The 127,671-nt window shown below is 29.7% G+C and overlaps 1 protein-coding gene and 1 long non-coding RNA gene across 5 annotated transcripts; one reads left to right on the top strand and one right to left on the bottom strand.

The window, feature by feature from the left end:
• Nucleotides 1-21,941: 21,941 nt before the first annotated feature.
• LOC139426799 (uncharacterized) lies at nucleotides 21,942-115,203 on the bottom strand. Of its 4 annotated transcripts, XR_015429390.1 has the most exons (4): nucleotides 115,092-115,203; nucleotides 24,232-24,376; nucleotides 24,061-24,144; nucleotides 21,945-22,346 (listed from the first exon to the last, which is right to left on the bottom strand). It is a non-coding gene; the product is annotated as an uncharacterized LOC139426799 (long non-coding RNA). The 4 variants fall into 4 exon arrangements; XR_015429391.1 differs by lacking the exon at nucleotides 24,232-24,376 and having other exon boundaries at nucleotides 21,942-22,346; XR_015429392.1 differs by lacking the exons at nucleotides 21,945-22,346; nucleotides 24,061-24,144; nucleotides 24,232-24,376 and adding exons at nucleotides 92,182-92,369; nucleotides 112,716-112,783 and having other exon boundaries at nucleotides 115,092-115,192.
• LOC147804305 (uncharacterized) lies at nucleotides 63,780-73,939 on the top strand. Its single transcript, XM_087151510.1, has 3 exons — nucleotides 63,780-64,554; nucleotides 64,772-65,715; nucleotides 73,895-73,939. Exons 1-3 carry the CDS (start codon nucleotides 63,780-63,782, stop codon nucleotides 73,937-73,939), a joined length of 1,764 nt encoding a protein of 587 aa, XP_087007636.1.
• Nucleotides 115,204-127,671: the final 12,468 nt, after the last annotated feature.

Raw genomic sequence — 127,671 nt, 5'->3', positions numbered from 1 at the left:
AATAAACCATTGTACGCATTCTCCGCAAAGTGAAGATTCCAGTAACCTGACGCGGACAGTCATTTTTTTCCCTGAAACGTTATTTCCTATCTCTTTAAGCCAGTAGTATAAAGAGTAATTTATGAAAATACTATAATTATTCAATTATAAAATAGTTAAGTGGTCAAAACTATCGTTAACATTCTTATCAAATGCGCCTTTTTGCAGACTTGTTTCGTTATTCTGCCTTTCTTAGGCGAGCCACACACTGATGAGGGAAGCGGTTAGGAAGAAGCATACAAGAGGCGAATTTCTGTACTTTTGCGTTAGGATGCGCAGAGATGATGTGCGCATGCTAATACTAAAGTATAGAAATCTGCCTCAAACATGTCTTAGATGGACAGAAAGTACAATTCTGCTATTTTATGTCACTTTTAAGTGCGTCTTCAGTTGGATTTTAATCATTCAAATTATCTTCAATGTTTATTTTGATGTAGCTTAATGTTCGACTGTTTGACAACAATTCGCTCGAATACGCCACTTCGGGTAAACACCGGGAAAGAGGAAAGGGTCAAGTCATGGAAAATGACTTGACCCTTTCCTCTTTCTCTCTCCTCCTCTTCCTCTTTCTTAGCATTTTTCGTATTTACTTGTCGAAATATTTTTTTAAAAATTTCCACGGTGCTTTCTTTTAGAGCTGTGTTTAATATAGTTCTCAGTTCCAAATAGTTTTCCAACTTAAATTTTTTTAATCTGCTTAAAAAACATAAGAGAAGCTAATATACTTCGTTCTCCCATGACTCTCCACACGCTAATGGTGAAAGTATGTGAAGGATTGCCATAGGTAGAGAATCTAGCTCTACGCCACCTGTAGCCCATTTTGATTTCCAATTACAGCGAATCTCGAAAAGAAACAAGTGTACATCAGTGCTTATAACTCATTACAACCTTAAATAACTAATTTTACTAGTTATAAAGATACTGTGATTGAGGTAGTGTGAGCGCAACGTGGCAGGGATCGGTAGTCTGCGAAACGAATGTTTAGTTATCTAGGTTAAAATATAAACAGTTTTTGGTAGTCAGAGATAACGATTACTTTTAAAAACGAACAGAAAAAAAAACATATATCTAAACAATATTTTAATTCTGGAACTTGTTACAATGAAATTAGTTTTGTAATTATGATAAATTAACATTGAAGTAAGTATTATTTTCTGATGTTAGTTTATCATATCTAAGTACAGATAATGTTAAATTCGTTTTTTTTTTCTTATACTCCCATATCATTTGTCAATCCTGTTAAATACATTGTGCTAAAAATTTTAGATTCCGTTTTAAAATTATTTAGAATTTAACTATGTGATCTGAAAACATGCAAGATATATATTATACTTAAAATTTTTGAATCCAATGCAAAAGTACTTAGAATTTAAGTAAATGTTATAAGCATACAGCAATTTAAAATGTTTTTAATCATATGTTTGAGATTGATTAACCTGCATTTTATCTGAAATTAAGTATTCTTGCATTATTACTACAAAATCTTTAAAGTAGGTTTCTTTAATTTACTTTACCTATTCTAAAGAGACCACCTTATATGTATTTTTTTTTATTTTCATCTTGTTTAGAAATTCTGACACTCTCTCAGTTTGAAGTTAAAAATTCGTCGTTCGCAAATGTGTTAATAACATCACACGTCAAGACATCCATATGGAACTACTGTAGTTAATTAAGTCCTGCGAAAAAATAACTTTTGAAGCTAAACAATTTATCACTTTTCACGATGCAAGATGTTTTTTAAAAGTTACTTAAAAGTAGCAATATTTAATATCCGCTAACTTAAAAATATACGAGAGTAGCAACACCATGAATTTTAAATTACATTCACTCGCACCTTTCTACTACATCAAGTTTTCTCTTGCTAACAATCTGTAACTTTAGTAATTTTTTAGAATATTTTATAGGCTACGCTAAGAAAATTTATTGAGTTCTGAAATAATCGGAAATATAAATAATTAACTAGTTTGAAATTGCAAAACATTTTTAAAAATCATATTAAAAATAATTCATATGAAAGTTCTTAATAGTGGTACAAGTTTAGCGTACAAGAAAGACCAAAGTTTAAATACAGTCGAACCTCGATCCATCGTTCCCTTATCTCATACACAATACCTTGCATTAGTGCTCACGTCACTAAGGCTATTTTAATAATGAAATTCATTTAGATTAATTTTGAAAATTTAAAATTCAAAATATGATAATTTTTTTAAAGTAACTTAAAAATGGCTGTATTTAATATCGGCTAACTTAAAAATATACGAGAGTAGCTACAACATGAATTTAAATTACATTTACTTACACCTCTCTACTTCATCAAGCTTTTTCTTGCTAATAATCTGTAACTTTGATAATTTCCTAGAATATTTTATAGGGTACGCTGAGAAAATTTCATGAGTTCTGAAATAATCGGAAATATAAATAATTAACTAGTTTGAAATTGCAAAACATTTTTAAAAATCATATTAAAAATAATTCATTTGAAAGTTCTTAATAGTGGTACAAGTTTAGCGTACAAGAAAGACCAAAGTTTAAATACAGTCGAACCTCGAACCATCGTTCCCTTATCTCATACACAATACCTTGTATTAATGCTCACGTCACTAAGGCTATTTTAATAATGAAATTCATTTAGATTAATTTTGAAAATTTAAAATTCAAAATACGATAATTTTTTTTAAAGTAATTTAAAAATAACTGTATTTAATATCGGCTAACTTAAAAATATACGAGAGTAGCTAAACATGAATTTAAATTACATTTACTTACACCTCTCTACTTCATCAAGCTTTTTCTTGCTAATAATCTGTAACTTTGATAATTTCCTAGAATATTTTATAGGGTACGCTGAGAAAATTTCATGAGTTCTGAAATAATCGGAAATACATGAATCTGATAATCTCAAATAGTCCAAAATTGGTGAAAATTGAATTTAATTTGTTTCTAAAAGGAAAACAGCAAATCTCTCTCTCTTTCTCTTTTAACTCTTGATACTAATGATGATGTAGAAAATCATGATTCGTTAAAGCTTGGTAAATGTGCTTAAAATATGATGTTTAATGCTTGTGCAGCAGTTAATAAAAATATTGAAATTTGTGGTTGATTTGAGAAAAAGGTTGTAGAAACTAAAGAAGTGCTAAGTGTTACCGGTGTAGATGGCGAAAGAGAACCACAGCCAGTACTACCAACATCTGCGGCCAGTACTATCAACCTTGATATCTTTGGAACAATAATGAACTTTCTGTATTTGTACGAACTTACGGATCTTAATCACATATAGCAAAAATGTCAGAAATTAATTATTCACACTGAGAAAAAAATTATTCAAACAAAAACTAAGTTAAAATAAATACATATTTTCGTCTGCATTTCGAATTGTAAATAGTTTTGGATATTTTATATCAATTCAAACTTTTTATACTTATTGTACATATATTAATTTTTACGTTAAGTATTATTTCTTTAATACTTACCATACATTTATAAGCAATTATTATCCATTTTATGTTGATTCACATCCGTTATTTTCCCTCATCTATCATTCATAACGAATGGTTTCATGAGAAGCGATTGATCGAGGTTCTATTGCATTTATATTTACGAAACTATAACACATATTGCAATAAATAAAACACGAAGCTAAAGAAAAATATACCAAGTTATTTTTCCTCAATTGCTATTATGTGATGAGTAGTTCTTTTGTTGTATGTGTAACTTTTAACCTATCATCTACTTTGTGCGTTACATTTTTCAGTATCAGACTATCAATGGTGGTTAATATGTTACAGGAGTGCGTTCTTTAACCCTTTGAAGCAGAATTTTTATTAAACATATTTTTCATCCTTTTTCATTATTTTATATTGATTTAGGTCAAAATAAATGAAAAATATTATATTTAGCATTATAATAATTTATGGTTATGAAATACAGCATTGAAAACCGATGTCTTTTTCAGCGTTAAAGGTAAAATCTTCCAAACGCTACTTCCAACAAGCGAAACAGTAATTCATCAATGAAATTTTTTGTGAGAATGGTTGCTCATATTCAATTATAAATGATTGAATATGAATAATTTTTAAACTAATTCTTTTTTTCGATTTTATAGTACAAGCTTAATTCTGGTAATTCCGAAGTTTAGTGCATGTTTAATTCCGATAATTGAAAAGTTTAGCTCAAGTTTAATTCCGATTGTCTAAAAAGAAATTTTAGTAAGTATTAGACGGTTTTTATGGTTAAAAAACATGAAAAAATATTTTTGATTGTAATGAAAGCATCAGAAAAAATAGATATAACAGACACCGGTTTCTCTACTATTTCAGAGGAGGGTTGCTTTTGCGTATTATTTTCAGTATCAGTGGTTCATAAACAGTATATTTGTCGTAACATTTTATTTAAAAAAAAAAAAAATAAATTGGATCATATGGGGTGAATTGTAGAATCACATGATGTAAATTTCAGTTCAATCAAAAGTAAAAGGGAAATTAAAAATTAAAATTTCCTTTTTTGCAACTTTAAATTAAATACATGCATAAAAAGGCTTCTTAGTAAATAAAATTTGCATTCTTTTAAATAAGTATGAAAATAAAAACTTTTTGGCAGCCTGATACGCCATAGAAAGTGATAAATAACTAATAAAACATTCAAGTTAAAATCAAGATTGATAAAATGAAAAATATATATATATATTGTTAAAACAAATGCTTTAATAGAGAGCTTTATGGACCAAACTTTGAAAAATCGTTACATTTAATAGATGTAGAATATATATAAACATTTTCTCTTGCAAAATATTAAAAACATGTTCTCTTGTAAAATATGAAAAACATTCTCTTTGACTTACACTTTTAAACTCATGTTTTATTTCGTTGTCTTTAATTCGAATTCAAATAAACTTCTTTATTATAACTATTTCTCAATTTCAATTTCATTTTGTTTTAAACTAATGTAGCTTATTAGAATAAAATCAACCCATTTTTAATGTATTTGAAATCAAAATAAATAATATGTTTAGTTTTTATATGTCTTTGATTTAAAACAATTTTCATATTATGATATTTAATGCATGGTTCTTTGTTCGTTAGCTTTTTTTTCTTTCTTAATACATATTGACATATTGAATACTGTACATCTGTATATCCTGCAATTATTTTTTCGTAATCTCACATAAGATATATATATATATTTGCTTTTCATACAAAAATGCAAACATATTGAAATCTCAATTTTGAATTTTTTTTGTCGCTTTGGTTAATTTTTTTATTCTATCATTACGATGGTTCCCGAAGAGATTGTCTCTGGTTTTAATCATTGACAGTTACATTGAATGCTGTATGTGATCAGATTATTGTTTCTTTCCATAAGAGTTTTACATTCTAAACAAATATCGAATCTAAACAAAATCATATTGAATCCATACATTATCTAATCGACTCAGGGGCATTTTTTCTCACTGTTTTATCTGTCGTTTAGAGGAAATTTATTTACCTTACATGGTGCCTACGATAAAGTGATTGTTAGAAAAGTTATATACATTAGGTGCCACGAGTTTTTTCTTTTTTCGTAAAAAAAGATCGACAAAATGTTTCTCTAAGTTGACTAAATTTGCATCTCACGAAGAAGTGAAGACAGTTATTTCGCCACTTAGATAAAATTTTTGCTTCAAGCATATGCAAGGAAACGGTTTAAAAAAAAATAAGTTTCTTTTTCTTTAATTTTAGAAAGAAAAAAATATCAGTGAAACTGCATGTTCATCTCGAACTAAAACATGCTAAAAGCTGATTGATCCTTATACATTAAAAATAATTGGTTCAATTGTGAACTATAATATCAGCATTTAATAAACCACTCATCTTTATTGAAGTTAAACAATAGTGCAATGTGATTGAGTGTTAATTTGTCACCTTACTGCTGTTCAATATGTTTATAAAATGCCACCGATATAGTTCATAAGGTACCGATCCTGTTAATAATCCACACATTTCAGAGGGGAACAAGAAAATTCTGGGTAAATTCCACAAATTGTAAGGAAATAATTGAAAGAATATCAAATTGCTGCTCAAATGTTTTTTCAGCAGTTTATGCAGGTTTGAACAAATTGGATGTGTACCTAGGCAATTATTTCAAAAATATCGGACTGAATTTCATTCCGAAAATTTTCTAACTGTGTTGGAATAGTTTAATTTTCTTAATAAAATTGAGGTTATTTTCGAACATGTCCTTTTTCATTCTTTCTCATTCTCCTCCGAACTTGAAGTTCTTGAAGATCTAAATCATCAATACATTTAAATTAAAGAATCTCTTCGGGATTTACTATCATTTAAATTCAGAGAGACGGGAATATTTCATTAATTTTTTAAACATCTAATTATAAATTAAGCTTTAAGCCTTTTTCAAAATAATTTTATTAATTATAAAATGCGATTAAATGTGTACATTTGCTCATGTATGCGTTCTACTCTAAATTATATGTGTATATTTTTTCTTTTTACGTAAATTTGTAATTGAAATATCTCATATTCATTAAATGTTAACCATTGTATTTTGTCTCTTGTTAAATTATGAAAAAGTTTAAAATATATATAGTTATATAATTATATTTGTACCTTGATTTTAATAAAAATATTTATACACAGTTGTTTCTCAGAAAATTATTAAGGGTTTGTGCATAAGCTATATACACCGAAGAGCTGCTACATTATGACCACCCTGCTAATAACATGCAGGACCACCTTTAGCCTTCAGAACTGCTAGCATCCACCGTGGCATTGATTCCACTAGGTGCTGATAGGTAGTCTGAGGTATCTGGTACCAAGCGCTCACCAACTGGTTCTGCAATTCCCTCACATTGCGAGGCGGTAGCGTGGCAGCACGAATTTGGTTTTCCAAGTAGGACCGCAAATGCTCTATTGGATTAAGGTCAGGTGAATTTGGGGACCAAGACATGACTTGAAAGTCACTTGAATGTTCCTCGAACCAATCCATGATGATTCGACCCTTATGACATGGTGCATTATCCTGTTGGCAAACACCATCCCCCGCAGGAAAAACTGTTGCCCTGAATGGGTGAACCTGGTCTGCGACTATGTTCAAGTAACTTACAAACGTCAGGGATTGTTCTATGAGGATTATGGGTCCTAATATGAACCAAGAAAACATTGTTCCTGGGCGAGAACCATGAAAACCTGTGCGAGCCCATTGTTATAAATGGACGGTGGTCATAATGTATTGGCTCTTCGGTGTATAAACTAAATACAGAGTGTGCCAAGTACTTCATTATTTCCTCTACTCCTCTCCCGTTTCCTGGTAAAGTAATTTATTTTTGAACACGAGTCAGAAGACAAAGCATTTGATTCATGTAGTCCAACTCTCATGGAGAACTTTACTGGAATTAACTCTCATTTTGCGTTACTTGGAGGAAAAAAACATGGTCTTCTCAAAACTAAGGGAATTCTAAACAATCTTTCACTTTGCGCTAATAATATAGTAAGCCAGCACTGCACTCGGTATTAGTTGAGAGTAACATTTGTATCAAACATCGCTGTCATCCAGGCATACGAGCAAATAAATTCAGAGGTAGCCGGATCACGTTTTTGGTCAAAAATTTTATCGTTTTTTTTTTTGGTTCGCGTCCCACTGGAACTGAACTGCACAATGGACTATTTTATTTTAAAACCGTCGTTGAACAGTCAACTGAATTTTCAGTTTACCACTACCAATGTTCAACTCTGTGTCCTTGTAATTTTGAACTCAATTCAGATCGAAGTGGACTCCTGGATACAAGCAGTAGGAGAAATTTGCTTTCGTGGAGGATTTTTTGACGAAATTAACCCGCATTTGCGTTACATGGAGAGGAAAACCACGAATTCTTCCCACGGTCAGCCTGACAGCAAGGGCACTTTAACCCATGATCCGTCTACCATTGAGGATATTTTACGTCAGCACTGTGGTCGGGGCAAGCCGGATTTAGAATTCGAATCAGTCAGTCATAGCCGGAGGTCGAGCCTGAGCCACCTCATTGGGAGGCAAGTCCTCAATCCTCTAAGCCACCACGGATCGCGCAATGGGGTATTGGCGATGATCTGGGTAACATCCCTGAGGATAATTCGAGGAAATGTCATAATAATTTTGATCCCGGATGGCTTCCCTGCTCGGTAGTACGATGACTTGCGCATGAAGTCGAGCACTTCACGGTGGAACGGATTAACGAGGGCCGATACCACACACCCTCGGTAACTTTGCAAGTTCATCAAAGCGGTCACCCACCCGCATACTTTCCGTAGTCAGTGACGCTTGGTTTCAGGGTTCAACTGGGAACCATGGTGACCTCAAAGATCAGTGGGAATTTCGGAGGACTGCGGTACTTTGATCGAAAATGACATAACTATCTGTGGGAATGGAAATAATGTATATTGTTATGGTGTGTATTGGAGTTTGTATGACTTTGGCGACAGATTCTGTTTTCACTTATGCTCCAGAATTTTTTCATTTGTGTAAGCGTCATATCAATATTAAGTATAATTTCCATGACTTTGATTCTATTAGAATTTATCTGTACGAAATGTGAACAATATTTTTATTATTTTTCACAATTTTAATTATTTACTCAACAATTAGTTTAGTCGTATGCCTTATATATTATAATCATTTGTAACATAAACAGAACAAAATATTTCTTACAGTTCAAGTATTTGTATTAATTATCCATCATGACTAATTAAAACATCACCCCAGTAGTAGGGGAGAGTGGGGTCAATTGTAACAGGGTACGATTGTAACAGAGCAAAAATTTCGAGTGTCGGGTTTTAGATTTGGTTTTTAGGTGGCGCACAAGGTGTATTTAATAAATCTACCTGTACACCCCTGCTGGCAACCATTTCTAGGTACTTTTGAAAGAGTTACATCGCAAAAGATATTTTCACGCTACGTAAGTACTTTTTTTGGTATTAGAATATTATATTGTAACAAAGTATTTTTGTTTAAATAAATAAAAATTATTAACCGAATATGTAAGTGGACACCTTAATTAACATTTCAGAAAAAAAAGATTAGTTTAGTTAATTAACTAGCATTGTTTTTAAAAAATGAAGCTGAAATGGCGTCTTGGGGACAATTGTAACAATAAGTAAAGGGACGATTGTAACAGCTGAAAATAAATAATCTTATGTTTACAAACCATTACTTAACTCTTTAAGAACCACCAATAGTTTCCTATATCATTTATATTATGTTGCATGTGCATTATTTTATTTGTCACCTTTCACAGCATAAATTAAATTTTTTAACCTCTTAAAGTTAAAAGTTGAACCCTTTAGGTCTCTGCTCATTATTATTTTTACTCCTAAAATATCACTACTATTTTGATCAATAAAAAAATATATCACAACTATGATAATATGTATAATTAACTATGTTTTAGTTGAATTTATGAACTGTTACAATTGACCCCGTAAGTGGGGACAATTGTAACAAGTGCACGACTGTCGAAAATTGTTAATTACTAATATAATAACATTTAAAATAAGGTATTTATTTTTTTTTCTACTAGAGAATAGTTTACTTTGCTCGTCTGTCAATTAATACTGATAATATATTGGATTTTTTGTTAGTTAAAAATAGTTAAGTAAAAAATGTTACAATTGACCCCACTCTCCCCTACTATTACTATTTTTCTTACCATCTCAATGCATTTTTTAAAATTCAGTAAACTATGTTAATATTTCCTATTAAACTGCCATTTCTTGCATTTGAGTTTTAAAATAATAAGCAAATATGCACTTTTGTTGATTTATCTAATTATAAATCTTGAAAATAATGAAATTTTATAATAAAATAATATAATAAATTTTTTAAGTAGATGTAAAAAAATTAACTTGCTAAGTGTGAAAGTCAAATCTGTCGCCGATATCAAGCAAATACCTGCCACTACAAACCATCTTTTTTAACACATATAGTGATGTCATTTTCAACCAATAGCGTGATTGTTAAAAAGGACATAGCGTGATTTTGCCATCTCTGAGTTTCGAGCATTTTATCCCAACCATCGCTGAGTTTCGAGCATTTTATCCCAACCATCGCTGAGTTTCGAGCATTTTATACTAATCATCGCTGAGTTTCGAGTGCTTTATCTCATAAGTCATCGCGGCCTATTCTGGTTTCGAAAATTCATATTTTCGATTGTTATTCTTATTTCAATTTTAAGTTTTTTTAATGTCAGTAACCCCCTTCCTTCTGGGTGTTCCGTAAATATCACCTTTAATATGTAGTTTAAGAGCTCCTGCAAAAACAAAATTAAAAATATTTAAATATTAGCTTATTATATTAAGAGGCATATTCAGGATTTTGAAAATAAAAAGTTAATTTTAAAAATTAAAATTTTAAAAAAGTAACTTGGGTTAGTTTTGAAATCAAATACATCAAATACAAATTTCACATATATTTTTTAATGTATGAGTGGAATAAAATGCTTATAAGTATTATAGTGCCGCTACTTTTTCCAATAAATAAAAAAGTGTCAAATACCAAATACAAATTTTAAAAATTTTCAATTACATGTAATGATTTAAATTCTCATACTCAGAAAAAATAAATATATAAATAAATGAATAATACTTTTTTCTATCTGAAAGGAAATACCATATGTTCTCTCTCATTTCTTAAATGCATTTATAATTCGATACTCATGCTTCAAATTAGCGTATTGAGAAAAATTCTAATCTTATTTCAAACAAAACTACTTGAATTTCGATCAATGCTTCGCTTAGAAATGTCATCAATCTAAATTAAAAATAAATTTCTCTAACAGTTGAAATTTATATTAATTTCCCTTAACCCTAAACATTTGCTTCGATGCTATATCAAACCATTTTAATAAAACTTAATATAAATTTATTGAAAATAAATATCGTATAGATAAATTTTGACACTAAATAAAATTTATTACAAGTACTATTAATACTTTCTAAATAAACCAGGCATATTATGTTTGCAACATACATGCATGTATTAGCAAAGAATGCACTTTTAGAATTTAAATTCTATAACTAGGTAAAATACATGGCAGCAGTGCATTCATCCATTTAACAGTAAAGCTTACGGATTGAAACATTTCTTTACCTTTCCGGGTGTGAAACCGTTTACAACAGGTATGGTTGAAAAACCATGAAAACAAAACTTTACGATTTTTAACCATTCCATCAGCATGGATTCAAGGCAATAAAATTGAAACTTAATTCGACATCGAAGTTAGGTTATGTTAGCCTTTACGTAAGGTAATCTAGATAAGAATTAAGACTAGATTAATTAAGTCGTGATATGCCAAGGGAAAAGTGGAATGTGACTTAATTAGTTTATGAGGCGGAGCCATCTATCGGCAGAGAGAGAAAATTCTAGACTTTTTTTGAGTTAAACAGCTTTGCGATGCTGCCCTCTATACGTGAAAGGGAGTTTAATATTCCAAAAGTTCAGGATCACTAATTGAAGGATAAAGGACACTTGGAACTCTTCATGTGTTCAAGGAATGGGGAAAATATTGTGGTGTCAATGTTGGGATTCGAACCCGTTTTAACCGGTCATGAGATTAAAAGATTTGCCATCTCTGTCGAAGTACGTACAAGTGAGAGAGAACAAAAAGTGTTTACCAAACGCTTTTTATTATGAGATTATTAGGTATACCGCCCACCGGTCTGTGTAGGGGGTAGGGAACTTTCCTTGCGTCAGAAAGGTCCTGGGTTCGAATCCCGGTCAAGGCATGGATGTTTCTTTCTCTCTCTGTGTGCTCTATGTCCTTTCTCCTTTGCGTGTGTGAATGTGACCCGTCCTATAAACAGGATTGTGGTTGTGTGAATGGTGTGGCATAAGTCGAATTCTTGGTCATAGATGGCGCCTCTGAAAAACAAGAACAATCGCACCCCGTCTGCCTAAACAGGCATACGACAAAAAAAATAGGTAGACCCGCTTTTGTTAAGCATCCGCTGATGAGAAATAAAAATATGAATTCGTAATTATTTTCACATGGCGTAGCTTACGGCTTTCGAGGAACGATTCTCATTGGTTGCGAGTCTAGTTGGTGAGTATAAAAGTCTAGTTGTTTAATCGTATTGGGTGAAAGCAGTCAATAATTACTAAAAAGGAATTAAAGCTACAGCTTATTTTGTTGAAAAAGATTATACATATTAATGTAATTATAGCATGACACTATTATATAGAGTAAAAATATTAATTATTGACTTAAAATGAATATTTGTATTAGATATACAAATTACCACAATTAATCTGATATAACAATTATTATCATGTTTACTTAAAGTATTTCAAACCTTTGGTAAGTAGGAACTTATATTTACTTACTTATACAGTTTTTTAAATGCATACTAGAAATGAAACGAGGAAATAGGATTGAATTAGATGATAAACACAGTTAATTTTCTATTAATTACTATGAGCCGCCATCAATTCTATTAATTACAATTAGTTGTTCAGTGGCATGAAGAGAGGTGTCGGGACCCCAGGCGAAGGGAGCATATATTTGATTTCCACCCTAAAACTTTAAACTGATTACTCTTATTTTATTATGAAATTATATGTCTTAGCAGATAAATATTTGGATAAACAAAAATAGCTTTGCAAAGAACAAACTATGATTTATACATATATTTACAAATAAAGCTTTGTTTTGATCTTTAATTATTCTTTAGATTTAAGAAAACAAATTAATAATTTTTTTTTTAATTTTCCAAAATAAGAGTTTGCACTTTATAACATAAGAATTTATTTAGAATTTTATAAATATATACATTTCATCTGTCTTTACATCAATTAAACTATGTAATAAAGGCATACAATTACATAAAAATGAGTGAGAAACATTGATTTTGATTTTCATAAATATATACCTTTCCAATGTTTTCACATCATTTTAAACCATGCAATAAATTTTAAGTAACAAGATCCTAAATTTGAGCGTAATCAGTCAAATAAATGACAATTTAAAAACAAGAAAAAACGTGAATTTAGCATTGATGTGGGACCAGACACTCGACCGCATTTTTCCTGATTGCGGCTCCCCCAATTGTTGAGAATCCAATTTTAGGGTCAGGAATCTCCAAATTCCCTTTTGTGTTTCATTTCGCGGAGGAAAAAAAATATAGTACAATTACCAAACAGTATGGCAAAGATATTTCTAGTAATATATATATATATATATATATATATATATATATATATATTTATATATATATATATATATATATATATATATATATATATATATATATATATATATATATATATATATATATATATGACCAAACATTTTCTCTCAATGTTCGTAACTTAAAATATCGTCTTTTCAAATATTTAATTCCTTAAATGCTTTAAATTATCTTAGATTGCATTAGCACGTGAAAATCACAACATGAGATAAGATTAGAACAACATTAGGAGCAATTAAAGTTTTCTATGTTTTGTTTTGAGTATGTGCCACGTGAAAGTCCTCGGAAACCAAATGATTCATACAGTATCCCAGGTCATTTGCAGTCGTTTTTGGTAATAAAATACTCTTCCCCGTAAAAACTGTTCTTTAGCACTTTTCGCCACGCATTTAATTAAAATATAATTCTGTAGATTTTGTCAACGTACTTTCGTCTCTACCTTAAAAAATCATTGCGTAGCTCCTAGTTATTTCTTCTTTTGAGAAGATTCGAAAATTTTATTTTAAGCGAAATAATTGAAGGAGCACCACAAATACATTTACTTGTATCAAAAATACTAATAGCATTATGACTAGAAATTGCTATATTTTGGCAGAAGTAAAGCTAAAGGAGCAACTGAACACTCAATAAAACTTCATGCATATCATAGTTTGGATAATCTTCAATATAATGCTTGTAACACTATTATACATTCAATACATTCAATGTGGACACTGAATTGGAGTTGCCATAAACTGAGAATTGATAGGCACATTGCTTAAATATATCTATAGATATAAAGGATATTGTATAATATAACCCCGATATTAGTCCATGGTATATCTATTAAACCTATCATTATTCTGTCGACTATCTTTCTATAATTGTTTACTCAGTGTTCAAAGCTAGATCACCCTGATAAGGAAATGTAAACTAAAAATATTTAGAAGATTAGACATTTCAAATTTATAAAGTTTTCCCAGTCATACTTTTATGCATAGCAATATCAGTTATTGGGGCAAATGTTTTAATTTTCTTGCTTCTCCATCATTTATTTTGAATAAGATTTTTTTTCAAATAAACTTCCATTAAATTGCAGCGTGATTCAAAGATCTAATTGATTCCACTAAATGTCTACCATCTGTTATAAAATAAGATATCGTTAAACAATTAGCATAGGAAGCAAAGAAATACTAAACATAATTTATTTATGTCGACCAAGTGGCCGAGTGGTTAGCACGCATGACTGCGGAGCCGATGGTCGCGGGTTCGAATCTTGCTCTGGGCATTAATGTTTCTTTTTCTCAATTTATGTGTTCTATGTCCTTTCTCCTTTGTGATTGTATGATTGTGTGAATGTGACCCGCCCTATAAACGGGTTTGTGGTTGTGTGACGTGGGCAAAGGTGCTCCACCGCCGTGGCTTCGCCACAGGTGCCCACTGCGTAAAGAGAAGAGAGTAGCAGTTCTGGCATTCCTGAGGCCAGTGGATCTACGTCCCAAGTGCCCACCATTAAAAACCAAGCCAAAAAAAAATAATTTAATTGAAAACATATTTTGGAAGTAACGAAGTACTCCTTGTACTTTTTACTTTCTTTATTACTTGAAATTAAAAATTATGTACACAATAATGTAAATAATTATATATATATATATATATATATATATATATATATATATATATATATATATATATATATATATATATATATATATATATATATATATATATATATAATATCCCGGATTCATACTTGCTGTGGGAGAGTTTTTCAATTATTACTAAAATTCAACGTATGCAGAGCTTCGAAAATTTCTGTGGGACATCTCTTGAAAATAGTCAGAATTGAAACCAAAGTTCTTACATACGGGAGAAACTACGGGTGAACAGCAACGGTGAAAAAATTGGCTAATTTGTTGTTTAAACTAATGATGTTGCTAGGATTGGAAGATGGGTTGAAAAATTAGGATATTTAAATACAATTATGATGTGCATTCGCTGTGCTTAGTTACTATTAAAGTTTATATGTTGCATAAGTATTTTTTAATTATTAATAATAAAGTTTTATAACTGTTTCTCGGCATGCATGAATATTTTCATAAGAAATGTGATGCAGATTTTTTTTTTTAAGAAATGTGTTAGCATTAATTTTCGAATAAATAAAAGATATATTTCGTTCTAAAATCTAAATATTTCAATCAAAATATGAAAATTACAGTATAAATTTCGTTTTTATATTTAATTACTATTTTATTCGCTTAATCACTAAATAACCCGGTAATTAATAAATCAATTCACTGATTAACCAAGTTGTAAATTTATTTTTGAGTCCTCTTATTCTAGTACTTAACTAAGCGCTTTTTTTATTTATTTATTTATTTTATAAAGCATGTCGTATATTTTATCATTAAGTTTTTCCACACAACATATTTTTTTTTGAAAAAAAAAAAGCTTTTTCAAGTGTTTTTTCTTAAAATATTGCAGATTTTAATTAAATTTGTGCTTTTTAAAATTTTTTTCCTGTTCTATCAAAAAGCAAATAATAAATAAATAAGAAAATAAAATAGAAAAAAAATAAAAACGAAAACTGCCAAGAAACTTGTGCAAGATTTTTATCAACAATTTGCGCTAGAGAAATTTTTTTCTTACCACTTAAGATTTACTTTAAATGAAAACTACTTTATTAACAAATATTTCTCAAATTTTATAGCCTAGGTTAACTATCATATAGGCTCCATAATTTAAATTTTATATTTAATGAGCAGAAATAAATTATATCAAGAGCACTTTCATGCGAGATTCTTTATAAAGTTATACATGACTGAACAAATTAGAAGCTGGATATCACCTTTTAATATTTCATGTGCACCGTCTGGATTGATTTAATAAATCTTAATTATATACATGAATGGTCCGTGCCTCGTGAAATTAATTGCATCATTTTTATTTCAAAATTAGGTTTTAATTAATATGATTATTTTTACAGCCGAGTGCTTGTATAACTTAATTTATCTTTTTTTTCTCTTGCGAATTAAAATCAGGAAAAAATGAAACATTAGTTTATCAAACAATGATTTTGTGAAATACAAATTTAATAATCAGATAATAAAAAAAGTTTTATTATAAATTTGTATAACTATTTTAAAATCTAGGCTAAGAAAATTATGATATTCATTATAGTTGAGAATGAAAATAAAATTGTTTTAAGTATAAGAGATTTTCCTTTAAACTTCATTAGATTAATATTTATTATATTTTACTCGAATAGTTTTCCTTATTCTATTCATAAGATGAAAACATTGCCTAATGATCCATCGAAAAATAAAAACCACATTGATAAGAGAACTGATAATAATCAAAACTCCGACTCCCTTTTGATCATGTTTAAATATTCATACATTTAAAAGCAGGGTGGGAGTTGAATTTTCATGTACTGATAAAATATACTGATTTGAACGACTTTCCAGATGTCCTAAGAAGTCCAACGATGTGAAAAAGGATTTAAAGAAAAGAGGAAGGAAATATAAAGTTACTTAGTTTCCTGATTCTAATCAAATTTTAAAGTTAATTATAAAGTAAGTCAGTAGATGGCACTATTGTCTGAAAAAACTGTTTGACAGTGTATCTGGCTGCATGGTACTTCCCTTCCAACTGAGATATTTATAACCGTTTCTGTTATTTTCATTCTTAAAGCGTACCACATTGTTGCTGCTAAGAGTGGTTAATTTTAATATATATATGATTTAATATGATTGGGATGATGATTTAATATGATATATATATATCTATGATTATATATGATTTATGATGATTTATTATGATTGGGTGCTCCAATATAGCTCCGTAGGGTGTTGAATTTGTTTTGCGAAACTCAGTTTGTTGTTGCAATAATTAAGTGCAAACTAGCAAAATAGACATCAAGACATCATTCGAATGCTTACGATTTTGGGTAAGCAATTGGACAACTGAAAGCAGATTGAAGTGCCACCACTGGGGCCATATCAATGGAGTGTCAAAAAGTGTCTTCTCGCGATCCCAAAAAGCCGCTGATGCTGTGCGAAATTTTATCAGTGGTCGTGGTAGGTAAAGTAAAATAAATAAATAAATAGGTAAAGTAAAAAAAATAGTAAATAGGTAACGCAAAGTAAAAAGAAAATGAGGAATAAAATTTTAAAATTCTTCTTCCTTTACTTTTTAATGTAAAAAGAACTGAAAGATTAAATAAAAATTAATTACAAACAATACAAGGAAAAGGGGTCCACAAAGAAGATAATTTTATACGATATTTTATCAAGATATATACCATATTAAAAAAGAGTCCTATTAGAATTTTAAATTGTTACTTAGAAACTGTTTCTTCTACTGAAGCATTTTCTCCTGATTGTAAATTTAATTTCTCATGTACAGAGTATTTCTCATGTTCTCATGCAAAAAAACGGACTTTCCTGAATGACTCTTAAACTAATGATCGGATCATTACGTTCTAGGACTCAATCTTAATGGCTTGAGGAAAGCGTACTTTCTCAGACGGGTTCAAAACCCTGAATATAGGGGGTAGCTTCAATTTGATGTTTCTCTGTTTAGTGATAACTCATAAAATTCTCCTTGACTGTTTATGAGAACTTATGTTACTTGGTAGTCACAAATATACTTTACCGAGACTAAAGTCTCTGAGAAACTTCGTTGTAACTTTAATCCTTTGAAAGTCACATAAAAACCATTTCATGACATTTCTTCTTAATGTTAGAGAGGTGTTTTTTGCGACTTGTATCAGTAAAGTTACTTGAACGTCTTGTTTTTTGCAATCTCTTAAAATTAAATATGTGAATCCCAATAGATTCATGAGTGTCCACAACAATTTCATTTAAGTGCGATCATTTTTAAATAACTCCAAAAGCTATTCATTATGATTTTGAAAGAAAAAAAATTGGTGCCTTGAACGTGTTTGTTAAAAAATATTGTTTCCATACATTTTATCTTTACATCTAAACACCATCATTTACAATTCATATTCATATATTATGCTCCAAATTTTATTGTTCTGGCCTATTGGGCATGTAACAGCCGTAATGTATATTGCGGAACATTCGTTGTGACTTGGAGCTCTGTAAACAGCACATCTTTACACCTGAACGTTTACATCCGTGCAATCCAGAGCCACTCTCGGGATTGTTTCATTTGAAAGCCTCCTTTGTTCATCTTAATTTATTCGTTTTGTTGTACTGATAAGACACAGACGTGCATTTCAAGATTTCAGAATTCCCCGAATGTCCCCTATGGGGGCGGGCTGGGTAAAATTAAATTAAATTTCCATGCATTCCCTATCATCTAACGCTCAAAGTGTCAGGAAAAAGATTTTAAATGTAACTAAATATACCCTTTGCCCAAATTACAGAACAAACTCTATATCAATATTACATTTTACTTCTATTTTAAAAATAGATTAATAAAAGTAGATTAAAGATTCATGCTAAAAATTTCAAATTTTAAGCAACTGTTATAGCCATAAGGCTTGATAAGATTTATTTTATTCAAAATATTATTGCAGAGGTAGAAAAATAAAGTTTTTGAGCGTACAAAACCATATACTAAGCATTTTTGTCATCATTTAATTCTATTTTGCACATGCATTTGTATTTCTTTATTCTATTTTGCATAGTTCCATTTTCCTTACATGTAGACTATTATTGATAATGTTTGCACCTCAAAGATTTATTTTCAGGAAAAAAGGAAGTCAAATATTAAATAGAACATGAAGCGCTTTGCATTTAAGTATTTATAGAACAATGTTTAGGCACTTTTTGGTTTCTAAAATAGGCCACAATTTACAATGTAAATAATAATTAATGTAAAATCATGCATTTATTTTACAACTTAAAAATGTAAAGGGAGAGATTTTCAATGGGTGAAAATTATTCAACAGAATTAAAATTTAATTGATATTTGTTCGAAAAAAGCAAACGATTTTAAATAAAATGTGAACTTCAGCTGCCGTCATTATTATTATTATTTATTTTTATTAGTATTATTAGTATTTATTTATTTTTAATTTTTGTTAATGATAGGCTCGAATTGAGAAAGTTGATGCTATCACCTAAAATTCAATCTTTAATAGTCCATTAAAGATATGCCATCCCTTATCTTTAAAAGATATCCCTTTGCCGTCAGGCTAGCCGTAGGAGGTTTTACTGGTTTTTCTCTCCATCTAACGTAAATGTAGGTTAGTTCCGTCAAAAATCTTCCGCGATGACAAATTTTTTCCAATACTTGATGAAGGAGTTTCCCTGTCTGCTGGATTGGGTTTAAAATTACAAGGCTACGGAGTTCAACAATAGTAGCCGTGAACTCAAAAACTTAGGTCGACATCAGTTCAAACATGATTATAAAATGAAATAAAATGGTAGTTATGATATAATGCAGCAAACTCATTAGAATGTTTTTTGTTATAGTTCCAGCGAAGCGAAGTAAGTGAGAGCGAAGTAATCATAGAAATAATAAATAACTTTATAGTATACACCATTTCAATCTAAAAATGCGCATTGTGTAAAAAGAAAGCGTAACACTTTAATAACTTATGACATATTAATTTTACTCACGTCCTGAAAAAAATTAATATCTCATAAGCTCATAAAAGAGCTTCACAAATTTTTATGAATTTTGAGCATCATAAGGCTCTATATTTAGAATAGTAAATATGTTGAAAAACATTTTTCATTATTGAAAAATAAGTAAAAATACAATTTTTTTAAAATGTTAAAAGTTTATTTCTTGTTTTGGATAGAGGATTTTATTGAAGCTTTGAGTGAGAAACTTTAATAACAGTGTAATTGTTATTGCTGCAAATTTATATTGTGAAAAACAAATATATTTCGAACGCTTCTAATTGTTGCAATGCTACTGTTATAAAATCTTTTTTCTTCATAATATGTATTTTATATGTGTAAAATGATTTATTTTTTTCACTTATTATTTCATGAATATCTGATTTTATACTATTTATATTCCTTGAATAAAATTAGCCCCTACGCAGTTAATAATTTTCTTCAAACCTGCACAGTTAGAACTTTTGTTCTAAAATTAAGGTTGTGCCGTTTTGGATTCAGAAGCTCTGTTGTTCTGAATTCTATGTAAGAATGAGGGTATCGTATTCTAAGTGTCCATTGACACCAATTAAGGCTACTGGAAACTCTTCATATGTTGTAGGAATTGAAGAAATGATGCTGTATTCCAATACCGGTTTAGCCAGTCATGAGATCAGCATATTAGTTCTCTCAGCTGTAATAGGTATCAAGCTGCAAGGAACTAGTTGTTTTTATAAGGCAGGTGTTGTTGGAGCGGATAAAATTTGGGTTATGTAACCGTATTATTTGAAAACAGTTAACAAATGATTTTTCTCACATTTAACAGTTTGAATACCATTTTTTGTGAAGATTTGACTGTTTCGATTGAATATAATTTTAATAACAATTAAATATGTAATTTAAAAATTTTTCTGAGAAATTTCTAACAGTGTAAAATATGTTTTTCGAAGTAATTTTGTCAAATGCTTTTGAAATCGTAATTTCTTAGGAATGCGCCACGTGTTATTCTCAAACACTTCAGGTATGAGTACTAAAAGTATACTATTAGGAGAATTTATAAAACATAAAACATAACTCTGCATTCAGGTTCATTTTGAATAAAAAAGAACTACATTTTAAAAACTAAAGAAAGATTACCATTTTCATAACCGCAAAATAGGTTTGATAATCTAAACATTTTTTTTTAAATAGTTTAGTCAAGAGGCTATAAAAGAGTAGGTGAATTAAATTCTAATTGAAACGAAATGTAATTAAAATTATTATATACAGAAATTTTGCTTACTTTTCTCTTTGAAATAAGAGTATTTTTGGCACTTAATATGGTAAATGGTAATGGTTTTTTGGAAAAATAAAATTCAGTAAATCAAGAGACGATTTTCGAATCGAGCTACTATATTGATTGAAAACTTAATTTTACACAACTATAGTCAAAATTTGATAAATGAAAATATAACATACATATGAAGTTGCTTTTAAATGCACCAGAGAATTTTCCTGGCATACAAGGGCGTTTCCTCTAGAGCCCGTGTATTAGAGAGGCTGAGTCGTCTGCCATTTCGGAGCAAACATATTAAACAATGCTGACGAGCTACAAGATTTGGCAACTTATTGCTAAAAAACGAAGTTAAACTCAACTAGAATAATTTGTTAATAAAAGCGTGTTCGCGTCCATCGATTTACTTTGTTTCACGAAAACATTTTTTTGTTACTTGAACAATCACTTAAAGATTTATTATTATTTTTATTTAAAAAAAATTCACTACTTGATAGAAACAGTTAATCCATATTTTTTATTCATTAATTTGGTTTTGGTTCTTTAGTTATACTTTTTATACTAAGTTATGTTTTTGTTACTAAGAGAGTGCATTCAATTCAAACTTATTTTTAATTTACGCTAATTTAAAATAAATATTATGTTATGCCTCAACAGTTTAGAAATTTGGGATCATCTTAAAATAATTTTCAATGTTTTAATGAGATACTAACTTTCTTGATATACTCTGCCTCATTTGAATTAAAATCTACAACATAACTAAATTACTTTTTTACAAACATAGTTTACAACTTGATAAAAATATTAAATTTTCACACAGTTCGGGAAAAAAATATTGTAGTTTTTTTCACAAATTAGTAAATGATGGTGAGTATTTAAGAAAAGCCAATACTTTTATTACATATTCATTATTATAGAATTTTCTGGTGCTATTACATTAACTAGATCACATTTTTTAGTTGATTCTAAAAAACACAACAAGATTTAAAAAGATTACACACAAATAAAACTTTGGAGCTTATTCACAAAATAATAATTGTTTTTCCAAGCACAGCTTCTTCATTCTCAAAACTTGAAACTATACACATTCCTTGCTTGTAAGCTGTTCTTGAAACTAGTACTTTTTAAATGTGAAAAACTGTTTTTAACCTTCTGGAATTCTGGTAATTTCGGCAAAATAAATATTTTTATCAATAGGTTCGGCACTGGTTATAACAATATTTTTTCGCAAGTCTCTTTCTTCACTGAAAGCCTTGAAGTTGTTGGTGCCTTTGTGTTAAGGAAAGAAGATAAAAAATAATGTAATTTATGGTAATAAAATGTACAGAAGAAACAAGGTTTGAATCCTTACTTTTTTAAAACGTAGAAAGATCAATTAAAGCAAGTCATACTTTAATTACTATTTTTAAAATAAAATATTAAAAAAATGAGAAATTGTAGTTCTCATTTTAAAAAAAAAATTAAAACATTTCACTACCTAAAAATGTTTTTTCGAGACCAACTATTTATACGAAGGGGGATTTTCAGCTTAGACCCACAAAGATCCCGGAAAGGAAAGAAAGATATTGATATTTTAAAATATTATTATTATTAGCATTGTTGTTGTTTAAATGCATTAAAGCACCCAAATAAGATTTCTCCACATGAGAAATTGTGATTAGAAATTTATGCAGAGCGTCCCCGTAAAAAATTTGCTGAAGGAACTGTTAACTGTTAAAATAATAAATGAACAAATTGATCATTACTTGGATAGATCAAAGAATTCGTGTTGGGACTAAGAGGGTGGAATCTGGTAGCTGATAAACACACAAGCAGTATTCATGTGGATGGTATTAAAACTCTTCATGTATACAGTTTTTGAGAATTGTTTTTTAACCTAAGGGTCTTTTGTTTCATAGAAGCAGATATATTTCAGAGTTAAAAAAAATACTTTTATAATTAAAATGAAACTTTTAAAAGAATTATATTTAAAAAAAAGGAAAAAAAACCTGCAAATATTATGCAGAATACATGTGACATTTTTGATCGTTCGATTTCATGCTTATGTTGTCTTTTCTCTCCCTCACAAAACACAAAACTTAATTAATATACATAAATTTACAAAAAAATCATGGAAAAATAAGTATCTAAAGCGAAGTATATAAGACCATCAAAGTATTTTTTTATTTGTATTTAATAACAAAAATATTTATTAACTTTTTAAATACGATATTTTGTTTCATTTAAAAATTTTTTCACTTAGTTAAAAATAATAATAATAAAATCTATTTTTTTAAAAAGCTTAATTATAAGAAATCAGCTTATTTCTAAATTTTCTAAAACAAATCTTGTTCTTTCTGGTGTTTTGTTCGAAATTTCAGTACGATATTATTGGAGAATAAGATAAAAAATATCGCATTGTTTTCTTTAACGTCAATATTACCCACTTTGCTTTTCTCTTACCTTGTGCGCCCAACGAACTTAAAGAGAAACCTATTTTCCATGACAATGGCTGGTGCTAATTTGAGGTGAATAATTCGCATTGAAAATTTTACAGCAAAAACATTCTAGAATGTATAGACCGAAATTCGTGTAATTATGTGACATTACGAGCGAAAATGAACAAAATGGAACATGAAAATCAAAACAAAAGCGTAGATATTGGTAAAAAGTTTTAATCCGAACAGAAAGTACATACGATTTTTTTGCTCAGTATAATGAAATTAAAACACGAACCTAGAAAATTTTCATCGGCAGTAAATTTGGCGGAAAGCTATGTTCCTAAAGATTGCCGTATTTACCGTGAGCATAAAATGGATGTATCTCCTTTTTTACTCTAAAAGAGCTAATATAGATTTTAATATATTTAATCATTTATTTAACGAATATAGTTTCCTAGAAGAAATTTGAAGCTAACACATTCAGAACAGAAAAAAATTTTTTAAAGTTGACATGAACGAAATGAACTGCAATTAATGCAAATAAATAAGAAAAGATTACTTACCAGCAAATGAAATAGACAATTTCAAAGACAACTCGCATGAGATGATAGCAAGCTTCAACACCAACATCGTCCATCAGTCAACAACTACAAAATAAGTTATCGGTTAAGATTAAAACTCGTGTCTGTCATAGAACGAAAATTTGGTGCAATCGATTTCTTGATCATACTTACCAATTTATGGAGCAACTTAAGTAAAATAATTTTTCATTTACCCAATTTATGGTACAATTGGAAACTTTGCACCAAGTATTGGTTAAATATTTACCGAGGTTTTTTACAGTGTATTTACTTAAAACTCAGGTTCTTCAAAATGAACCTGCAAGAAAATTTGAAATAATGACTTATATTTTCATACTTAAATTAAATCACATTAAAAGATTCAGATTTTAAATTTTGTAAACATACTTCCATTAACTTTTCTATAACAGGAATTAATTATTCCATCAATTTAGCACAATATTTTAAGCAAACTAAAACAACATTGATAGATCCAAAAGCATATTCAAGATCGAATTTTAAATAGATTTCTTATTATAAAATGTAGACAAATTGTTTGAACTTGAAGCGAGATGTTACCATAAGTAACTAAAGAAATTAAATGAGCTAGGATTAAAAGGCTAACAATCTGACATAATCAAAATGAATCAAAATGAAATACAATTAGAAGCAGGTAAATATTTATTTTTTATCAAAACAAACAGGAATACTTAAAAGTGGAAACAAAACTTGGCATTTCTGAAATACGTTTGGCGAGTACTTATTCAGCCAATCTCTCGCCTTTTATTTACTTGGGTTTCAGCACGAGAACACTCAAAATTTTTAAATATTGAATGTTATTTAAAGGTCATATTATAAATTAATATTTATTTAATAAACTTGAATATTATTTATTAACTGAACTATTCTTGTAACCCCGAAAAGTTATTTGCTTATTTATTTTCAGCAAAACAGACAAAAAGAAGCATTCAGAAACTAATTCTAGAAACTTAAGGTCATTTATATACTACATATGTATGTAAATAAATTGAATTAATCATGTATATAAACGTAATAAATTATATATAATAAGTATTTACCTCACATAAGCGAGCTCCACTCCCAGGCTGCCAGTTATATCTTAACATTAGAAAGCCTTTTTTGTTTTAACTGTTTGCCCAATTCATCACTGCACCCATATTAATAATTTTAAGTATCTAAATGGGCTTTAAACTCTCATGGTAATGTTAACACTACGAAACTAGCAAACTCGTTTGCTCCATAATGGCAGGCAGTTCAGCTCCCACTATAAAGGAGTCGTAGTCTCCTCCACAAGGACTAAAATCTCCTATCCTTTCAAAGTTGTTTAGTACTAAGTTTTCTCAATTTATTAAGGCCAGCGTACATGGTATTTTTTTCAAACTCCTGTTTTTACTGCAGCACCTTAAATATGAGTTTAGCAAGGTAAAGGTAGATATCGTTTTTTTTCTTCTTTTTTGTTCTTGAGTGTTTCATCTGCTTTCTTAAATATTTTGTAACGATGCTGTTTCTAAGACAGCGCACGTTAAAACACGAAAAAAACACGTTCACGAAAACCAAGAGGAATAAAAAATACAGCATTATGATAAAAAGAAAACCATAAGCAATTTGTAACAAATATCAGTGAAAGCATTCCAAAAATATTAAGAACTGTACAGTTTACAAAACACCTCATTAAAATTTCCAAGTTGCAGAGAAAACATAATCAAATCAGTTCTTCCTTTCTCGAGTTGTTAGCAAACATCCCAACAGACAAACTTTCGAAAGACCATACCAACAGACGGACATAATGTGATTATTAAGCGATTTTATAAAAATAATTTTACGCTGAAGAACATCATTTTCACAATAAACAATATTTTCATGCAGTGTCAGAAATGAAACTATTGTTTGACATTTCAGCAATTTTTAAGTATTCGAAGAAGAACAAATCTGGTTAAAATACTGTACTTGTACGGTAATGACATTTCTTGTAAAAAAAATCATAATTCTGGTTATTAAACCAAAATATACTGAATTAAACCAACAATTTTGAAACTTTTCCTTTCGTTTGATAACGGTTTTCTGGAAATTCTTGTTTTCAAATTTAAAGTTCTTTGAACCACATATTTAAAAATACAAAAAAGCAAATTTATCCGAATAATGATTTTTATTTCATGATTTAAGGTATAATTAAAATTACCAAATTTTACCACAGTTACAACCAAACAGCATAATGATAAAAACATATTTCATCGTTAATTGTACCAAAAATCATTACTAATGCGCTTCGATTAATAACTGTGCTTTTCGGTGTTCTAATGGAGCCAGAAGTACGGTAAGTTTTACCGTATTCTGGTAGTTTTTGACATAATTTTTTTCGCGGTATTTCTTTATTTCAGTCAAACATTTCGTCATGGATTCACATGCTTCTTACGTTTAAAAATAATAATTTTAAATATTCGTCTAAAATACTTTTTCACCCGTGGGACTTTGAAGTGCATTCTAGAAACTCTCTAACAACTTTCATTTAATTTTAAAATCATTTGTTACCTTGCTTCAAGGATTTGTGCTTTTATTTGTAAAAATTTCCTGTGTAAAAATTTCTCGTGCCTAAGTATCTGCTCTCTTTTAATTATATGTTGGATTTTTATCCATATTTAGCTTAGTACTATTTACAGAATTAATATCCTCGAGAAATGAAGATTGTAATTTCTACAAATTGGAAAAAATACCCGCTCAGAGCATTTTGGAGCAAATAGTTAAATCAAAAGCAAAGAAAAAATGTTCTTTAATTTAAGGCATCACATTTTTCCTGCTTGAAATCTAGTTTGTAGGGATGAATAATGTATTAAATATATAATTAAGTATTTTCACTCAAAAGAAAACAATTAAACACGCAATTAAAATCCTATTCGTTAAATATAATCACTACACTATAAAACAGAAAGTTCAACTCATATTCATCACAAAAGCTAAAATAAAGAAATACATTTAAACTGACGACACTCATTTAATTTATATTCAAGAGATTCATTAATTGTTTCTTAATTACTTTTGTTAATATTGTTGTTTCTATTAATATATGTTTTGGAAATTTGTCGTCCGTAATATTTAAAATGGAAGCAGGACAAAAGACAATAGTTTTTAACTCATTAATTCAGGTCTTAGGGCAAAGAGATTATACTATTAAGAACTTCCAGCTATTAGTGAGAAAATGACTTTTCCACCAAAGGGATTGAAGGAAAAAAATAATTGCATTTCGGTTAAGTTAAATCACTTAAGAAACTCGTGAAAACTTCATTTGAAATGCTAATGGTGTAAAACTTTCATTAAACTAGGTCTCATTTAGTAAATTTGAAGTAGATAACTTCTTCATTTCGTTGAAAATAAATGAAGACTGATAAGTTTTTTCAAGTCTATGTTTTAAGGACTATGACAAGATAAAATAAAACGGACTCAAATGAATCTATTTTTCCATCCTTAGTTACACAAAACATAATTTATTCATTATCTTTTTGTTTATGTAAGAATATTTAAACGAAATTGCTTCTTCAATAATTGAATGTGTTAGTTTTGAAAGTTTATTTTTTTAAAAATGTCACAATTAGAATATTAGTTTAAATATTAATAATAACAGCAAAACGCTAAAAATAAGACATGAAATTTCCCTATTTATTAAAATTGAAGTTAAATGTGCATTTTCAATAAATTTGGAATTTTAAATTTAGTAAATTTGAAGTTGACAACTTCTTCATTTTATTGGAGATAAATGAAGAGTGATTATTTCTTATGTCTACGTTTTAAGGACCATGACAAGATTAAATGAGACCAATTTAAATAACCTTTTTTTATCCATACTTTCATGGAACACAATTTTAGCGTTTACTAATGCAATTACTAATACTATACCTTACAATTTAGCGTTAACATAAAACATACTTTCGTCGTTAGAAATGGCGTTTACTTAAACAAAATAAACAAGAATAAGAATATTATCAAAAAATATTATTTCTTAAAGTTAAAACAAAGAAAAAATAGTAATAGAATAGTAATAGTGCCGCAGCCCCTGTTTTAGGTATTCAGGTTTGATAATTTTTTTGCTGTGCAAAAACTATGAGATTTAGGAACTTGATACACTGTTCTCTGAAAAAATGGTTAAATAACAATTTGTTTAACTGTTATTTTTACATTTTTAAACAAAACCGTCAAAGAGCCTTAAATAAAATGGTAAAACTGTTAACTGAGAGAAAAATTGTTCATTTACTGTTTTTGCCTAATGCGGTTGAACGGGTGAACAACCAGAATTTTATATCACCAACTAGGCCCACTTAATGAAACCAATTAGTTCCTTGTAGATGGTAGATACTATAGAGAGGGCTAATATGTAAATCTCACGAAAAAACGGGGGCTCCAGTCTCAGCGTTTACACCGCAGAATTTCATCCATTCCCTTCTATTCAAGAATAGTTTTCAGTATCCTATTCTCCCTAACTTATGACCCAAGGCTGTTAGAATACAATGCTCCAATCCTTGCAATCCTTGCATTTGAAACCCAACTAGTAGTAAATGGTAGTTTTGTATTCATGGTTTTTTAATCATGAAAGTTGCAAACGATTTCAAAACCATAAAGGTAACAAATGTTCTTTGTCGTAAAACTTTAAGTTAAGTTTGATGGACGGACTGTTGCCAGTTATTTTACCCATAATTTTAGAATGAAAATTCTAACCTTGCATTGTAATAGTATGAAGAAAATTTGCAGGGAGTGCGATAAAATAAAATAACAACTTTTGATAATTTGCTCGGGAAATTATTAGCTTGTGAACTTCGTGTAAAAATTACTATCTGCTGGCTGAACGTAATGAAATTAATTTGCACAGAACTTAATTTTGACAATAAAACTGTAGAACTAAAATTTGGCTCGCTGAAAGTGCCGTTTTAAATTTAAATCTAGTTTTTATTCAAAATTTTAAATCATTTGAAAGTTATCGCAATTTTATTGGTTTTTATCGACATTGTTTCTCACATTTTTTGCTCTAAATAATGGAATAATGGCTACAGGAGAAATATTTATCTCCCACGAGATCTTTTTTTATTTATAAGCTCATGCTTGTTGACAGAAAACAGAGAAGGGGAACAATGCAAATTTCAACGTTTTTATTGACATTTCTTAAAAGTATAAAATATTTTTAAAAAAATTGAAATAAAAACCCTATATCACAATGATTTAAGTAACGTTAGGGAATAAAATTACTTCTTCGTTCTATCATTGAGTCACAAAATCGATATTCTTAAGTTGAAATACTTTTAAATATAAGAAACTATTTTTTAAATCCAAGTATTTTTTCATTTTGTCATAATAAACATTAAAAAGAATGTTCTTACATAAAATTATTTAAAATATGTTTAGATTCCGAATAAAATTTTCCTTGACTTTATTGTAAATATCAATTTAAGAAGACAGTCAGGTATGAGAAACAGTAACTGAATTGGGGAAAAGAACGGGTGGTAGAACCTCCAGATCTCCTAAGGAATAAACTATTCGTATCTGAAAAGTAAATATTTAAAAAAAAAGTCATTAAATGCTAAGACACCTTACATGGAGAAAACAAAAGTATGGTATTCTTTGGTAATAACATTTCTGATAAAAAAAATATATATATAAAAATAAACATAATTCTAGTAATCAGAAAACCAAAACATATGATTAACTAACCATTCATTTGCAAATTTTTTCCTTCAAGAGGTAACAGTTCACCAAGAAATCTAGCTTTCAAAATCAAGGATCTTACTGCGAAATAAAAAACTGACAAATAAATTTAACCAAGTAAATACTATGCTCTAAGGTATTATGAGAAAATTACCACATTTACCAAATATTATCACACGTTATAAAAGCTATACTTTAATGTTCATTTTTCAAAACACGTTACAAAAGCTCTCTGTTCAAGTTTTCCTCCGTAAAGCCCTAACTACGTTAAATTTTACCTTAGTCTCGTAGATTCAACACTCGGTTATAAGCCTTTCCAATAAATGACTAAGGACAAGTTTTAAATTTGATATCAAAATAAACAGTTGATATTCATTTAAAATATTCGACAGTAAAGGATTTTTTATTTCAATTTCAATTGAAAGTACTACTATTCAAACTATAATCAGAGCCAAATATTTATAATCAAAGCCTTTTTCGCGAAAAAGAGCACGATTAATAAGTATTCAAGTCAAAACATCTTTTTTTATTGTGGACCAACATAACCAAAACCTGCTTGATTTCATAGATTATTTTATCTTAATTATCAGGTGAAACAATACAGCTTTATTGTTTTTATGTGACTGAAACCGGTTTTACACTTGCTTACGGTCGTGTATCAATTGGTTAAATTAGACGATATATAATATAAATTCGATGATTGAATAAATTAGGTGATATATTATATAAATATAGAATGTTTTTTAAATCAAGCATTATATTAGTATATAATAATAATTAGATCACATTATTAGACGTACTGTAGTTTTTTAATAATTACGTGATTTGCTCGAGTTTATATGCAATACTTTTATATTTAAACATACATATAATGGGTTTTTAATCAGGAGATTTTTTACATACTTATATACTTCCTATTTGTATTTATTTTAAACGTATTGCATCACAATGTTAACTAATTGATACAGGAGCGGAAATAAAGGCAAACCGGTTTCAACCGAGTAAAAACAATACAGCTGTATTGTATTACCTGATAATTATAATTTTGCATAGAATCTTATAGTGTGCCTAATAATATGGCCGGGGTGCATGGTGCATACTACGTGCACGTTAGTATGTGTTTCACTGCATCGGGTGGAAGTTTAAATCTGGGAGATATTAAATAAAACAATTTAATAGGAAAATATCACATATGGAAAATAGCGTAGATTACCCTTCAATTGCTCAGATATCTTTGAGTGGAATAAACATACTTCGTTTATAGAAGCTTACACATAAAATGAGCAAAAAAAACTACATTTACATCCATATCTTTCGGAATGCTATATAATAAATGCTTTTGTTTTAATAATTATTTATTTAAATTACAATATCTAGATATGTATTTAAACACTCATACTTTTAAAATGTCAAAGTTTAATTAAACCGAATTTTAATATTTGCTGAAAAAAACTGAAAGGAAACTATGTAGCTTATTTAAAGCAGGGAAGCCTTAATTAGCATCGCTAATGAGGCACCACTGTCATTTAAAGTTTTCTTATATAAATATTCTGAAAAATAAAGGAACAAGTATTTTTTTTAAAATATAAATCATACTTTTCATATTTAATTTGCAATATGGATATTAGAAACTAATGATCCTCAACTAGTATTGCTTACTTTGAAAGGTAGTTGTTAATTAAGAGTTTTCTTTGCATAATGTATCCATGGTTCATAAAAATATTAAAAGATCATTAAAAATACTTTCCACGAAAATGCAGGAAAATTTAATTCCCTAATTTTCATCTTTGTAACCATGCTTTTGTCAGAAAGGTTAAAATAGATATTCTACTAATGAAGTAAATAATTACTTTAAAAGCATGTTGATTTTTTTTTAATTTAAAAAGCAATGCATTTATCTAATTATTTTTCTACAAAAATATCAAGACATACAGCTCTATAAAATGCATATCAGTTTTTATATATAATTTCATTGTCAGTTTAAAATCGCAATCTTATTTTATAAACGATGACAGGATTGAGGATTTTAAATTTAACTTAGAATTTAAAAAAAAATTATTTTTAAAAAAAGAAAAGGAAAAGAAATTAAAAGAAAAACTTTAGCAACTTTTTATTACATTTCCTCACAAAGTATCTGGGATAAGTTCAACAATTTTAAACTCCGATAGCACTTCAGGTAATATAACTAAGAAATCAAAGATTCTCAAAGAAAAATATTTCAAGATCTCATAAATGTTTTAAAACCTTTTATTAATTAAAATCATGCTGCAGAGGTTTTAAAAAGCTCAGCGTCAGCCCTAATGACATGCGTCATGTTAAAATCGATGGTTAGAATGGTACAAGAAACCTGCAGCGCCTTCTGTTAGAATTTTTTTTAACAAAAACGAGAAACTCGGGAAAAAATAGTTCATACCCAGTAACATGAATTTGCTGCTTGGAAAACCATCAGTCTTATTGAACTTTTCATCTTACGTTTGTCGTATGTATTACACAATATTGTTTATTGTGAGTTTAATTATTAAATTCTCCCCAATATAATAACGTTTAATTTTTTTTTAAAATAATGACATGCAATGCCTTTACGACCACAATGCAAACTAAAAAAAAGATAAAGAAGCTTATGCGGAGATTGCAGTAATTCATTTCATATTGGTTGCAAAAAGTTTGCAATGGGCTCTAAGAAATTTAAATTTTCAAGCTATTTGTATATTCGGTAGCTGCAGTTTGTCCGACTTAAATAAATCCATATTTATCATTTGATATAGAATTCACATAAAATACTCCATAGATATACCAAATACAATAATGTCACTAAATCACCGGCAAGCAATTCTTTTCATCCGTTTTTTTCAATGACAGAATGTCCGACATTCAAACATAGTGCCTATTTTTCCAACAACAAAAAAATGTTAGTGTTGCCAACGAAGTCAATGAAATATAGTTCATTCATAATACCGCATAAGAGAAATATGATTCTTTTACAATGCCAATATTTCCTACGTTGGTGGTAGCATATACAGTAGAATTACAACACCAGTAAGAAAAATATATCAGTACACATATAGATATTTTCTCAAGAGTAATTATAGATAAAATGATCTATCATTTCCTTAGAAAAAAAATTATGGGTAATCTTTCAAGATCAATATTGATTATCTGTAAATGTAATTGGATAGGGTATAACCTTGAGCAAGTAAATGGAATAAAAATATCAATTTCGATTTGTAATACGAGTATCCAGATTATAAAGAGAATTTTCTTCGAAGAAATCTACGCAAATTTAAGTAGAAACAAAAATTAGAGATTAACTAATTCTGTTGTGTATAAAATTTATGATGTAAATACTTATTCATGCTTAAATGAACATCAAAGGACACCCAGTTTCGCGCAATTTGCGCTTTTATAACTTTTTTTGTACGGAGTATGCCTTTCTTTATTTGATATTGTTTTATATTTTCTTTTGAATGTTTAACTAATTATTTAAATCTATATGCCAAACTTTTAAAGGACTCAATAATTAAGGGGAGTAATAATAAGCTTTATTTACTTCGCATAAGCTTCAAGTGGGTAGAATTCATAAAATAAGCTAAAATTATGGAGAAAGCATGAAAAAAAAAACATTTCTTCAAAAAAGAAGAAGAAAAAATGCTGTAATTAAATAATTTTAAAAAAATATTTAAAATTTGAAGAAAAAAAATTAAAAGCAGGAAAACGAAATACGGAAAAGATATAATCACGACATCAGCTCACAAAACTATATCTGGAAAAAAGAGTGCTTTTTTATATTGTAATAATATAGTAAACGAAAATATATCAATGCAATAGCATCACTATAATATTCACACTATTGTAATGATACATTTTGCCTTGGTCAAAAGAATACAATATTAGAAAGCACGCATTTTTTCGGATATAATCGTGCGAGCTGATGATAAGATTGCATGTCTTCCTTATTATGTTTTCCAGCTTTTTAGTTTTTTTTAAAATTATTAAATATTTATTAGCTAGTATGACTTTTTACTTGATATTGTTTTATATACATTTTTCATGCTTAACCAATCCTTTAAATCCATAGGCCAAACTTTGAAGGTCTCAATAATTAAGGGAAGTCAGTATGGCATATACCAATAGCGCTATACCTTTTTGTACCTTTTCTTTGCAGCTAAAAAGATATTGCTTCAGTTTTTTTAACAGAGTATTTACATATATATATTTTCACTGTAAAAACTGTTAATACATATCTTTAGGAGAATTTTTTTTCAAAAATTATGAGCTGAGAACTTTAAATTTTTTCAAAAGTTTCACCAAAAATCTTTCGTAACTCATGCAGTATTCGTACTAACACTAAAACATTACCACAGCATAGAATTGATATGATATCAAATATCTCCAAAATATTTCAAAGCTATATCATAAGTAGTTTCTTAGAAAAAGTCAATCAAAAAAGGTCAGTTCCAGTATTATTGATATATGCCCTGCTGACTCCCTTAACGATATCGATTCGTATAAAATATAATTTCAAACTAAACGGTTTGTACCAGATAGAAGGCTAAAGATACGATTTCTTTAAAAAGGAAAAGAAAGGAAAATCTAAATGAATTAAATAAAATTTCCCAGGTAAAAACTTTCTACTTGAAAAAATAGAGTCATTAGAGAAAAAATTAACATCTAGCATTCGTAATTAGCCTTAAATTAGCATTTTGAGCTATCGCTTCATAGTGGGCATAAAGAACTTTTAGAGAGACGTTGAGACTTTATAAAGGATACGTAAAAATTTAATAATTTAACTCATGAAAAAATTTTAAAATTAGGAATTTTATATTGTATGGAAATACCGATACGTATAGATTCGTGGACACGGCACTGAACTTCCTTTGTGAAGAAATCGAGTTCGATCCCCAGTGGCGGCTGGAAGCCCACTAACCTTTAGATCGATTTAGACCAGCGTGTCTGGGAAGTAAAGGTGGCTTGCGTGCGGTGCTAACCACATTGCCACAAACATACCGCAAGTCACGATATTGTGTAGATTTAGCTTTTATGAACCCCTGGCCTACAACGGGCAGTTGCAGGAGGGATTTACTTTTACCAATACATCTAAACTTCTAAATAAATTATGTGCAATTAAAGCAATTAATAAATTGGCTGTTGAGAAACGATAAATATATGCTTTGCTTGCCGTTCTAAATAAAAAAAAATTTTCTATATAAACGTTAAATTTTTTTCTTTCTAAGAATATTTTACATTTATACGTATCTCTTCTAGCTGTAAAATTATTAAAAAAAATCCTTATTTGAAAATAAAATAATTGATTTGGTAAAGTTTAAAAAAGTTCAGAAAACACTTCGTGCTTGGAACCTTAATATTAAAAAAATAGCTTCGTCACTATTTGTTTTGTACACATAAATTAGAATATTTTAAATATTTAATAAAAAGAACAATTGTGTTTTTAGATGCAAAAACTTTTAAGTCAATAAAAAAAAAATAAACTAATCATACAATAAAAGTTGCCATAATCTTAAGCGTTCCACTTTTTTTTTCTCTCAGAAAAATTCTTCGGTTGGATTTGACATCAAAATGACAGCTGGTTTTTATTGTACCATAAATATTCATAAGAATTGGATTTCTTTTTAAGTTTTTATGTCTTAAATCTTTGTGTTCGACATGTGTTTTTAACATGTTTGCTTGTTTTTACTCCTCTTTGTAAGCGGTTGAAAAACTGACTTTCTGATTTATTGATTTATATTTTAGAACAGCATTTATTTTTAAAACATATTTTGTTAACATCAGGTAAAATAAAAATTGTATTGCATTGCATATTTTTAACATTTAACGAAGCATTTCTCAAAAAACAGAGGAAAACCTGCAAATATACGTCCAAAACTTCCCTCAATAATCCCATTTTTAAAGATAGTGGGTCTTCTATGAAACCGACACAAATAAAAACATTTAACGACACACTGCAGAGACATAAGAAAATTTAGTAGATACACAATGCGCAAAATGAATAAAAAAGTGATACACCCTGAATAACTTTTGATGCTCAAAATATGGGGGGTAGCCTCAGTTTGGAAAATATGGTCCCAATAGCTTAGGCAAGAGAGCAGTCGGATCCTTTAAATTATTTTTTGCCTATTTAGTTATATCTCGAAATTTTGCAAGCAATTCGAAAAATAAGTAATCTTCTATTGACGTAAAAATATTTTTTTAATAAATCCTCATGTTTATTTTTTTTGAATTTATTTAATATTTGAAAATTTCTTGAATGGTAATGTATACAAATGTTTAATCATTTTAAAGAATCTTATTTTAAATGACGAAATTTCAACGGAATTGGTCGAATAGTGCTTGAGATATCAAATTTTATTAAATATACGACTTTTTAAAATTTTTGTTGCTCAAAAACTTTTCCACCCATTTAGTTATTTCTCGAAATTTTTCAAGCAATTCGAAAAATAAGTAAGCTTCTATTGACGTAAAAAATATTTTTTAAATAAATCTTCATCTTTATTTTTTTAAATTTATTTAATATTTGAAAATGTATACAAATGTTTAATCATTTTAAAGAACATTATTTTAAATGGCGAAATTTCAACGGAATAGGTCGAATAGTGCTTGAGATATCAAATTTTATTATATATACGACTTCTTAAAATTTTTATTGCTCAAAAACTATTCGACCCGTTTAGTTATATCTCGAAACTTTTCAAGCAATTCGAAAAATAAGTAAGTTTCTATTAACGTAAAAAATATTTTTTTTAATTAATCTTCATCTTTATTTTTTTAAATTTACTTAATATTTGAAAATTTCTTGAATGGTAATGTATACAAATGTTCAATCATTTTAAAGAACATTATTTTAAATGGCGAAATTTCAACGGAATAGGTCGAATAGTGCTTGAGATATCAAATTTTATTATATATACGACTTCTTAAAATTTTTATTGCTCAAATACTATTCGACCCGTTTAGTTATATCTCGAAACTTTTCAAGCAATTCGAAAAATAAGTAAGTTTCTATTAACGTAAAAAATATTTTTTTTAATTAATCTTCATCTTTATTTTTTTAAATTTACTTAATATTTGAAAATTTCTTGAATGGTAATGTATACAAATGTTCAATCATTTTAAAGAACATTATTTTAAATGGCGAAATTTCAACGGAATAGGTCGAATAGTGCTTGAGATATCAAATTTTATTATATATACGACTTCTTAAAATTTTTATTGCTCAAAAACTATTCGACCCGTTTAGTTATATCTCGAAACTTTTCAAGCAATTCGAAAAATAAGTAAGTTTCTATTAACGTAAAAAATATTTTTTTTAATTAATCTTCATCTTTATTTTTTTAAATTTACTTAATATTTGAAAATTTCTTGAATGGTAATGTATACAAATGTTCAATCATTTTAAAGAACATTATTTTAAATGGCGAAATTTCAACGGAATAGGTCGAATAGTGCTTGAGATATCAAATTTTATTATATATACGACTTCTTAAAATTTTTATTGCTCAAAAAACTATTCGACCCGTTTAGTTATATCTCGAAACTTTTCAAGCAATTCGAAAAATAAGTAAGTTTCTATTAACGTAAAAAATATTTTTTTTAATTAATCTTCATCTTTATTTTTTTAAATTTACTTAATATTTGAAAATTTCTTGAATGGTAATGTATACAAATGTTCAATCATTTTAAAGAACATTATTTTAAATGGCGAAATTTCAACGGAATAGGTCGAATAGTGCTTGAGATATCAAATTTTATTATATATACGACTTCTTAAAATTTTTATTGCTCAAAAACTATTCGACCCGTTTAGTTATATCTCGAAACTTTTCAAGCAATTCGAAAAATAAGTAAGTTTCTATTAACGTAAAAAATATTTTTTTTAATTAATCTTCATCTTTATTTTTTTAAATTTACTTAATATTTGAAAATTTCTTGAATGGTAATGTATACAAATGTTCAATCATTTTAAAGAATATTATTTTAAATGACGAAATTTCAACGGAATAGGTCGAATAGTTCTTGAGAAATCAAATTTCATTAAATATACGAGTTTTTAAAATTTTTAATGCTCAAAAACTATTTGACCCATTTCATTCAAATTTTGTCTTTTGCCATTTGAAATTTCGTTCCTTAAAATAGTTTTTTTTTTAAAAATGTGAATCTTATAATTCGAAGTTTTTTATATTTTTATTAAATAATCTCCTAAAAAAATTAAATACTTAATAAATATTATTTAAATTATTTGATAGAAATATCCTTGGAGGAGTGTATTATGTATTGACCTGCAAAAATGCTTCGATTAACTTAAAAACTTCCCAAACTTGCGAAATAGGCAGAAAGTGAATTTAACGAGAGTAGCCTCCCTATGACTTGATGCCGGTTCGAAACCCAGCGATGGCTTTTTTGTATAAATTCTGCTAGCGGCACGCATTGGCAACACTTTGTTGGCGTAAAATAATCTCAGTGGTAATTTAGATCTTGGGTAAGAATCCTCTTGCTGTCGGGCTAACGGTTGGAGGTTTTCGGGATTTTCCTCTCCATTTAACGTAAATGATGGTTAGTTCCATTTATAAAAACATTAGAAAGAATGTCACCACACTTCTAGCTTCATTATACATTTAAAAGTTCGAAATTTCTTGAAAGCAAATAAAGCTTTTGTCTCCAAAAATATAGTTAAGTTAAACGTTCCCACTGTAAATGAAAATGCTTTATATTTGCCTGTAACTTGTTATTGGATGCTAACAGACATAAAAGTTAAATGAAGAACTTGAGGAAAATCCCGTGTGATAAACAAAAGATAATTACAGATTCATTATTTTCTGTTTAAATATTATAAGAATCACTTATTTATTTTTATTTTTTTATCTAAAGAATATTTTTCATGGACAATTTTCAAACTCGGGCTGCTCTTGTTATTTAGATAAGAAAATGAGTATCTCAACATAAAGTAGCTATTATTTTTACCTCTCATGCAATTCTATGAACGAAAAGACCACGAGCAAAATACCAGATGAAGTATGCTAAGATATAGCTAGATCATGGTGGGCCATGCATTTTTCTGCCCAAGTCCAAGTAAAAACTCTCTGGACACAGTAAATAAACCTGAAACGAGAAGAAAACTAGCAAAATACTCGTACCCGTATTCATTTGATTAGTATTCGAATTTCTTCAGAGATATTTATAAGGGTATATTTTAATAAATGAATACTCAGTTACACAAAACTTTCTTCGTTTTTGATGAAACTATTTCTTGATATTTGTTCCTAGCGAACATTTACCCAAGTAACGAAATAACTATAGTAATTTTTTCGAGGAAATCAATTTCGTCAAAAGTAAAGTAATATTTCGTTATTCTAGTTTCGATGGTCCAATCTTCATTCCAGTTTCATCGTTCTACACTCTAAGAATTTTCATTCTAAAATTATGGTAAAATAACGGGTAGTAGTATAACCATCCAATTAACTAATTTTAATGTAAGGAACACTTTTTTTACATTTACGGTTTTAAAACGTTTACACTTAGTATAGTTGAAAAAAACATGAGAACAAAAGTATATTGTTTTTTAACGAATTGTAACTAGCATAGTTTCAAAATCATAAAAAATAAATGTAGGATACAGGAAGGGAACAGAAGGATATCGAAGGGAGTAGAAGAACTGTTGTGGTATCAATGCTGCGACATGAACCCCCGTTTTATGAGTTATGAAATTTAGACAGGTAAGCCCTATCGGCTATCATACGTACCAAGCTGCAAGAATGCGATAAAATTCCTCACAATTGTTAGTTTAAATACCATCTTATTTGTAGTTATTAGATGGTTTTGTTTGAATATTGTAAAATAAAAACTGCATAAATTGTTATTTAATTATTTTACTGAGAAATTTGTAACAGTATAGTTAACTATCTCCTTTTATGCACTGCGATGAGGTTTCAAGTTGAGGTACAAGTTGCTTATCTTCATAATTAACGAAGTAAAGGAAATTAATGAAATACATCTCAAAGATTTCTGAATAGTCAAAAGTGCGAGTTTTATTTTTGAGAGTATAGGGGCAGACAGAGCACTTACTCAGAACCCCAATGGATGATAATCAATTAATTTTATACTAAAATCGTAATAGTTCTTTCGTCAAAAAAAGTATTTATGTTATTGAAACTAGCAAATCGTCGTTTTTATTTTATCATATAAATTTCAGAGAATACAGAAATTTCTACTTTTAGTCAGAGTTAAAAATGTTCTCATTCACTAAAAAACATTAATACAGTATCTAGTACTAGTACAGGTTAAAAAAATGTACAAGAAAATTCATCTTTGCAAGAAAAAAAATAGTGTGATGTTTTTCCTGCAAACAAGTATTCCTTCATAAGAATTAGCTGAATTTTGATAATGTTTCTCGTCTTTGCTTCAATAATATTATTTAACACAACCTAATATATGCATTTTTCTCTCATGCTTGAAAAAAAATATGCTGAAAATAATTATTAAAAACGTTGGTTAAAGAACAACTTGAGCAGTATGTTCGAGACAATTTTGAAAATAAATCCAATGTTACTTATAAAAATTTTTAATTTCTATATATAATATCCTATTTCTAAGCACTACGCAATTTCATTCTAACAAAATATATATTTAATAACTTTAAAGATGGTTTATAATATTATTTAACACAACCTAATATATACATTTTCCTTACATGTTTGAAAAAAATATTCTGAAAATAATTATTTAAAAGGTTAGTTAAGGAACAACTTGAACAGTATGTTCGAGACAATTTTGAAAATAAATCCAATGTTACTTATAAAAAATTTTAATTTCTACATATAATATCTTATTTCTAAGCACTACGTAATTTCACTCTAACAAAATATATATTTAATAACTTAAGATATGGTTTAAATAGAGATAATTTTTGTACCAAATAAAAATAAATGTTATTATAATAATTATTTCTATTAAACTTTTAGTAACTTTGCAGTCGCTATTACCACTTAAGAAAACTGTATTAAAATTATTCTTGTACATTTAAGAATAACAATTACTGCTATGAAAGCAGAAATTATTATAACGATGGTTCTTTATCCCCTTGGTTTTATTACATCACTTAATTTAATTTTTGTTACAGTTGTGTGTAGAAACAAGTTAAACTTGTATCCAAAAGCTATTTATGATTAAGATTGCTTCAAAGCTCTTTCCATTGCGTTATTACGGTTGCATTAATAAATGCTCATAAACAGTGATCAGTATACTTCAACTGGTATCAGGGGACAATTCCGCCAAACATAATTCTCGAAGATTCACGCTCATTAATGGGATCTAATCAGAATTCCGAATCCCTAACTAGCTTAAAGTAATAAACATATGTAACTATGCAACGAGCATTCCAACGTATCTGCATTATTTTATAACAAACAGTTTGTAAATTGATGTTAACATGTGAATGGTCAACAGTAGAATCACCATCACATTCTAGCTTAGGGCTCATAAGTGGTTGGATTGTTATAATGCTGAAACGCCATTTAGTAATATTTTAGAGAAATATTGTGATAATTCCTGTTCAATAACTATTGATAATTCTGATAATTTTACTGTATAACAATTTAAGATTATTTTTAATGTGATTATTTTTATTATTATAAGGTTCTGCTCATCATATCCCGTGATTGCTTCTCCTTCATCGTTGTTTTTTTTACAGCATAATAATTTAAAATTGTTTTATTGTGATTATTTTTATTATTATAAGGTTCTGCTCATCGTATCCCGTGATTTCTTCTCCTTCATACTAATTTTTTTTTTTACAGCATAATAATTTAAGATTGCTTATTTTTATTATAATAGGTTTCTGCTCACCGAATCCTATGATTGCTTGTCCTTCATCGTTGTTTTTCTTTCAGCACAATAATTTAAGAATGTTTTATTGTGATTATTTTTATTATTTTAAGGTTCTGCTCACCGAATCCCGTGATTGCTTCTCATTCATCGCTGTTTTTTTTTCTCTTTTTTTCAGAGAAGACATTTTTTAATAGAAAAAATACCATTTTGTAAATAAAATTTGTTTTCATTATAGTTCTAAGTACAATGCCATGAAAAAACAACCTGAATAACTTTTGATCTAATGTTCGGATTTTCACGTGCCAGGGAAAACACTCTTAACGGATCGAGGAGGATAATCTTAAATACCCTCATTAATTAGTGCATCAAATTAATGAAAACAAAGATGCTAATTAGCTAAAAATCGAATTTTTCAAATCGAATTGTAAATCGTACTTTCTCTGGAACTATTAGAATAATTTTGATCAGATTTTGTATTTTACCTTATGGAATTACATTATTTAAAACAAATTAAAGATTTGTATGCCTTCCGATTTAAATTTTTTTCGATTATTACTAAGTAATATAAAAAATATATAAATATTTTTTGCATGGTATTATCTTTGGATAAACTAATTTTAAAATGGTATGCAAACTTTTTTCTATTTGTTTGAAACATTTCCGAGAAATGGCGAAATACGCAAGAAGTAAAAGTCACATCGAAGTAAGTTCCAACCTTTGGATCCCTCTCTTTACCAAAATATTGGGACCATATTTTCCAGACAGCGTTGACTACCTCTGAGTATGAGGGTCATAACTCCAAATCCGTTTTTAAAAAAAAGGCATATTTATTCAGTGAAAGTAATTTTTTGCGTCAGTTTTCTAAACTTAAAATATAGTTTGCACTAAGTAATTATCATATTTAAAGGTTACCCTATTGGAGGATTAGAACGTGAGAGAAAGCTTAGTGTCTAAGAACTTGAAAATCCGATCGTTAGTGCAATAGTTCTTCAAGGAGTTTTTTTTTTCTTTTTTTTTTTTTTTTTTTTGCAGTGTACATACATTTTGTTTATATGATAATCAAGGCAAATTTAAGTGAGTGAATGCCTTATGTTTTAAAAAAAAGGAAAAATTGAATTTTTTTTAAAAATAACCTGAAACTATGAAAACAGACGTGACACAATAAAAAGAGACTCAAAAAATAAATTTATTGTTAAAGATAAGTACCGATATCCTTGAGTTATTATATCATTCACTGAAATAGGAAATGGTTCTCAACACTTGCATTAAGTAGATATCTTTTAAAAAAATTTATGCAAATTCTAAAATGTTTCTAGTGAAAAAATCTTCTTGATCTCAAAATTTTTGGCACTTTTGACATCAACCCAACTTCGATTAAATAAATAAAAGATATCGAATGAAACAAAGGAAATGTTCTACTACAATTCATAGACGTAAAAATCAAACGTCAATTTTTTACCATACGTAGACGTAAAAGAGTGAGAAAATTTTCTCAGAAGAAGCACTTAAAAATGAAATAACATTCGAACAAATTAGAATTCTGAAAAAAACGAAACTCGTGTTATGTTAATAGTTAAAAATATCTCGTTAAGTATGTCACATTTCAACTCTTTTGTTGCATTACTGTCAGTCGTAACCTTTTACAAAAGAAATAACGCAAAATTCTACAAAAACTAATTCACCATTTTTATTATTCTTTTTCATCCATTGTTTTAAAAAACCAAAACAAGAAAAAAAAATGATCATATCTATAATATCAAGCTTTTAGCTCGCAACATCAGAAAATGCGTGTTATTACATCACGTGACCCTGACACCTTCCCCCCAGAGTCATATTAGATCCAAAGATCGAATATGGCAAATAATTTAAGGGTCACACTTTACACATAAACAAACTATGTTTCACATTCACCCAAATATTCACTGAATCTTAGGTTTAACTTAACACTAGGTATTTACTTTAATCACCTAATAATAATAATAGGAAAAAATGTTCAGAGTCTTATTTTAGTTTATATTTACAGTCTGGACAATGCATCTGCATTACTAAGTTTCGATCCTTTGATGTGACTTGCCTCAATATCATGGCGTTGAATGGCTAACGCCCATCTCTGCAACCTCGGGCTTTGGGGTGTCGCACTCGTCAGAAATACTAGGGGATTATGATCAGTTAATAAAATAATCTTAGCACCACAGAGTAAGGTTTCAAATCTCTGCAAAGCCCAAATAATAGCATAAGCTTCCCTTTCAATTGTAGACCATTTCTGTTGAGTTGAATTCAGCTTCTGGCTACCGAAAGCTATGGGACGAATATTTCCTTCTTCATCTAACTGACCTAAACCACATCCGACCGCATTTTGAGATGCATCCGTATGCAAGTAGTATGGTTTCTCTATGTCTGGGACTTGTAACTCTGCGATCTTACATAGCGACGTCTTCAATTCCTTGAATGCCTTCTCAGCTTCTTCGCTCCAAGGAATCTCATTAGGAACTTTCTTTTTAGTAAGCTCTGTTAGTGGAAGAGCAATCTTTGCGAAGTTTGGAATATACTGCCTGTAAAAGTTGCATAATCCCAAAGCACTTCTCAGTTGTTTTTTGGTTTTGGGTGCCTCTAATTTCTGTATTACTCTTATTCGTTCTTTGTCAGGAGCATGTTTACCTGAACCAATAATATGTCCTAAGTATTTAACCTTTTGTCTAGCAAATTCGCACTTTCTCAAGTTCACGGAGAAATTAAAATATTCCAATCTCTTAAAAACTTCTTCAAGATGAATCAAATGTTCCTCCCACGTATCAGAAAATACTGCTAAATCATCGATATAAGCACACGTGAAATCAGACATGGACTGAACCACTTTAGACATAGCTCTTTGGTAGGTTGCAGCAGCATTTCTTAATCCAAAGGGTAATACATTCCATTGGTACTGGCCTCGGTGAGTTCGGAATGCTGTGAGGTGTTTGCTGCCGTTCTCCATCGGTATAGCCCAATATCCCTTCAACATATCTAGCACAGTAATGAATTTCTTCTTTCCTACTAAGAAATTCAACTCCATCATATTTTGCATTGGATATGCATCCGGAACGGTAAGAGCATTCAAACTTCTGAAATCAATGCATAACCTGATTGTTCCGTCTTTCTTATGAACACATACTACCGGGTGTGCTATCTCACTTACCACCGGTTCAATCAGTCCTAACGCTAGCAATTCATTGATCTGTGCATCCACTTTCCCCTTTAAGTTTTCTGGTATCTTATACGTTTTTGGTTTCATCGTATCCTCCTCAGCTTTCAGCTTTATCGCATGTTTCCCAACTTTAGCTATCCTTATCTTCCCCGAAAACAACGTTTTGCGTCTATGTAAAAGATCTTTCAATTGATTTTGTTGCATTTTGGGTAAGTAATCCAAATTTAATCCTTTCAATGCTTCATAGCTTTCCACATCTGTAGGAAGAGTTGGTGTTTCGTATATTTCACCAAATTCATCATCAATATCATAGACAACTCCAACTGTTTGAATTCTCGCTTTGTATTCTCTCATTTTGTTAACATGCAATAATCTTAAATTTCCTTCAGGCATTTTCAAATAATACGAATTCGGTTTCACTCTTCTAATTACCTTTACTGGACCTATCCATCTGGCATATAATGAATTGGATGAATCATGCATTAGCACCAGTACTTGATCTCCTGGCGCAAATTCCCGGTATTTTTTCCTTCTATTGTAATATTTGGCATAATTACTTTGTTGCACATCACTTGTTAACCTTGCCTTTTCGGTTGCTATTTCTAATTTTCCTTTTAACTCTTTTAAATATTCCTCCGCTGATCCTTTCATATTCAAAGGTAAAAACATATCTCCGGCCCAAATTGACTTCAATATAGATAACGGGCCTTTCGGTTCTCTCCCGTACATTAGCAGAAAAGGTGGTACTCCTGTAGTTGCATTTGGAACTTCTCGATAAGCCCATAGTACAAATGGTATATGTCGATGCCAATTTCTTCCTACCTCTCTAATAATGTGATGTAGCATATTTTTGAAAGTTTGGTTCCATCTTTCAATCAATCCGTTCCCTTCCGGATGGTATGGCGTTGAAAATCGCGGACAAGCTCCTAAAACCTTCAAAAACTCTTGCGTTAAACTTGCCGTAAAATTTGTCGCATTATCCACCACGATTACTTCTGGAATTCCTGTCCTACAGAATATTTCGAGCAGTGCTTCACATGTATTCCTTGCCGTTAACGATTTGAGCGGGACTGCTTCAGGCCATCTTGAATGTTGGTCCCTCAAACAAAGGATATATTTATGTCCTTGTGTTGATACTGGATCTAGAGGACCAATTAGATCTACGTTCACCACTTGGAATGGAAGTTCAGGACGTGACACAGGTGTTATCGGAATTTTGTCTACTGAACGAACAACTCTTCTACCTTGGCACCCATGACATGAGCTACAATAAGCTTTAATTTCCTTGACCATCCCTGGCCAATAAAAGGAAAATTTAATTCTTTGAATTGTTTTACGAGCTCCTAGATGTGCTCCGAATACTGACTCGTGGGCAATTTCTAGTATTTTACCTTTTCTAATTTCGGGAATTACTAATTGTTGTATTCTATTCCCGTCCAACAGCTCTTCATGGCATAGTATATTATTTTGTATCACATACCCTCCTTTATTTTGCTTCCCCAATTTCCATGCTTCTTGGAGAGTATCGCAACTTTGTTGTTGTATCTTGAATCGTTCGGTTTCATTTCCATTCTTTTTATCACCGCATTCACCTACTGTTGGCTCCTGCTGCTCTTCTCCGTCACTTGCACTCATATATAACTGCTCCTTTCGGGAATCTGATCTTAGCTTCATAGCAGCAGTAAAACTGGGATTGTATACTCTTTTTTGTTCTAATAATGCCTCATAAGTTTCAGCATCCAACAAAATGTCAGCATTTAACCCATTGACGGCTGCTATCATCGTTTTAATTATAGGCGTAATATATCCTTCCGTTACCAAAGCGATTTCCACTTCTTTTAATTCAGCTTTTAGACTTTCGCCAAACGCAGGTTGTAGTATTATATGTCCTTTGTAATCCACTTCCTTACCCACTATATCGTTTTTAAATACACTTATTTGTGCACCAGAATCTACTACAGCTTCGTATTCATTTCCATTATATGAAATTCTAACTTTCTTAAGGGCAGCTATTTTTGGTTGAACGCCTTTACATTTTTTGTTTCCTATCATGACTTCACCGTTAAATCTTGCAGTGACTACTTTGCTTTCGATATTTCCATTTCTGAGTACCTTAACTTCGGATACTTGCCCTTCCGATACTTGAACCTCGGCCACTTTGCCTTCAATGTTTCTCCTCCTCTCTTTATTATCTCGACAAAATCGTGCCAAGTGTCCTACTCGTCCACAATTAAAACATGTGACTGGATTTTGGGAAGAACTCCGCTTATCAATTCTGCCATGGTTGTTATGCTCATGTTTATATCCTTCTCCAAATGTATGATATCTTCTACTAACCATGTTTGGTTTTTCCCGGTATAAGTTCCTATATGGTTGAGAAGCAATGAATTTAGTAGTTTGGTTATATTTCCTTGCATTCTCGTACTCATCTAACTTCTCAGCAAGTGTGTCAACTGAGCAAATTCTACTCCACTCATCAATAAAATGATTTTGTATGTCTCCAGGTACTCGTTCTTTTATCTGTTCGACAATGACAAGTTGTTTCAGGCTGTCGAAATCATTAATTTTTAGTCCCGAAACCCATTCGTTAAAATAGTTCGCCAATTCAAATCCAAAATCTCGCCAAGTGCTCTCAGCCGCTTTACAATGTCTCTTAAACTTTATTTTAAATGCTTCTGGGCTCAATTTAAACCTTTTCAATAACATACATTTTACATGTTTATAATCATTTGCTTTTTCTTCAGGCTCCCTTGCAATTAAATTCGCCATTTCTAGAGGCAATAATCCAACAAGATGCGTTACCCAATCTTCTTCTTTTATATGGACTCTTCGTGCTTGTCTTTCAAACAATATTAGATAAAAACTTATATCACCTTCTTTTGGATCAAAAGTACGCATTAATTTTTGCAATCCACCAGGTACATGTTCTCTTGTTTCTTCATTTCGAGAGCTGCTCGTCTCTCCTATAGTACCAGTATGTACCAAAGAAGCTTCTATCTTCAACCTCTCCAATTCATATTCCTTTTCTTGCCGCTTTAATTCATCTTCCCTTTCCTGTTCTCGCCGCTTTAATTCACCTTCCCTTTCCTGTTCTCGCCTCTTTAATTCATCTTCCCTTTCCTGTTCTCGCCGCTTTAATTCGTCTTCCCTTTCCTGTTGCTTAATTTCATATTCTTGTCGCCTAATTTCATCTTCTTTTTGTTGGCGCTTTATTTCTTCTCTTCCACTAACTATTCTTTTTAATAATTCCTTCACAAACTCCTCTTCGTACTCCGTACTTGCCAATATAATCTTCTTTAATTCGGTAACTCTCATGTCTTCCGTTGCCGTTTCTCCTAACTCTTCCGCCAAACACTTCAAATCTACTTTTAAAGCTCTTCCTAAAAATGCCATTTTTCACCTACTACTTTCTAAACTGCACCTTCTTACAAAAAAAAATGCCACTTCCTAAACCAATTTCAAGACAATCTAAATAACTCACTATCTTCCATCAAACAACTTGAAATTCATAGAACAAACAACTACCAATCTTTTATTTCGAAATCCATTGGGGTTTCCCCGCACATTTGTCAGTCGTAACCTTTTACAAAAGAAATAACGCAAAATTCTACAAAAACTAATTCACCATTTTTATTATTCTTTTTCATCCATTGTTTTAAAAAACCAAAACAAGAAAAAAAAATGATCATATCTATAATATCAAGCTTTTAGCTCGCAACATCAGAAAATGCGTGTTATTACATCACGTGACCCTGACAATTACTATAGGCATTAAGTGACCCGAAGTAAGGTTTTTTTACTACATGTGTAACTCTAATTTTGCAGTGCTGATTTTTTTTTATTTCATCGTACTTCCTGTGAATTTTTCTACAATTTTTATTTCTAGTTTAAATTTTCAAGTTAAATTTCCTGTTTCAAGTTTCTAGTTTAAATTTTCAAGTTACGTTTGATTCAGTAAAATAATGTGTAAAGTAAAGTAGAAAACCCTAAAAAAACGACCACGGTGGATTCTCTTACTAATTTCGAGAAATAGAGAATTTGAAGTCATATTTCATTTTAATTGCGTAACTTTGTTTAAAAAATGCTTTGTGATTAAACAAACAATCATTTAAATAAACAAAAGTAACTATAATAATGAAGCTAGTCAGAATAAAAATGAGAGGGATCAAGGTTTTTCCGGTCTACACATTTAGTAGCTAAAAACGCCAACTTTGTTACTCCAACTTTTCAAAAAATGAGAGTTCAGGTTTCAAAATAAAGGTATGTAATTATTATGATACTCAAGTTTGAGAAAAAAAAATTTCTGCGATTATTTCTCTTTTAATTTAGTATCCGCAAGTATCAGTATTATCAAATAGTAGAATAAAATTCAAAGAGGACTAACTTAGTCACAAGCGATTAACACAAACATGAAATAGACGGCATTAAAATTTGCGTTCCGTTGGTGTCAAAAATTTCATTATATAAATATATATATATATATATATATATATATATATATATATATATATATATATATATATATATATATATATATATATATATATATATATATATATATTCAATATTTAAAATCTGCGAATTTAAATGTTTTAGAAATCAAATTGGGTATCAAAATATCCGCAAAATTTTTACAGTGTTATAGATCCTATACTTATTAATTATCGTGTTCCACGTTTTCACTCATTTGTGTTTAAATTATAATAAATAGCTAGACTGTACATTAATTAAACATTTGAAAATTTCAATTTCGAGCTAGTCGATTCGTCTCTATTTGGTAATTTGTTTAAGTGAAACTTCATTCATAATCTTCATTAACTGACTTTAAATTAGTAGCAGGAGTTTCAAGGATACGTATGCAGCTTTTCCATGATTAATATTGGATATATAATCTTTACTCTATGGAAAATTTCATTAGTCTCAATTTAATTATTCTTATAATTTGGATATTTAATAGTTTAATTACATTTCTATTAATCTGGTCTTCAATTTTATCTCTAAATCAGTTTATGGTTCATCGACAAATTCGAATCGCGATGAGATTTTTAACAAAGGAAGAATCTCTTTACAGATGGTATTTTTTAATAAAATTATAACAGTATAGATTTAAAAATATCATATGATGGAAACGGATTGATGTAACTACTGATGAACTGCATATAATGCCTTGTCGTATGAAATTATATAGACTTGCTACGATTTTTCAAACTGGGTGAATGAAATAAATATCAAGAAATCAAATTTAGTATTGAAACTTTCTACGAAATCATGCCCAAAACGCAATTTGTCATGCGACAATCATGCGACAAATATCTACGCAATTAATAAAGTTAACTAACTGTCTTTTTTAAATATTATTATTCATTGCCCTTGGCGGTGAATTTATGTTAGTAGATTTACCATAACACGTTTTTAGTAGCTTATGCCATCAAAACAAAGATTAACTTTATTCAGTATCATTATGTCATACAAACTTTAACTATTTTTTTTAACCTTAATCAGTATCATCTGATTTGAAGCCTACTCATGATATTTAAAATTTACCACAAAAAACACCATTTTCTGTCGTATAATCCAAGGAACATAATAAAACCAGTTCCCTTATAATAAAAATGAAAAGTATTGGTGCAGTTTTAATAGGCACCAAATTTACTCATAAAATACTTAGTATCTATATTAGTATATTTAGTTACTATTAAAATTTCACCGATTACTATAATACCAGTAGCGCATATTACCAAAAATAGTAAAGCCTCATTGACGTTAATAATAGTATGGCCCTTTTTTTTACGTTTCCGCTAAATGAATTAATACCACTTCTTCATCAATTCGGATTTTTAGAACGTTAGTTTACTTTTTTTATTTCAATTTGTACTTATTAGCAAAATTTTCTGAGCACCGTTTTCATCAAAAACTATATGACAATTTTTACCATCGTTTCATTAATTCTTACTTACAGTGAAAAGCTCATTATTTTTCTCCTAATTTTAATTAGTTACTATCACCATACTTAATTGACCACCATTGGCGTCTGCTTCTCTGAAATAAATTAGGACCATTTCTCCATTTATTTTGATTCTTAGAACAATAGCTTATTTAGTTCTATTAGTACCTATTTACAAAATTAATTGCGCATCATTGGTGTTAAAAAATGTATAACGATTTTTTTCTTTCTTCCCAAGCAATATAGCAGTATTTCTCCATTAATTTTATTTTTAGTACACTATTTTGTTTCTCCAAGTATTTCCATTTCCTATTGCCAGAATTAATTGAGCATTCTTAGCGTTAATAGTTAAAGTACGATTTTTTAAGCCTTACATTTTTACGTACAAAATTACCATGTAGATAGCTTTAGTAATACTAATTTACTGATTTAATCTGCTTATGCTACTTCGTTCTTGTTGAATTTATTTGATGTAACGAATAATAAATGATTAAGGGGTCGCAGTACCCAAAAAATGACAAAAATACTATTTTTCTTTTTATTGCTTATAATAAAATTTCAGACTATTTCAAATGCACTGAAAAAAAATTATGTCTCTATCTATATTTTTGAAAAAGTTATGAATGATTTTAGATTGTCCTAATACAGAATCTTGCTCTGCAGACAAACTTTAAAGGGCTTTTTCTCATAAATGATAATTTTGTGTTTTGATCTTGATTAAATCCCTAAGGAATTTTTTCTATTCAAGATACAGATTTGAAGTAAACTTTTTTGTCTTAAGCATAATACACTTATTTAAACTGTGCATGGAATAAGCATTTTATAAGGCATTACAATTTTTACAGCATGTTATATATACTTAACAGGAATTTTTACCCTTTTTTTCTACTTTTTTACAAAATATTTTATAAAAAATACTCTAATTGATATATCAATAAATGAATGCACAAAATTGTTAAGAAGAATATTGTAAGCACTAAGAAAAAAAAAGTTTTTGAAAAATAAGTTAAAATAAAAAATCCTTAGGGATTTAAAATTTTTTTAATTTTTTCAACTTTTTTTAAAATTTTAAAAAATTTAAACAGTTTAATTGTTTTTTAAAGATAAATTATTGATTATAAGTTAAATAAGCATGTAAAGCATCCTCAAAATGAATGATTATACCTTTATTTAAAAAAAATGTTGCAAAGGTACTGTAACCCCTTAAATGCTCCATGAAGTTCATGAGCGAACGTGCTAGGAACTTCTGAGAGCTATAAGGTAGCAAACATAACTGTTGTTATCCTATAAAGAACACAGAATTGTATACAATTTAATTTTTATCAATGGCGTTTTCTAAGACAATTAAAAAAAATTGCTTTTTTCAAACGTCTTTTCAGAACTATTCAATTAAAATTTTCTGTTCTTGTGCCAACAATGACCTTTTCCGCGCTTCGAAGTATTAGTGTGCCAATTTTAATCGCTGTACGTCAGATGGTTTAGGAGTCTATAATAGTAGGCATATGAACTAAATAATTAAACATTTTTGAAATAATGTTTGGCGAGATTTCTTGCGGAGGATAAAAGTCATTAACAGTGTTTTTCAAAGATTTACCGCCAAAGAAAATTTTTAAACAAACACACTTTTACTATTTTAAACAAAATGGCAAAGCTTTAATTTCAACTGATTCGTAACATCTTGCTCTGTAATGAATTCTCTAATCTTTCAAAACATAAAAAATAACTTAGATTATTTAAATTAATTTAAAAAAATCCACATTGGACAAGAATTTTCACAGAGCTGAAAGTTATCAAAATCAATGAATAAAACTCAATTTCGCAAATTTTTATAAGCCCAAAAATTCAGCCTTGGAGTATAACTTTTTAAATATTTAAAATTCTAATTACAAATTTTCAAGAAAATTATATGTAGAAGGAAGTTGATGATAAACATTCTTTGAAGCAGGTACTGATTGACGTATTTTCAGTTGTCCATACATTATTCCAGATTTATGTAAGCAAAAGTGGTGTAGATAATAAGCAATAGGAACTGCTTTGATGAAGAACTAAATTCGATAAATAACAAAAATATTTTATTTCAGAAACATGAAATGATATGGTGCTCTAAAGTAAAAAAAATATTCATTTTTATGTACACATAAATTAATAAATTGTTCTAATTGTTGATTGTAATAATTGTTGAGTCATGTATTTCCAATTGTTTGTATCTTATGCCCGGGTGATACAGGCCAGCAATTATTATCATAAACTGTCTTTACTGGAATTATTATCTTTTTCTTAGTCTTATACATTCAAATGTGTTTGAGGAAAAAAAGCACGAGAAATAATAACGAATTTTAATGAATCCAAAACATTAGCAGCCATATAATGCTCTTCAAATTCTGTGCTTATGTGTTGGGCAGATGCAGAGGGAGTCTTTAAAAATAGATTTTAATCTGCACTCAATTCAAGGTTGTGGAATTTTTAGATTACCGATATTAATGATTTTCATTAACTTAAAAGGATTAAATAAAATAATAATTCAGTTTTTAAGTGCTGCGAAATATGTTACGCATATTTTAGCATGAAAATAATGTTTTTCGTTTTTACAAATTTTTGTTTTTTACCATATTGATGCTTTGTACAGTTTTCGGAGATGGCATTGAGATCGCTGGCTAAAATAGTTAAAACTTCAAATAACAGTCATGAAGAGCTGTTGCAAACTCATAACAGTTATGGAAATAACATGATATTCGCAAAATAACGTTATTTGGCATTTTAGTCCTGTCTTACGGATACGTCGAACTGACCATGTGATACACGGTGCTTATCTGGACCATTAAGCATATGCTGTCATCAGGGTTAACTTTTTGGACACAGGAAAGAGACTATCGTTGTTACTAATTATTATATGCACATTAGCAGTCATAGAAATCAATGATTATACAATGGACAGTGGGTATGGGGTACCTGTTTAATTCCATATTAAATATCGACTGTCATGAGGATCAACTTCTTAGACATTGCGAAGTGGGTGTGGGACCCCTGATTAATCCCACGTTAAACATCCGCATCCATAGGGATTAACTTTTTAGACACAGAAAAATGGGTATGGGATTCTTGTTTAATCCTACATTAAACAATTTCTCAACTTCTTAGACATTGCAAAGTGGGTGTGGGACCCCTGATTAATCCCACATTAATCACCTGCTGTCATAGGAATCGACTTTTTAAACATTGGAAAGTGGGTATGAAGCTCCTGATTAATCCCGTATTTAACATCCACTATCATGAGGATCGACTTCTTAGATATTTCACAGATGGTATGGAAATCCCTGATTAAACTCAGGTCAAACATCAACTTCCATAGGGATTGGATTTTTAGACATTGGAAAGTGGGTATGGGATTCTTGCTTAATCCCGCATTAAACGTGTGCTATCATGGGAAACAACTTTTTAGACATCGAAAAGCGGGTATGAGGTTTCTGATTAATCCCACATTAAACATCCGCTAAAGATCGACGTTTTTGACATTAAAACAGATTAATTGCAGTTCAAAAACAAAGACAAAAATAATAATAAAATTTAGTTCATAAAAAATAATCTATTCGTGCTATAAGCTTATCTCCCAATATGAATTTCCCTTGTTAAATAAAGATGCAGGAAGTTGTAAAAATTTTCAAAGATGCACGTACTACATATTCTTAGCTGAAAATAAACCGAATTATTTAAGAGGAAAGGAAAATTCTACATTCTTTATTGAATTAGAAAAGTAACTTTTGATAAGAAATACGTTCAAAAAATATTTTGTAATAAAAACATTAACAAATAAATCTTCTACCGCATGCAAAAATATTTTTTTGTTAATTTATTTTGTTTACTACAAATATTGAAAAATTCTGGACAAAGTTCTGTCTGTAGTTTCGCTATCTTTGATTCTTATAAAAACCTGTTTCAAGAAAAGCTATGCCTCGGATTCCATTTATTTATTTTATAAACTTTTTCCTACAAAAGGAAAAACTCTTTTTCAATTTTACCTACTTCAATCTTACAGTTGTCGAGCTTATAAGTTCGCTTCGGAAAAAAATATTTATAATAACTCACGGCATCAATCCAGAAAACTAATAAATAAATTGAATGTGTGATTTCTATATACAACAAAATATTAAATCGTGTTTACCCATTTCAAAGTGTTTTGTTGATGATGTTTAAGTCCTAAAATATATTGAAGTTTACAATCTACACTTTTTTTAATTTGATTTCAACAGAGACTATCAAAAAATTCTAATTATCCCATAATTGAGTAAAAAACAAATGCGATTTTATTCCCTGCTATAAATGATGGCTAAAAATATACAAGAAAATACCCTTTTACCTTTTGTCTGTTATATTTCTGATTATTGTTTACCCTGATGTTCAAATATATATATATATATATATATATATATATATATATATATATATATATATATATATATATATATATATATATATATATATATATATATATATATATATATATATCACGAGGTATATAAGTATTTTAGCAATAAAGGGGAAGGAGGGGAAAAATACCGGGCAGCTAAAGCTCAAAGACTAACTTGGAACTAAAATGTTTCACCCATAACTGTACAATATATCTTTCTCCATAAGTCATATATGTGTCACGGTTGAAGTAATAAATACGGTTATTATTAATACTAAACGGTCAATATTAGAAATAACCCCTTCTTTCATTCAAAGTGAGAAATATCACAAATTATTCAGTTTAACCAGCTATTATTAATAATAACCATTGAAGGTAAATATGATTAAATAAGGTAATTATGATTAAACGATTTATATAGAATTGGAACATAGGTGTGTCTCTTTGTATATGCGTTATGGTTAAAGTGATATAACCGGTTATTAATAATACTAACCGGTCAAAGTTACTGCTTCGTTTGGTTAAAGTGTGAAGTGAAAAGAAGCGGTTTCCGTATCGTTATCTGTTTTGGCAGAATAATCGTTAGGTCTTGGCAACTTCCGAGCAGCGGCCCTCGAGAAACTAAAAACAAAACTTCACAGAAAGTGACCAATTCGAAGGGTATAACTGGTAGCCACCCTCGAGAGAACATCAAGGCATATTTTTTTTAAAAAAACTCCAGTTTGAAATCAATTTGGCGCCTTTGCGATTGTAGTTGACTTGACAGATAAAAATACGGAAATATCCCCTATAAAAACGCGAAAGAGTAACATTGACTGCACTTCACTGGTTGTAATTAATAATAACTGGTTAATGTGATAGATTCGTTTATATTATTCACTTTAAGTGATAGATTCATTTATATTATTCCCTTTAAGTGATAGATTCGTTTAAATTATTCACTTTAACAAACTGATTTGATTTTTGTCTTGTTAGTATTAATTATTGGTTAGTATTCGTATTGTCTGGTTAGTATTAATAATAAACAATTATTCACACTAACCGTAATTCACCACTTTTTTTATAAATGATTTTTTTCTAGAAAAAGTCAAAAGTGGAGAAAATCCGGTTACACATGGATACTCTACAGGAAGTTTAGAAATACTAGAATTTCAGTGAAGGAACAGCGAATATTTTTATTTTGCATGACAGTTTTATTAAAATTTTTGCATGTAATTTGCATGAGGTAGTCAAGACCATAATCAAGAGGAAGGGGACAGAAAGGGACGCTTATCCGGATGCTCGGGATTGCTTAGGACCCGATTGAAATTCCTTACAAGGGAAAAGTGTTTCTTTTTTTTTTTTGCAAAAGAAAATGACAGAGAAATTCTCTGTATCTATTTAAAAGCTACAGTTTTGTAGAAAGGGTATTTAAAATTTCTACAAAATATTAAAATAGTACTTTTTGTGCTTTTGAAAGAGACCCGCAATAAGTTTTGTCCATGAGACCATGTTAAACTTTTGTTTAGCTTTGGATGCAGTTGTGGTTTTCCTCTGTAGCACTGCAGTTTTTAGTAGGCCCAGAATTTACACAAATCAAGGTGAGAGGGGTGCGCCAGACCGATTAGTACCAGTTTTGTAACCCCGAGAAGAAATGAAAAAATACAGTGCTACTTATTGGGATAAATCTTTGTTGTTTTTTAGGTTATGAATATCTCCTGCTGTATGAGTTAAACGAAAAGTAATTTTTCCAATTGTAATTACGAATAATAAAGGTACCTTAAAAGCAAAAGAGATTTGACATAATGAAACAAGCTTATCTATCCAGACGTCGTGAATTAATCAACAATGGCAGGTCTTTTTTCTTGAATAATGAAGTGCAACTCAGAGTCTCTCCGTCAAACAGTAATAATTTTGCCAAAATTATCGAAGTAACCGGTCTTACCTAACAACCCGGTTTCACCTAACTCTCCCCCATGTATTTCTCTCCCGTGATCTCTAAGATTTTCCTCAATTTGAAATATATAATTTAAGCAGTGCCATATGTTAGTTTGCGAGCATATGATAGTCAGATTAAAAGTTAACTAAGTAAAATCATTTTTTTTCCTTGAACTATGCATGCAGTAGCCACTTTTACTATAGCCTTTATTGAAATAAAAATTGTTCAAAATTGTCTACCCATCTGTGCCCAAAATTCTGCTTTGCCATTTAGAATTCAGAGGCTAGTTATCCCTTTTAAAAGATATGATTTGTATGCATGGTGAAATGCTTATAATAGTAGACACATATATATTATATACACTGCTGGCCACCGTAAATGTAACACCCTGAAGGAATCATGCAAATAACATGAAATTTACAACATGCATTAGCGGAGGTGAGATATGCAAATGATTAAAATTTCAGCTCATACGCACATTAAGGGCGCCTGTGGCACCACTTCAAAGCGGTATTTAAGGTTTGGAAATTTCGACGATTTCAAGTTAGGCAGTTGCGTTTTTCTTGTGGCTTTCACAAAAAACGATCAATTATGCCTCGTAGAAAACAGCGATAATCTTTTGATCAAGTATCCGAGTTCGACAGAGGAAGTATAGTGGCCTACCGAGATTGTGGATTATCTTTCGGAGAAATCAGTAGTCGTGCTGGACGTAACACTACAACCGTAATGCGGAAATGTGATCGTTGGATGCAGGAGTGTACGACGGATCGATGTGTTCGATTGCATCCACCTCAGTGCACCACTTCACATGATAACAGGCGAATTGTGCCCATGGCAGTGACTGATCTCTCAGTCACATCACAAACCATAGCGCAGCACATTCAGTCTGTAACGCATCATCCAGTGCCTGCGCGTGCCATTCGACGCAGTTTACAGCAGAGTGGTCTGTCCGCAAGACTTCCATTGCTTCGTCTACCCTAGACACAGAACCATAGACGTCTCCGCCGACAATGGTGCGAAGAAAGAAGGATGTGGATGACAGAATGGAATGAAATTGTCTTTACTGACGAGTCACGCTTCTGTCTGCAACACCACGTGCATTCCACACTACATTCGAGTCTGGAGACACCGTGGACAGACAATGCTGAACAGCTGCGTTACGCACCACCACACTGGTCCTGAACCGGGTGTTATGGTATGAAGCGGTATCGGATATCACTCTCGCACTCCTCTAGCACTCATTGACGGTACTTTAAACAGCCAGGGCTACATCTCCAAGGTGCTGGAGCCAGTTATCCTTCCTTACCTTCAGAACTTGCTCACAGCCATATTTCAACAGAATAATGCGAGACCACACGTGGCACGCATTGTCCAAGGGTTCTTCGTCAATCGCCAGATTGAATTGCTTGCTTCCCTGGCCAGCTCGCTTTCCGGATCTTTCGCCGATAGAAAACATGTGGTCAATGATTGCTCAACGATTGACCCAGATTACATCCCCAGCTTCTACACCAGATCAACTTTGGCAACGCGTGGAAGCTTCTTCAATTGCTGTACCCCAAGAACACATCCAAAGTCTCGTTGAATCAATGCTGAGGCGTGTGGCAGCGGTGATCTACAACAATGGCGGCTACTCTGGCTACTGATTTTGGCAGGAACCACACTTCACAGAAGTATATAAATGTAATCATCTTTAATACTTGGTCAACATGTTATCTACAAAAGAAATGTTGAAATGAATTAAGAAACAAGAAAGAAATCTCTTCTCTTTTCTTGGTGTTGCAATTTGTGTGGTCAACAGTGTATATGGGTCTACAATTATTAGCATTTATATATATATATATATATATATATATATATATATATATATATATATATATATATATATATATATATATATATATATATATATATATATATATATATATATATATATATATATATATATATATATATATATATATATATATATATATATATATATATATATATATAAAGTTTAATGAGCAAAATTTTTTTGATGTTGGTCCACAATAAAAAATATTTTTGACTTGAATAGGCATTAATCGTGCTCTTTTTCGCTAAAAATAAACTATGTAACATAAAAAATGAAATATGTAACATAAATAGCTTCAATTGAACTTTTTATGTTATTTCTTTTCTGTAAATCTTTTTCTTTATTTTTAATTCTAATCGAAGCGCTCTCTCACACTATTAAATTCACATCCTGTCCTTAAATCTACTTTTGGCTCACGCACGCGTTAATTGAAAGCACGACATTTTTCCCTTTGCTCTTTGTGGGAATCGAGCGACCTATTTAATAAACCAATTACAATCACTAAGATTTCCCCTTTTCTCTAAATCGAGATATTTTAGGAATTTTTCTTGCAAGATTTTCACTAACATTTATGCCAGAACACGACAATTTTTTCGACACTCTCTGCTCTTCATCTCCTAATGTATTAATGAAATAAATTTGTTTGTTCTCTTCAAAATCCTGTGCTTGCTTGTTCTGCTCACACGTCCATGACTGCAAACGTTTATATATATATACATATATATATATATATATATATATATATATATATATATATTATCCATAATTCAACACTTTGTTAGCAAAAAAAAGTGAACAGAAAAGAGTAGCTGCGTTTATTAAACTTCTGTTACTGTTTAAAAATATTGACTTTTAGTCTCGTGTTGCCATAAAACTTTTTGCTTTTTATAAGAAGCACTCAGCTTGAAGCATTCATTCATCTTTTAAAACAAAAATGGTATTTCAGTTGAAGTGGGAGTCAGTATGATGAATCAACGTGTTTTTAAAAGAAAAAAAAGACTTTTAACTTTAATGTACTTTCTACACTCGGTCTATTAAAAGCGAGGCTTTTATTTCCTTAAAAGCAGCAGCCTGGAATAATGGTTTAAGAACATAACTATCTGAAATTCAAAGAAAAGAATATTTAAACAACAGATTTAAGTTTAAAAATGTAGTTTAAGATTTTGCATGTTTCAAAGATTGCTTGCATCTTGAATGCGATTTTTAGAAGATTATAAATAATAGAATTTGTTGACAAATATTTGTTATGTATTTTACTATGTTGACCCTTGTTACTTTCTCGAACCAAACAAATATGAATAACAAAACAGATTTACGCAAAACAGCATTCTTTTAAAATATATAAAACTTGACAAGTAATTTTTTGAAAATTTATCATAATAATTTTATTTGGAAAAAAAGTTTTAAAAACCTTTCCTTCTCTTGAGCTTTATAAGTATAAAAACGGATATTTTAAATTTCCAGCCTGAACTCATCAATCAGTTTTGGAGGAATTGGCACAGAAAAAGTTTCTGTAGAGTTATCTAGATTAATGAACTTTCTAGAAAAAATTTTACATTAAAAATTAAAGAAGCATCTAATGGTCTAGAAGATATGAAAAAAAATCCAAAAAATGTAAATATACATTATTCATGTACATGTTTAATGAAATGTTATGTACATTCAAAATTTACATAACATTTCATTAAACAAAATTTTCTTCCGCATTGTTTGCTAATATTTGTTATTGCCTAATTCACCAGGAGTGCGGATTTAAAATCTGAAAATATTTTTTCTCTTAAGGCTACAGTTTTATTTTTTTCTTACAAAATTATATTTCTTATTAAATGTTTTTTCTCAAAATGTTCAAGCTTAAATACGTTCTATATAGCAGTGGGTTATATATAATATAACTGTTGCAACAAACTTTTGAGAACGTTAGGGTACATCATCGAGACTAATAATGCATAATCATAATTATCGTCATTCGCTGTTAGGGACGCTTCCCCTATTATGACTTGCTTAGAAACACACGAATATATATATATATATATATATATATATATATATATATATATATATATATATATATATATATATATATATATATATATATATATATATATATATATATATATATATATATATATATATATATATATATATATATATATATATATATATACCGAAGAGCCATTACATTATGACCACTCTCCATCTATAACAATGGGCTCGCCCAGGTTCACCCATTCATGGCACCAGTTTTTCCTGAGAGGGATGGTGTTTACCAACAGGATATAATGCACCATGTCATAAGGGTCGAATCGTCATGGCCCCCAAATTCACCTGATCTTAATCCAATAGAGCATTTGCGGTCCTACTTGTAAAGCCAAATTCGCCGCTCTACCCCCTCGTAATGTGAGGGAATTGCAGGACCAGTTGGTGAACGCTTGGTACCAGATTCCTCAGACTACCTATCAGCACCTTGTGGAATCAATGCATCGACAGGTGCTGACAGTTATGAGGGCTAAGGGTGGTCATAATGTAATGGCTGTTCGGTATATATATATATATATATATATATATATATCTATATATATAAAAATCTCTTGTCACAGTTTTAGTGGTTAAACTCCTCCTAAACGGCTGGATCGATTTTGATGAAATTTTATATGTATATTCAGTAGGTATGAGAATAGGTTTATAACTAATTTTTTTTTCATTTTTTGGACAGATTTAACGTATATTTTAAATATATCTTTATTTAATCATATTCCAATCCAAACTAGACATAGAAACCTGATAAATCAAAAAGTAATATTCACGCACGTTGCAACAATTCACTTTAAACTCTAATACTTATGCTCGCCCTTAAAAGAAGAGCATCAAATATATTTGCAAGTATGTGAATAAAGGCAGTGATATGGCAGTATTTCGAGTTGAAAATACCAATGTGACCGCTTTTCCAGTGAATAACAACGACGAAATAACGCTCTACCAAATTGGCCGGTACATCAGCTCCAATGAAGCTGTTTGTCGCAACTTTGGATTCCCTATTCATGATCCTACCGTTAGTCATTTAGCCGTCCATCTTGAAAACGGTCAGCGCGTATATTTCACGAACGAGACAGCGATTGACAGAGCTATGAATCCACCAAGAACTACACTCACCGAATTTTTTTGAATTGTGTAATCGTGCGGATGCGCTTGATGCCTTTGCACAGACATTACTCAGTTCAGAAGTACCACACTATTTCACATGGGCTCAAACAAAAAGAAATGGACTTCCCGCAAGCAAGGCACACCGATGAAGGCCGTTGTCCCGGTTTATTCAAATCAAACGCCTTGGGGAGAGCATTTACAGTCAATCCAAGGCAGACTTAGTGCTTTTATCTTCGAATGTTGTTGGTTAATGTCACCGGCTCATTGTCATTTCAAGATATACGTAAAGTCGATGGACATCAGCATCCAACGTATAAAGATGCATGCCTTGCACTCGGCTTGCTGGAAGACGACAACCAGGTAGAATTTTACTTCTTTATTTCAATTAGTAGCAAAATGTATGCTTTCTATATATTCCTTGCATTTATAAACTTAATTTATTATCTTTTTGATCCACAACTATTTTTAAAAAAATTAAGCATATATATTAATATGTAATACTATTGTAGAAGTACGCATAAGCTTGATTTAAATACAGCGAATATTTCTCTCTAAAATTATAACTTAAATTCCGCTTAACTACCGCAGGGTAAAATCATCCTCAAAAGGATTAAAAGTTGGCAGGTTTGCAATAAGCAGTATCTCACTTCTCACGCAGTTTTCGGAAAAATTTCGGCCATTATTATTGTTTGTACATCGAACGCCGTTGTGACGTTTACAATTATCATTTCCGTGTAATTATTATTAATTTGCAGTGCTGTAAATATTAATAATAATTATTAATATTAAGAGTATTTCTACTGTATTATTCTGAAGGAAAAATATTGTGAAAGGTAGGTTAAGTAATAAAAGATAAATAAACACATTACTACTATGCTGTTTTTCATCATACGTTTACAAATATCATTTTACTATTTAAGTGTTATTCTCAAGTAAATTTTTATTAATTTATTAATCTGCAGAGCTGTCATTATTCATTCCTATTTTATAAATAATTGATACAATTATTGATTTTAAGAGTAATTCTGCTCTGTTATTTCAAAAGAGAAATATCATGAAAAGTATGTTAAATTAAAAAAGTGTGTGTGTACTTATGTATATGCGTTAGAAGTTATACTTTTTTGGCGTATGGAAAAAAATTTAAAATAATAAAAATGCTGTAATGATCAAATATAAATATTAAAATCAATCAAAAAGGTATTATTTAAGTAAAAATATATATTTTTAATTAATTTCATTCTATGGCTAACTTTATCCTGTCGTTTTCTGCGCGCGCAGCTCACAAAGTTTACTCTCATCCAAACGCTCCAAAAGAATTATAACTTAAATAAAATATAAATAAATACATAATACTTTTTTTCATCATTAAGTAATTTAATTTTTTTTTAACAGCAAACAATGCCAAAACGACGTAGAGGGGCTTCTTTGGGCCGTAAAACATGTCAAGCTACATTCATGCAGAATGCAAGAGCCGAAAGAAACGCAGAACAAATCCAGCAAGACAATACTGATGCACGTGAGAGCATGGCACGATTGCATCAAGTAGAATCAGAAGATGCACGAGCTGACCGAAATGAAGAATGAAGATTGGAACAAAGACGATCGCGCCGACTCACATTTAACAGACTAAGAGTAAATGAACAACAACGCCAACAGGCACATCGATCTTTTAACTCTCAGTCTTTCCTGCGCCTAGCATTCGAGTATGAGCCTAATGTTGAATATTATGCTCATTCAAAAGTCGTAATTGGTGCTATGGACAAGGAATGCCTGCATTGCAATGCTCTTAAGTTCAAAAATGAGCCAACCGGGATGTGTTGCTCATCAGGAAAGGTACAACTACATGTAATTGATACACCACCTGAACCATTAAAGGGTTTACTGTTTGGCACGAATCCAGATTCAAATGTGTTCCTGAAATCAATTCGGACATTCAATTCCTGTTTCCAAATGACATCATTCGGAGCAACAGAAATAGTTAAAAATAATACGGTATATGGTCAACAATTCAATTCAACATTTAAAGTCAAAGGCCAAATTTATCACAAAGTGGGCTCATTGCTGCCAATGCCAAACGAAGCGCATAAATTTTTGCAAATCTATTTCATGGGCGGCAAAGATGCGCGCGTAGACGCACGTTGTGAATACAATCACCTCAATTCCTTTTTTGCCAAACGCATCGTTGGTGAGCTGGACGCTCTATTGAATGAGCACAATGAATTATTGAAAATATTCAAATCACACTTGCCTAAATTACAAAGTGATCATCACGCTATTGTCATCAGCCCTGATAAAACACCTGTTGGAGAGCATATTCGTAGATTCAATGCACCTGTTGTTGACGACGTTGCTGGAATCATGGTTGGCGATCGAACAACTGCACGACAAATCGTGATTCGTAGAAGAAATAATAATCTCCAGTTCATTGCTGAAACACACCGTTCATATGACGCTCTCCAATATCCGCTAATTTTTTGGAAGGGACAAGATGGATATTGCGTAAATATTAAACAACATGATCCCGCAACAGGTACTTCATTCATTGTGGACTTGAACATTACTCATTTAACAAAGAACTTAATTAATTTCAATTTATCAAACTAAACTAATGTTAATTAATTTCAATTATATTTATTAATGATTTATAATTATTCATGAATTATTTATAATTGTATTTTTATTATTTATTTATAATTATATTTTTATTATTTATTTATAATTATATTTATTAGTATATATTATTACAGGAGCCGAAACAAACAAGAATGTTAGTGCGAAGGATTATTATGCGTATCAGTTGATGAATAGACGCGGTCAGGACAACATCATTCTACGATATCGTGAGCTTTGTCAACAATTCATGGTCGACATGTACGTGAAGATAGAGAGTGAACGACTACGATACTTGCGATATAATCAACAACAGCTGCGTGCTGAAGAATACATTCACTTGCGAGACGCTATTGTCAGCAGCGCCGATGCCGCCGAAATTGGTAACTCGGTCATTCTACCATCATCGTATATAGGCAGTCCACGTCATATGCAAGAATATATCCAGGATGCTCTAGCTTACGTGCGCGAGTACGGACGACCGTGTTTGTTTATCACGTTCACGTGTAATCCTAAATGGCCAGAGATTACATCATTGCTTTTTCCCGGCCAAAATGCAATACATCGTCATGACATTACAGCACGTGTATTCAAACAAAAGTTAAAGTCTTTAATAAGTTTCATTACGAAATTACAAGTATTTGGTCCTACACGTTGCTGGATGTATTCGGTTGAATGGCAAAAGAGGGGATTACCTCATGCGCACATTTTGATTTGGTTAATCAACAAAATACGTCCTGAAGAAATCGATAGTGTAATTTCTGCGGAAATTCCAAATCCGTCTACTGATCAATTGCTGTTTGATATTGTTACAGTTAACATGATTCATGGCCCATGCGGCAATTTTAATCGTTTATCGCCGTGTATGGCAAATGGAAAATGTACCAAAGGGTTTCCTAAAAATTTCACTAACGATACGATCACAAATGTTGACGGATATCCAATATATCGTCGAAGAAATTCCGATAATGGCGGACAATCGTTTATTAAAAATATCAGCAACATCGACATTGACATTGACAATCGTTGGGTGGTGCCTTATTCACCTCTACTGAGCAAAACATTCCAAGCTCATATTAATGTAGAGTTTTGTAGTTCAGTGAAGAGCATCAAATATATTTGCAAGTATGTGAATAAAGGCAGTGATATGGCAGTATTTCGAGTTGAAAATATCAATGTGACTGCCCCTCCAGTGAATAACAGCGATGAAATAACGCTGTACCAAATTGGCCGGTACATCAGCTCCAATGAAGCAGTTTGGCGTATCTTTGGTTTCCCAATTCATGAACGGGATCCAACCGTTATTCATTTAGCCGTCCATCTTGAAAACGGTCAGCGCGTATATTTCACGAACGAGACAGCGATTGACAGAGCTATAAATCCACCAAGAACTACACTCACCGAATTTTTTGAATTGTGTAATCGTGCTGATGCTTTTGGTGCTTTTGCACGGACATTACTTTACTCAGAAGTACCACACTATTTCATATGGTCTCAAACAAAAAAATGGATACCCCGCAAGCAAGGCACACCGGTTGAAGCATGTCCCGGTTTATTCAAATCAAACGCCTTGGGGAGAGTATTTACAGTCAATCCAAGGCAGACTGAGTGCTTTTATCTTCGACTGTTGTTGGTTAACCCTCCTGGCGTCAAGCCCGTTATATTACGGGCTTCATTTCCTTGCTAAAAGCGGCTTGCCCGTGTTTTCACGGGTTCACGATCTGCCTCTGGAGCGGCGAACCCGTCTTTTTCTCCTCTAGAATATTTCCTTCCCCCTCAACCTCCTACTGCTCACAAATTGAGAGGCGTATAAGCTGTCATCGTAAATCACTCACTGTGCTATAGTATTTCTGTTTGAATAGATGTGAATATTTTGCATTCTTTTTGATTTTTGAACCCCCACTCAAACTAAAAGTTTACCTTTAATAAACAGGTTATTTTTTTTTTGTTCAACTTATTCGATAGATTTAATTTTATTCAATATTTATTGCTTAATTTATTATACTAAATCTTTAAATGTTTTAAATCATTTTGTATTTTTAAATTTCAAATAATTTTCGAAAATTCATTTAATTTTAGTGTAAATTGCAGCAAATTATTTCTTCTCTAAATAATAATGTAATATTTAATGAACTAATTTATGAATTTTTAATATTACCAATTTTCTATAATATTTAACTAATTTAGTTAAAGTAATTAATTGTTTTTTAAAAAAAAATTTTTTTTTTTTGCTTACAAAATATATTTCAAAACAATTCTTGCAATTGAAGTTAACTCTAAAAACATTCTCTCCTCTTCATGTAATGTTCTGGACTTTCTCAGCGTTTGTCTAAAATCCCGTCACCTATGACACTAGTTTTATTTGTACTTTAGTTTAATGATATTGAAACATTTTCATGGATAGAGAGGAAATCGAAATTCTTTTCATTTGGAAATACGTTTTATTAAATTAGTAAAATTACAAGCTGTTAAAACTCCAAATAACTAAGTGAGTTTCAATATACCAAATATTTTTTTTTTCATCCAAGCAAATAATCAAATGAATTGTAAATTATTACGTCACTCACATTACGGTATACATTTTAAAGAAAACGATTTATAGCTTGTTTTAGTAAAAACAAATAAGTTTAATAATAAATTTAAATTTTCTTAATAAATTATATTAAAAAAAATTACAAGCTGTTAAAAACTAAGTGAGTTTTAATATACCAAATATTTTTTTTCCATCCCCACAAATAATCAAATGAATTGTAAATTTTTTGGTCACTCACATTACGATATACATTTTAAAGAAAACGATTTATAGCTTGTTTTAGTAAAAACAAATAAGTTTAATATTAAATTTAAATTTTCTTAATAAATTATGTAAAAAAAAATTACAAGTTGTTAAAACTTCAAATAACTAAGTGAGTTTTAATATACCAAACATTTTTTTCCATCCTTGCAAATAATCAAATAAATTTTAAATTTTTTATGTCACTCACATTACGATATACATTTTAAACAATCCGGAATTTGAAAGTTGTTGATAACGAGGGTGAATACAGTGTTGATTAAAAATAAAATCTTGGTAACAAATACCAACTGCACCGAAATGACCTTACTTTCCACTCCCCCTAATATTCCATTAATTTAACACAATCAAACTAAGTATTACAGTACTGTCATTCGTACTAGAATATTCATCTATTGACGGTCTAAATACAAAAGTAAATGATACTTCTAGTTACGTGATGATCTTGTTAAGTTATTGAAATCGTTTTTAGAAGTTTCATTTGAAATGAGCAATAAACAAGCTTTATTGTGATGTAAATATAATCTAGACTCCGCTTATAAGTGTTCGGATGAAGTGAGTTTCGCCTATCGCTTTCTTTTCTATTTATGATCAAAAAGGATTTCTATGGGACTTCGAAAAGTCTTCAATTTCACCTATGTCTAATCGCATCCAGTCTCTAGTTTGACAATGTACAGGTAAAGTTATGGGTAGTGCAGTGAAACTATAATTACATAGAATTTACAATATATTTTACTAATTTTTGTTACTAATTAAGAACAAATAGATAAAAAGTCAACTACAAAATTTTTTTATTAGGCATTTGTAAAAGAATTTTTGACATAATTTAGAAAAAAATGTGACCAGACTATTTTCCGGACGAGACTTTAAAATTTTCCCGTGGGAGGGGGGGGGGGCATGCCCGACAGGGGAGCAATGATTCTTGTATTCTTGCAATGATTCTTGTACTGATATTTATTCCTTGCATGCGAAATTTAATAAGATTTTGATATGTTTTCATTCTTAATATTATTTTTACTATGAAAAAATGTAATGAAAAATGCAGTTTTGCTTAATAACTACTAGTGTAAATAGAAATTCATATTTTTTGAAGTTTTATAAATCTCTATTAGAATACCTAACGATTTTTACTCAATCGCGTAAACGATGAATTAAAAATGGATATTTCGTTTTGAAACAGTAGCGCTTAACAAAAGCTTTTTCTCCCTCTCAAAGAAAAAGAGCCATTATACATGAAAATATAATATCCACTGAATTGACGTTATATTTCGCATCTATAGTACTATTATATAAGTACTATAAATTATTATTTAAATTCAAAGATATCATTAATGTGGATTAAAAAGGTAAATATGATTTGTTATTAACACGTATATCAACGAAATTGTTCTCATCCTACATGAACTTAGAACTGAAGTAAATTAAAAAGGATGCACATTTTTTTTTTAAAACTTGGCAATTGTATCTGGGAAATCACAGAAGTCAAAAGAGCTAGGAAGGAAAAAATATCAGTAGAAAGAACCTATTCAGTACCATCACAGGGGATATTGATAACAACCTTTGATGTTATATATCAACGTTATCATTGTCAAAGTTCAAAGGACAAGAAAAAGTGTAATTTAACCTAAAAGCAATAATCTTATCAGCAAAAATGTCTTCTTCATTGCTTGATATTTCAGAGGAAAGTGCAATGTTGACCACAGTTCAAAAATGACTTTCGGAAAAGTGAATCACATACGCGATTCATCCATCAAACTGTCATGACCCACCTGGACCTCCTAGACCGATAATCACCCCTTTTAACCACAAATTGAAGTGGAAAGGGGAAAGCATACCTTTTGTCCGACCCTCGACACTTTTCGTGGCATCTTTCTAAAATGTGTCTGCCGCTTGTAGTAAGAAACTAAGAGAGAGGGGAAACGCCAGGAGGGTTAATGTCACCGGCTCATTGTCATTTCGCGATATACGTAAAGTCGATGGGCATCAGCATCCAACGTATAAAGATGCATGCCTTGCACTCGGCTTGCTGGAAGATGACAACCAGTGGGAATGTATGCTTGCTGAAGCAGCATTGAACTGTACTGCTAAGCAAATTCGTGTACTATTCGCTATAGTATTAACTACATGTTTCCCGGGCAGAATAGAAACTTTATGGGATAATCACAAAGATTCGATGACTGATGATATACTGTATCACCATCGCACACGTTGTAACGATCTAACGATAGCATTCAGCGATGCTATGTACAATGAAGCACTGATTGCTATTGAGGATCTTTGCATTACTATTGCCAACTTGCCTCTCAGTCATTTCGGTATGCTTTCGCCAAATCGAAGTGCATCTGATTTTTTAAACAATGACATGAATCGTGAACTTCATTACAATACAGTAGAAATGGCAGCTATTGTGACTCGCAATGTTCCACTGATGAATGAGGAACAAAGGAACATATATGACCGCATTATGCTCGCAGTTTCGGCAGGTCAAGGTGGACTTTTTTTTTGGAAGCACCAAGTGGAACTGGCAAAACATTTATTATTTCGCTATTTCTCGCTGAAATACGATCAAATAATGGCATCGCGTTGGCCGTTGCATCATCTGGCATTGCGGCAACTTTATTGGATGGAGGCAGAACAGCTCATTCAGTATTTAAGCTGCCACTAAATATTCAAAACAACTCGGACGCAGCGTGCAGCATAAAAAAGCAATCGCCTATGGCCACAGTGTTGAAACACTGTAAAATTATCATCTGGGATGAATGCACAATGGCACACAAACATTCGCTTGAGGCGTTGAATAGGACATTGAAAGATATAAAGAACAATGAAAAATTATTTGGCGGCACTCTGCTACTCCTTTCAGGTGATTTCAGGCAAACACTTCCCGTCATTCCGCGTTCAACGTACGCTGATGAGATCAATGCTTGCTTGAAATCATCTCCACTGTGGTATAATGTTGAAAAAGTTCAACTAACAGTAAATATGCGAGTCCAAATGCTTCAGGATCCATCTGCTGAAACATTCTCAAAACAATTGCCAGATATCGGTGATGGAAAAGTTACCAAGGATGAGACAGGATGCATAAAATTACCGGAGGATTTCTGCACAATCATTGATTCAAAAGATGCTCTCATTAACCTTATATTTCCCGATTTACACACGCAATACATTAATCATGAGTGGCTTGCAGAAAGGGCGATTTTAGCAGCAAAAAATGTGGACGTCAACGAATTGAATCTGAAAATACAACAGTTATTGCCAGGTAACATGGTGACATACAAATCCGTTGATGCAGTTTGCGATCCTATGGAAGCTGCATATTTTCCAACAGAGTTTTTAAATTCATTGGATTTACCAGGCATGCCACCGCATAATTTAGTACTTAAAGTTGGATCTCCTGTTATTTTGCTTCGTAATTTGAACCCACCACAGCTGTGCAACGGCACGCGATTGGTCGTTAAAAAATTAATGAACAACGTTATCGAAGTCATTATTTTAAATGGAAAATTCCGGGGTGAAAGTGTATTACTTCCACGAATCCCTATTATACCCACAGATGTGCCAATTCAATTTAAACGCATTCAATTCCCCATTAGATTGGCATTTGCAATGACTATTAATAAATCTCAAGGCCAAATAATGTCTGTTTGTGGCTTAGATTTGAGCACACCATGTTTTTCACACGGACAATTATACGTGGCATGCTCTCGAGTGGGTAAACCATCCAGTTTATTTGTGTTAGCAAAAGACGGAATGACAAAAAATATTGTACACTCCATTGCACTAAGAGATTAATATTGTTTACTAATATTTTCAGAATTAGTTGTATATATAATTTATAAAAAAAAGTTACAATAAATTTAAAAAATTATTATTTGGTGTGTTGTTATTTTCACCTTCCGTCATCGTTCACAGAGCTCCATGCCACTGCCACTCACATACCACATACGCACACACTTACAATAAATAAGATATATTTTCATACTCTAGAAATAAATCATATGGCAAAACAACGTTTGCCGGGTCAGCTAGTATATATATATATATATATATATATATATATATATATATATTTTAATGGCGGGCACTTGGAACTATTGTCCACTGTTCACAGAAAGTACCAGATCTGCTAACTCTCTTTACGTTACCCAGTGGGCACCTGTGGCGAAGCCATGGCGGTGGAGCAGCGTCGCCCACGTCGCCCTACCACAACCCGTTTATAGGGCGAGTCACATTCACACACAAAGGAGAAAGAACATAGAACACAGATAGATAGAAAGAAACAACCATGCCTTGCCCGGGATTCGAACCCAGAACCTTTCTGATGCGAGGACAGTTCCCTGCCCCCTACACAGGCCGGTCGGCATATACACACACACACACACACACATATATATATATATATATATATATATATATATATATATATATATATATATATATATATATATATATATATATATATATATATATATATATATATATATATATATATATATATATATATATATATATATATATATATATATATATATATATATATATATATATATATATATACTACTTTTCGCTAAAAAAATAGACTTAAAATGTCATTTAAAAAGAACTGTAGTGAGGAGAGAGAACCTGGTGGAAGATTTATAAGCATAAGTACAAAAAAATCTAAAAAAGTTTTTCCCGGATGCTATTTACTTATATAAAATTTTATTACTGTACAATTAACTTGAATTGCAATATTTTTTAAAATAATGTAATGATAGTTTCCGTAACTGTGTAGCATTAGACTGTTGCTGTGCTAAAGTAAATTAATAGTTTTACACCAGTTTCATAAAACCAATTTGAAAAAACGTTAAACCATAGCTACAAAACCATAGTTAAACCATAGCTACATTACTCTGAAAAGAATTCACTCATGTTCTAGTAAAATAATTGACAGTTATTGTCCGGTATTTATACCAGTAATATATCCAGCAAGAAACATGAATTTTTTTTGGATTTATTCTGAGTTGTCAATAACCTTCAAGGAAGAATCATACAACTTTGAACTGTAACGGAGCTGTGTTCTTTTAAATCACATTTAACTATGGAGCTTGGTTTAACTTTTTAAGTGATCTAGTACCGCTATCTATCCTTAGAGATGGGTAGATTCTGCAAATTTGTTGAATAGAAAATTAGAAGTGACAAATAATAATTGGAATAATTGGAAGTGACAAAGGGTTTGTCTTCAAAACCAGGCTGTGACGTGTGCGTGGCTGAAGTCGTATAAGCATAAATAGTGCCACTAAAACACAAGAAACGCACTCTGCCTTAAATTCGGTTGGTTCCAAGAAGAACGCTTGCTAAAAATCAGCAAGTGGCATTAGAAACAACAACAAATGAATGTGTTTTGCCTCTCAAAAAACAACAAATCTTTGAACTTAGTAAACTTTTGGAAATAAAGCTTATTTATCGCAGAAACCCGATGGGAGAAAAAAAATGCGAGACGATTTTTTTTCTTCTAAATATTAGTTCAGTTGGTGACGTTCCTTTTTTTTTTTTTATAAATTTAAAATAATTTTGAATTGAAGCATTTTGAGAACCTCCCTTACTGTTTAAACACATAACAATTTCTATAACAACAGTAATTTAATTAAAACCTGTTTTGTAAGAATCGTGTAGAAATTTTAGATTTAAAATCTGTAGTTTTAGCTTTATTTAGTAAGAACTGATATTGATAAGTGCGAACAATGGCTTTGTAATCCCTAGAAAAGGTAATCTGTCGTAAACTGTAAGTCAGCGTAAAGTAAAGCAGTGCATTTAAGCTACAAATTCTTGACTTCACATTTTTCAGAAGAATTATAGCGACTCAATTACACTTACTCGAAAAGTATACTCTGAAAATTTCGTTAAAAGCGCTCCTAATTTTCTTAGTGATTCAACGAGATTAAAACATTCCATCATTGATCTAAGACATTAAAGATCTGAAACAATCTTATCTTATATCGTAAGGGATGAACATAGCGATAAAAGTTCTTTCTACATCAATTCGTGAATATTGCTGCTATATGGAGACTAAGTTACTTCAATAAAGTGAACTTAAAGCTTTGAAATTTGAGAAAAAAACGATTTCATATTATACTCTGATCTTTTAAGGCGTGTGTTTCGTAAAGGAAAGTCTTTATTGATGTCATTAAAAATCTATATTATATAAAACACTAACACTCATGTTGTCACAAAGTCGATGAAATTTCTTACCTTGCGTTGGCAACGAAGAGTTGAAAGTTATTGATCAAAAAGCTTCTCAAAAATGTCAAGTCGAAATCAAGTTTTTTTGAATAAATTAACTGTGATATTAATATCACAAAAGTATTCTACTATAAACATTTTAATAACCGGTTAATTTTTATCTAAATTACAAACCTAATTATATTTAAATTACAATGACATTTAAACACAAAGCTAATTAATTTTACTCTAATTTTTTCAGGTGTCTGCCGCCTCTAACTTTTTAGGCTGTTTTTCGAATATTTAGAAAAATTTACCATAGGTTTGCCATAAAATTTTACCATACGATTTTCCTGTGGGTTTTGCCCATGGTGAAATTTTCATATACAATTTTTCCGTAAGTGAATGGCAAAAAGTATGGTAAAATTGTACCTTAGATCTAACTCCATTGAGATATACTTCGTTAATTTTTTTATATAGGTAACAAATTTTTGCCATGTAGCTATGCTGTGCTATAGACTATGAAATTTTAGCATAGGCTGTTTTCCGCAGAACATTTCTTCACAGTCCTATGAAATTTCATCAAACAACTACATATAGGCAAATTTATACATAGGCAAGGGTTATTAAATCAGAGTAAGTTCTTTTCCTGTGGTTACTTTTCATAAGAATGATGATAATAAGATAAATTAAGGTTTGATATTAAGTAATTAAACATATGAGAAAAAGCAATAATTACATAAGAAAGCAAAGGACAATATACACGAATGATTCAGATCTTTGTGGCAAAAATTTATTAGGAAACAATATGAGTTATATGAGTAAAAGTATGAGTAACTGAAAAAAAACTGAGTAAGTATATGAGTAACTGAAAAAAAATTGGAATGGAGTTACAGATTTGTAGTTTCTCTACTGAGCATTAATCCATAATTAAGCCTAAAATCAAAGACTTAGCTCGATATCTTAGAAGGATACAAAACATAATTCTTTATATTATTGAAATTCACGCAAAATTATTATAGTAGCGAGAGCTACTTCTCGATGCTTTTTAAATCAGTTTAAACCGAAATCAAGTTTATAAAATAGACAAAGCTCAAAAATTTAGAAAAACTTTGTTGTAACTGAAACGATATTGTTTAATTTCAGGAAGTTTTGAAATTGATTATAGTTGGAAGAAATAAAAAACTAAGTCCCTTTGGCCGAATTATGATCCTTCGAAATATCGAAGTAAATTTTTGCAATACGTATACCAGGGCTCGAAAAACAGCCCGTCCGCCCGTCCTCGACGGTCAAAAATTCTCCGCGGACAACGAATTTCTCGAATCCGACGTCCGCGTGGACGGCCATTTTCCCGTTAATGTTCGTGATACATTTTCAATTTTTGTTATCTTACAAGAGTCTTGTAAGTTACAAGGCAGCAGAATGGCCCACAATACAGCAACATACTGCGCATATATTGATGTTTTCTCTGTCTGGGAATACTGTTGAAAGGGGCTTTGCAGCAATAAACTTACAAAAAAAACACAATACGTACTGGTCTTAAACAAGAAGCTTTAAAAGCAATTATGAGCATCTACCTAAATGGAAAACCCCTTTCAGATTTCTGCTCAGAAACCTCTGTAAATCATTGGCTTGATTGTGGAACTGGCAAACGTCATATTTGATTCATTTAAAAAACGCAGTACCCTCGGATAACTTGACCCTTGTCATTTAAATTATTTCATAAAAGATATACTAGGTTACTATTAGTAACCTAGCATTTCTTTTATTACTGTGTAATGTAATCCTAGCAACGACTAATTCATTGTGCAATTTATATAAATGTTTGTAATAAATAGGAGAAAATTATATTTTTATTTATTGAAAAGCGACGGGTTAGTTTCAATGGAGGACGGGTGCATTGTTGGACAAGCCGTCCTCGGGGACGGGTAAAATTTCTGAGTTTTTTCGAGCCCTGACGTATACGATAAAAGTGTATAGCAACATTTTATTATAGGTGAAACCATATTGGAATATCCTTTGGTATTTCTTTACGTAGCAATTTTTCCATAATATTAGAATATGATACAGCTTTCGATTACATTTTTCTCATCGACTATGACAACATTTCTTCACCGTTTTATGGAAGCTTATGATTTGATATGGAAGTTCATACATAGAGAGATTATTTATGCATAGAGAAATTTACTCATCAACAATAATAAACAGAGATATGTACAGCTGGCAGCAAATATGTAAAATTAAATATAAAAAGAAAAAAAATTAATAAAGAAGCAAGCAAAAACATGCAAAAAAAGTTATTGCCGTTTAATGCCGCACCGCAAGTTTTAACTTTGTCAATTTTAAATTTTTTTTGTTTAATTAATGACTTGCTAACCAAAGAAACAAACTGCTTTCAAAATATGGATAACATTAAATATCATACTCCAGATAGTTCTTTCCCAAACTAATATAGCATTTTAAACCCATAATAATCTGTAACAATCGAATTGAAAGAGACAAAAAAAAATCCAAATATTAAAATACTTGATTAAATAACTAAACATTTTAGAAAAATTTATACATATGCTTGATACTTTTATTAAAGAAATCTCAATATCAAACTGCATTAATTTACTCTTTTACTTACCATGCAAAAATATCGTAAACTTATTTGTGCAATACTTTGCATCACACGAAAAGTAATTTTAAAGTTCATGGGCGCTAACTCGGCTGGAAAATTAAAATATTTTTGAAAATATTTTCATATTTAATTTTTCTCAGACTTTCCAGTAATAAAGAAATTTGATTCAAGGAGGCCAAATGGGAAAAAAAATATCAAGAAATCTAAAATTGCATTAGGACGTATGTAAAAGATTATTTGTTCTTAAAGAAATGTTTAAGAAGTTGACTACATTTGTCGAAATAGTTTTACAAAGTATAATTTCTTACTTATGAAATAAATATATTAAAAAACGTTGAATATTTCAAAATAATAAAGAAAAAATAAATTTTGATCATTTAGAATATAAATAATGTTCAGAAGATGTTTTCTTTTATAGTTTTCACTATTTCATTGTAAAATAGGAAATTACTTTCCTTTTTGTTTTTGAATTTTCATTTTTTTTTACTACTTTCCAGTTATTTTTAGTCTGAATAAATCTTATATTATGCCATAGATATTAAACATTATTGAGAGTAGCAGCTTCGAAAGTGCTTTATGTCATAAACGTTACTTGATGACATTGTAATTGACGTTTTTACTTGTTTCTTCAACAATTGCTCACTTCTTCAATTTTTGCAACTCGTATTCGTATCGTATTTTTTTACTCTTTTATATTGCAGCATGTATTGCAATGTACAGAGTGCCTGAAGAAGCCATGAAATGTTTACACTACTCTCTCTTTATATACATCTTTGTTCCCGTCTTCTGCAAAAAATATCTGATGTTTCAGTCAGCCTTTCTCAGTAGTGATTTCATAAATTTTTATTGCATTTGGATTTGTCCTCGCTTAAAAACGAATTTTTTTTAACTTAATGACATTACATTTTTGAAAAGAGACATTAAGAAACACCGTAAATAAGGGTCGCATCTACAAATGTTACCAACAAAATAAAATATATTCAAAATAACAGTTCAAAAGTTTGGCATATTTTATATTTTGTATTGTATTCTCTTCCTGGACTTTGGCAAAAGCTTTGGGGTACAAAGACAAAATTTAGACATTTGTCGTCTTCTCTCAACATTTGCATTTATGGCTTCCGGAGCTGGTACCCCCTGAAGACGCCAGCTTCAGTAGTAGTATTTTTTCATAATTTTCATTTTATTTTTCAAAATCATAGTTTTTATTACCGCGTATCTAGTAAAATCATAAAACTGAAAAGTGCATTTAACCGCTTAAATGATTTTTATGACTTGCTCTAAGGAGGTATAATGATAAAATTACACTAGCTACCAAACCGACCTCCGGATCCACTTTCTATTTTCTTATTTTTTACAGCTTTAACAAATATTGGTTGCCTGTACTCAATATATTTTGTTCCTAATCAACATAACCAATATTTTCCCCACTCGCTCCGACCACCGGACCCATTTCCTAACGGTTAAATTTATTTGAACAAGAACAGCATTCAGAAAGGATTCTGCAAGTAAAACAGGGGAAGTTTATCAAAGAAATTTTAAAGAAAGCTTTCTGGATATATATTTTTTCTACAATTCTTAAGTTTTACATTTTTAATATCCAGTGTGAAAGATTCTTGTAGGTAACTATTTCTTGATGTATGATAAAATATCAACGACAAATGTTGCCATAGCTGTATGGCAAGGTGTACCATAGTCTATGGAAAAATATTTCTTCATAAGCTGTAGCACATCTTAGTTTTATGGCAAAAATTTGCCATATAAAAAAAATGCCACAGGATATTCCTATGGGGTTTTGCCTATGATAAAATTTTGCCATACACTTTTGCCATATACGTATGACAAACCTATGGCAAATTTTCCTAAAGGACAATATGGTAATAAAACTATATTTTACTGTTATTTTTGCCAGGTGTTTTTACCAAAGTGCTTCGGTAAAACATTATTGTGCTTTTTAATATTTTCATAGACCCAGAAACTTAATCAGTTAAATTTTCCATCTTTTGGTAGTTTCGACCACTCCTTACGTGTGATAAATTTGGAAATTTCATTACACAGTTTTAGGAGTCTACGGAAATTCTGATGTAGCTTTTGAAAGATTATAAATATTTCTACAACGCAAAGTATGCATCTTTGAGTTACGTCATAAAGAAATACATAATCCATATGATGGACTACATTCTTTTCCGTTACGTGCTGAAGTGATTATTCTTTATTTAAAGCAACTCATTCTGCTACATTTTAGTTGACAACCTCCATCAGAAACGATTTTTCTCAAATATATTTAACCATCTTGACTATGATGGATGTACTAATGTGCTTAACGTGTAATTATCTAAGACGTTTTTGGCGTGGTAACTCGAAGAAGAAAGTATACTCTCGCATCAAATAATGAGTTTACAAAACAGATTATGTTTCAGTTTATCTTGTTGTGTTAGTATACGCTGTCTTCAACTTATTTTTTTTTTAAATAATTGCAATGGATATGAAGATTTAAAAGTCTTAAACATTATAAGTGTATGAAATTAAATGATTTTTGATTATGGAGTGTCCATTCTTGCGTTTGCGTAATGCGCAAATAATATTGTAACATGTTCTAAATGTTTAAGAATCTGTCATGTACTTTCAATAACTTGAGATTGAAAACTGATTTATTTTAGTAATTTCATTAAAAAAATAAACTAATAAATAAATGATTGGTGATTATTATTCGTTCATATCTGCGTGTGTGGAATTTTTAATGATTCCTTGCTGATTGACTTATAACTACACTCGTAAAATGAAAGAGTGATTTCCTCTACTCATAAAAGAGTTAGAATTTTTTAACTCATCTTAAGAGAAATACACTCTTATTTGAGCGAAATTTTTGCTTTGAGTTTACTCAAACTTGAGTGGTATTTATTTAAATAATATTTGAGTGCTTTTAGCTCAAACTTGAGTGATTTATTTATTATTTAATTGTGTGCTAGCTATAAGCTGGAATTTCTATCGTTTTATTTTAAAAAGCAAACGATAATAAATCTAAATGAAATTCTTATGTTCTGTGATCTAATTAGATTGTGTCTTCGCTTTTATTTTACGTTTGTGGCATAACTACCCCTACGAAAAATAAACATCAATTCACTGGTATATAAGACATGCTAGCTTGATTCAATGTCTACTACGCACAGATTCGGACGTGGAGGTAAAAGGATGTTTAAGCACGAGTTTCCTCCCGACTACAACTCAGACTCTGATTACGATGGAATGAATGAACAGGACCAACAAGACGCAAAAAGGAATTACGTGGACTACGCAGATAGAACAGCCACACTAGAAACCATCGATAATCTGATTAGCGACGCTGAACGCCAAATCAAATTCTTCGAATGGAGATTCAACAGAAACGGAAAAATGATACACTACGACAATCATCGCAGATTGAGAATTATCAGAGACAGATACCGAGAGATCAAAGAGAAAGGATCCTACAGGGAACCAACTAGGCCTGAGACTACAGCAAAGACCAGTACTACCGAAAAGACTGAAACTCCCCTGCAGTCCGAGACCTCTGAGACTCCGGTTGAACTCATGGATACTCAAATGCCTGATTTGGATACTAAAACACCCAGTCCTGAACCGGAGACAATAACCCAGCCCACCATCGAGATGGATACCACAGAGACTCCTGATCTCGTCGAGAAAAGGAAAAAGAAAAAGAAGAGAAAGATCAAAGCTAGGGTCAACTTGGCGACGCAAGCGGATGATATTCCAGAGGGCGAACCCATCCACCCAAACCCAGATCCAGCTCCCGCCACCCAAGCGGATCCAGTACCGGCAGAGTGCGGGGAGACTGCCGTTCCGGCGGAACCCACTGCTTCTACCACTACAGCAATGGAAATTACTCCAAACAAAAAGCTAAAGACCCTCATCCGAGGACTACAAGCAGACACGGATATCTTTTCCATAGAAAAATACCTCATCGAATTTGGACTTAGGCCCGAGAAAATAGTTCAGCTCAAAAGGAGGAGTGGTCAGGAGCTTAGGCCCCTCCCACTTTTCCTCGTCATACAGACTGACACGCCCACCAGTAGAAACATCTATAACATCATCTCAATGCTTGAGAGAAGTGTTAAAGTCGAAAGATTCAGAGGCGGAAGATTTCAGATACAATGCTACAGGTGTCAGAGATATGGTCACACTCAGCGAAACTGCCAAGCAACCAACCCTGCCTGCCTGAAATGCGCCGAACCCCACTACTCGCACTTATGTACGAAGCCAAGATCATCCCCGGCGAAATGCATCAACTGTGATGGTGAGCACCCAGCCTGTTTTTCGGGCTGCGGTGCAAGACCCAGGAAAACCTCAAAAGGAAGAAGAGCCCCACCCAAGACACCCACCGACGCAGCCAACAGATTTCTGCTCCTCTTCAAGGAAATGAAAGAACTTCTACAAAACGAAGAGTTAGTTCAGCTGCTTCGATCACTCCTGCCAGCCCCGCAAAACTAATGGAGTTTTGCATCCTTAAAAGACTTAGACTGACATGACACCGCAGATTCTCTACTCTGCGATTACATCTACAAATCCTAAATCTACTAGTAAATTATGACTTACTAGCTCATGACTTCACAGATTCGATGAATCGGTGAGTGGCGCTTCGCGCCAATATACCGAGATTGTTACCATTCATAGCTCATAGCAGTTCAATCATGCGGCACCTTATGATCGATGAAGGTTGGCAGTGTCGATAACTCCTCCCCTCACATTGGTGACCTCCGGACGTGATTTGAATACGCAGTAACGCCCACTTCGATCTGGTAACGCCTACTTCAATGGATGGACCGCATTGAACAGTATTGTAAGTGATGCATATAATCACTCAAGTAATATTGAAAATCATCTGAATACGAGTTAATATCACTCCAGTTGGAATGAAAACGATCCACTCAAGTAATACTGAAAATCACTCAAACACGAGTGAGAATAACTCATGTTTGACTGAAATATTTTGCACTCAAACTTGAGCTATTTCCATATAACTATTTCACTTGAGTGATTTTAACTCAAGAAGAGAAGGCCGATTTTTTCTAGATGAAAGAGTTAAATAGCACTCAAGTTGAGTTATTTTCACTCGTTCATTTTAAGTGAGTATACTACACTCAATACCCAATTTTCAGGGTGAAGAAAAGAATCAATAAATTAGTACTAAACAACGCTTGCATACAGACACATATAATAAAGCTAAAGTAATTCTGATGTTTTTTTTTCATTTATTATCAATTGTTGCCTTTCTCGATGACTTTGCGTAATTAGACTATGCAAAAAACGTATTTAGTATTTAGTCCTTTCAAAATAAAGATTAGTTGTATTCATTTTTATCTGGCAGAATGGGGTTGCTCAAGGCAACTCATGATGTTTAAAATTCATTGCAATTGTGCTGTTTTCTCCTGTTTCAGGCTGTTTCGTCCTTCTATCCTCGAAGTGTCATAAAAAAACGTATTTCCTCAGTATGTATCATAAAACTGTACAGTATTGGTGCAACTGTAATCGACACTAAATTTACACCAAAATATCTTGTACCTATATAAGGAATATTTGGTACCGATTAAAACTGCAACCAAATACCATGATGCTGATTACAGAAAATAAGCATTAGTGGTGTGAATAATAGCATGGCAACTTTTTTATGGTGTCCCGTAAGGTAAGGAATAAATTTTCCATATTATTCCACCCATTTTCCATATTTACCGGACATGAATACGAAATTTATAAAAAAAAAAACGGTTTGAAAGATATAGCATGCCAATGATATTAACCGCCAATGAAAATAAAGGTAAAAGATTCCTTACCTTTATTTTCCAGAGGCTAGAGAGCAGTAGCCAAGAGTGAAACAAAAATGAAAATGAAAAAGCAGAAAAAGATAACCTCTGTGCCAGAGAAAGACAATCCAGGGTAAAATGAATTTCAAGTATTAAGGAGAGGTAGTGAGGAACTAATGTTGTTAACAAGGGAATCAGTATTCACATGAATGATGATTCACATGAGTGATGAAAATAATTTTGCATTGTCGAATTGTTATGGCCAAGATTCAAACAATCCACACAACAATTGCTGGTTTATCGGATTCCTGATAACGGACATATCTATTGTACTCCTTAAGTCTGAATCAAGCAGTGTAGAATCCAGTTATAATGAACCAGCATTTAATAAGTGGAACCGAGCCAGTATTTAAAGAGAGGAACCAAGCTAGCATTTAATGAGTGGGAACCGAACCAGCTTTTAATGAGCCGAACCGAGGCAGTATTCCGCGAGCGAAAACGAGAAAATCTTTTATGAAATATGTTATAAACATGTTATAATGGCGTTCGCCTTCCAATGAGGTGAGCTGGGTTCGAATTTCAGCAATGGTTGATCGATATGAATTCCGCATCCGGCTTGCACCGACCACAGTGCTGACGGGAAGTATCCTCAGTGGTAGACGAATCATGGGTTAGAGTCCCTATGCCGTCAGAATAACCGTGAGAAGATTGGTTTTCCTCTCCATGTAATGCAAATGAGAGTTAGTTCCATTAAAAAAGTCCTCCACGAAGGAAAAATTTCTCCAAATACTTGATCCAGGAGTCCTTTTGTCCTCTGGATTAGATTCAAAATTAACAGGCTACGTAGTTGAACATCAGTAGCCGTAAACCCGAAAATTGGTTTGGCTGTTCAACGACGGTTATGAAATAAAATAAAATGTACTCTTATAGTATTTACTATTATATTTCTATTTCTCGATTCTAACCAAGGGAATAATTTAGAATGAAATTGTATCTGAAAATAAAAGAAAATTAAAGCAAAAAGCCCGCACACTCAATTAAGAAAAACAATCAATTGTTAATTATATTTCAATGTATAATATTTAAACGTATTTCGGCATATGCGTATTTTGAAATATATTTTGGTATCATTTATAAATAGCTGAATACTGAGTAATACCACCAAAAGTAGATCCTAGGTTTAGCCCATTGCCTCTGGAGTCTCAAAAAACAAATAAATAAATAAGTTCGGAGTTTGAGTTTTATTAGAGTAGTGCTGTAGAAGTACTTCCGGGATCAAGAGTTACCTCTTTCGGGAACCCATACCTTTTCTTGAAAGTCTACTTTTAATTCAGTTGCTTGAAATGTCAAAAGGAAAAGTTTTATCCGTAAAATAGAAGGTCAGGATCATAAATGTCTGGGTTAATTGAAAAAAAAACACGTAAAATGTAATTAAAATATGTAAAATAAAATAATACACGTTAATGGTTTTTGATGTTTAATTTTTTGTGCAAACTTTGATCTTGGATTTAACGATCATTTTTCTATTACCCAAACTCATCGTTATATACTGGCATTGCTTTAAAATAGCTACGTCCGATTATTTTTGTTAGATTTGAACATGCATTAAACTTTTTAAAAAACATCATTACATTTAACTCATTCCTTATCTTAAAATTTATTTTTGTTTAAACGTGGCATTATCAAATATACACGCTGTTTTACCTGGTTAAAAACTCCATTTGCCTTAAAAACATACATATTGGAAATAATAGTTGGCAAGTTGCAATCACTTCAATAAAAGACGCCCATTTTTAAAATTCGCAGGATGTGAAAGAGAAGAATTTGAAATCAAAAATGTTAAGTCGTGATGAAAAAATTAGTGAAATAAAGGTGAAATACAAAACTGGAAAAACCACAGTAGCCTGTAGAGAAAAAATATGACGAATAGTTAGGTACCTTACTTACGTCATACAAAAACTGAATATTGGGCTATTGGTGACTTTTCGGGAAGCATCTATGAGAATTATCCAAATATATGCAATCACAATTTTAATCATATGCAGAAAGGATAATTTCTCTACTTTGAGAGCCCGACTACCTGTGTTTGAAGTCAAACACTTTACAGTAGAACAGTTTAACGAAAACCGAAACCGCGCACCATTGGTTTCTACGCAGCATGAAAGATCACCCACCAGCTTACTAACCGCAGCATGTGATGATTGACCTTGGTATTCTACTAGAACTGTGTCTTTACGATCAGTCCACAGCAGAAGTAAAAAGATAAACATAATTAACAAAAAACCACAGTGTCCAAGAGGGGTAAATCAGGGTAGAATGCATTTCCCCACGCTGTGGTTTTACCTGTTTTGTTCCTCACCTTTTTTTCTCCCTCGGCTACTGTGGTTTTTCCAGTTTTGTTTTGCGCCTTTATTTTTTTCATTTTTGGCTGGCAACTTTACGTTTTATATTCCAAATCACTTTTTTTCTTTTCATTCACGTCTGGCAAGTCTTGAGAAAAGGCGCCTTTTTTTGAGTGCTTGAAACATGCCGACTATTATTTCCAATTTGTACACTTTTGAAACAAATGAAGTTTTGAATCAAGGAGTATCTTACCGTTTCAGTTTATTGGGATTATTTATTCAATATCCGTTTTTTTTCTTTATCTTCACTTTCAAGCAATATATTTTGACGAACATTTCTTGCAGTAAATTTTCAGGTTCGACATTTAAAGTAGCATTTAATAGGAGAAATAAAAGCGAAGCATTTCTATTATATTCTGACGACTCATTGCCAAATGAGAACTTATAAATATAAAAGTTGAATTATTTGTGTCATATACATCTTAAAGCTGTGCAATTAATTTCTATTTATAAGAATTAGTAAGAAATGCGATTTTTGGTAATCACTTTATAATATCAAAGCTAGTTTTAATTTATTTAAGTACAATTTCGAGTTAAGAATTCTTTTTTTTAAGTTTGAATTTCGGTATTAAATTTTCATTTGTACTTGTGTTCCTCAGATGTTTATTAATACATTTGAGACGATAGCTTTAAATGCAGCCTTTAAAGAAAAATCTTTAATAAGGAAATGATTATTTTCTTATTTATGTTTGACTAAAAGTCAGCAAAATTCGGAATTTATTAAATATAAATTTAAAATTAATTTTTTTCTAATGAAATTAGTGTTAAATAATTTCTGTTGAAAACATTTTAAATCCTTCTCAAAATTATTAAAAAAAAACTAAAATGAATGCAGTTTTCAAAACTCCATAACATTAATTATTTTTTAAAAAATTGAAATCATTACATTTTAGCGTTATTTTTTTTTATAGTTTTGTAGGGTGCCAAAAGAACTTTTTTGTCTCTAGTATTCATTAGAAAGTAATTAAAATTCCATTACAATAGGAAAAGTTTAAAGAGTTGAAAAGTTTCTGAACAAAGAACTGACGATAAAACTAGAACATTCCTAATGAGAAAAGTTCTGATAAAGTAATTGAAATAAGTTAAGATTTAAGAAAAAAATGCTATAAAATTTCAGTACTTAAAAACAATGTATTAAGTTGAGCAAATAAATATTGATATTACATTCCTTTTACATTCGAAATGATTGGTAAATATTTAAATATATTAAAGAGATTGGGCCAATAAAGTAATACGTTTTTCTAATTATAATATTTTTATCTTACGCTTCCGTAGTATTGTTTTCAGTTTGGCGTCAGATGGTAGTATAATATGCAGGAACTTCTTATTCTCTACATCGAAACTGTGGTGCTTTTTACAACGAACATTGTGTATGAGCTATTTTAACCTTTGCTTATCATTACAATTTCCGAAGTTATTAATATTTGAAATTTAAAATAAAGAAACTACTTTTTATCTTTTTTAAAAAAAAATTTTACCTTTTTTCTATTTTTATTATTCATTATTATTCTTCTTCTTTTTCTTCATTTTTTTATCTTTTGCGTTTTGTTATTTTTGTAAAGAAAAATTACGTTCTTAGTTTAACATTTAAAACAAATTGTTTTTTTAAATGCACAAAATTATATCATTTTAATAGTGCTCTACTTTTGCAGTTTTCAGTTTTGATTTTAATAAAAACTTTGACTTTTTTACACAGAAAGCTCTGAAATTTTTTAATAGCCTACCTAATAGTTTAAATCATATACAATCGTTTCAAAATTCTTAAAAATATATCGACAAGCTTTACCTTCAGATTCAAGTCTAATTATTAATAAAACACATCCAATACTGATCTCTTTCTTGAAAATAGAGAGGAAATTTTTAAACTTTTATTCATTTTTAAAAAAATTCATAATATGCTTGCATTTTCAAAAAGAAAATACTTTCTAGAATGCAAAATAGAATTTTTGGTTTAAGTTTCTTACGCCCAAACAATGCTAAAAAAATATACAGATCCTTCCTAATAAAATATTTTTTGCATGCCATATCATCGTCTGCTTAACTGCATTTATCTCGAAGAGGGTTTCAAATGATGTAGAAAAAAGCTCACATGATTCGAAGTTTTTTTTCTCTCTGTTAGCTCCTCCTTTCCTGGATAAAAAGTGAACAATGCTAGAAAAGTTCATTCTTTGGCATCTGGCAACAAAAAGATTGTTTCGTTCCGGGTATGTATCTAACTATCAGCACAAAAAATGCTTCGCCAAGTAAACAGAAGTATTTCAGAAAACTGTACTTAAAGTATTCGAATCCGCCATTGAAAACATGCAGAGTTTTGGAGAAAAATGTAAAAATTGCTTGACGTTTACTAGAACTGAATTATCATCCCTTGGCTTGCGGCTCGGAAACATAAGAAGGGATTTCTAAATTCTGATGTAAAATATATTCTTCGCCATCTTGAAATTTATTTATTTTAGGGATTTAAAAGACTGAGACTTTCTTAAGAAAACATAGGTGTAGAATGAAATCCAAAACGTGCAAAGGATAAAGAAGAAAAAAAAGGATCACCAGCTAAGGATGTACGTGATTTCCATTTCGGGGTTTTTATTTCATAACCCAGAGCTTGATTCTCATAAATTTTGCATAAAATTCTTCTTATTCCGCAATCCTTTGACTTTTTTTAAGAAATTGTATAATTTTGCTTATACGGAATACATTCGGTAATAACGGAATATAACCCGTACAATCATATATATATATTTATGTAAATAGCAATTATATTCACTTTAGAGCTTACTGGAATTTAAATTTTTCTGAGATGAAATGTTTTTAAAAAGAAATTTGCTTAGAGCTCCGTTTATCAACAATATTTTGACTTCATGAGACTTTATATCATTTTTAATGTATGGAATATATTCTGTAATGATTTCTTCATGTATTTACTTTTTGGCAATTAAAATGATGACCATTTCAAACATATTCCAATAAAGAATTTTCTGAGATGGAATTTTTTTTCTTCAGAAATTTGCTTAGAATTCCGTTTATCAACTATACTTTGACTTTTTATGAATTTATATTATTTTTTAAATGGCATATATTCTGTAATGATATCTTTATGGATTTATATTTAGAAAATTGGAAAAATCCCCCTTTCAGATACACTCCAATAAATAATTTCCAAAGGAAAAATTTTGCTGAATAAAGCTTAAAATTACATTTACGGAACAATACTTTGACTTACAGAAAATTTATATCATTTTGATTTTTCAGAGTATATTCTGTGTTGATGTTTGCACAGATTTAGTTTTAGGAAATAAAAATGATGTCCATTTTGGAACCGAATCTAATGAATAATTTTCTGAGAAGAAATTTTTCCAGAGAAATTTGTTTACAATTCTGTTGAAAATTCCGAAATTTGAGTGGTGTCCATTTTTGAGTCCAATCCTTTCTTTCTGAAAACGAATTTTCTTGAAGAACTTTTTGCTAGCATTCTGTTGACTAAACAATACCTTAACTTTTTAAGAAATTGTACATTTTGATTATACGGTATATTCCGCAAAAACTCATTTATATATTTATTTTTAGGAAATTAGAGTAGGATCCATTATGGAGCTTACTTAACTTTCTTAGTTTGAATTAAGGAATTATACTGAAAAGATTTGCTTTTTTTTTTTTGAAAATGCAAATTCTATATCACTTTCAATGAACAACTGTTTAGTGCATTTTTAATTCGAATTTTTTCTATTTAATTCAATTTCAAATGAGACAATGGCAGCATATTGCATATTAGTTTTTAGAAGCCAGTGTATTATTAGAACACATTACAAAACATTTTGTATACATTTTTAATACTATAATGACTATACTCTGTCTGTATTACATGAATGCAAAATATGCGTAAAAAAACTGGAATTGAGAAAGTAAATATTTAATTATTTTTCTATAGTTTAATAACCAATGCAGTTAAAAAAATAAAATGTAGTTATAGTTTGTTCAGATTAAATAAAATTTAATAAAACTCATTTTTCAAATGTCTGCTATTTTTTGTTTATTTATTTCTTAACGAAAGACTCATTGTAAAATTAAAAATAAACAGTTTATTTTAGATTTCTAATTAGTTTCATTTATCTATGTACACATTTTTTCATTCCGAATTTTATTAAGGATATTCTCTTTCTTTTACTCCACAAGTACATACGCACGTTTGCCCTCATTTTTTTAGGTGAAGAAAAAAATACCAAATAGTAAACCAAGTAAATCTGTATTATTTTTTTCCCCAAAGGGAAGCGCTTATTTCCTGTTTTATATATTTTTTATGTTCTATCATAATTAAAGAGAAAATAAATTTTGTAAATCCATAAAAAGCTCAAAGCATTATTTCTTTGATCATATTTCATTTATAATCACGGAGTATTTATAAATTGAGGGTTGTAATAATCCATAGGATCAATAGTGTCCATCGAAAAGAAATAAAGAAAAAGAACATTTTCTTTTTTTTTCTTATTATTGATTTATATTCGCCTAATATTTTTATTAGTGGGATAGATTAATTTCTTACTTATGAGAGAAAAGAATTCATTTGTCGATATAGTAGATTTTTTTAACACAAATGAGAGATCTGAAGATTTTGTTTGGGATCAAGATGGTTGTATGTTTACTTTTTTTTTCTTTCATCTTTTTTCCTTTTCGTTTGGATTTTGTTTTCTATAACCCAGAGTACTACTTTTTTAATGAAAGCTATTTACTATTTTATTGTATTACATTGTAATGTTTTGTCGCATCTGAAAAATAGTCCATTATCTTGTTTAATCTTAGAACAAATATTGTTTTAGGCTAATCATAATGAATATAGATGTTGTTTTTTACATATTTCGTGCTGATCGAGAAGACTAGTTAAAAAGAAGACTATTAAAATTGTATAACACTACGTGCGCGTCCCAAGAAGAAAAAAACGTTGCATGTTTGCATTTATTAGGTTATTTTTTTCCTTTTGATTTAGTTTTCTACATATCAGCGTATTTATTTTTTCATGAAAGCTATTTACTATTTTATTGTATCAAGTTATAGCAATGTTTTGCTGCATCTGAAAAATAGACCGATCTTGGAACAAATAATCTTTCAGGCAATGCATATGGAATGAGGATATTGTTATTTACATATTTCGCGCAGTGAAGACCAGTTAAAAAAAAGACTATTGAAATTGCATAACACTACGCGGGTGTCACATAAATAAAAAGACAAGCAGAGAAATAAACACGTTGGATGTTTACGTAGGTTATTTTTTCTCGTCTTGATTTAGTTTTTTACATATCGGAGTATTAATTTCTTAATGAAAACTACTTACTATTTTATTACATCAAGTTGTAGCAATGCTGTGCCGTATCTGAAAAATTGATCACCATTTTGTTTGATCTTAAAACAGATATTGATTTCGGCAAAACATAAGAAATGAGGATATCGTTATTTACAAATTTCATAATTTCAACTATTTGAAAAGAAGACTATTGAAAAAGTATAACGTCGCACGTGTCGCATGAAAAAAAAACATACTAAGAACTAAACGTGCAGTATGTTTACTTATCTTTTTTTTCTTTCTTTCTGTTTTCTACACATCAGCGTTTACTTGGTTTTAATGAAAGTAATATACGATTTTACTGTATCAAGTTGTAGTAATGTTTCACCTTATCTGAAGAATTCGCGATCGCCACGCTTGAGTACGCCCTCTCTTTAGCCCTGCTCTGGTACAGCCTAAAAACATCAGACATTTATTTATTAAGTTTTCATTTAGTTCTATCATAATCATTGGCAGAGTCGGACGCCATTTTCGTAGTAGCATAAAAGAAGCAAATTTTTCCTAAGGAAAAGGCATAAGAACTTGAGAAAACTAACCGGAATATAGGTAATTCTTTTTGAAAGAGAACACGCCAAACATTTGAAGAACTATTTCTCAAACATTTTTACCTTTCTATTATCAACAAGTTTGCAACCGATAATTTCCAATTTCGTTATCGCATACTGTTACAGATATGTGTATTACGGTAAACTACATTTCTTTTGGTCTTCAATTCATTACAAATTAAAGTGAAGTCAGCATTGCATAGTTTATTCCAATCAATAAATATGATTTCAGAACGTGCAGGTTTGTAATAGTTATAGAATAGTATATATTTCTGAATCTATATAATTCGGAAAGCAACAATAAAGAATCATCCGAATTACTTGAAAAATATTAATGTTGATTATTAAAAAATTTTTATCGTTTTCCTCGAAAGTATTTTTTAATTATGAATGATAAATTTCAACTAGAATTTAGCTGTTCTGTTTTCAAGTTGCATATGGAAATTCATATCGAGATTTTGCAATTGTAAAATTTTATTGTATGGTATGTCATCTTAAAGTAATGAAGGGATAATCTATGTGTATATTATTTGAGAATAAAGTTTTCAAATGAAGAATATATCATTTTGTAATTCTCCGGATTTATAAAGTAGGTAAATCTTATAATTTTTATAACAAAAAATTCTACTTTTAAATATTTTTTTTTTCTTATTTGATGATAATTTTCAATAGAATACGTCCGATTGTGAATAAAAAAATTAAGAAACATGAAAGTTTTTTATTTCATTGTGAGGAATTTTTATAATTGCTTTTTGGTTTCGTAAGCATTCTTTACTTTACGTTTTAAGTTTTCAATAATGATTTTCATTGAAACTTAAAATTTTTTGACAAAAATTGTTGTCAAAAAACTTTTTTGCAAAATTAAATTATATAAAATTATGAGCTTATGTATACTTTTTGCTTATATTAATGTTTGAAGTATTATGACTCATAAAACTACAGAATGTGAAGTTTAGATAGGCCTTTAATTTGATGTCATTAAATTTAGTAAAACTATTTCTCAGGCATTAGGTTTTAACCGTAATAAGAAGAAACATATTTTTTTCTGTTTATTTACAAATATTTTCTGATGTGTTTTGGATGCTCCTTCTCTAAAAAAAAGAGATATCTTTTAGTTTTCACTTGCATAAGAAAGAATATCAAACATTTTTCATTTTTAAAATTTAATAAACCACAATAAAAAAGAAACGCTACAACGCTACATTAAACGCTACATAAACTAAATGACTACTAAATGAAGCTAAATGACTAATTATTACTAATATAAACTAAACTAAATGACGCCCGGTGGCTGAGCGGTAGCGCTTTGCGCTGTCATGCCACAGGTCCCTGGTTCGATTCGCCTGCCGGGCAAGGTAGACTCAACTTCTCCCCAGAGCCCAAGGTCAAAAAAACTGAGATGGGCACAGTAGGCCTTGGCCCTCTATGGGCTGTCGTGAAACTGAGTTTAGTTTAGTTTTATGAACTAAATAACTTAAATTTTGTATTTAAAAAAAATTAAACATTTTTAGGGGAGTGAATTTGTTTCTTGAATTTTCCAAAGTAACATCAATATTATTCCTTTTAGAATTATCAGACAAAAGTTAAATTGCTAATAATGATACATTCTGTTTAGCTTACAAGTTAAGCACTTAAGACTGTAACAGGAATTTTTCAAGTAGACTTACAGCTTTCCGGCGAGAAATTTTTTTATTATGTTAATTTACATTTATGAAATTTAGCTTTATAATTCAATAAGGCGATACTTTATTGAATCATAGTCAATAAAACGATACTTTTTGTAAATTGATTTCAAGATTGAAGAGAAATATTGACTTTCATGTACTAGAAAAAGTGTCTGGCGAATTTCCATAAATCGAATTTTGATACTCTTTTATTAAAAAAACTGCTTTTTGTCAATCAATGTTCAAAATGGATAGTCTATACAAGTGCCTGGCTAAATTCTGGCCTGGCTAATTGCATTTTGATATTTTCTTCATTTGAGATATTGAGGAATATTTTTTTTTCTATCAATGTCATTCAATGCCATGGATGTAAATACATCTGAAAAATAGAAAGAAATGAAACTAAGAGCCTTGCTAAACTGTTCTTTGATTTTTAAAAATATAAATTGTAACATTTGAGTAACATTTTTATTCATTTCATAACAATGTTAGATATCACTTGATATCGTTTTATTGCTTTCAAGATTTCAAAATGTGGATTGGACATTTTTATTGAATGCAATTAAACTTGTTCCTATCGTAATTTATGTATCTATTTCTTGATTACTTTATGTTTTGAAATTAAATTATTTGTTTTTTAAATATCTTATTGGTTTCTTAATTTAATTATGTGTTTTGTGATCAACTTAGTCTCCTCTGGTTAACCTTATTTATCACGAGATTTGCATTTTTCTTTCTTGGCATACTTATTTACTTTTTAATTAAACCCTTTTTTTTACTGATTACATTATTTGTTTCTGATATCATTCATGCGTCTCTTGAGGATAGTATTTGTTTCTTAAATTTCTAAACAACATTATTCATTTTTATGACCCTATTTTTCTAAACTAAGGTATCTGTTTCTTGATTACTTTATTTATTAGTTTCTTGATTTCCTCATTAGTATCCGAATGAATTTACATATTTTTAATTAACTTATTTATTTTTTGACCTGTTTTTTTCATTCATAATTAACGTGAAGGATTCTAGTTTGCATTATTTGTACTTTGCTGAATTTATTTGTTTCTTGATGTCAGTATTTGTATCTTAACTAAATTATTTGCTTTTAAATTCATCAACTTGCATTTTAAATAACTCATTTGCTTCTATATGACATTTTTTTTACTAAGTCATTTGTGTTTTACTGACATTATTTTACTTAATTTATTCATTCGCGTAAGATAACGGTATATTTTTTTTAATTTGCTAATTTCTTTCTAGAGGATATCATTATTTTTTTTAATTATGTCAAATGTTTCTTGATGACATTATTTTTTAACTAACTCATTTCTTTTTTGGTGACTTCATTTTTTCTTAATTAATTTAGATGTCCTTTGATTATTTTATTGAAGATTTTTTGAAAATCAAATTTTAATTTGATCGATAAAATTTAGTTAAAACATAAATTATTTATTTTCTACATTTTTGCCATTGTCTTAAAAGAATATTTACATTTTTTGTCTCAGAAGAACATTAATTTTGATTGATGAAATTTGGTCATAACATAAATTACTTATTTTCTACATTTTGCATTTGTTTTAATTTCTAGCAATTGAACTTATACTATTGGAATTGTCCCAAAAGAATATTTATATTTAGAAAGAAACCGATTATAGTTCTGGAATAACTCGAAATAATTTGAATCACTATAATTTGAATCACTGTCAATAATTACTATATTATATCAATAGCCATTAATAGTTATATAGTTATTATATTATAAGTTATTATATATATATATATACAGTTTTTACTAAAAGTGAACGCAAAAGTATGTCATATATGCATAAAACTTTTGGAAGTTGTAAATATAATATTATTCCAAATTACAATACTCTCTAAACTAGCATGGTAAGTTACATTAAATGACGACTAAGTGTTTCACACTAACAATTCTTCTCACACTAACATGTCATTTTGAATCAAATCTGAAATTGTCCCAGTTCACGTTGCTCTGTGTAACATCATTGCTCTCACTGTCAGCACTGCATCACAATCACAGAAATCATTGCCACATGCACAGTCACAAAAATCATTGCCACGTCACTGCCTACACAATAAAAAAAACCATTGCCACGTCACTGCTTACACAATCACAGAAATCATTGCCACGCCACTTCCTACACAATTACAGAAATCATTGACACATCACTGCATACACTATCACAGAAATCATTGCCACGTCGCTGCGTACACAATCACAGAAGAAATCATTGCGACGTCACTACATACACAATCACAGAAATGATTGCCAAGTCACTGTGTACACAATCATGGAAGAAATCATTCCGACGGCACTGCACACACTATAACAGAAATCACTGCCACATCACTACATACAGAATCACAGAAATCATTGCCACATCACTGCCTACACAATTACAGAAATCATTGACACATCACTGCATACACTATCACAGAAATCATTGCCACGTCGCTGCGTACACAATCACAGAAGAAATCATTGCGACGTCACTACATACACAATCACAGAAATTATTGCCAAGTCACTGCGTACACAATCACAGAAGAAATCATTGCGATGTCACTGCACTCACTATCACATAAATCATTGCCACATCACTAAATACACAATCGAAGAAATCATTGCCACATCACTACATACATTAAAGCAATAGACATATTCATGTTTCTTGAAGGGAGTATAGAGGATAATAAGATTGAGAGAAATTCAAGAAGCGTCGTTGTTACACCAAAGCGAGTTGCTTAACCAAAGTCTTTATGTAAGTTTATAAAAGTCAGTCCCTAGAAGTTTATATTATAGTTTTTCTGAAGTCTTATTCTAGTTTTTAAAGGTCTGTATAATCAATTTTAAAGAAATGATATGTGTCTATTTCAGTTTTTATCTAAGTCGTTTGAATTCATACATAAGTACATGCTCAGTCATTATTTTTTTAATACCTGAACTAATTAAATTCATATACGCATTTATTCTTTTCTTGGAGGATTAAAGAGTCATCACAGAAGTTCATATTTCGTCCTTAACTTCGAATAAAGCCTGAAAGTCCCTTAATTAAATTTTTCTGTCTTCTTATTATAATGTATTTAGGGTCTTCTTTCTGAGTTTCTTTGGCGTCTAGTTTTAGATATATGATGCTCTGATTTCAATTCAGAGAAAAATCTAATTCATTTATTCTGAATTCCACATTTGTGGTTAGTATTCCTTTCATTAAAAGTACCGTTTTCACCTCTTATTAAATCCTTGTATGGACATATTTCATCCTTTAAAAGTCCTTATATACCATAATTATAGGGACCTTTATTGCAGCCCTCTTTGATCATTGTTTCGAATAATTTGTTCTCGTCTACACAAAAAATAGGTCATTTTTCAATGTTTTTATTATATAGTAAGTGAATTATTTTAAAAGTATTTATATGCCATAATTATTGGGAATTTTATTGCAGCCCTTATATATCATTATATTCAATAATTTTTGTGTTTGCACAAAAGAATGGGTCATTTTAAATGTTTCTATTATATGAAAAGTAAATTATTTTAAAAGTCGTTATATACAATATTTATAGCTACCTTTATTGCAGGCTTATTGATCATTGTTTAATATAGTTTGTCTGTGTTTACACAAAGAATTTGTCATTTTTAAAAGTTAGTATTTTATAGTAAGTGAATCATTTCAAACAAATCCTTTACTTTTCTTATAAGGAAGAAGTATTGTGAAAAACTTATACCAATGAAACAAAGAGCAAGCCTATTGAAAACAATGTTTATTGCGTTAATAAATTGAGACACATAGCTATCTTTATCGATAAGATAATAAAAATTTTGTTTCTAGTTTTATTTCTCATACTAAATATAATATAATGTATAACGTATTGAAATAACACCAGTGATGTTGGTCTCTAGTGTCTAGTGATAACGGATCCTCAATTTTATCGTCACTTTGTCATATTTGCACCATTATTTTTCAACACTATTTCACATATCTATTTTTAACATGTTTTACTCTTGAGGGCCTTTTTTCTTCTTAATTTCGAAGTTTTATCTGAATATTTCATACTAGTTTTTTTTGTTTTTTTTTCATTTTCTTTCATCCGAAAATAACATTCTACCATCCGGAACATTGGACATTTTATTTAAAAAATCTATAAAGTTAATAATTTATATAGAATAGTTTATGTTCAAAGTATTAGTGTTTGCAGATATTTCTACTGTACTTTATAATATATATATATATATATATATATATATATATATATATATATATATATATATATATATATATATATATATGTATATATATATATATATATATATATATATATATATATATATATATATATATATATATATATATATATATATATATATATGTATATATATATATATATATATATATATATATATATATATATATACATATATATATATATATATATATATATATATATATATATATATATATATATATATATATATATATATATATATATATATATATATATATATATATATATATATATATATATATATATATATATATATATATATATATATATATATATATATATATATATATATATATATATATATATATATATATATGTGTGTGTGTGTGTGTGTGTGTTCATCAAAAACACATTATGTTCAATAACGCCACGGAGGAAAAATTTCGATAAAACTACCGTTCTGTATGGTAATGATACTTTTGTTAAAAAACCATAATTCTGATTATAAAACCAAAATATTAGCTATTTATAAACTATAAATTTGGTAATTTTTCCATACCTGCTTTAATGGTTTACTAAAAATTCTGGTTTTCAAAATTATAGTTCTTATTACCATACATATAGTAGGAAATGAAAAACTGAAAAGTAAATTTAATGGAATAAAAAGTTTTAATGCCATGCTTAAGGTATCATGATAAAATTACTAAGTTTTATCTCATTTACCAAATTTTACCCCATATTACAAAACCATATTTTATTGTTAACTGAAAATAAAAACATTACCAAGGCGTTTTGGTAAAATTACCAAACCTCTTGGAGTTTCCAGCCGCAATTTAACTCTGCATTTAATCATAGTCTCGTAATTTTGACCATACTTTCTTCTTAGAGTAAAAAGTTCATTTGATCCTTTTTTCAAACATTTATGCTTATGAACCTAAGTTTAAGTTTAGATGGGAAGATTAATACTCAAAATTTCACGTTTCATTGCTTATGGATTATTTTCGAAAGCACTTTAATTTCATTCAACTAGTGAAAAGAAAAAAGGAAATTCGCGATGCCAAATATGAAAAAAAAAATTTAAAAAATTAAAAAATTAAAAAGAATTAAAAATTAAAAAGAATTAAAAATCAAAAAGAAAAAAATTTTGAATGTCCAGTAGGGTTCCTTCTGTTATAATTTTGTTAGTATATGCTCATTTTTGTTGTAGTACAAAAAAAGGTAAAAACTGTTATATTTATAACATTGATTTCAACAAATAATTTATTTTGCCTAAAAAGAAGTATAGTAATAGTAATATAAAAGGATTTCTTCACAATTTGATTATACAGGCGGGTTTCATACCATGGATAGAAATTTGATGGGAAGGTAGGACACATCTTACGCGTTAATAATTCCGTGTGGTCAAAACCGTGCATAGCACCGTGTGAACAAAAATAGTACCATACAACACTTTGAAGCTTTTCTATTATAGAGTACCTGACTGTTTGCATTTGAACCGATACATTTTATCTATCTAAATTAGCGTATCTATATTATCTATCAAATCAAAATTATTGTATTTTTTCTATTAATATTATCTATCATTGCAGTCAAATAGGAATATAATTAGTTGTTTCATCGTAATTGACTGATTTGGCTTTCAAATTGGAGATCGTTGGAAGTTAGTCGTTACATCAATTTACTACTACAAAACAACTGAATATGGCCAAATTTCGAGAAAATTTCATTTAGCAGTATACTATATCAACCATTGAAATACCCCCACTTTAACCAACAATTCCTAGAAGAGAGAAATCTTTCTCTCAGATCCCTTAAGTATTTTGAATGAAAAAATTTAAACTGCTCAATGGGATTTAAATATGAAAGACGTCACAACCTTGGAGCTAATAAACTGCGCAGTTTTTTAAGGTCAAGTGCCATTGTTCGGTATACATTTGCCCGCTATACCCTACACTGTTGTTTCTTCTAATCTATCCTCAATAGGTATTAAAATATCGAATAAATGTAATTATATCCACGAATAAATGAATATCAAATCGTATGTGATAAATATTTCGGACATTCACTAAACCGACTATGCTATTGTCGTATTGTTATACATTCAAATATATATATATATATATATATATATATATATATATGTACATATATATATATATATATATATATATATATATATATATATATATATATATGTACATATATATATATATATATATATATATATATATATATATAATATATATATATATATATATATATATATATATATATATATATATATATATATATATATATATATATATATATATATATATATATATATATATATATATATATATATATATATATATATAATATATATATGTATATACATATATATATATATATATATATATAAATATATAATATATACATATATATATATATATATATATATAATATATATATATATATATATATGGCAGGCCTGGTTGGCAGGGCGCTGGATTCACGTTTGTGAAAACGGTAGTTCGAATCCTGTCACCCAAACAATCCCAGTGCGTTAAGTGGAGACTGGGGCACGTTAAATCTGTCGGGCTCACAAAGTCGTCCAAGTTTCCATAATAAATCAATACCTCTGTGGTTACTGAATTGGAGATTGATAATTCTATAGTTTAGGTCAAAATTACGATCTGCGGATGGATGAAAGATGTGTGAATCGGTCTGCCCCCTGAAACGGGCTCAGACGTGTGTGTGTGAAATCGTATTTTTGACCATATAAGACACCACTGAAAGATTAGTAATACACCCTCTGCCTCTAAATTTTGCTTGATTTCAAGCAGACTTGCTGAAATAGGCGAGATACATTTGTAAAAACAACAGAATGTTGAATACTAATATCAAAGATATGGTTGTTTTTATCTTTTCTTAAAGAGGGCTTGCCATTGATCACAAATATTTTAATCATAATTGTTAAGATTGATCACAGTTTATTCATATCAAGTTTGAATCTAATTGAAATTTTGAACTTAATATCTTTTCAGTAAATCAGTTCATATTTATTCAATAGAAATTGCTGTCAACTTAATTAGAACGTAAAAAATGAAGTTGGAATTACAAATTGCAAAACCAGAAAATGAGGAAATATCGAATGATTTTTTTAGTTTTTTATGACCCGAAAAAGTATTTAAAACTGATAGTTCGTAAACTTCCATTCCATTATTAAAATTTAAGTACAAATAAGGAAAACAAGTATCATTCAAGTTAATTATGAATGAAAAAAACAGGTCAAAAAACAAATAAGTTAATTAAAAATATGTAAAATCATTTGGATAGTAATGAGGAAATCGAGAAACTAATAAATTATTTAATAAATAAAGTAATCAAGAAACAGGTACCTTAGTTTAGAAAAATAGGGTCATAAAAAACAAAGAATGTTGTTTAGAAATTTAAGAAACAAATACTATCCTCAAGAGACACATGAATGAAATCAGAAACAAATAATGTAATCAGTAAACAAAGGATTTAATTAAAAGGTAAATAAGCATGCCAAGAAGGAAGAATATAAATCTCGTGATAAATAAGGTTAACCAGAGGAGACTAAGTTGATCACAAAACACATAAGTAAATTAAGAAACCAATAAGATATTTAAAAAACAAATAATTTAATTACAAAACATAAAGTAATCGAGAAATAGATACGTTAATTATGATACGAATAGTGTTAAATCGCATTTAATGAAAATGCCTAATCCAGAATAGATAGCATTTTGAAATCTTGAAAGCAATAAAACGATATAAAGTAATTTCTAACATTGTTATGAAATGAATAAAAATGTTACTCCAATGTTACAATTTATATTTTTAAACATCAAAGAACAGTTTAGCAAGGCTCTTAGTTTTATTTATTTTTCTTTTTCGGATGTTTTTACATCCGTAGCATTGAATGACATTGATAGATAAAAATATTCCTCAATATCTCAAATGAAAAAAATATCAAATTGCAATTTAAAGAAATTATCCAGGCACTTGTATAGATTATTCATTTTGAGCATTGATTGACAAAAAGCATAGTTTCTTTGATAAAAGAGTAACATATTCGATTTATAGAAATTTGCCAGACTCTTTTTCTAGTACATGAAAATCAATATTTCTCTTTAATCTTGAAATCAATTTACAAAAAGTATCGTTTTATTGACTATAATTCAATAAAGTATCGTTTTATTGAATTATAAAGTTAATTTTCGTAAATGTAAATTAACACAATAAAAACATTTCTAGCCGGAAAGCTGTAAGTTTACTTGAAAAATTCCTGTTACTGACTTAAGTGCTCCTTCCAAAAAATAACTTGAAGTTAAACAGAATGTATCATTATTAGCAATTTAACTTTCATCGGATAATTCTAAAAGGAATAATATTGATGCTACCTTTGAAAATTCAAGAAGCGAATTCACGCACCTAAAACTGTTTAAATTTTTTTTTAAAATACAAAATTTAAGTTATTTAGTTTATATTAGTAAACTAAAAAATAAATAGCAATAAAGAACAACCATGCGTCAAATCAATGCATATAATCTATAATACGAAATTTTATTAATTAATATCCTAAATATAAATCAATTTTGTCCCGAAATTTGTAAATTTCATGAAACAAATCCGTAAATTTTTAAACTTTCAGGACCATAAACTTTCAGAACCTTTCGAACATGCTGGCGTACTTCACAGCAATATTATTTAACTTTATAAAAAAATCTCAAATTCGGTGAGATTTTACCATCATGGTAAAAAATCATTAACTTTAATTAACATTTAATGAACAATTCTGATTTTTTGCAATTTTCTTATGTGCTTAGGCAAAGCAGCATCGGAATTAATTTTTAAATACGTATAAGTAATATTCATTTTTACAAAGCTATAGCTTAATCCTATTGTCATTTTAAGTTACACGACTGGTATCAACACAATTATATTTTTATAAGGAAATATTTAATTAAAATGTTAATTTCAGATTTTGTAAGCGGGTGTCCTAAAATTGCTATTTTAAGGTAAAGTTTAAAAAATTATGAAATGTTTTTCCAAATAAGGGTATAATAATAAGGGTAAATTAAGAGCTTAAAAGCTAAAAACGTTTTATTTCACGCTACCAAATAGCTCTACAACAATTTACAATACATAAGTTTATTGTGATATTAAAATTTTAAAAAAATGTTTTGTATTATGTATTACGTATGTTTTGTATTACCTATATGTCACGTATATTTGTTTTTTGTATTACGTATATGTTAGTGTAAAATTTTTTCTCAAAATTAGTGCTTTCTCAAAATGCCTGAAAATTCTGCCATGTAAGAAATTCTGAAAAAAAATAATAATTTGAAAATTAATTTCTGAATATGAATTCCATTTCTTTAAAAAATGTAATTCATTCAAGGGTTAAAATACTTGTTTATATATTATAATTCAATTAACGGTTAAAATATTTACATTATATATTAAAGGAGTAAATTATTTTAGGGTTAAAATACTTATTTAGATATTATTTATATGTATTATGTATTCTGGGTAACATATCAATTAAATTAGAATGCGTATCTAAATAAGTTACAGTGCTTGAAAGTAAAATAATCACGCCGTTGTTCAAATAATAAGCTAATATTTGAAACTTTGAAGATTGTACTCCGAGATCACTTAAGGCAAAAACATTTCATGTGAAAGCTTTCTAAATTATTATATAAAATTCGTAAAAAAAAATACTATACTGCAAGCAATTGAAACCATGTAGATTAAATAAGCAGATATTTACTTTCTTATTTTTAGAAGTTTAGATAAAGCAACATCGGAAACTATTCTTAAATATTGTATAGTACTCATTCAAGTGCATTGTGAAGAAATTTTCCAAGATTCATTCATTCCATTTCAGGAATTCCAATACTCCAAAAACTTTCGAAAAAAAATATGTCCGCCAGCAATCAGCGTGACTTCCATATTTCTTTGCTTTATATTTTCAATCATATCAAGGAAACCGTTAGAAAAATACTTTTTTTTGTATTATTTGAACTCCCATAACTTTTATTCATAAAACTATGTTCTCTTTCCACGAACAAACATTGTTTCATTTGTTTTTGGAAATTTTTGCTAGTATAGTCTTTACTACGAGGTATATGCAGCAAGGCAATTGATAATGTTTACAAATCTATAGGTAAGAAATAGAGAAGACAACAGTTTTCTTTATTTTTTAAGTTATTACTAATAGTGTGTTTTAGGTTATGTATTTTAATGTTTTTTTTCTTTATTAATGTCTTACTTGCCTTCTTCTTTGTAATATATATTTACTGGGAAAAGATTGCAAAAAAATCCATGCACTTATCTAAATATTGCCACATGGAAAGTCACACAGAAATCTTATAATGTTAAAAAATCTATTGTATTTCAAAAACTATTACATTTACTTCAAACGTTTCCGCCATGATAACCGGGACTATGTTCAGAATAATTTTAGTTAAGTCTTTAGTGCTTGTCAAAACATTATAATAAGTTGCATATACAAAAAAACTTTACAAAATGTTGCATGAACAAAAACGTACTAATATGTAATTATAATGTAAATTAAATGTCTTGTATTTCTAAAAATATTAATTTTTTCTCAAAAATTTTGTTACCGCAATGACAACAGAAACTATGCTTAGAATCGTTTTAGTTAAGTCTTTAATGCTTGCCAAAATACTATAATAAGCTGCATGTGCAAAAAACATTACAATATGTTGCATGAACAAAAATGTAGTAATATGTCTCATATGCAAAAACAATATAATATAGTGCATGAGTTAAATTATTATATTATAGAGCATGTATAAAAACAATATAACAACTGTATCATCAAACTTTAAGGTAAACCTTATATAATATTCTAACTGTGCTCTGTGTTTGCTTGATTTTGAAACTGATTTAATTTTAAGACATAGACTACATATTTTTTTCTGAATTAATGATTCTTGCTTTATATAGTTTCATAAAAATTAACATTACTGATTCTCATGCATATCTTTCCTTACTTTAGCAGTAATTTTAGTGTTACTGAATAATAAAAATCGTGGGAGCTGCTTCACACCACGTAGTGTAAAAGAACTTTTTTGATGAATTAGAATTAATAATTCTTGCTTTATGTAGTATCGCAAAAATTAACTATACTCATTCTTAAGCTTATCTTTCATTACTGTAACATTAATTTTAGTGTTACTGAATAATAAAAATGGTGTGGACTGCTTTGCACTATGTAGTGTAAAAGAAACTTTTGGTGCAGTCAAAACCCTAGAACCAAATACTATGTAAGATGTTTCCCTACACTTTGGTATCGAGTAGTTGCCGCTCTATTTGGTGCTGAGTTACACTAAAATGTTTAACAGTGCATTAGTTTTCAACAATTCTAAAAGAAACGCGTAAAAAGACAAAGTTGTAGATCAATTCGAAGAAAGAAAAATCCTTTATTCAAGAAAAACAACAGATACCACGTAAGTGTGCAATAATATTTTATAAGACAATAGATACCGAATTATGTATTGAAAGGTGCGTAATAATTGTTTAGATTTAGCTATGCAAAATTCCTAAATTATGATAAACTATCATCGAAATAATAAAAAATACTATTGCTTACACTCTTTGAAATTTCTCAGAAAAAATCGTTAAATAACAATTTATTTAATTGTTTTTTTACCATATTAAAAAAAAACAGTGAAATAACCATAAATGGTATTCAAGCTGTTACCTGTGAGAAAAATGTTTATTAACTGCTTTCACCTAATACGGTTAAAGAACCAGAATTTTATTGCTAACCTTTAATATACGAAGGGGCTTTTTGACAACAGAATAAGGATTTGAGGCTCAGCAGTGAAACCAAAATATTTCCTCATTCCATTCACCACAGAAATAGTTTTCAGTGTCCAGTACTCCCCGATTTGTGACCCTGGACTATTATAATACGATACCGTAAAGCTGCCTAACGCAACAAAGTCTAGTATTTCCTTGCTAGTTGGAAATTGCTATAAAACCGTTAAACAGTTTTGAAACCTTTCAAAACTGTATATTTAAAATATGATCTTTACTATAAACTTTACTCTTAATTGAAGTGATGGACTGCTACCGGGTTCTTTTTACCGTAATTTTAGAAGAAAAATTTTAACAAAGTACATGAAGAACCTCGATGCTAGGTTTGAAGATGCAGCCAATTAGCAAAAGTTGTTGAAATTCAATATTATTATTAAAAGAAACGACAATTTTTAAAAGCTAATTTATTTTTTCTTCGAATTCACTAATAAAATGCTTTAGTAAATCCCTAAGTGGGGTTTGATTTTTAACTATAGTTTGAATTTTAACCATTTGTTAGAAACTGTAGATAGAAATGAAAAAAAAATAGTATAAATTTCTAATTCTTCATGCTACTTTTTTTCCTTGACAACTTTAGTTTGTTAGAAATACTATTTTAGTACAGTTGGAAATATTTTTTGTATGCTCAGCCAAAGTCTTAAACAGACATTAAATTGCTTTCGCACCAAAAACTTTATTCGAAATACCGTATATTAAACACTTGTTTTTCGTTTTAAATATATCATAGTATCATTCATCTTTTAAATCCATGTTTCTATGATTGCATTGATGGTTGTTTAAAAACTTATCAAATGTTTTCCCAATGCGATTTCTTCTTTTTATAATGGAAGCATTTCTTTCTAAATAGGAAAAAAAACGTGCATGAAAGTGTAGAAATGTCGAATTAATTGATGTGGAAATCTTTCGCATGATTACACTTTAAAAGGCTATAAGTTTTGCGTTTCTTTTAAAAAGTTTTTCACAAATATAAAACTTTTTAGATTGCTTACAAATAAAATAAAAAGAAAAAAAAATCAAATATTTCTTAAGTTTTATACGTTTTGGGGCTCTTTTTTCTGGTCAAATTATTAGACAAATTATAAGATTTTACGTAAAGTCTTAATTATCTTATGATACTATACAGCCTTATTGTTTTTATTCGACTGAAACCGGCTTACACTTATTTATGTTTGCGTATCAATTGGTCAACATTGTAATGCAAAACGTTAAAAATGAACGCAAATAGGAAGTTTATAAGAAATATCTTGACTTAAAAACATTCCGATTTGGAAAGGAATTCTCTCAAACAATTTTGAATGTACTATCTGGTAACTGTTCTCTTCATTCATTTTGATCTATGTAAAATTTAATCTTGAGAAAGAAAATTGATTTTTGAGCTATCAGCTAATTTTTTATAGGTTAAAATGAATAAAAAAATACTGTTACCAGGCCGCAGAAGTCACCTCTGCTATAAAACAATAAGTTCCTTGTGTTCAAACTTTTTACATCAGTTTCTAGAAGAAAATCACCAGCATACCATTTTAATTTGTTTTTATTGAGATAACTTACGTAAAATTGACGTTAACCAAGAATAACAAATATTGTGTATGTGTATATGAAAGTTTTAAACAAAAAACAAAGCAAGCAAAAAAAAAAGAGAAAATTTTCTATTTAAGTATATACTCGTTTTTCTCCGAAACTTATTTTTGATGATCTTCTTTTATGCTTAATCTCAGGTTTATCCCAAGCTATCATCCAAAAGTAGTCAGCGAACTTGTTCCTGTTGCATCTTCCTTGATATTTACGCTCCATATCTCTGATATCTTGTTGGAACCTTTCCCTTTGTTCTTCACTGACTGCTCCTAAATTTTCAGGGAAAAAGTCCACGTGAGTGAAGGAAATGCATTTTTACTCTCATGGAATAACCCAACGTTTTAAATTTGTCCAGCAATTTCATTACAATTTCCTTATAATCAGGATCCTTGTAATGACTCAGAAATTTACTGATGACATCTTTGAAAGCAACTAAAGCTTCTTTTTCCGTTTCTGTCATGTTAGTCTCAAATTCTTTATCCTTCATGAGTTTGCAGATATCAACAAATATTCCTTCTTTCAACTTAGCTTGGGATAAACCGGAAAACTTTTTGCACAGGTATTAGAAACAATTATCATCTTTTGGAACAGCCTTGACAAACTGCTTTATTACACCTAATTTTATATGTAGCGGAGGTAACAGTACTTTTTTCGGATCAACTAAGCTGTTTCGAATAACGTTCTTGGTGCCTGGGTCAAAATTTTGTCTTTTCGACCATTCTTTTTTGACCCAATGTTGAGTCTTGTCACGGCTGTCCCACTCACACATGAAGCATGGCTACTTTATAAATCTCTCTTGTTGACTAAGAAGCATGGAGATAATTTTCAAATCACCGCAAATGGTTCAACTGTGGTTGATATATTTTATTTTGTTCAGGACGAGAACCAGGTTTTCGTAGCATTCTTTTAAATATACTGAGTGTCCAGCTGGTACTGATGCATACTGGCTCCTATGATAAAGAAGAACAGCTTTGAGGCTTCTTTCAGATGAATCTATAAACAGCCTCCACTCATCTTTATTGTAGATGACATTGAATGTGCTCATCCAGGAACATCAGAACAATAGACCAAGCTCTCCTCTTCATCAAAGTACTTAATAAATTCCTTTTCACGATTCCTGTACCAATAAAATGAAATTCCTTTGGCCAATAAGTTTTTTTCTTTCAGTCGGGAGCCTAACAATTCAGCTGCCTTTTTCGAAAGGCCAAGATCTCTAGTCAGATCATTAAGCTCAACCTGAGAGGAGGGCTGAGGTAAACCGGCTAGAGATGGTTTATATTCGATATCGGAGCCTTTAACTTCTGGATGTTCCGAGTCTGAAGACTCTGAAGAGATGATTGGCAATTCAGCTAGAGGCAAAGGCACATCAGGTCCATGAGGATGCTATCAGGATAAGATATTAGTCTTTGATTTTTCCGGTTATACCCACGAACATGGCAGGAATAAATATAACAATCATCAAAGTGGTTTTGGGGCTCCCTCCAAGTCCCAGGAATTCCAAATCGTAAAGCAGTCTTCTTTCCTTGATGCCATAAGAGTAGATCATTGAGACTCTGCACACAAACTTTATGAGATGCCCAAGATTTGTCCTGATCTCCGAGTTCATGTCAAAATATGCGAGATGAAGTTAGCTTACATAGTATCTAATGCTCTTCATACGATTTTTAATTGCACTATATTCACCGCATGTATAACAAAAGTCATCTGGGAAATTTTCACAATGTTTTGAACTCAAAGCCATGTTTCACGAAACGCACAGAAAAAAGCTAACTTTAAAATGACACCCTATCACTCTTGTTAGGGTTTCTGAGAGGTCAGCGGACCTAGATAAGGATTCTCCGGCGCTATTGGTAGAGAGAGATTGTTACAGAGAGAGGGACAAGAAATAATGATAGAGGGGTACTTCTGTAGATTTCACCAAAGTAGAATGCTGGTCAGTCAAGAAGGGAAGAAATTCAAAAACGAAAATTTTTTTGTGGTACATGTTCATAAAAATTCCAGTACAATTGAATTTTTCTAAAAAACGTGACGTGATGGACATTTTTCATTATTATTTTTCATTTCAGCACCAAAAAATACATCAAGTTCAGCTGTTAGACCTCTTGTATTTTTTTCATCGCAGGTCTGTGTAATTTAGATTCGGACTGTATTTCTTGTTTCTCGAAAATTAGATTTTTTCTTATTTAGTAATTATAAATTTAATTTTTTTTCAAGGTATTGGCATATGTTTTGTGTATTATTAATATCTTTATACGCACAAACAAATCAAAAACCGTTTAACGCAATTTATCGATTTAGCAAACCTTAAAACTTCTTAATGGCAGTGTTTAAGGGTTTCATTAAACTAATAACTCGCTTTTTTCTTACCCATATAAGATATCGTGTAAGTAGTTTCGAATTTATAGAACATTTTCTATTTATAGTGAAACTATTTTTCCCATTAACTCTACGAGTTTGTAAGAGTAAAAAAAGTTCTATTCTATGCTGTAATTTTTTTACACAACGTAAATAAGTTTACCATTTTTCGCTCACTTAAAGCCGGCATCAATGCCATGCAGTTACTAAATTTTATTGATTTACTGTAAATAAGAATAAATTATCCAATGATATCCTGGGGCTTAATATATAAATTTTAAATGCTTTAAGTTATTTTTTTCCTTAATATTTTTGCTGAATTTTTCTTCTGAATTATTTACTAAAAAAATACCTTTCATTTTAAGTATAATTAATTTCGATGATTAATTATACTTAAGATTAAATTAATCTATCCTATTTTGTAGCTTGTTACATGTGATGTACGTTTATGATTTTTATGGTGGGATTTGGTATTTGAGTTTTCTATTATGCAAAATTTCCTTTTAAAGCAGTTAATAGTGAAAACAAATTTACCTTTAATGAGTTTTCAATCTCAATAAAATAATAAATAAAAATGGTATAAAACAAAGAAATTATTGGTAAATTTTTCCAGGAACTAAATAAATTTATAATAATAACTGAATTTTTATGTAAATTTTTTTTCCATGTAAAATTTATTATAAATTAAATTAAACAGAAAAACTATTGAATGTAGTTTTAGAATCGTATATTTTTTTGAAAAAAAAGTAAGCGTACAAAAGTAGTTTTATCATTAAAAATAAGCTTTATTTTAATTTTAATTATGATTATTAAATTTCCCTGGTTACATAATAATTTAAGGCTAAATTAGTCTTAATATTCTGAACAGTTTATGCTTAATGGAACTGCATTTTAAGGGGTCTAGAGGGTTTTACCTAACATAGTAAATTTTGTAATTTTTTATATTTTCAAATTTCGCATTGAAATTCTCTATTAAATTGTGGTCCCGCAGAAAACACAGTTTCCAGTAGAACAGACACAGTTCCCAGTAGAACACCGAAGTCAAGCATCACCGACTGCGGTCAGTAAGCGGGTGGGTGACCACTTTGATCAGATTGCGTAGGGACCGCTGGTATGCGGTGCATTTCCTATTAAACTGTTCAACCTCGTTAAACTGTTCAACCGTAAAGTGCTCAAATCTTGCACAGGTCGTCGGGCAACCAAAGCAGGAAAGCCGTCCACTCTGCAGAGGATCAAAACTACTATGGCATGTCTTCGGATAATCATCAGGGATGTTTCGCAGACGGTTGTCAATAGCCCATTGTGCAACTCTAGTGCGACGCGAAGTGCGAAGTACCTATCTACCTATAAAATTACGTGAATGATTAATAATAAATAATTGATTAAATTTTAAAGCAGTCTAATCTCCCTTCATGGGTGACAACTTGTGAGTAAAGAAGCTCCGCAAACTTGTAACTTGTGAGTTTTTCGGTGACATTTTGTGAGGCATCTGCATGGGTGACATTTTGTGGGTGAAGCAGGATGAGGTTTTCGGAGCTCCGTAAATTTGACGAATAATTGTTGTACATTTGCACTATTTAATTAGATTCTTGTATGGATGTTTCAAACGTATAATAATTTTAACAACCAGTATTGTAAGCTTATAATTGTGTAAATTTAAGAACATTACAATACATGCCTTAGAAAAATCTGTCTCAGGTACACTTATGGTAACCTATAGTACCCACAGAAATTTATATGGCAAGGTATCTAAAGCCAATGGTAACTATAAAAACTAGTATCACATTTATATGACACCATACGCTTATGGTTACCTATGACACCCTTTACAATTTACCCTAAGTCTGGTTGCAATCTTTACAATTTATGGTTGCAATCGAAATTTGTATAGCATTCCTATGGGAACATACCATTAGCCTATGGTAGAAATAGAAATTTGTATGTGATAACATACCATAACATTACGGCAAAAGTTTCCTAGGTAAAGAAAAACCAAAGACTACACAAATGTGATTTTACCTTTGGTTAAAAACGGTCCTATGGTAAAATGTTGCCATACACTATTATTATGTGCGTATTGCAAAAATTTACTTCGATACTTCGAAAGAGCATAGTTCGGAAAAAGAAACTTAGTTTTTTTATTTCTTCTAACTAGAATCGATTTTAAAACTTCCTGAAATTAATCAATATCCAATTAGTTTCGACAGAGCTTTTCTAAATTTTTGAGCTTAGTCTATTTGATAAGAAACTTGATTTTGGATTAAACTATTTCAAGTATAAATAAATTAGCTCTCGTGGCTATAATATATTGCGTGAATTTCACTAATATCAAGAATTATGTTCTCATTCCTTCTTCGATGTCGAGCGGAATTTTTGATGTTGGGATCAATAGTAGATTAATGTACAGTTTCATTCATTTTTTTTCTTAATCCATTCAATTCTTTTCAATTACTCAAACTACAATAATTTTATTTGTTTTCTAAGTTTTGATTACTAATTAATTTTTGTCGTCAAGATCTGAATCATCCGTGTATGTTGTCTCTTGCTTTCTTACTTAATTATTGTCATTTCTCATATGTTTAATTACTTAATCTCTCCCCTTAACCCACTGACGGTTATGCACGTAAAAAGTCGCATTTTAACCTGCAGTCTTCTCTGCATAGCAAAACCGGTTTTCCCATGTTAACTGATAGGGGAACTGTGTGTAGGGGAACTGTGTGTAGGGATTCTAACATTTATGATTTAGTTGCTGCAAAAAAAATTGCGTTCTAGCTGACAAAGATAAAAAATATTTTTCTATTTCTGAGATAAGTTTTATCCGTTTTCAAAAAGAAAAAAAGAAACGGATTTTGTATATTCCTTTATTACAGTACTAACGGAATATACAAAATCCGTTTCTTTTTCCGTTTCAAAAAGAAAAAAAGAAACGGATTTTGTATATTCCGTTAGTACTGTAATGAAGCCTTTTCTTACCATACTGAAAGGTAGTTGTACTCTTTTCGGAATTTATATTCATTTAATTTCCAGAATTTCTGTTTAAACATAATACAATTTAGTTCTAAACATTTCTAAAAGAAGTTAACCTTTCCTATTTGTTATGCTGTAAGTGTCACTGAATGATAAATATTCTTGTTCACAAAAGTAAAAAGAATAAAGGTAATCAAGTAAAAACAATGAAAACAAAAGAGTCCCCAATTCCGAAAATGAAAGTGATTCTAATATATATAATTCAATAATGGTAAAAAAAAAAATTGCACTGCAGCTGACAAAGATTAAAAGTATTTTTCCATTGATAAAATAGTTTTTTTAAGCCTTCAAAGAGGAAAAAAGAAATGTGTTTTATATATTTCATTTGTACAATAATGAATAATTTTTTTACATTATACGATACTGTAAGATTGTTGTGTAATTTTTTCCAGAAACCATATTTATATATTATGTTAGTGATTGCTTAACACCAAATCTTCATGTTTTAACTGTCAAATATAACTGCCATAACTGCCGAATTAATTGGTTAAAAACCACATTTATTCAAATACTTAACAAAGAAATTTTTAGTTTTATGTGTGTGTTTGTGATAATTGGATATTGCGGTTTTCGACACCTTACGGCATTTTGCAATGTGCAAGGCTATATATATATATATATATATATATATATATATATATATATATATATATATATATATATATATATATATATATATATATATATATATATATATATATATATATATATATATATATATATATATATATATATATATATATATATATATATATATATATATATATATATATATATATATATATATATATATATATATATATATATAGTATTATTTATTCATCCAGAAAACAAATAGATAAACTCTTTCGAAATTTGATAAAAAAAACAATGGATACCCAACAATAGTAATAAAATTCTATATATTTTAAAATATTTTAGAATATATTTTTCTACTGCTTGGAACAAATTTAGCTCTGAATTTGCTATCTAGAAAACTCGTTATCTCGAAATTTTTTAGCATCCTTTTAACTTTGATATATTGAGAATATACTGTAATTTATATAAATTTTGAACTCAATTATATTTATAATAAGCTGACTACTAGGAAAAAAGAAAATTAACAATTAATAAACTGATACTGAAAAACAGTGCGAAATCATGCTCAAAATGAAAATCACTATACCAACTCAATTAATAAAGCTAAATCAAATCCAGTTTCTTTTTCTTTATTATTATTTTTTTGTCGCTGGCCATTGCATTATTAGATTAGGTGAAAAAATTTCAGTAGTTCCTTCTATCAATGTAAAGATTGACTGCACTGAGTATTCTTTGAAATAATGATATTGCTCGAGATCAACTCATGATGGTCAAAACCTTGTCTACGTTAGTATATTTGTTATTGGTTAAAATTGCACAAATTACCATACAAATTTAAAAAAAAAACATTTTAATAGTTCCTTCTATCAATGTAAAGATTGACTGCACTGAGTATTCTTTGAAATAATGATATTGCTCGAGATCAACTCATGATGGTCAAAACCTTGTCTACATTAGTATATTTGTTATTGGTTAAAATTGCACCAATTACCATACAAAATTAAAAAAAACATTTTAATAGTTCTTTCTATCAATATAAAGATTAAATGCACTGAGTATTTTTTAAAATAAGGATTTCAAAACTTACCCAAATTAAGCGATTTTTTTGGTTCTTATCGCTGATAAAGACCAGAAAAACATCTCTTTCAACATTAACTATATTAAAACAGCCCAGTATTAATGCAGTTTTAATAGGTAACAAATCGACTAATTTTGTCTACATTAGAATATTTGGTATTGGTTAAAATTGCACTAATTACCATACAAATTAAAGTGTCCATTACCCAATGAATTTTAGCAGCATTTTTAATGAGCAATATTAGTATCGCAATTTAAGCAATCAATAATAGGACGGCGATTGCTCATGTTCCTCCTGAAAGAATTAGTATCTTTTATCCATAAGTTTTGCTTTTCGGAAGATAATTTATTTTTAATTTTAGATTAATTCAGCATTAATGGCGTCACAACAGTATGATAATTGTTTACGCTTTTAGTAGACGAATAAGAACCATTGCACTATTAATTTTGAAAGTATTAATTATTATTATTTATTATTATTACTATTAATTTAAATTATTTACACTATTAATTGAAATATTAATTTTTTATTACATAGATTATACTTTTATTTTAATTAGCATTTTTTACCGAAATTTAGTAATCATTGGCTTCAATAAGAGTATGGAGATTTTTTACTTTTTCTCCTAAATTAATTATAATCATTTGTCTATTAATTTAGCTATATAGTACATAAAAATTTTTGGTAACAATATAAATCATTCTAAAACCTCCAGAATTATTTTTCTTTACCAGTTTATAAAACATTTTAGTGTTAACTAATTAATTGAAGCAGATGATACTTTAAGTTATGAACCATACACAAAAGCGTATTTTCTTTGATAAAACAGACCTTTTTTCAACGAATTCCACAAAAGATCTCCAAAATGTGCGGGAAATATGGTCCCAATAGTTTAGTAAAGCGAACAGCTTAATGTTTAGACCACCTAATGCTAATTTAACTTTTTACATATCTCACCATATCTTGAAAGCATTTTAAGCGAATTAAAAAAATTTCGAATTTTAACACAGCATTATAAAGTTCATTTATCCAAAGGTTATTCAATCCAAACTAACTTTATCATTTTTACCTAACTTTTCACTATTTGTTATTATTTTCTTAGTAAGAGGCAAAAAAATTATAAATCTTAGATATACGTTGTTTTTTATTGTTTTATATTATTTTAAAGAATGCAATTTTAAATAGTTAACAAAATTAACAGAAATATCGCGTAAGTTATAAAGCTTCCACCAGCATTAGTCTTCAGATAGAAATTGTTTTTAAATAATTGGTAAAATCAAAGGTGAAAAAAACTCATCTTGAGGCATTCTTTAAATGAAATGTGAATGAATTTATGAATGTTCTACTTTTAAAATGTTCTCTTACACTACTTGGTGTAATGTATACAATATAAGATATTCGGTAACACTAAAATTTCCACTATATTTGATATTCAGTAGATAACACTAAAATTTCTCAGTATAGTAAGATTCTATGCACATAAGAGTTAGTAAAGTTATTTTTACGATATTATATAAGGAGTCATTTTCCTTGGATGCATATACACTAATTCTTAAAATAAAATTTACTTCCAGAATCAAATACGAACTTAACTTAACAGAAAAGAAACAGATAGAAATGATATCTTATAAAATTATTTGATGCACTTTAAAAAGACTAAAAAATTGAAGTTTAAATTAAATTATTATAAAATTAAATAATCGTAGTACACAACCAAGAACTTACTTCTATACTTTAAAGGTAGAATTTTTGTTTTGTAGATGCATACTAGTGTTTAAGACGTCAGCAAACATATGCCAACTCATATTTCAACTGTAAAGAATTTCTTGATGCATCGAAAGTGCGCCTATATCAGCATCTCCAGGAGCAAAAATAATTCCCGTATTGTGCAAATGCGCATAAGTTTGATAATAAACTTTTTTCTATTAGGAGAGTTTAATTAAGTTTCACATTAATAAATGTCTATGAAAGCTCGTTTTAGGGTTAATTATAAGTAAATTGCTCCTTCATACTTTTTGCTTTAGTTTTTCAACGTCAAAATCAAAGAGATATTACACCAGTTCTTAGAATGCAGTATTTAAAAAAAAAAAACAAATTTCACAAATAATCTTGCATGGGCTGTCCAGTTGGTGATATATAGACATGTTTCGAGCAAAACTACAAATAATTAATAAATTTTCCCCAAAAATTATCCTTTCTGCTTCAAGTTAAACTCATCATTAATTGTAAACTTTTTTCCATTTAACCCTCAACGCAGCAAAGTACATAATTTAATTAAAAATTTGTATGTGTTTTCTTTCGTTTTTTAACTATACATTTTTGCTGTCGTTATAAAAAGTATGATGAAGCAAAATACATGGTAAATAAATTATTAATGGTACTTACCCAAACAAATGATAAACTTGATATGAGAATAAAAATAAGGAATTTCATTTTGTATGATATCTAGTTGAACCTTTTCTCTATAGTTAATGCTTTTAAGTCAGAAGCCACCCGTTTATATATATATATATTAATTTCGTGACGTTAAATGTTATTATGTTATTTTGTAAGATTAAATAAGCAATCTCTGTAATTCTTCAGTACCTCTATAAAAAATACAATTAGTAAAGTAAATATTCAGTTAAGATAAAAATTTCAGATAATACAACCCGCTTACGCATTTAGTTTCTCCATCTTAGAAATCGTGATCTAAAGTTTACAAGATAAAATTAATTTCCTGCGTTTGTAACGACTGGAAACAAATTTCATTTCTTGCTTCCTCAGTCAAAGCTAATTATTGATAAAATTGCATATGGTAGATCAGATACAAGTAAATAATTCGAATATATTTTGTTACAAAAATCCATTATACAAGTTCATTAAGACATCAAAAAGTCAAACTTGATTGTAACCTTCTGAATGCAGGGTTGTTCATGGTAATATGCTGTAATACGTGAATTCTAATGATTCAAAAGACGCTGGGAAGATAATATTTCTAACTATTTAATCTGATTTCTTCCTAGAAATTTCAAGATCGTAACCTTCTGTTTACAGTCTTGCTAATTGCAATTTGCTACAATACTTCAATTCCAATGAATCAGAGGGTGCTTGGAGGACAACTTTTCCAGAGATTTAACCTGATCGCTTTCTGGCGATTTCCTTATTATAACCTTCTGCATACAGACTTGTTCATAGTAATCTGCTGTATTACGACTGCAATGATTCAAATGAGAATATGGATGATAAACTTCCAAGCAATTTGATCTGATCACTTCCGAGCCATTTGATTTTCGTCACTTTCTGAAGGGGGTCTAGTTCACTTCATCGACAATCATTACATCGACAGATCACTTTATCGACACTTCTTCATCGACTAGGTTATTTTTTTGGAGAGGGTTGTTTCGTCTATAGGCCATTTCTTCGACTGAGCTGTTACATCGACGAGGGTCATATCGTCCTCAGGACCTTTTTATTGAAAAGGTCTTTTCATCGACTTAGTTGTTTCATCCGCAGGGTTATTGAACGGGTCGTTTTGGAATCCGTCTTGATTCGTCGACAAAGTCATTTCGTCGGCAAGATCTATTCGTTGACAGGATTGTTTCAACGGGGTTTGAGAAAACAAATGGAATACTTCTGTTACTTACCTAACAAAGGCTCGCTGCAAATTTTGGCCAGAGAAAAAAACTGTGTCCAATTTTCCTATGCAGTTGCATGTCAAAGCATTAAACAAAACGTTTAAGTATAAAAAATATGAAGCAATGTTCCTGCTGTGGGAAAGTAACTTCTTAATTTTTACTTTAATTACAATTTCATACTTCTTGAGAACTGAAAATTACACTAGGCTAGTAAGTGCACATAGGTGTCGGGCTAGTGTTAAAACGTCTAACTGGAAATTCATTTTTCAAAATACCATTTTAACGTTTAGAGAGGTCTGGAGTTCACTATTTTTATACAAATATATTTTATTTACAAAATAACATAAATTGATTTCACTAATTTATAAAATGAGTGAGCTTTTCTCGAATTCGTACTATCCTTAAATAAATTAAATAGTGGAGTAAAAATTCGAAAAATAAAATGCATTTTAATACCTATGAGTTTACCACTACGTTTTATGAGCCGGGATAGCCTGATCGGTAGTGCACTGCAGATTTGGACAAAAATGTAATCGATTACATTTTTTTATTACAGCAATCAATTGCTTGTAATCAGGATTACAAGGTAACATAATTTTGATTACAACTGTAATCGCGATTACAGCAAACAATTACAATAATCAATTACTTGTAATCGTGATTACAACTTTGATTACAGCTGTAATCAAGATAGCATAGTCGATTACAGTAATCAATTATTTGTAATAATGATTACAATAATTGATAACAGGAATCATTTACTTGTAATCTTGATTACAATAATTGATCACAGTAATCACTTACTTGTAATCTTGATTACAATTCTCCAAAATTTTGATTACAACTGTAATCATGATTCCAAGTAATTGCGATTACAAGTAATCTGAACAATAACGGTTACGAGTAACTATGATTTCAAGTAATCAAAATATATCATTACATGTAATCATTATTGCATGTCATCAGGATTACAAGTAATTGCGATTACTTGTAATCAAACTATGCGATTACAAGTTACTTCGATTGTATACTATATGCAAATTCAATATGAAAGTATGCATGGATTTACATATCTTTAGGTACATAGAATGTACGCTAGTCGGAACATACAATTTGTGATTCCTATATATTTATATTAAATGTATGCACAAACGTTATTTGTACGTACAATACACATAATTAGTGTATTGCAATATACTTAATGCAATAAGTACATGCTTAGTACATATAATTATGCATTTATGATACATGTATGTTAGTTTGTACGAGAATGCAATGTTTGTATCTTCGTATAGAGAGACAATATATATATATTAACGTATCTGAAAATAATTTTTATACTTTGTTAACTACATACTTTGCTAATACTTATGCGCTTGTAATGTATGAATGTGCAAGAGAATAGATATATGCAAAATGATGTACATACAACGTATGCATGTACATAATTACAAGTAATACATGCGTACATTTAAGCATATGTAATTACAATATACACATACATTGTACATACGTTAAAAGATGTATGTACGTTAAATTATTAAAGTTTGCCTTAAAATTTATTCTAAGACATATAAAACACGACCCCATATTTTTTAGAAAGCAAACGATAATCTTACTTTAAATTTCTAAATATTATTTTCACATGTATAATTAACCGGTTTTTTGCAATTTTAAAAATTTCTATGAACCATGCATTATCTAATAAAAAAAATCTGTATTGTCAAACATTTCATGAAAATGCAAAAAAAATTTTAATCAAAGAATTTTGAAATGATATAGAACAATTCAATCTGAAAACTAAATTTATATATGGTTTGATTTTGTCATTTAACTTGCTTGAAACATTATAAGTTAACTTACATGCTTTTTATTTATTACGTTGTACACATATTTAGACATAAATGTACCGTAAACCGGGGCGAGTCTACCCATTTTTTCAGCTTGTCAACTTTCAAGTGTTCAAACTTTTGTAAATATTAAAGAAAAAAGGCTTTTAATAGGTGTTTCGGAATCGCTATTTATCCCTCTTTAAAGCTGTGAAATCGATTTTAGAAAATATTAATAGTTACGCTGTTACTGTATATTTTTATAGAACTGCTGACAAATCTCTCGTATGGGGCGAGTCTACCCATTCTACTAAAATGACTGTTAACATTGTAAATAATAAAATTTTACTATTAAATTGTTATTTTAGTTACTATATAGGATATTTATGAAGTAAAATTCATAACTTTTTTATATATTCCATTTTTTTTATTCATAAAATAACACAAATTGAGTATTTGATCGATTATCACATTTTGATCACAGTTTTGTTTTTATAATCATTAACATTATAAAATAACCTTTTTTTCTGATTATTGTTGATAAAAATAAATTAAAATTAATATAAATTTACAATTAAATAATTATTAAATAATAATAATTAAAGATTATAAACAAAATCGAAATTCAAACATCGGGAATCATGAAAAATCCTTTTCCCATTCTTTTGGGAGGTAATAATAATTTATAAATAATAATTTATCTAACTTGCATTAAATAAAAAAAGTTAATTTTGTAATATAAAAATTGAAAAAATAGGTAAAATAAACATATTTTACATTTACATTTATATTTAACCTATAAATTTTCTTTTTAATGATAAATTTATCAATGCAGAATTAAAATAGTATACTCAAATTCATTTAAAATGACTTAATTTTAATATATAGAAAGTTCTAAATTATATTATTATACTTTATTAAAACTAAATACGAATGGGTAGACTCGCCCCTCAAATTCTGGCTTTTTGTTCACAACTGTAAAACTTACATTCTTTTTGTTTTTTTTCATATAAAATTAATGTAATCTTAGTCTTAGATAAATTTATCACTTAACGAAAGTGAAAATAGTAATAATAATAATATACTTACGGAGCACCTACTAAAAGTTTGCTGATTTTCAATACAAATCTCTCAAAAGACGTTTGAACAGGTCGGTTAAAAAGACGCCAAATAAATAAAAACGGATCAAACTACTACAACGCCATCTTCCTTAGAGTCTGAACTAAGACCTCCGTTGGTAAAAAATTTTTTATTTGCAATTTAAAATGGTGAAAATTAAATAAAACTAATATGGGTAGACTCGCCCCGGTTTACGGTAATGTAATGTATTCGTGTAATGAATGTACGTATGTACAATGTATGTACACACATTCATGCATTGTACATGCATATATAGTACATATGGATATGCGTGCATGGAACATACGTGAAATGTGCATGTGTGGATACATTCATTGGACTTATATACATTGCACATATGTATAGATTAGCATAGCATGTATATATACACATGTAAAATTTGTACGAAAGAATTATGTCCAATATACTTATGCACATATGTACATTATAAGAACATTATATCTTCATTACATCATATGTACATTATATGAATGTGCATCAGAACACTATACGTATATAAATCTGTACAATATATGCATCTCAAATGTGTGTATGTACATACGTTATGCATGTCGAATGCATGTATGTACATCTGTACAATATATGCAGGTCGAATGTATGTAATACGCCCAAATACGCCCAATGTACGTACAATCATACACAAATTCACTATGCATATTTGGATACATACCTTGAACATGAACATATTCTGTATTTGTACTACATTCATACATTGGACATGCATATCATGTACATGTATATACATATACATATATTGAGTATACTACCTACATACCTATATTGTTCATAAATAAATTATCCAAGTATGCATTTGGCATACTTTGTACAGACAATGTATATATGTTTGTACAAACAACAAGTACTTGTATAAGCATGAACATATGTATACATTTCACATACACAAATATTGTCATAAAAAGCACATATATTTACTGTGTATAAATGTACATGTTTACACTGTTTGTTCATACATACGTAAATGTAGCTATATAAATACGTACATATAATTTATACTTACAATATATGTGTATGTGCATGTGCGTATGACTAAAACGTCTGTATATATGAACTAGATAAAATCATATGTACTTTCATTTTAGTTACATTCATTTGTACGTATGCAAATACGTATAGAATGTAATACATGTAAATACGCATAAAATGTATCATTATAAGAATCATTATACTATATACTGTGAAATATTATCATTTATAGGAATACAATAGTCTTGTAATCTTGTATTTAGATTACATGTATCATACATAATGATACATGTATGGTAAAGTAACCAGTGAAGGAACACTTAAGCTTCGCTCGCCTTTTAAAAATCAGAATAATTTCAAAATTCGTAATTTTAGTTAAATGGAAGTGTCAACATATTTGTTACTAGTTGAAAATTACGTGAAAATAATTGTAGAAAACTTACATAATATCGTTTTAAAGTTTTGGAGGTTCAAATAACAAGTAGTAAGAAGACCAAGAGAAGGAACAGCTTTTACCAGTGAATGAACACAAAATTTCCCAGCAAAGTAACACTTAATTTTGTTTATTTTTTAATGCTTTTTATGAACATATATGCCATTCCAACATCTAAAAACAAGCCTGTTCTTGAATTTTTAACATGCAAATACTTGGAAAATGTTAACTTTTTCTGTAATAATGAATTGGAAAGTAAAGTGTCAACATATTAATACATACTGTTAATTCACTAGGAAATCCATGCCCAGTAAAGGAACATGCCTGCTCCCTCATTAGTAGGAAGTTGTCTTTCGTATTTTTAACATACTTTTGATGCGGAGAAGGAGCAAGAAAATTAAAGTTTATCTTTTATTTTCATCAACTTAGAAAAAAAAACCAGTAAAGGAACAATTGTTTCTTCACTGGTTTTTCATCGTTTGGTAATCCAGTGAATAAACACCTCCTTATCTCAGCACTTGCTTATGCTATGATGCTTAAAATAAATAAAACGTACCTTCAATAACTATATTTTGAATTCTCATTTTTACAGTGAGAAAAATAAAACTACTGCATTCAATTCATTCCACTTTAAGCAAATAAATACAAGCACTCACCTTATAATTTTATCTCAGAAACAAAGTGTTGCATAGATAATAACAAATTCAAAACTTTTTCCAGAGAACACTATGTGACAGGTAATTCCATACATTGTAAGATGACTTGCTATTGTTTGGCAGTAAGCTATTGTTACCAATCAATCTAATGAAAAACTTTCGTAATCCTCTTTTGAATCAATATATATTAAACGTTCCTTCACTGGGTCGTGCTCCTTCACAGGTTGGTTTACCCTAATCATATATTATAATTACTTGCAATCACGATTACAAGTAATGGATTACAGTAATTGGTTATGTAATCCTGATTACAGTTGTAATCAAAATTATGAATGCTTGTAATCATGATTACAAGTAATTGATTACTGTAATTGGCAAATTTAATCGACTACATTTCTCACCACTCTGATGTAATCAAAAATTTTTATTACTTGTAATCGTGATCACTAGTAATTGATTACATAGCTGTAATTATCTGCAATCAATTACAGTTGTAATCGATTTCTGTGTGATGGGCCCATGTCCGAGAGTTCGTGGGTTCACACCACGAAGCCGAAGATTCCCCTTGTATTAAATTGAGACCGGTGCACGTTAAATCTGTCGAGTCGCAAAGTCCTCCATGTTCCCATAAGAAATCAATACCCTTGGGGGTACAGGATTGGAGATCGATCGTTCTCTGCTTCAGGTCAAAATTACAATCTGTGGATGAATAAAAGGATGTATGAATATGCCCGCCCTATAAATGGGTGTGAAGTATGGGTGTGGCGGATTTCAAATTCTTGGCCATAGATGGAGTCACTTTAAAGCAAGATAAAGCGCAACCCTCTTTCTAAACAGGTATACGTCAACCGCAACTACGTTTTATATTTCCAAACAAATTTATTTAGTCATGAAAGTTTAGCCTTTTAATTTTAATGGAAGGCTAATAAAAAATTTCAATTACTTGTTAAAAATATAACAACCATTTTTTTAAATTGTTTAACAAGCACGATAAATGCTTCAATAAATTTTCAAATTATTATTTTTTTTTCGGCCATAACCATCAACTTTAGAATAAAAATGACACATGATTCCATGTTTTTTTAATACGCTTAAAAATTTGACCCATTTCAACGAGAATATTTACTCTACAAAAAGAAGCACGGAATTCGGAATATTGAATATATAACAATAAAATGCAGTCGGATTAATAATTCTTGAACTTCATCTAAGACAGGTGATTGTACAAGCTATTATCATGTTCGATCAAATTCAAATCTAGAACAATCTATGATTCACCGCTTAGTTTTCGTGATTCCTGGAAATGAATTTATATTTCATTTCGTGCATCTAAAGTAAAGCGTGATTATTCAGCTTATTTCATTAAATAAGTGTTATGTAACCTTCTCAACATACATTCTTCGAAGTCCTCGATGGGAAATAAGATTACTCGTAATGTTAAAACTTTGAAATTTTAAAATAAATAATACATTTAAAACAAAGTTCTACCGTTTTTAAAAGTGCCAAAGAGGTGATCTTATTTTGTATAATTCATTTGTTGTTTTATTTTTCATTTAGTCAAATCTTATTTTTATAAATTTATATTTCATGTAACAAAAAATTCGAATTCATATAAACTGAAAGAAAAATATTTTGTGCCAATCATTTAAATAATATTATACAAGTTAAATATAATTAAATTTCTGAAACGAAAGTATCATTAAAATTCTAAGTAATTCCAGATTTTTCTGATTCTTAATATACAATACTAATATCTATACATAATTTTATTATTTTCAACAATTTTTTATGGTTTTTGAATTAAAAAATAAGAAATTAAAAGTATTGCTTCAAATTATTTAATATCTAAAAGGGAAATAATACTAAAATAAAAAAATTTATTTCTGATATAATTAAAATATTACAAAAATTAATTAAGAGAAAAAGCTTAACAAATAAATATAAGTTACTTGAATTTTCGTTTCACTGGTACAATGGAAAATGTTGAATTCTCAACCTTTTCCGAGGACTTTGTTTCCACTCGAGGTTTGCATACTGCTGCGCTACATTGTTGCATTGGTTTATTGAGTTTGGTGGCTGTTGTGTATGACAGCATCTGGCAAAAATAAGAAGTTTGCGATGATTATTCTATGAGTCAATTATCGTTATTTAAAATGTCAAACCAATGGTATATATTAGTTTTCACTATTAAAGAAAATAAAAGTATTTATTATAATTTTTTGGTGCTCAAAATATGTTCGAGAGTGAGTGTTCGTCAAACTGCCGAGTGTAACAAACTGTGACTACAATTTATTTTTATCTATACTTTAGTATGACTCATAAACATTTCGTTAATTTTATTTTTTAAATCTTTATTATTATTATTTTTGACTATCTAACTCTAACATAATTCGTCTGTGTTTAATAATACTTTAATAAATGTCTTAAAATTTTGTAACGTTTTTTGTATTTTATGATAATTGCATTTTATGACCTTTTCCGAGGACTCAGTTTCGACTCAAGGTTTGCGTACTGCTACGCGAAACGTTACATTATTGCATTAGTTCGACAGGTTTGACGGTTGGATTGCATGGCTGAATCAGAAGAAAGTAAGTGGTTAGTGTTTTTTATTTAGATATTCAATTATCGATATTCAGAATGTTAAACCTATGGTAAATATTAGTTTTTCACTATTAAACAATTTTAAGTAATTATTATAACTTATAATGCTCAAATGAACTGAAATATTAGGCCCATCATTTGCTAAGTGTAACAAATAATGACAACTTTTTATTCTTATCCATAACTTAATATAACACATAAAAATTAATGAAATTTTATTATTTTTCTCTTTCATTTTTATTTTTTGATTGTTTAGTCAAATAATTATAATCAAATAATTCAACTTTTTGGAATTAAGTTCTGAAAATAAATGTTTTAAAAAGTTATTTGTATTTTATAATAATTGCATTTCCAGACAGGCTGGGATTTAGTAATACTTTTTATGGTGTAATTTAAAAGAAAAGAAAGAACACAACAATTTATGACATCTTAATAGAATTTAACAATTATCATTAACAATATTTTCTGAGCCTGACATTCAGATTAAAAAAATCTGTGGTTTAGATGATTTTTATTCAGTTTGGACATCTATTATATAGAAACGCTAATTTTTAGACGCATGCAAATAAGGCCTAAACTAAACAGATATTAATTTGAATATTTAAATTATGCTATCTACTAATTTCTCTTAACCCATATTTTACCGCATTTAAAATAAATTAATATTTTTTTAAACAAATTCTAATCCACTACTAAATGTTTTGTGATCAAGCCTCTTTGGTTTACATAAAATGGCTAAAAATATTCAATGCAAAGTCCTAAATTAAATTTTTTTGGCACACAGTTTTTGGTTTTTCTGTTCAGTATCCAAGCTGACAACGGTGCTTCCTATTAGGATTTTTTATTAATATATGTTCAGTTTGTTATTTCAAGTAGTCTGGGTTTCCTTATTGAACGCCTAAGTCTCTTTCTGTAATATTTCGAGGTGCACTCAATCCTAAGTAAGCAACTATATAATATATCGATGAAATTCGAAGAGTTCTAGAGTTTGTTAATGAACAAAAAGTTTTAAAAGTTTCCATGCTGCAACCAATGATGTCTCAAATTTGGAATGACCTCCTATACCATTCTTTCCCTTACAATGAGGAAAAAATGTCTCTATGAGATTGTCTAACAAGTCTACTCCATTTTTATATCTCTTACAAGAAACAGCACGTGATGGTAAGTGCTCGAGCCTTCAAAATTGGAACTAATCAAAAAAATATAATTCATTCAAGGGTTAAAATACATGTTTATATATTATAATTCAATTAAGGATTAAAATACTTATGTTATTCACAATAGGAGTAAAATATTATAGGGTTAAAGTACTTATTTATATATCATTTATAAGCATTATGTATTGTGCGTAATATCTCAAACAAACTAGAATGCGCATCTAAATAACTTGCATTGATCGAAAGTAAAATAATAATGTCACTGTTGAAATAATAAACAAATATTTCAAGTTTTGGTTTATTGTACTCCGATACAGATTAAGCCAAAAATTTTAATGTGAAAATTTGATAAATTGTTATAGCAAATCTGTAAACAAATATACTACCAATAATTGAAACAATATAAATCACATAAGCAAATATTTACTACCTTTTTTTCTAAAAGTTTGTTTGTGTGTATATAAAGAAGCATCGGAAACCATTCTATAATATTGTATAGCATTCATTTAAAAAAAGTGTACTGAAAAGAGATTTTTTAAAGAAATTCTATTTCAGGATTTTCAAGGTTAGATTTCAGGACGCCTGCAATCAGCGTCACTTCCAAATAACTTTCTATCATAAAACTATGTTCTCTTTCTACGAAGAAACATTGTTTCATTTGTTTTTCGAAATTTTTGCTAGTAAAGTATTTACCAGGAGGTACATGCAGCGAAACAATTGATGTTTACAAATATCTATAGTTAAGAGGTAGAGAACATGACAATTTTTTTTATTTTTTTAAGTTATTACTATTAATATTGTTTTTCAGAATATGTATTTTAATGTTTTAAAGTCTTATGGATGTCTTACTTGCCTTCCTCTTTGTAATATATTTTCATTAGGAATGGATTAAAAAGCATCACACGCATTTCTGAAAATTGCACACATGGAAATTGTTTCAAAAATCTTATAATGTAACTTATTAAATGTTTGAAAAAATATTCTTTTCCAGACATTTAGATACCACCGACAACAGGAACTATGTTCAGAATAATTTTAGTTGAGTCTTTAATGCTTGCCAAAACATTATAATAAGTTGCATGTGCAATAAAAACATTACAATATGTTGCATGAGCAAAAATGTAGTAATATGTCGCATGTACAAAAACAATAAAATATAGTGCATGAGTTAAATTATTATATTATGGAGCATGTGTAAAAGTAATAAAACCACAGTATCATCAAAACTTTTTTAAGTTATTACTAAGATTGTATTTTAGAATATGCATTTTATATTTTATTTTATAATTCTCGTTGAACAGCTGACCCAATTTTTTGGGTTTGCGACTGCTAATGTTCAACTCCGTAGCCTTGTAATTTTGAACCCATTCCAGAAGACAAGGTAACTCCTGAATCAAGTATTGGGAGAAATTTAATTTCGTGCAGGACTGTTTGATGGAACTAACACGTATTCGCGTTACATGGAGAGGAAGACCATGAGAATCTTCCAAGGTTAACCTGATGGCAAGAGGACTCTAATCCTTTGAGTATGAGTTTTAATCATTTGTTTGAAACAGCAGATAGAAATGAAAAAATATATATAAATTTCTAATTCTTCATGCAATTTTTATTCTTGACAACTTTCGTTTGTTATAAATACTATTTTAGTACACTTGGAAACACTTTTACTTTTGAATGCTCTGTTGAAGTCTTAATCAGAGATTAAACAGCTTTCGCAGCAAAAACTTTAATCGAAATACCGTGTAATAAACCCTTGCATTTCGTTTTGTATACATCTGTATCATTCATTTTTTAAATCTACGTTTCTATGTTTGCATTGATGATTGTTTAAAAACTTACCAAATGCTTTCCCAATGCCATTTCTTTTTCATAATGGAAATATTTCTTTCTAAATAGGAAAAAAAACATATGAAAGTGTAGGAATGTCGAATTAATTGGTATGTAAATCTTCCACGTGATTACACTTTAAGAGCTATAAATGTTTGAAAAGTTTTTTACAAATATAAAATTATTTAGACTGCTTACAAATAAAATAAAAGGAAAAAAGTAAATTATTTCTTAAGTTTTATAATTTTTTGGAATCGTTTTTTTTTTCTTATTTCCTGGCTAAATTATTAGACGTACTAAAAGATTTTATGTAAAGTCTTAATTATCTGGTGATACTATACAGCCTTAATATCTTCACGCGGCTGAAACCGGTTTACACTTATTTATGTTTGCGTATCGATTGGTCAACATTGTAATGCAATACGTTAGAAATAAATACAAATAGAAAGTATATAAGAAATCTCTTGAATTAAAACCCATTACATGTTTGTTTAAATAATAAAGTATTGCATATAAACTCATGCAAAACATGTAATTATTAATACACTGCAGTGCGTCTAATAATTTGGTCTAATTATTATAATATGCTGATGTAATACCTGATATAATAAATATTCTATATTTATATCGTCACATTTAAACAATCGTCTAATTTAACTAACTGATACACTAAAGGCCTGGTTTCTTAGGACAGGACGCCGTCAGCTGGAAATCAGCGCTA

Source organism: Parasteatoda tepidariorum, chromosome 9 (assembly GCF_982258835.1).
Source record: "Parasteatoda tepidariorum strain Cologne lab strain chromosome 9, Ptep-v5.0, whole genome shotgun sequence".
Lineage (NCBI taxonomy): Eukaryota > Metazoa > Arthropoda > Arachnida > Araneae > Theridiidae > Parasteatoda > Parasteatoda tepidariorum.
The sequence above is the reverse complement of the archived record's forward strand: the minus strand, read 5'-3'. Positions and strand labels throughout refer to the sequence as shown.

Excerpts from the sequence above, each read along its gene's own strand:
- LOC147804305 (XM_087151510.1), top strand. The coding sequence starts at position 63,780 with ATGGACAAGGAATGCCTGCATTGCAATGCTCTTAAGTTCAAAAATGAG. Across the intron at positions 64,555-64,771 it reads ACAACATGATCCCGCAACAG|GAGCCGAAACAAACAAGAAT; the intron begins GTACTTCATTCA and ends ATATTATTACAG. Across the intron at positions 65,716-73,894 it reads CATTCCAAGCTCATATTAAT|GTGTCTGCCGCCTCTAACTT; the intron begins GTAGAGTTTTGT and ends TAATTTTTTCAG.